The sequence below is a fragment of the Carcharhinus amblyrhynchos genome, chromosome 27, assembly GCF_965287045.1.
Source record: "Carcharhinus amblyrhynchos chromosome 27, sCarAmb.v2.hapA, whole genome shotgun sequence".
NCBI classification, from domain to species: Eukaryota; Metazoa; Chordata; class Chondrichthyes; order Carcharhiniformes; family Carcharhinidae; genus Carcharhinus; species Carcharhinus amblyrhynchos.
This window is the reverse complement of record NC_137350.1, coordinates 6859137-7003315: the sequence shown is the minus strand read 5'-3', so window position 1 is coordinate 7003315 and position 144179 is coordinate 6859137. Positions and strand designations below refer to the sequence as shown.

The 144179-nt window shown below is 46.3% G+C and overlaps 4 protein-coding genes across 4 annotated transcripts in view; all 4 read right to left on the bottom strand.

The window, feature by feature from the left end:
* LOC145359000 (putative G-protein coupled receptor 139) overlaps positions 1-825 on the bottom strand; it is an 11101-nt gene extending 10276 nt beyond the window's left edge. Inside the window, exon 1 of the mRNA XM_080213358.1 lies at positions 658-825. Coding sequence (XP_080069484.1) covers positions 658-825 — 168 coding nt within the window. The remainder of the gene's footprint in view (positions 1-657) is intronic.
* A 35452-nt stretch (positions 826-36277) lies between these two features.
* Positions 36278-41533, bottom strand: LOC145358999 (putative G-protein coupled receptor 139). Its single transcript, XM_080213357.1, has 2 exons — positions 41359-41533; positions 36278-37188 (listed from the first exon to the last, which is right to left on the bottom strand). Exons 1-2 carry the CDS (start codon positions 41531-41533, stop codon positions 36278-36280), a joined length of 1086 nt encoding a protein of 361 aa, XP_080069483.1.
* Positions 41534-61887: 20354 nt separating this feature from the next.
* On the bottom strand, positions 61888-80070 carry LOC145359236 (proline-rich protein 29-like). Its single transcript, XM_080213731.1, has 6 exons — positions 79915-80070; positions 75569-75659; positions 72433-72551; positions 69623-69843; positions 64551-64621; positions 61888-62032 (listed from the first exon to the last, which is right to left on the bottom strand). Exons 1-6 carry the CDS (start codon positions 79993-79995, stop codon positions 62001-62003), a joined length of 615 nt encoding a protein of 204 aa, XP_080069857.1. The 5' UTR covers positions 79996-80070; the 3' UTR covers positions 61888-62000.
* An 18340-nt stretch (positions 80071-98410) lies between these two features.
* Positions 98411-138589, bottom strand: cyb561 (cytochrome b561). Its single transcript, XM_080213599.1, has 6 exons — positions 138305-138589; positions 117609-117847; positions 108479-108577; positions 107294-107397; positions 104078-104235; positions 98411-102928 (listed from the first exon to the last, which is right to left on the bottom strand). Exons 2-6 carry the CDS (start codon positions 117814-117816, stop codon positions 102727-102729), a joined length of 771 nt encoding a protein of 256 aa, XP_080069725.1. The 5' UTR covers positions 117817-117847; positions 138305-138589; the 3' UTR covers positions 98411-102726.
* Between the last annotated feature and the right edge of the window lie 5590 nt (positions 138590-144179).

Below are 144179 nucleotides of genomic sequence, written 5' to 3'. Positions count from 1 at the left end.
TATCTATCCCCCTCATCAAGTTATAAACTTCTATTAAGTCGCCTCTCATCCTCCTCTGTTCTAAAGAGAAAAGCCCCAGCTCCCTCAACCTTTCCTCATAAGACCTACCCTCCAAACCAGGCAGCATCCTGGTAAATCTCCTCTGCTCTCTCGCCAATGCTTCCATATCCTTCTTATAGTGAGGTGACCAGAACTGTAAACAATATTCCAAATGTGGTCTCACCAAGGTCCTGTATAGCTGCACCATAACCCCACGGCCCTTAAACTCTAACCCCCTGTTAATAAATGCTAACACACAATGAGCCTTCTTCTCAGCTCTAGCCACTTGAGTGGCAACCTTCAGAGATCTGTGGATATGAAGCCCAAGATCCCTCTATTCCTCCACATTCCTCAGAACCCTGTAATCTGCATTCAAGTTTGTCCTACCAAAATGAATCACCTCGTACTTATCACAGTTAAACTGATAAGTGTGAGGTGATTCATTTTGGTAGGACAAACTTGTCCATAAAGTGCACAATAAACAATACTTTTCACTGTATATTGATACACGTGACAATAATAAATCAAATCAAATCAAATCAAATCAGATCAAAAATATTCATCTGTTTAATAGTGAGGTGCTGGGAGATAGGTAAGCACATGGGAATGTCCCATTACAATTTCATAAGGTGTCAAATAGATGGTACAATTCGGGTAGGGGAGCATGACCATGAGGGCCAGGAGTAGGGCTTCAGACCATTTCAAGCCTGTTTCCTCACACAACTTCGCCAGCTTATTCTTTACTGTCTCGTTCTGCCTCTCAAATACAGTCATGGGCTGGACCATATCAGAATCTGACAGTCATCCAATTTTGAACATGGAAGGAAAAAGCACCGTTCGCATTTATTAAATCAAAATAAAGGGACAGCATTGCGGACAAAGAAAACATTCAACTCTTGTCTTTCCGTGGTTGGGGCAGGGACAGTTGTGTCTGCATTGTCATGTTTTCAATAATTATTGTATTACATTCCCTGTAAGTTAGAGGACATTGTCAATAGATAGTGTCTCGGGAATCCTGAATCTTGGAACATATTCATGTAACTGTAACTTAGCTACAGTAACAGCATCATTCCTTCTAGTTGCGTATGCTTCTATCCATTGTGAAAATAGACATACACTAACAAGCACATAGCTATACCCCATGCATTTGGACATTTGTATAAAGTGCACTTGTATCTGCACAGAGAGACCAAACTGTTATGGGGCTGCTGCTGCAGCTACAGCCGGTGCCTTTCCAAGGTTATGACATTGGAAGAGTAGCACTGAGTAGCAACGAGAGTAGAAGTAGGGGGATGGGGTCCAAAGCAGTAGGGAGACAGGAGAGAAGGTTGAGGATAGCACAGAAGTTAAAGAGAGCACATTAAGTAGTAACAACAGTGTCAGTAATCCTGGTACCAGACAGATCAGGCAAAAGCAAGACAGAGCAAGAGAAGTCCTGATTAAACTGCATTTATTTCAATGCAAGAGGCCTGACGGACAAGGCAGGACATGGCTGGGTACGTGGGATTGGGATATTATAGCAATTACCGAAACATGGCTAAAGGAGGGACAGGACTGACAGCTCAATGTTCCAGGGTAGAGGTGTTATAGGAAACATAGAACAGGAGGTAAGGGAGAAAGGGGAGTTGCACTTTTGATCAGGGAAGGCATCAGGGCCATACTGAGTCTATTTGGATAGAACTGTGAAATAAGAAGGGGGAAATCACTTTGATAGGGTCGTACTGTAGGCCCCCAAATAGTGAGTGGGAAATCAAGCAGCAAATGTGTAAGGAGATTACAGATAGCTCCAAGAAAAATAGGATGGTAATAGTCAGAGATTTTAACTTTCCCAACATTGACTGGGACAGCCATCGTATTAGAGGGTTGGATGGAGAGAAATTTGTTGCGTGTATTCAAGAGGAATTTCTCATTCAGTATGTGGATGGCCCGACTAGAGAGGGGGCAAAACCTGACCTCCTCTTGGGAAATAAGGAAGGGCAGGTGACAGAAGTGTTAGTGAGGGATCACTTTGGGACCAGTGACCATCATTCTATTAGTTTAAGATAGCTATGGAGAATGATAGGTCTGGCCCAAAAGTTAAAATTCTAAATTGGGGCAAGGCCAATTTTGATGGTATCAGGCAGAAACTTTCAAAAGTTAATTGGGGGAGTCTGTGGGAAGGCAAAGGGGCATCTGATAGGTGGGAGGCTTTCAAAAGTGTGTTAACCAGGGTTTAGGGTAAACATATTCCTCTTAGAGTGAAGGACAAGGCTGGCAGAAGTAGGGAACCCTGGATGTCTCGGGATATTGAGGCCCTGTTCAAGAAGAAGAAAGAAGCATATGGCATGCATAGGCAGCTGGAATCAAGTAGCTGAAAGGAAATAAACAATGAATCAGACATTATAATGGAAGATGATTCATCAGTTTGACTGAGAATGTCCTGAGATGTTTTTCTATGTTGCTGCTCCCAGTGATGTATTGAACTGATTGTACCTGAGACAGAACTGTCTGCTAGAAACACCGGTTGCGATTGAATGAAATAAATATCATCGAATGGGAAAAAGTGATGATGATTACTTTTCACATAAGGCACTGCAGATAAAAAGGAACTGGATGGAAGCCACTGCTAAGCTGACAAGTTTTGGTCTTGCTCCAGTGAAGGTAGATGAGTACTGGGTAAAGACTGGTCGCAGAACAGGACTGAGAAAAACAGTGAGACCAGAGAGAGAGAGACAGTGTTTGAGAAAGAGGGAGAGGGCTGGTCCATAAAGAGCACCAATAGAACAGGAAAAGACCAGCACCCATGTCAGTACATGTGACAATACACTGGGGCAACACACTGGCACAGTTGTCAGCATTGCTGCCTCACAGCACCAAGGACCTGGATTAAATTTCAACTTCTGATGACAGTCTGTGTGATTTCTTCACTTCCTCCCTGTGTCTGCATGGATTTGTTTTGGGTGCTCCGGTGTTCTCCCAAAGTCCGACAGATGTGCTGATTAGGTGCATTGGCCACACTAAATTCTCCCTCAGTGTAACCAACTCGGTGCTGGAGTGTGGGGACTAGGGGATTTTCACAGTAACTTTAAGAACGTAAGAACATAAGAACATAAGAAATAGGAGCAGGAGTAGGCCATCTAGCCTTCGAGCCTGCCCCGCCATTCAATAAGATCATGGCTGATCTGTCGTGGCTCAGTTCCACTTTCCCGCCCTCTCACCATAACCCTTAATCCCCTCTCTTATCAAGAACCCATCAACCCGCTTCTTAAAAATATTTAGCGAGGCAGCCTCCACCACTTCAACGGGCAGAGAATTCCAGAGATTCACCACCCTTTGAGTGAAGAAGTTCCTCCTCAACTCCGTTCTAAACCGCCCCCCCTTTATCTTGAGGCTGTGCCCCCTAGTCCTACTGTCTTTTTTGAGCGGGAAGAGTCTCTCCACCTCTATCCTATCCATCCCATTCATCATCTTATACGTCTCAATGAGATCTCCCCTCATTCTTCTAAACTCTAACGAGTACAAGCCTAGTTTATTCAGCCTCTCCTCATAGCTCAATCCCCTCAACTCTGGTATCAGCCTAGTAAACCTCCTCTGCACTCCCTCCAGGGCCAAAATATCCTTGCGCAGGTGCGGCGCCCAAAACTGCACACAGTACTCCAGCTGCGGCCTCACCAATGCCCTATACAGCTGCAGCAAGACCTCCCTACTTTTATATTCAATCCCCCTCGCTATGAAGGCCAGCATCCCATTCGCCTTCCTGACCACCTGCTGCACCTGCAAGCTGGGTTTTTGCGACTCATGCACAAGGACCCCGAGGTCCCTCTGCACCATCGCCTGCTGCAGTTTTTCGCCACGTAAGTAATAGTCCTTCCTACCATTCTTCCTACCAAAGTGGACCACCTCACACTTGCCAACATTAAATTCCATTTGCCATTTCCTGGCCCATTCGCCCAGCCTATCTAGATCCTTCTGCAGACTCTCCACACCCTCCGCACAATTTGCCGTTCCCCCAATCTTGGTGTCATCAGCAAATTTCGACACCCTGCACTCGGTTCCCTCCTCCAGATCATCTATATAAATGGTAAATAGCTGAGGCCCCAGCACCGGCCCCTGGGGCACCCCACTAGTCACCAACCGCCAATCCGAATAGCACCCATTGACCCCCACTCTCTGCCTCCTATTTGACAACCAATCCTCTATCCACGCTAACACCCTACCCCCAACTCCATGTCCCCTGACCTTCTGCAATAACCTCTTGTGAGGTACCTTGTCAAACGCCTTCTGAAAATCCAGAAAGACCACATCCACCGGCTCTCCTCTATCCACTGCCCTAGACACATCCTCATAGAACTCCAGTAAATTTGTCAGACACGACTTCCCTTTAATGAAACCGTATTGCGTCCGCCCTATCAAGCAATTCCCTTCAAGATGCCTCGCAATTTCCTCCTTAATGACGGATTCTAACATTTTACCTACCACAGACGTTAAACTAACCGGCCTATAATTCCCCGCCTTTTGCCTGGCACCCTTCTTAAACAATGGCGTAACATTAGCCGTTTTCCAATCTTCCGGCACTTCCCCGGAATCCAGCGACGTCTGGAAAATAACCACCAAGGCATCCACTATCACCTCCGCCATTTCTTTCAGAACCCTCGGATGCATTCCATCCGGTCCTGGGGACTTGTCCACAATCAGCCCCTCCAGTCTGTCGAGCACCACCTCTCTAGTAACAGTAATGTCATTAAGACCCTCCATTCCTACCACCTTTCCATCGCTAACACCCGGCAAATTATTCACGTCCTCCTCCGTGAAGACAGAAACAAAAAAGTTATTCAAGACCTTAGCCATATCCCCATCCCCTACCACTAGCTCCCCTTTCTCATCCTCTAAAGGACCAACGTTCACCCTAGCCAGCCTCTTCCTTTTTATATATTTATAAAAACTCTTGCTATCCTTTTTTATATTAAGTGCTAGCCCAGCCTCATAGCTTCTCCTACCCTCCTTTATCAACTTCTTTGTCAATCTTTGTTGACATTTAAACCTTTCCCAATCCTCTTCTCGCCCACTGCTCTTAGCTACTCTAAATTCCTCCGCTTTTAATTTAACACTTTCCTTCACCTCCTTCGTTATCCACGGCTTATTACCTCTCTTCCTACTGTCCTTTTTGACCATCGGAATAAATTTCTGCTGAGCACCAAGAAAGATCTCCTTAAAGACCCTCCACTGCTCCTCAGCAGACCTACCTTCCAACGCACTCCCCCAGTCCACATTTGCCAATTCTTCTCTCATCCTACCGTACTCCCCTCTATTCAAACAAAGGACGCGTGTCCGGGAACCCACTTTCTCCTCCTCCATCTGCATCAGAAACTCCACCATACAATGATCATTCTCCCCAAGAGGATCCTTCACCACAAGGTCCCTGATTCTACCCGCCTCATTACATAACACCAGATCCAAGATAGCTCGCTCCCTCGTCGGCTCCAACACACACTGTTCAAGGAAATTATCCCGGCAGCATTCCAAGAACTCCTCCTCGAGCCCACCACGTCCAACATGGGTCGACCAATCAATATGCAGATTGAAATCTCCCATAACTACTGCCGTCCCATTCCTGCACGCCGCACTTATTTGCGTGTTAACAGCCCGCCCCACCTCCAGATCATTATTCGGGGGCCTATAAACGACACCCACCAGCGTCTTCCTCCCTTTGCTGTTCCTAATCTCCACCCACAACGATTCCACGTTCTGCTCTTTGTTACAGTATTGATACAAGCTTAATTGCGACATTAATAAATACTTTCAAAAACACAGTCCAAAGATGTGTGGGTTAGATGGATTGACCACGGTGAATGTGCAGCACGGTGGTACAATGGTTAGCACTGCTGCCTCACACGCCAGGGACCCAGATTCAAGTCCAGCCTTGGGTCACTGTCTGTGTGGCATCTGTACTTCCTCTCCCGTGTCTGCGTGGGCTCCCTCTGAGTGTTCTGGTTTCCTCCCACAGTCTAACGAGGTGTAGCTTAAGTTGATTTGACATGATAAATTGACCCTAGTGTCAGTGGGATTAATAGGGTAAATGCACTGGGGTTACGGGAGCAGGGCGTGGGTGGGATTGTGGTTGGTACACTCTTGATAGGGCAAATGGTCTCCCTTTGCACTGTAGGTGTTCTATGATTCTATGGATCCCATGAAATTGACCCTTAATATCCGAAGGTTAGTTGGGATAGCAATGGAGAATATGTGGGCTGACAGGGAGAGTGCAGGAGAGAGATGCTGGGTAAGTTAGTATGCCAGAGAGTGGTGCAGAATTGATCTGTTGACTTGCCTCTTCTGCATGGTAGGGATTCTATGAAACACTGTCACTGGATCAGTCTTGGAAAACCAAGAGCACAGACAGGGGTAACAATCTCTCTGTGTCTATCCTGTCAACATACTCAACGTGTAATCTTTCAAAGAGTTCACCTCTCATTCTCCTAAACTCCAGAGGAGTTTAAGAACATAAGAACATAAGAAATAGGAGCAGGAGTAGGCCATCTAGACCTTCGAGCCTGCCCCGCCATTCAATAAGATCATGGCTGATCTGTCGTGGCTCAGTTCCACCTTCCGACCCTCTCCCCATAACCCTTAATCCCCTCTCTTATCAAAAACCCATCAACCCGCGTCTTAAAAATATTTAGCGAGGTAGCCTCCACCACTTCAACGGGCAGAGAATTCCAGAGATTCACCACCCTTTGAGTGAAGAAGTTCCTCCTCAACTCCGTTCTAAACCGCCCCCCCTTTATCTTGAGGCTGTGCCCCCTAGTCCTACTGTCTTTTTTGAGCGGGAAGAGTCTCTCCACATCTATCCTATCCATCCCATTCATCATCTTATACGTCTCAATGAGATCTCCCCTCATTCTTCTAAACTCCAACGAGTACAAGCCTAGTTTATTCAGCCTCTCCTCATAGCTCAACCCCCTCAACTCCGGTATCAGCCTAGTAAACCTCCTCTGCACTCCCTCCAAGGCCAAAATATCTTTGCGCAGGTGCGGCGCCCAAAACTGCACACAGTACTCCAGCTGCGGCCTCACCAATGCCCTACACAGCTGCAGCAAGACCTCCCTACTTTTATATTCAATCCCCCTCGCTATGAAGGCCAGCATCCCATTCGCCTTCCTGACCACCTGCTGCACCTGCAAGCTGGGTTTTTGCGACTCATGCACAAGGACCCCGAGGTCCCTCTGCACCGTCACCTGCTGCAGTTTTTCGCCACGTAAGTAATAGTCCTTCCTACCATTATTCCTACCAAAGTGGACCACCTCACACTTGCCAACATTAAATTCCATTTGCCATTTCCTGGCCCATTCGCCCAGCCTATCTAGATCCTTCTGCAGACTCTCCACACCTCCGCACAATTTGCCGTTCCCCCAATCTTGGTGTCATCAGCAAATTTCGACACCCTACACTCGGTTCCCTCCTCCAGATCATCTATATAAATGGTAAAAAGCTGGGGCCCCAGCACCGACCCCTGGGGCACTCCACTAGTCACCATCCGCCAATCCGAATAGCACCCGTTGACCCCCACTCTCTGCCTCCTATTTGACAACCAATCCTCTATCCACGCTAACACCCTACCCCCAACTCCATGTCCCTCGACCTTCTGCAATAACCTCTTGTGAGGTACTTTGTCAAACGCCTTCTGAAAATCCAGAAAGACCACATCCACCGGCTCTCCTCTATCCACCGCCCTAGACACATCCTCATAGAACTCCAGTAAATTTGTCAGACACGACTTCCCTTTAATGAAACCGTGCTGCGTCTGCTCTATCAAGCAATTGCCTTCAAGATGCCTCGCAATTTCCTCCTTAATGACGGATTCTAACATTTTACCTACCACAGACGTTAAACTAACCGGCCTATAATTCCCCGCCTTTTGCCTGGCACCCTTCTTAAACAACGGCGTAACATTAGCCGTTTTCCAATCTTCCGGCACTTCCCCGGAATCCAGCGACGTCTGGAAAATAACCACCAAGGCATCCACTATCACCTCCGCCATTTCTTTCAGAACCCTCGGATGCATTCCATCCGGTCCTGGGGACTTGTCCACAATCAGCCCCTCCAGTCTGTCGAGCACCGCCTCTCTAGTAACAGTAATGTCATTAAGACCCTCCATTCCTACCACCTTTCCATCACTAACACCCGGCAAATTATTCACGTCCTCCTCCGTGAAGACAGAAACAAAAAAGTTATTCAAGACCTTAGCCATATCCCCATCCCCTACCACTAGGTCCCCTTTCTCATCCTCTAAAGGACCAACGTTCACCCTAGCCAGCCTCTTCCTTTTTATATATTTATAAAAACTCTTGCTATCCTTTTTTATATTAAGCGCTAGCCCAGCTTCATAGTTTCTCCTACCCTTCTTTATGAACTTCTTTGTCAATCTTTGTTGACATTTAAACCTCTCCCAATCCTCTTCTCGCCCACTACTCTTAGCTACTCTAAACACCTCCGCTTTTAATTTAACACTTTCCTTCACCTCCTTCGTTATCCACGGCTTATTACCTCTCCTCCTACTGTCCTTTTTGACCATCGGAATAAATTTCCGCTGAGCACCAAGAAAGATCTCCTTAAAGATCCTCCACTGCTCCTCAGCAGACCCTCCCTCCAACGCGCTCCCCCAGTCCACATTCGCCAATTCTTCTCTCATCCTACTGTACTCCCCTCTATTCAAACAAAGTACGCGTGTCCGGGAACCCACTTTCTCCTCCTCCATCTGCACCAGAAACTCCACCATACAATGATCACTCTCCCCAAGAGAGTCCTTCACCGCAAGGTCCCTAATTCTACCCGTCTCATTACATAGCACGAGATCCAAGACAGCTCACTCCCTCGTCGGCTCCAACACACACTGTTCCAGGAAACTATCCCGGCAGCATTCCAAGAACTCCTCCTCGAGCCCACCGCGTCCAACATGGGTCGACCAATCAATATGCAGATTGAAATCCCCCATAACTACAGCCGTCCCATTCCTGCACGCCGCACTTATTTGCGTGTTAACAGCCCGCCCCACCTCCAGATCATTATTCGGGGGCCTATAGACGACACCCACCAGCGTCTTCCTCCCTTTGCTGTTCCTAATCTCCACCCACAACGATTCCACTTTCTGCTCCTTGGCTCCAATATCATCCCTTGCTACCACCTTGATGCTATCCTTAATCAGCAGAGCTACGCTACCCCCTTTTCCCTCCTGCCTATCCTTCCTAAACACTTGATAGCCCTGTACATTCAGCTCCCAGTCCCTGTCACCTTGCAGCCACGTCTCTGTAATGGCCACCAGATCGTATCCATTTGTGTCGATCTGCGCCACCAGCTCATCCACTTTATTCCGAATGCTTCGTGCATTCAGATAAAGTGCCTTCATCCCAGCCTTCACCTGGACCCTATTTGCCGTAACGCCACCAACCATACTCACGCCCCCTACTCCCTCTATTATTGGGACATCCTCAGCCTCTTCCCTTATCTGTACCCTCTCCTCAACTTTAGACCTCGTAAGGTCACCTACCCTCGCACCCTCCCCCCCCCTAATTAGTTTAAAGCCCTCCCTACAGTCCTCTTTACTCGATTCGCCAGCACTCTGGTCCCAGCACGGATCAGACCAACCCCATCCTGCCCGAACAGGTCCCACCTACCCCAATACTGGTGCCAATGCCCCATAAATTCAAACCCATTCCTCCCACACCAATCCCTGAGCCACCCATTCACTTCCTTAATCCTGTCCACCCTACGCCCGTCTGCACTCAGTTCAGGCAGTAGCCCAGAGATAACCACCTTGTCGGTTCTACTTTTTAATTCCATTCCCAGCTTTTCATACTCCCTCCCCAGATCCTCAGTCTGCATTTTGCTTACGTCGCCGGCACCCACATGTACCACAACGACCGGATTCTCACCCTCCCACTCCAGATTCCTCTGCAGCCCAGCTGCGACATCCCGGACCCGAGCACCAGGCAGACAACACACCCTTCTGTGCACTTTGTCATTGTGACAAAGGACAGTGTCAATATCCTTCACCCCACTATCCCCAATCACTACTACGTTCCTTTTCCCCTTCTCTTTGCCTATGTCCTGCTGCATCACTGTACCGTGTGCAGTTTGCTCACCAACCTCTCCTGCCTCGGCCTCTTCCAGACTGGAAGCAAGAACCTCAAACCTGTTATGCAGATTAAGAGGCTGAGGCCTCCGCTCCTCACCCCCCTTCCTCCTCTCCTCACCCCCCTTCCTCCTCCCAGCAGCCCCATCTTGTTCCTGACCCTTAGAGTTAGCCAGTCTAGGGGGGGTGGATGTCTCTTGCACCCCATTGACAATGGCACCCTCTCTCCCCCTGATGAGCCTCAGTGTCTGTAGCTCAGAGGCCAGCTCATCCACCTTGAGCTGGAGCTCCTCCAGCAACCTGCACTTACTGCAGACATGGTCACTGGGATGGACCCTGGAGTCCACCAGTTCCCACATCATACAGAAACCACACATCACATGCCCCTCCATTATTCACTGTAGTAGTTTTGAAAAAAAATTTTTTTTCCTTGTTTTTTCAAACGAACTCACCTGGCCTTTTTTCCCTCCAGCCCTTTTTGATATTAAGCCCTAATAGCTCACTCTGCTTCCCTCTCACTCCGCTGCCCGCTGTCTACACCAGGCCTCCTTTTAAACCTGGCGCTGATTTAAAGCTGATGTCCCACAACTGCCTGCTAACCACTCCCTCAGAATTCTTAAAGCAGTAAATACAATAAATAAATGCTTTAAACAGTTCTACAAAGAACAAAGTGCTTTAAACTTATTTTAAGCAGGTTTTTAACAGGTAAAATCTTAGCTCTCTCTCTGCTCCTTCACTCGCCTGCTCCAGCAAACAATGGAAGGCTTCACCGTGTGGCCACTTGATAATTAAAGCTGATGGCCCACAACTGCCTGCTAACCACTCCCTCAGAATTCTTAAAGCAGTAAATACAATAAATAAATGCTTTAAACAGTTCTACAAAGAACAAAGTGCTTTAAACTTATTTTAAGCAGGTTTTTAACAGGTAAAATCTTAGCTCTCTCTCTGCTCCTTCACTCGTCTGCTCCAGCAAACAATGGAATGTTTATCTGTTAACAGTTCATGCTACCTATGTGTGGGCTACTAGGAATGGAATTGTTTTTGCTGGTACATTGGCTGGAAGATGACTATCAAATTATTTGAACCATTAATGGATTGTCTGCTTCTATTTGTTAGTGAGTGATATAGATCCACATTACTGAAGGTCAGGAAACAAGTATAACAACAGCAAATTGCATTGAGAGAGCGCATTCCAAACAATAGAACATCTCAAAGTCCTTAACAAAAGTAAGATTAATAAGAATATTTTCCACTCTGAACCACAGAAGATCTAGGAGATTGGCCAGGGTGGCGGGGGGAGTGGGGGATGGGGTGCGATGGCTACAGAGATATCTAATACACTCTGATACGATGGAGATATTCTAAATTGGAAACAACCTCTGCTCTGAGTTCTGAGCCCCAAATGGCTTTTACATGACGAGACTACAGAGCTGATTGAAGTGGGGAAGTATGATTAATTGTAGGTCCACTCTGTGGATTGGAAAAATGTTAGTTCTCACCGACCATCCTTGAAGCAATGTTGGAGGGGCAATTTCTACTGCTGGGTCGCTGTTGAAATCAAGGTCAGGGGGCGGTGCCAACAAATTGCGATGCAAAAAGTCCTCAATGGAAAACCAGGCAAAAACAGAGCAGCTGTGAAGATGGCGGAAGCTGCTGTGGTAAATTGACCCTGGTCATCATTGCTCGTCATGTCACTGTAATCCGAACCACCCACCTGTCAACACCATGTAGACAATCACAACACCCCAAATTCCCCACAGAATCACACATTAGGTAATTCCCGGAACAAATGCCAAGTCCTGTAGCAACGGGGAGTTGGCAACTAGGAATATAAGAACATAAGAAATAGGAGCAGGAGTAGGCCATCTAGCCCTTCGAGCCTGCCCCGCCATTCAATAAGATCATGGCTGATCTGAAGTGGATCAGTTCCACTTTCCCGCTTTCTCCCCATAACTCATAATTCCCTTGTCTATCAGAAACCAATCTACCTGTGACTTAAATATATTCAGTGAGGTAGCCTCCACCACTTCAATGGGCAGAGAATTCCAGAGATTCACCACCTTTTGAGTGAAGAAGTTCCACCTCAACTCCGATCTAAACTGCACACCCCCCCCCTTATTTTGAGGCTGTGCCCTCTAGTCCTGCTATCCTTCCTAAGCGGGAAGAATCTCTCTACCTCTACCCTATCCATCCCCTTCATTATCTTATATGTCTCTATAAGATCTCCCCTCAGCCATCTAAACTCCAATGAGTACATACCCAGTCTATTCAATCTCTCTTCATAGGCGAACCTGTGTCTGTAGCCAGGAGTCAGTACACAGGGGACAGATTCATAAAGGTGGTTGGACACCTGTTCTGGGATGTGATGTCCTTGAGACTGAGCTGTCCTCCAAATAATCTCTGATCACCCAAATGGGGAGGCCACTCGGAAATGGAGCCTAAAAATGGACTGTTCACTTTCGCCTGCAAGAAGAACCATACCCTGTAGGATCATCATCCCCACGGTCAAATTTTACAATTTGGAATGTTAGAACACTCATGGATAATCTCAAGAGCGACTATCTGAGGATCTGGGGAGGGAGTATGAAAAGCTTGGAATGGAATTAAAAAGTAGAACCGACAAGGTGGTTATCTCTGGGCTACTGCCTGAACCGTGTGCAGATGGGCGTAGGGTTGACAGGATTAAGGAAGTGAATGGGTGGCTCAGGGATTGGTGTGGGAGGAATGGGTTTGAATTTATGGGGCATTGGCACCAGTATTGGGGTAGGTGGGACCTGTTCGGGAGGGATGGGGTTGATCTGAACCGTGCTGGGACCAGAGTGTTGGCGAATCGAGTAAAGAGGACTGTAGACAGGGCTTTAAACTAATTAGTGGGGGGGAGGGTGTGAGGGTAGGTGACATTACGAGGTCTAAAGTTAAGGAGAGTGTACATGTAAGGGAAGAGGCCGAGGATGTCCCAATAATAGAGGGAGTAGGGGGCGTGAGTATAGTTGGTGGCGTTGCGACAAATAGGGTCCAGGTGAAGGCTGGGATGAAAGCACTTTATCTGAATGCACGAAGCATTCGGAATAAAGTGGATGAGCTGATGGCGCAGATCGACACAAATGGATACGATCTGGTGGCCATTACAGAGACGTGGCTGCAGGGTGACAGGGACTGGGAGCTGAATGTACAGGGCTATCAAGTGTTTAGGAAGGATAGACAGGAGGGAAAAGGGGGGGGCGTAGCTATGCTGATTAAGGATAGCATCACGGTGATAGCAAGGGATGATATTGGAGCCAAGGAGCAGAGGGTGGAATCGTTGTGGGTGGAGATTAGGAACAGCAAAGGGAGGAAGACGCTGGTGGGTGTCGTCTATAGGCCCCCGAATAATGATCTGGAGATGGGGAGGGCTGTTAACGCGCAAATAAGTGCGGCGTGCAAGAATGGGACGGCTGTAGTTATGGGGGATTTCAATCTGCATATTGATTGGTCGACCCATGTTGGACGTGGGGGGCTCGAGGAAGAGTTCTTGGAATGCTGCCGGGATAGTTTCCTCAAACAGTGCGTGTTGGAGCCGACGAGGGAGCGAGCCATCTTGGATCTCGTGCTATGTAATGAGGCGGGTAGAATTAGGGACCTTGCGGTGAAGGACTCTCTTGGGGAGAGTGATCATTGTATGGTGGAGTTTCTGGTGCAGATGGAGGAGGAGAAAGTGGGTTCCCGGACACGCGTCCTTTGTTTGAATAGAGGGAAATACGGTAGGATGAGAGAAGAATTGGCGAATGTGGACTGGGAGAGCGCGTTGGAGGGAGGGTCTGTTAAGGAGCAGTGGAGGATCTTTGAGGAGATCTTTCTTGGTGCTCAACGGAAATTTATTCCGATGGTCAAAAAGGATAGTAGGAAGAGAGGTAATAAGCCGTGGATAACAAAGGAGGTGAAGGAAAGTGTTAAACTAAAAGCGGAGGAATTTAGAGTAGCTAAGAGTAGTGGGCGAGAAGAGGATTGGGAGAGGTTTAAATGTCAACAAAGATTGACAAAGAAGTTGATAAGGAAGGGTAGGAGAAACTATGAAGCTGGGCTAGCGCTTAATATAAAAAAGGATAGCAAGAGTTTTTATAAATATATAAAAAGGAAGAGGCTGGCTAGGGTGAATGTTGGTCCTTTAGAGGATGAGAAAGGGGACCTAGTGGTAGGGGATGGGGATATGGCTAAGGTATTGAATAACTTTTTTGTTTCTGTCTTCACGGAGGAGGACGTGAATAATTTGCCGGGTGTTAGCGATAGAAAGGTGGTAGGACTGGAGGGTCTTAATGACATTACTGTTACTAGAGAGGCGGTGCTCGACAGACTGGAGGGGCTGATTGTGGACAAGTCCCCAGGACCGGATGGAATGCATCCGAGGGTTCTGAAAGAAATGGCGGAGGTGATAGTGGATGCCTTGGTGGTTATTTTCCAAACGTCGCTGGATTCCGGGGAAGTGCCGGATGATCGGAAAACGGCTAATGTTACGCCGTTGTTTAAGAAGGGTGCCAGGCAAAAGGCGGGGAATTATAGGCCAGTTAGTTTAACATCTGTGGTAGGTAAAATGTTAGAATCTGTCATCAAGGAGGAAATTGCGAGGCATCTTGAAGGGAATTGCTTGATAGAGCAGACGCAGCACGGTTTCATTAAAGGGAAGTCGTGTCTGACAAATTTACTGGAGTTCTATGAGGATGTGTCTAGGGCAGTGGATAGAGGAGAGCCGGTGGATGTGGTCTTTCTAGATTTTCAGAAAGCGTTTGACAAAGTGCCTCACAAGAGGTTATTGCAGAAGGTCGAGGGACATGGAGTTGGGGGTAAGGTGTTAGCGTGGATAGAAGATTGGTTGTCAAATAGGAGACAGAGAGTGGGGGTCAACGGGTGCTATTCGGATTGGCGGATGGTGACTAGTGGAGTGCCCCAGGGGTCGGTGCTGGGGCCTCAGCTTTTTACCATTTATATAGATGATCTGGAGGAGGGAACCGAGTGTAGAGTGTCGAAATTTGCTGATGACACCAAGATTGGGGTAACGGCAAATTGTGCGGAGGGTGTGGAGAGTCTGCAGAAGGATCTAGATAGGCTGGGCGAATGGGCCAGGAAATGGCAAATGGAATTTAATGTTGGCAAGTGTGAGGTGGTCCACTTTGGTAGGAAAAATGGTAGGAAGGACTATTACTTACGAGGCGAAAAACTGCAGCAGGCGACGGTGCAGAGGGACCTCGGGGTCCTTGTGCATGAGTCGCAAAAACCCAGCTTGCAGGTGCAGCAGGTGGTCAGGAAGGCGAATGGGATGCTGGCCTTCATAGCGAAGGGGATTGAATATAAAAGTAGGGAGGTCTTGCTGCAGCTGTATAGGGCATTGGTGAGGCCGCAACTGGAGTACTGTGTGCATTTTTGGGCGCCGCACCTGCGCAAAGATATTTTGGCCTTGGAGGGAGTGCAGAGGAGGTTTACTAGGCTGATACCGGAGTTGAGGGGGTTGAGCTATGAGGAGAGGCTGAATAAACTGGGCTTGTACTCGTTAGAGTTTAGAAGAATGAGGGGAGATCTCATTGAGACGTATAAGATGATGAATGGGATGGATAGGATAGAGGTGGAAAGACTCTTCCCGCTCAAAAAAGACAATAGGACTAGGGGGCACAGCCTCAAGATAAAGGGGGGGCGGTTTAGAACAGAGTTGAGGAGGAACTTCTTCACTCAAAGGGTGGTGAATCTCTGGAATTCTCTGCCCGTTGAAGTGGTGGAGGCTGCCTCGCTAAATATTTTTAAGACACGGGTTGATGGGTTTTTGATAGGAGAGGGGATTAAGGGTTATGGGGAGAGGGCGGGAATGTGGAACTGAGCAGCGACAGATCAGCCATGATCTTATTGAATGGCGGGGCAGGCTCGAAGGGCTGGATGGCCTACTCCTGCTCCTATTTCTTATGTTCTTCTTATGTTCTTATGTTCTTATGTTCTTCTTTATCTGGAAACAGTAGGAAGTCTCACAACACCAGGTTAAAAATTCCAAGGTTTATTTGGAATCGTGAGCTTTCAGAGTCCTGCTCCTTCATCAGGTGAGTGGAGATAGGTACACAAACATGGCATATATAGGCAAAGACACAATTGCAAGATAATTACAGATTAGAATGGGAAGAATGGTTACAATGCATGTCTTTACAGGTAATCAAGTCCTTACAAGTCCAAACAGTGCAGCAACCAAAGAGGAAAGAATCAAATTGGATCGCTCGGAAAGGCCACGGGCCAACAGAAGATATGGCAATGTCAGGCTCATAAGGTAGCCGTGAATGTCACCTAAGCACAACACAATCCCATCCGTGCTCTCAACACTGGCCGCAACATCATCATCAAACCAGCAGACAAAGGGTGAGTCATCGTCATATTTAGCAAAATGGACTACTGCAAGAAATGTACCAACAACTGAACAACCAAAATACAGCAAAGAAGGACCAAGAGATTAATTAAGAAGGGGAAAATGCAGTGTGAAGGTAAACTTGCAGGGAACGTAAAGACTGATGCTAAGAGTTTCTGTAGGCACGCGAAGTGAAGACAAGTGTAGCCCTCCTAAAGACAGAAAAGGGGCAATGTATAACTGGGGACAAATAAATGGCTGAGCAACTGAATACATACTTTGGTTCTGTCTTCACTAAATAGGACACAAATCAGATACCAGAAATGTCGGAGAATGCAACTTTTAGTGCAAGAACTAAGGGAGGTCAACATTAGTAAAGAAATGATGCTGGAAAAATTGATGGGAGTGAAATTGGATAAATCCCCAGGGCCCTGGTAATCTACATCCCAGAGTGCTTAAGGAAATGGCTCGAGAAATAATGGTGGTCATCTTTCAGGATTCTATAGACTCTGGAACAGTCCCTGCAGACTGAGGGGTGGCAAACGCCACTCCAATATTCAAAAAGGGAGGCGGAGAGGAAACAGGCTGTGGCCAAACGGGCCGTCTAAAATGGCGATTTGTAAAGCACTCTGGGACAATTGGGCAAGAAACTAAACCGACAGGCTGCAGTTTAAAGACAGCGACAAACAGGCCATAACCCTGGCAAGTGAATAAACAGGGTATGGGTCATTTCCAGGATGAAACCCACTTTCTGGTCACACTGGGTTGCTTACCAGACATAAGGGCACCGTGAATCCTTATTTAATTTTAATTTTTAATTTTAAATTTGAAAGAGATAATTTGTGACTGTGGGAAACTGGGCACTTCCTACCTCAGTCACACTGGGAACATCACACTGGACACCAAAGTGACGAGCCAAGGGGTGAAGAATTGGTGTAACTATGTCTACCTAGGGCTCAGTCACTCCCTACAATGTTTGCGCGACAACATTCAAGTTAGGAGATGCTGTAACACCTCCACTCTTTCTATAAGGTGCAGAGTTAGTTACAGATGAGGTTCTCTTGGGGGCTTGAAACCCCATGGTGCGGGGCTAGAGGCATTGCAAAATCACTCATTTCAATTTCAATGGGTAGTGTCCTTGGCCCAACCCAGCTTTAGTTTCTTCAATAACTTTCCCACCATCTTAAGGTTAGAAGTGATCTGGACAATATCCAAGCTTGGGCTGGCAAGTGACACTCACCGCCAAACAAATGCCTGGCAATGACCAACATGAATAAGAGACACTTGAACCAGGGCCAGATGTGGTTTTTGTCACTGTTAGTGGGGCCTGGGGTTGAATGTCTGCAGTCAGCCACAGAGCATGTCCTGCAAACAGAGGGCAGAGTCTATGCACATCTTGATCATTGTGCATTTTGCTTCTCAACTTTCATGTTGGTTTCAAGCTTGGACTCCATTCGTGTCTAAGCGGGCGGCAGGAATTGTGGTCCTAGTATGACGGGAAAAGTAGAGAGTTAAAGTTATTTGTTAGTCGCAAGTAAGGCTTACATTAACATTCTAATGAAATGACTGAAATTCCACCCAGTTGCCACAATCCCTCACCTGTTCAGCTCAATGCACCTAACCAGCACACCTTTCAGACTGTGGGAGGAAACCCATGCAGACACAGGGAGAATGTACAAACTCCACACAGGCAATGATCCAAGCCGGGAATCGAACCTGGGTCCCAGCACTGTAAAGCAGCCATGCTAACCATTGTGCCACCATGCCACCCTTAGTCCACTTAGAAAGGAAACCAGAACTAGAAGGCACAGCCTCAAAATAAGGGGGAGTCAATTTAGAACAGAGTTGAGGAGGAACTTCTTCTCCCAGAGGGGAGTGAATCTTTGGAATTATCTGCCCATTGAAGCAGTGGAGGCTACCTCGCTAAATATGTTTAAGTCACAGGCAGGTAGATTTCTGACCGATAAGGGAATTAAGGGTTATGGGGAGCAGGCGGGTAAGTGGAACTGAACCACTATCAGATCAGCCATGATCTTATTGAATGGTGGGGCAGGCTCGAGGGGCTAGATGGCCTACTCCTGCTCCTATTTTGTATGTTCTTATGTCCTCCTACATCCCATTCAGAGCGGCTAAATCTTCTATTTCATTGTGATACAAAAAGGGTCAGATTGAAAGGGGTTAACTCAGTCTGTTTGTTCAGTGACTGTAATTCATGCCAATCTCCGGGGAATCTAATTGTGTCGCTGGAGGGCTTCCCTTCTCTATTAATAAGCGACTCATTCCTATGTGTTATTCCATTGCCTGAGTGGGAAAATCCCTACGTCACAAAGAGATCAGCAGCTCTAGACAGCGAGAGAGAATGGATTAGAATCTGAAACTAATGGATTTGAATGTTACAACAATGGAGAGGAAATTCTATTCTGCTCTTTACTTTCTATCTACAAATGACCACTCGCCACAAGAGTGGACGAGGCTCATCTTGCATGCTATTCAAGGTTATTACTATCCCATCCTCGCTATTCTTGGTGTCCCAGGTAAATCTCTCTATCCAGTTCTAATTGTTTAAATATATTATTATGTGTGTGAATTATTTTCCAGAGGCATACATTCAGGGACACCATAAGAATCGGTGAGCGAGCTCTGGGGAAGGTACATTCCACCATTCACCAGATATTCCAATGAATTCTGTCAGGAAGAAACATTTTAGAATATCACTGGATTCAATAGCACATTGGGATGGCACAGTGGTCAGCACTACTGCCTCACAGTGCCAGGGTTTAATTCCTGGCTTGAGTCACTCTCTGTGCGCAATCTGCACATTCTCTCCATGTCTGCATGGGCATACTCTGGGTGTGACAGTTTCCCCCTACAGTCTCAAAGACACGCTGATTAGGTGCGTTGGCCATGCTATATCCTCCCTCAGTGTACCTGAACGGGCACCAGATTACAGTGACTACAGGATTTTCATGATAGATTCATTGCGGTGTTAATGTAAGCCTACTTGTGACAGTAATATATAAATGTGAAATAAAGTTTCAGTTTGTTCCCAGTCTAAGGTACTAATTTGCTGCTTATTTTTTTTCTGTGACAGTTAACATAGTGACGATTGTGATCCTGTCTCGGGGAAGGTGTGGCCTCTCCACATGTGTCACTCGCTACCTGGTGTCCATGGCAGCAGCAGATCTTCTGGTTGTTATCCTAGACCTGATATTGAGGCACATTCCAATTGTTTATCCTGAACAGTTTTATTTCCTGGAGTCCGTTCCAGTGTGTAATATCCATGCGGTCCTGCTTTATGCCGCTACAGACTGTTCTGTCTGGTTCACCGTCACATTCACCTTTGATCGATTTGTAACCATTTGCTGCCAAAAGCTGAAAAGCAAATATTGCACGGAGCAAATGGCAGGAGTGGTTCTGGGAACAGTAACTGTACTGAGCTGCTTAAAGAACATTTTCTGGTATTTTATGTTAAAAAATCGATATTTCCTAATGAACACCCCCTGGTTTTGTTGGGTATCAGCTTATCTTCTGCTCTCTAGGATCTGGGCAACAGTTGAGTTCCTTCATAACATTATTACCCCTGTGGTTCCATTTGTCCTGATTCTGTTGTTCAATGTTTTCACTATCAGACATATTTTAGTGAGTAGTAGAGCTCGCAGGAGACTCCAGGCTCTTGGCAGTAAGGAGAGTTCCAGCGATTCAGAGATGCAAAGTCGCAGGAAATCAATCATTTTACTCTTTGTTATCTCAGCAAATTTCATTGTGTTATGGTCAGTGTTCATGGTGTTTTCTGTTTGGAATCGCATGTATTATTTGGAGTATAATTCCATTTACTTAGATGATTTTGTATTGGAATTGGGCTTCATGCTGCAACTTCTGAGTTGCTGCACAAACACATGTGTTTATGCAGTGACGCAGACTAAATATAGAGAACAGTTGAAAATAGTGCTGAAATATCCATTTATTCCAATTGTTAAACTAATTCAATGATGAGAAAAACTGAATCACTCAGAGTTTCTCTATTTTCTCATTTTGTTTTGCATATGGTTGGGTAGTGGGTGGGTGGGGAAGTCTAACAGGGTGCATGGGGAATGTGGATTCTCCATCGCGGTGGAGCAGTAAGAGAACTAGAGGGCATAGTTTTAAGGGGAGAGATACAAAAGAATCCAGAGGGGTAATTTTTTCATACAGAGGGTGGTAAGTGTCTGGAACAAACTGCCAGAGGTAGTAGTAGCGGCAGGTAAAATTTTGTCTTTTAAAAAGCATTTAGACAGTTACATGGGTAAATGGGTATTGAGGGATATGGGCCAAATGTGGACACTGGGACTAGCTTAGGGGTTTTAAAAAAAAGGTGGCATGGACAAGTTGGACCATGCTGTAAATCTCAAGGACTCTCTGACTGTATGACTGTATCTCCAAAAATGGTTTGACTTCAGTGCAGATACCATCTCATATTAAACTGTTGTGATAGTTTGTCCAAGTTTCCCTTTGGGACTTGGGCAGTCGAGCAATTATCGCTTACCAGAATTGGACAGAATCCTCCAGGTATACTCAAATTTTTTAACCCAGTTTCTATTATCCACTTTCAAAAAATTGTGCTGCCACTTTCTGTTTCATATTGTCTCACTTGTTTATCCAATTAGACTAAATCCCTTCGCACTGCTCTACATTAAATTTCATTGGCCACTGTCTAGCCATTCCTCCATTCCTTTCGGAGTTTAACACTCAGTTCACAATATTCCAAGCACTGTGCCATCAAGGTTGCAACTGTGCCCTGTACATCCAAGTCTAACCCTTGAATAAATATCAAAACCTGCTGGAACACAACTGCGTAGTTTCCTCCAATACAAAATCACCAGGGAGCATTGCTTCATTTGCTGTCACTTTACTGATATACTCTTACTGTGACTTTTATACCAGGAACAGGGGGACAATGTCATTGGTTGGGGTGCGGGGGAAGATGGTGGTGGGGTGTAGAATCAGACAAACCACATTAACTATTCCGTGCAGATGCTCAACGTCAATTTAAACTGCTGACCAAGATATTCAAAGCACTTCCAGTGCAAAGACCGGCACAAATTGGGGTAAAAGGAAATTGCAAATGCAGAAAGGACATTCATCTCTCCACGTGGAGAATTGAAACTGTTTAAGGAGGCAGGAGAGAGAAAAGCCAAAGGGAGACTTAAGACAGTGTGAGGAGGAGTGAGTGGGAGCAAGGAGAAATCAATCTGAGCATCAGCTATACTCCGAGGAAAAGCAAAAGCACAGAGAAACAGTTAAGTGTTTCATTATTGAGTATTTTAACTTCTATCTCTCAAAACTCAGGAAATTTATTTGCAGCTGTAGGATGGGGTTTCTACTTTCCAGTTTATAATAAATAGTCTGTAAATTATACACATGGCAGGACAGCTTTACCATGTAGAATGCCTATCCTGTAACATGTGGGAAGCCTAACTTCCAATGGTCGAGATGATCACATGTGCAGGAAGTGTCACCAGATGCAGAAACATGAGCTCAGGGTACTGGAAATCAAGCAAAGGCTGCTGTCACTACAGCACTACAGTGAGGCTGAGAACTATATTGATAGAACATTTAGAGAGGAATCACATTGCAGAATGAGACAGTAAAGGCAGAGAATAATAGGTGAATAACTGATAATCAAGGAGCATCAGACAGACAGCGCAGGAATTCCTGGAGTTCACTGGCACACTGATTTTCTTCAATGCTGATGAGGACAATTGTTCATCGGAGGAGTGCAGTCAGGACCAAGTCCATTAACCTGCGACTGGTTCAACTACACAGGAGTGGAGCAAGGTGAGTGAAAGGTCAATCCTGGTAGGAGTTCATTAGTTAGGGGAACAGGTCGGCATTTCAGTAGCTGTACACATGATGCAATCATGGTAGGGCGATTCTCCCAAAAAAAATTCTAAGTTCGGAATTGGCATGAAAACGGGAGTCTCTCCCACCGATTGTTTTCGTGGGTTTATCAGAATGCGTCTGCAGAGCGCTCCAGCGTGATCAAAATCAGTGGTTGGGGTCTATTCCTGCTGGGCATGCCATGGTGCATACACCAATCTAACATAGCGGGTATTGATGCATGCACAGTGGCCCCACACTGATGGCCTGCTGATCACTGGTGAACATGGCAATTCTGCATTGCTTCCCCTCTAGCCACTCTTCCCACTATTGCTGGCCTTCTGGATCTCTCTGGGCCGGCACTGATGTCTCCCTCCCTCCCTGTCCCAATATCCCCGATCACTCCGATTTCCATTGCGGAGCTGATAGAATCATCGAGTCATTGAGGTTTACAGCATGGAAACAGGCCCTTGGGCCCAACTTCTCCATGCCACCCTTTTATTTTAAACCCTTAAGCTCATCCCAATTGCCCACATTTGGCCCATATCCTTCTATATCTATCTTATCCATGTAACTATCTAAATGTTTTTTAAAAGACAAAATTGTACCCTCTGGCAGCTTATTCCAGACACTCACCACCCTCTGTGTGAAGAAATTGCCCCTCTGGACACTTTAGTATCTCTCCCCTGTAACCTTAGACCTATGCTCTCTAGTTTTAGACCCCCCTGCCTTTGAGAAAAGATATTGACCATCTAGCTGATCTGTGCCTCTGTTGACTCCAAAAATCTTCATCTGGGAGATGTGCGGAGACTGTGGTACCCAGCAGGGTGCCGCCTAAATGACTTCTGCTGAAGTCTCCCACAATGGGCTGGGAGAATCGCCCTCAGTAAGTTTCATTCTGAGTGCCAAGCACAGGGATGTCACAGATCATCCTTGTGGGGAAGGGTCAACAGCCAGAAGTCATAGTCCACATCATTACCAATGACACAGATAGAAAGGGTACAATGTTCTGATTGAAGATTTTAGAGAATTACGTCAGAGACTAAAGCAAAAATTCATCGCCATTAATCTCAGCATTCGAACATAGAACAGTACAGCACAGTACAGGCCCCTCGGCCCTCGGTGTTGTGCCAAGTTATGTCCGAACCCAAGATCAAGCTATCCCACACCCTTTCATTCTGGATTGCTCCATGCGCCTCTCCAATAACCGCTTGAAAGTTCCTAAAGTGTCCGACTCCAATATCACAGCAGGCAGTGCATTCTACACCCCAACCACTCTCTGAGTAAAGAATCTACCTCGGACATCCCTCCTATATCTCCCACCTTATAGTTATGCCTCCTAGTAACAGCTACATTCACCCGAGGAAATAGTCTCTGAACGTCCACTCTCTCTATCCCCCTCATCATCTTATAAACCTCGATTAATTACTCCCTATGCCCTGTGCGTGCATTCAGAAATGGGAAGATAGAACAAATGGCAGAAGAAATGGTGCAGGAGGGAGGGCTTTAGATTTCTGAGTGACTTGGACCAGCTCCTGACAGGTGGAATATATATAAGATGGAGTTGTTACATCATAGCAAGACCAGCAACAATATACATTCAATGTGTTTGCTAGTGCTGTTGCGGAGGGGTTAAACCAACGGGATCAGAGAGGGAATTCAGGAGGGAAACAAAGCTGATGGTGTTAGGAGGAAAAATAGCAAGTGAAATTTGAAGGCAGCAGATGCAAAAGCCAACAATCAAATTAATTCATGATACAGAATGAAACACAGAGAGATCCGGGAATACAGATCCCACAGGTCATTAAAAGTGGCAGCACAGGCGGAAAAGCTGGTGGAAGAAAGCATATAGAACATAGAACATAGAACATTACAGCGCAGAACAGGCCCTTCGGCCCACGATGTTGCGCCGACCAGATAAAAAAAAACAACAACAATGACCCACTAACCTAAACCAATCCGTTTTCGTCCATAAACCTGTCCACAGACCTCTTAAACGCCCCCAAACTAGGCGCATTTACAACTGCAGCAGGCAGGGCATTCCAATCCCTCACCACCCGGCGTGCTTGCCTTCGTCAGATAGAGCACTGAGTATAAAAGTTGTTACAGTTGCATATAATGTTGGTTAGACCACATTTGGAATACGGTGTCCAGTACCAGAAGGGCATAGAGGCTTTGTAGAGAGTGAAAAGGTTTACAAGGATGTTGCCTGGTACAGAGTGCATTAGTTATGAGGAGAAATTGAACAAACTGGGATTGTTCTCCTTGGAAAGGCAGATGCTGAGGGGAGACTGATTGAATATAAAATTATGAGAGGTGTAGATAGGATAAACAGTTGGGAGCTTTTTTGCCAGGCAGAAATAAAAATTACATGGGGGGGGGGGGGGGGGCGGGGTGCGCAAGTTTAAGATAAAGGGGGAAGGTTAATTGGGGCTGTGCAGGGGAAGTGTTTTACACAGAGGGTAGTGGGGACCTTGAATGCATTGCCAAGTGAGATGGTTGAGGCAGTTCCGTTAGCCAAATTTAAGACTTATCTTGACAGGCATACGAACAAATGGACTTTTATACCAGAAACGGGGAACTGCTGAAATGCCACTGAAACAATATCATTGGTTGGGCTGCAGCGGAGGATGGTTGTTGGGTGTGGAATCAGACAAACCACGCAAAATATTCTGTGCAGCTGCTCAGTGTCAAGATAATTAAAATACTTTCAGTGCAAAGTCTGGCAAAAATTGGAGTAAAAGGAAATTGCAAATGCAGAGAGGGCATACATCTTTCCCCATGGAGAATTAAAACATTTAAAGGAGGAAGGAGAGAGAACAGCCAAAGGGAGACTTAGGACAGTGTATGGAGGAGTGAGTGAGAGTGGGGGAGGCTCAGTCCAAGATTCATCTGCACTCTGAGGAAAACAACAAGTGTGAAAGCACGGAGGAAGTTAAGTATTTCATTATCGAGTATTTTAACTTCAACTTCTCAAAACTCAGGAAACTTATTAGCAGCTGTAGGTTGGGGTTTCTAGTCTCCAATTTCTAAGAACTACTCTGTAAAGTAAAGTAAAGAAAAGGCAGGGCAGCTTGGCCATGTAGAATGCTCATCCTGTAACATGTGGGAAGTCTGCCTTGCTGCCGATGGCCTAGATGACAGGAAATAAGAACATAAGAACATAAATAAATAAATAAATAAGAACATAAGAAATGTCACCAGATGCAGAATCATGAGCTCAGGGTATTGGAAGTCAAGAAAGGCTGCCATTACTATTGCACTATAATGCACTGAGACCTATAATCGTAGAACATTTAGCGAGTAATACACTGCAGAATGAGAGAATAAAGACAGAGAAGGAATGGGTGAGTAACTGGCAATCAAGGAGCATTAAGCAGATCGCACAGGAGTTCCTGGAGTCCATTGGTACACCAGCTGGTTATCTTCAATACTGAAGAAGGTGATTGTTCATCGGACGGGTGCAGTCAGAGCCAAGTCCATGATCCTGTGACTGGTTCAACTGCGTAAGGGTGGAGGAAGGCAAGTGAAAGATCAGCCATGATAGGGATTAATTAGTTAGGGGAACAAGGAGACATTTCTATAGCTGTACACATCACGCAAGGATGGTGGGACGGTTTTCCCAGAGTGCAGGTTGCTTCACCATAACTGAGTCTGTAAATTGGCCGGTGGTGCCTATTCCTGCTGGAGAGGCCGACAGCATAGTGCTGAGCAGGCCACGGTGCATGCGGTGATCTGTCATAGCCGATATTGATGCATGCACAGTGCCCCCAAACTGCCAGCCCCACGACTCTGCATTGCTGCCCCTTCAACCCTTGAACCCCACAATTGCTGGTCTTCTGGATCTCTCCAGGCCAGCCCTGATGTCTCCTCTCCCTGGTCTGTCCCAATCTCCCCGGTCACTAAAACTTCCATTGCGAAGCTGATTACTCCAAAAGTCTTCATCTGGGAGATGCTTGGAGAGCGTGGCACGGTGCAGGGAACCCACTAAATGGTTTCCACTGATGCCTCTCACAACGGGCTGGAAGAATCACTCCCAGGATGTTTCATTCCTGGTGTCAGGTTCAAGGACGTTACTGACCATCCTTGTGTGGAAGGATGAACAGCCAGAAGTCATGCTCCACATCATTACTAATAGAAAGCGGTAAGATATTCTAATTGCAGATTTTAGAGAACCACGTCAGAGATTAAAGTAAGAATCCAATGTCAGTAATCTCAGCTTTATTCCATGTGCTAGTGCATAAAGAAATAGGAAGATTGAGCAAATGGCAGGAGAGATAGTGCAGGAGGGAGGGCTTTAGATTTCTGAGTCACTTGGACCAACTCCTGACAGTTGGAAGATGGATAGGTTAGATCTTAGCAAGCTCGGGAACTAGCTTAGCAATGGGCTGGGAACCAGGGAGGGAATTCAGGAGGAAAACAAAGCTGGCAACATTAGGAGGAAAAGTAGCAAGTGAAACTTGAAGGCAGCTGATACAAAGGCCAGCATCAAAATAGTTCATAATACAGAAAAAAGTGTTAAAACAAAGGTAACATTAAAGGCTTTCTATCTGAATGTACACAGCATTCACAAGGTAGATGGACTGATAGCACAAATAGAGGGAAACAGTTAATGACCTAATTACCATTGTGGAATTCTGGCTGCAGAGTGACCAACGTTAGGACATGAATATTCCAGTTCAAAAGCAACAAGAAGAAAAACGGAAAAGGAATTGGGGTAACACTGTTAACAAAACATGTGGTTAGTGCCTTAGTGAGAGAGGATGTTAGATTGGAAGATTTTGATATAGCCTGGGGTTCTTCCAGACAGCCGCACTGCTCGAATAGCACAGTGGGCTGGGTGACACCAGCGGTGGCCCTTTAGCAGGATTCACGTTGGGGTCCGAGCCTCCAAACATCTCGGGCCTGACAGCGCTGGGGACCCAGGTTCGATTCCTGGCTTGGGTCACTGTCTGTGTGGAGTCTGCACATTCACCCCATATCTACATGGGTTTCCTCCAGGTGCTTTGGTTTCCTCCCACAGTCCAACGATGTGCGAGTTAGGTTGATTGGCCGTGCTAAATTGCCCCTCAATGTAAAAGGATCTAGCTCGGGTAAATGCATGGGGTTGTGAGAGGGAGACCTGGATGGGATTGTGGTTGCTGCAGATTTGATGTGTCAATTGGCCTTCTTCTGCAGTGAAAGAATTCTAAGTGTTTCAGCACAAATGGATTCATGGCGGCAATCTCTCTCTGTAACCCCCACCTTTTAGATGGATTTCACACTGATAGATATTGAGCTGGCTATCATGGTGCCAGCTGCTGAGGGGGTGGAGGGAGTCAAACAGCCACTGCAATGCCAGCCAGTGTCAGGACCTATAGATGAGAGGGCACTGGGCTGCCAGTGAGGCCCAGGAGCTGCCAGTGCAGTCTCCTGCAGAAGGAGCCAGGGGGAAGATGATGCAGAGATGAAGGGTGTGCAGGACAAGGTGGCCCTTTGAGCCTGTCTGAAGCCATGTGCCAGCTCAGCTCTGCCTGCACAAAGCAACTGTGTGGCACCTGTACCTGGTCCTTGCAGGGGAGGAGAGGGCACCCACTCCAAGTGGGATGAAAGTTACGATGACCCTCTATTTTAACGCCTTGGGATATTCAGGCACGCAGTGGGGACATCTGTGGCATCTTTCAGGCATCTGTGCACAAGTGTGTGTGTGCCAGGTCACAGATGCCTTGTATGCCCGGGCAGGCCAGTTCACCCACTTTGATGTTGGCCAGGTGCAGCAGGAGGCCCGGGCTGCGGGCTTTGCTGCCATGCTTAACGTGCAGGTGGTTATGGATGGGGCACACATCATCCTGCCGTTCCCACAAGGTGAGGGACGGCCACCTATAAACTGGAAGGGCTTCCACTCACTCAATGTTGAGACATTTTGTGACCTTGGACTGATCATTATGTATGGCATGATGTGGATGTGCCGGCGTTGGACTGGGATAAACACAGTAAAAAGTCTGACAACACCAGGTTTTAGTCCAACCGATTTATTTGATAGTAAACTCACAAGCTTTCGAGGGGACTCCCTCTTCGTCAGGTGAATGGAGAGTTCTGAACTCTCTATTCACCTGACGAAGAGGGAGCCCCCTCGAAAGTTTGTGAGTTTACTATCAAATAAATCGGTTGGACTAAAACCTGGTGTTGTCAGACTTTTTACTTATGTACGGCACCCAGGGATCATCCATGAGAGATACATCCTGAGGCATGTGGACATCCCTGGTCTCTTTGAAAACCAGTCCAGGCTGCTGGGATGGCTCGTGGGGGACAAGGGCTCCCCACTAATGTCACGGCTGATGACCCCAGTCTGGAGGCCCGAGACCGGAGCAGAGACCTGCTACAATGCGACCCACGCTGCCACCCAATCCATTCTGGAGCAGTGCACAGGCCGGCTTCAGATGTAGTTCTGGTGCTTGGGCCGCACTGGGGGTGCCCTCTAATACAGGCCAGTGCCTCCTGAACACCATTGCGCAGCAGCGGGGAGACCAGCTGGAGGAGGAGGAGAAGGAGGATCACTACATGCAAGGTGTAGCCTATGAAGAGCGTGAGGATGGAGGACAGATGGTAATGGCAAGGGTCCAGAAGGGCAGGGCGGCAAAGTCTGCACTCAATGCAGCAAGGTTCACGCTACCATGTAGTGTGGCGGTTGCTACCACCACCCAGTAGTTGTTGGTCCTTCACACCCCAGGAGATGCTGCAGCCACAACCCCCTTCCCCCAACCCATTCCTTCCCCTACTGTCCTTCACCATCGCCCCCCCCCCCCCTCCCCCCAATGGTTCAGAGTTGCATCACAACCAGGTAATGGGCATGGGCTGGCTATGTTAGTGAGTCTTTGGTCAAGGCTGGAGAGTGATGAGGACTCGCTCTAATGCACACTGGCATCCTGTCCTGGTGCCACACCAGTCTGACTCATACCTGTTCTCCAACTACACACTGGCACTTTGGCACACGTAAGAATAAGGATTTGACCACAAGCATATGGGACAGTGGGCTGGGTTGAGGGAAGTTGGGGCAGATCCCTGTGTTTGACACAGAGTCTAGTGGATGCTGGAGAAAGCAGGATATGTGCTCCGTAACCTTTAATGTTATTAAGAAAGACTCCCTGATCTGTCAGATGCTAAGGTTGTCGGCAGAGTGGTTTCATTCAGGCAACATTCTGGGACCAGCCTCCAGGTTTCGTTTTGATGATCTGTCAAAACATGTGGTGGGAAATGCTGGAAGTGCAGCCAGCGGGATACACACCACTTTTCCCAACTCACTTACCACAATCAAAAGGAAGTTCCACCCACTGAGAAGGAGTCTTAAATAAGCATGTGGGGAGAGAGTCTAAACAGTACGAGAGGGGGGAGATCAGGGGAGAGTCTAAACAGCACGAGGGGAGAGAGCTGAGGGAGAATCTAAACAGCATGAGGAAAATAGAGGAAGGGGTGAGTGTAAACAGCTCAAGGGGAGAGAGCAGAGGGACAGTCAAAACAGCACAAGGGGGGAAGAGCATTCAGACATAGTGTTTGGAGAAGGTTAGAAATCTAATGTCAGGCACAGCAGATAAAAGGGATGACAATGAGGGGGCTGTTATTGCAGGACTGAGAGTGTTGTACTTAAATGTGCACTGCGTGTGAAATTAAATAAATGAGCTTGTATTGCAGATTGAAATTGGCGGGTACAAGGTTGTACATCACAGAAATGTGACTGCAAGTGGATCAGGGGTGGAAGCTAAATATCCAAGGGTATATATTCATCCTATCAAAAAGGCAGACAGGTGGACAGAGGGGGCCTTGTTAGTAAGACATGAAATTAAATCAATAGCAAGAAATAATATAGGGTTCCAAGATAGAGGCTAGAATTCTCCATTCCCGGCTGCCACTGGAATTTTAGCAGGTGGGCTGCGGAGAATGTGAAACACCATTGACAGTTGGGCAGGAATTTCTGGGTTTTAGACGAGAGAATTCTGCCCACAGTGTGGGTAAAGTTAAGGAACCAGAAATGTATAAGGCCAGTGATGGGAGTTAAGTACAAGCCTCTGAGTAGTAGTCAGGGTCTGGAGGGCAAGATACACCAGGAAATCAAAAAGGCAAGGTTACTATGGTCATGGGAGGACTTCAATAGGCAGGTGAACTGGGGAAAATTAGGTTGGTCATGGATCCCAAGAAAAGGGATTCATGGAATGTCTACGAGATGTCTTTTTGAAGTAGCTTGTCGTAGGAACCCAGTAGGGAGCTGGTAATTCTGGATTCAGTGATGTGTAATGTGGCATAGTTGGTAAGGGAGCTTAAGGTGAAAGAACGGGGCAGCACAGTAGCACAGTGAGTTAGCACTGCTGCTTCACAGCTCCAGGGTCCTGGGTACGATTCCCGGCTCGGGTCACTGACTGTGTGGAGTTTGCACATTCTCCTCGTGTCTGTGTGGGTTTCCTCCGGGTGCTCCGGTTTCCTTCCACAGTCCAAAGATGTGCGGGTTAGGTTGATTGGCCGTGCTAAGAAATTGCCCCTTAGTGTCCAGGGATGCGTAGGTTAGAGGGATTAGTGGGTATAACATGTAGGGATATGGGGGTAGGGCCTGGGTGGGATTGTGTTCGGTGCAGACTCGAAGGGCCTCTTTCTGCACTGTAGGGTTCTATGATTCTAACCCTTAGAAGGCAGTGATCTAACATAATAGGATAAACCTACAGTTTCAAAGGGAGAAGTTGGAATCAGATGTAATGCAGTTGAGTGAAAACAACTACAGAGGCAGGAGGGAGGACCTGGCCAGAATTGATTGAGACAGGAGCCTAGCAGGACAGACAGTGAAACAGCAAAGGCAGGAATTTCTGGCAGTAATTAGGGAAACACAGGAAAATTTTATCCCAAGGAAGAAGAAGCATACCAGTGGGAGGATAAGGAAACTACGGCTGACAAGGGAATGCAAGGACAGCACTAAAGCAAAAGAAAAAGCGTACAATGTGGCGAAGATTAGTGGAAAGCCTAAGGGTTGGGAAGCCTTTAAAAACCAACAGTGGACAACTAAAATAGAAATAAGCGGGGGAGCAGCTGAAAGACATCAGGAAACATTCTAAAAATTCAAGAGCGATGGGGGAAGAGATGAGTATGGTGGCCATTGCAAAGAAGAAGATGCTAGGGTATCTAAAAGGTCTGAAGATGGATAAAACACCTGGACCAGATGGATTATGCCCCAGAGTTCTGAAGGAAATAGCTGAAGGAAATTGAAAGAATTAGCGATGATCCATCGAGAATCATTGCAGTGAGGGAGGGTCGCAGAAGACTGGGAAATTACTCATGTAACACCCTAAGGGAGGGAGGTAAGGAAGTTACAGGCAGATAGACTAATCTCAGTCGTACAATTTGAGAGTCCATTATTAAGGATGAGATTTCAGAATATTTGGAAGTGCATGGTGAAATAGGGTGAAGTCAGCACAGTTTCATCAAGCGGAGGTCATGCCTGACAAAACTATTGGAGTTATTTGAGGAGATAAGAACATAAGAACATAAGAAATAGGAGCAGGAGTAGGCCATCTAGCCCTTCGAGCCTGCCCTGCCATTCAATAAGATCATGGCTGATCTGTCGTGTCTCAGTTCCACATTCCCGCCCTCTCCCCATAACCCTTAATCCCCTCTCTTATCAAAAACCTATCCACCCGCATCTTAAAAATATTTAGCGAGGCAGCCTCCACCACTTCAACGGGCAGAGAATTCCAGAGATTCACCACCCTTTGAGTGAAGAAGTTCCTCCTCAACTCCGTTCCAAACCGCCCCCCCTTTATCTTGAGGCTGTGCCCTCTAGTCCTACTGTCCTTTCTGAGCGGGAAGAGTCTCTCCACCTCTATCCTATCCATCCCATTCATCATCTTATAAGTCTCAATGAGATCTCCCCTCATTCTTCTAAACTCTAACGAGTACAAGCCTAGTTTATTCAGCCTCTCCTCATAGTTCAACCCTCTCAACTCCGGCTTCAGCCTAGTAAACCTCCTCTGCACTCCCTCCAAGGCCAAAATATCCTTGCGTAAGTACGGCGCCCAAAACTGCACACAGTACTCCAGCTGCGGCCTCACCAATGCCCTATACAGCTGCAGCAAGACCTCCCTACTTTTATATTCAATCCCCCACGCTATGAAAGCCAGCATCCCATTCACCTTCCTGACCACCTGCTGCACCTGCAGGCTGGGTTTTTGCGACTCATGCACAAGGACCCCGAGGTCCCTCCGCACCATTGCATGCTGCAGTTTTTCGCCATGTAAGTAATAATCCTTCCTACCATTATTCCTACCAAAGTGGACCACCTCACACTTGCCAACATTAAATTCCATTTGCCAGTTCCTGGCCCATTCGCCCAGCCTATCTAGATCCTTCTGCAGACTCTCCACACCCTCCGCGCAATTTGCCGTTCCACCAATCTTGGTGTCATCAGCAAATTTCGACACCATACACTCGGTTCCCTCCTCCAGATCATCTATATAAATGGTAAATAGCTGAGGCCCCAGTACCGATCCCTGGGGCACTCCACTAGTCACTAACCGCCAATCCGAATAGCACCCATTGAGCCCCACTCTCTGCCTCCTATTTGACAGCCAATCCTCTATCCATGCTAACACCCTATCCACAACTCCATGCCCCCTGACCTTCTGCAATAACCTCCTGTGAGGTACCTTGTCAAACGCCTTCTGAAAATCAAGAAAGACCACATCCACCGGCCCTCCTCTATCCACCGCCCTAGACACATCCTCATAGAACTCCAGTAAATTCATCAGACACGACTTCCCCTTAACGAAACCGTGCTGCGTCTGCTCTATCAAACAATTCTCCTCAAGATGCCTCGCTATTTTCTCCTTGATCATGGATTCTAACATTTTACCTACAACAGAACTAACCGGCCTATAATTCCCCGCCTTTTGCCTGCCACCCTTACTAAACAACGGCGTAATATTAGCCATTTTCCAATCTTCCGGCACTTCCCCGGAATCCAGCGACGTTTGGAAGATAATCACCAAGGCATCCACTATCACCTCCGCCATTTCTTTCAGAACTCTTGGATGCATTCCACCTGGTCCTGGGGACTTGTCCACAATCAGTCCCTCCAGTCTGTCGAGCACAGCCTCTCTAGTGACAATAATGTCATTGAGACCCTCCAGTCCTACCATCTTTCCATTGCTAACACCCGGCAAATTATTCACGTCCTCCTCCGTGAAGACCGAAACAAAAAAGTTATTCAAGGCCTCAGCCATTTCCCCATCCCCTACCACTAAGTCCCCCTTCTCATCCTCTAAGGGTCCAACGTTCACCCTAGCCAGCCTCTTCCTTTTTATATACTTATAAAAGCTCTTGCTATCCTTTTTTATATTAAGCGCTAGCCCAGCTTCATAGTTTATCCTACCCTTCTTTATCAACTTCTTTGTCAATCTTTGTTGACATTTAAACCTCTCCCAATCCTCTTCTCGCCCACTACTTTTAGCTACCCTAAACGCATCCGCTTTTAATTTAACACTTTCCTTTACCTCCTTCGTTATCCACGGCTGATTACCTCTCTTCCTACGATCCTTTTTAACCATCGGAATGATTTTCTGCTGAGCACCAAGAAAGATCTCCTTAAAGATCCTCCACTGTTCCTCAGCAGACCTACCTTCCAACGCGCTCCTCCAATCAACATTCGCCAATTCCTCTCTCATCCTACCGTACTCCCCTCTGTTCAAATAAAGGACACATGTCCGGGAACCCACTTTCTCCTCCTCCATCTGCATCAGAAACACCATACAATGATCACTCTTCCCAAGAGGATCCTTCACCACAAGGTCCCTAATTCTACCCGCCTCATTACATAACACCAGATCCAAGATAGCTCGCTCCCTAGTCGGCTCCAACACACACTGTTCAAGGAAACTATCCCGGCAGCATTCCAAGAACTCTTCCTCGAGCCCCCCACGTCCAACATGGGTCGACCAATCAATATGCAGATTGAAATCTCCCATAACTACGGCCGTTCCATTCCTGCACGCCGCATTTATTTGCGCGTTAACAGCCCGCCCCACCTCCAGAACATTATTTGGGGGCCTATAAACGACACCCACCAGCGTCTTCCTCCCTTTGCTGTTCCTAATCTCCACCCACAACGATTCCACTTTCTGCTCTTTGGTTCCTACATCACCCCTTACTACCACCCTGATGCTATCCTTAATCAGCAGAGCTACGCGCCCCCCTTTTCCCTCCCGCCTATCCTTCAACACTTGATACCCCTGAACATTCAGCTCCCAGTCCCTGTCACCTTGCAGCCACGTCTCTGTAATGGCCACCAGATCATAACCATTTGTGCTGATCTGCGCCACCAGCTCATCCACTTTATTCCGAATGCTTCGCGTATTCAGATAAAGCGCTTTCATCCCAGCCTTCAGCTGGACCCTATTTGCCAGAACGCCACCAACCATACTCCTTTTATTATTGGGACATCCTTGGCCTCTTCCCTTACCTGTACCCTCTCCTTTACTTTAGACCCCATAATGTCACCTACCCTCGCACCCTCCCCCCCCCCCCACCTCCCCCCACCCCCAATTAGTTTAAAGCCCTATCTACAGTCCTATCTACACGATTTGCCAGGACTCTGGTCCCAGCACGGTTCAGACCAACCCCATCCCACCTGAACAGGTCCCACCTACCCCAATACTGGTGCCAATGCCCCATAAATTCAAACCCATTCCTCCCACACCAATCCCTGAGCCACCCATTCACTTCCTTAATCTTATCAACCCTACGCCCGTCTGCACTAGATAACTGGTAGGTCAGACAGTGGAGAGCCAGTTGGATTTGCAGAAGGCCTTGAGAAGAGTGATATTTTCGAGCAGCATGGGACATGCAATTGCAGGGGTGTGGCTGGGTTGAGGCTGACTGTAACAGATGAGGCGTGACGGATCTGCATCTCTCTCTCTCTCTTTGTCAGATCTCTGCTGTTGCAATGGCACACACGCAGCCTCAGATGCGCAATAGCTCTCTCTACTGCTTGATCAAGATGGGTGGCAAATAAAGCCGCACCCACTGCCTCTAGGACGTCTAAACAGTCGAGCCCATTTTTTCATGCACCAAGCTATAAGATTGGGAGTAAAGACTTGCGCAAAAGACGGATCTGCAACTCTCCCATTTTGATACTGGGTCAACACTTTGATTTTTTTCTCATAAAATTCCACCCAAAGACACTTGGAGAGTGGACTAGCATTCCCACCAGGAAATGGGCTGTAAGGGAGTGGAGCCGAGGCTGCTGAGGGTGCCCATTGCATTATAATGAGGATTTATTGACAGCCTATCCCTAGAAATGAAGAGAAGGAATTGTAGAAGGGAAGAGAAGATTTGGGGGTGGACCCTGTGATTGTGAAGGTGCAAGTTGGATATAAAGTCAATGAATTTCCCCAATTCAGAGTGTGATCAGAAATTAACACCAATACAGTCATCAATGTAGCAGAAAAATGGTTTGAGGGAGGAGGACTGAGTGCATTTGGGATAATGAATGTTCCAACACAGACTGATGCAGTTCAGGCCCCAGCAAGAACCCACATCAACAAGTTTTATTTGGACGAAGTTAAAAGAGACGTTGTTCAATGTGAGAAAGAGTTCACATTGAAAGTGAAAGAGGTGGTAGTGGGTGTTGACTAGTTAGACATCTGTTCAAGAAAGGAATGGAGAACCCTCAGGCTGTCCTGTCATCATACAGTCCCTGTGAGGAGAAGACTCCAGCCCCATTCTGCCATTATCATGGGGAACATAACCTACCCACACTGCCTTGTCATTATGGGGAACAGGTTCCACACACACAACAGTGTCACCATGGTGAATGGTCCCCGTCAGCATACTCCTGTTGGCATAGCAACCAACATTTCATTCTTGATCGTAATGTGGAATAAAATAAGAAAATGACGGAAACTCACAATAATTCAGTTCTTCTTATTAGTGAATGAATTGAACAATTTAAGTGAGGGATATTTCAGTACATTTTTTAACTTCTCTCTGAACTTAGCCTGTGTCACTGCATAAATGCAAGTGTTTGTGCAACAACTCAGGAGCTGCAACATGAAGCCCATTTCCTGTACAAAACCATGTAGAAATATTGAACGATACCCCAATAACCACATCCGCCTACATATAGCATAGACCATTAACACTGCCCACAACAAAATGAAATTTGCTGAAATAACAAACAGTAAAATAATAGATTTCCTTCGACTCTCCATTTCTGGATCTCTGGATCTCTCCCCATTGTCGTGAGTCCGGAGTCTCTTGCGAGCTCTGCTACTCACTAAAATGTGTCTGACAGTGAAAATATTGAGCAGTAGAATCAGGACAAATGGAACTGCAGGGGTTAGAATGTGATGGAGGAACTCAATCATCACCCAGACCTGAGAGAAGAGAATAAAGATCGTCACATCACAAAACCAGGGGTCGTTCCTTAAAGAATACCGACCTGTCAGCATAAAATACCAGAAAATGTTCTTTAAGCAGCTCAGCACAGTTACTGTTCCTAGAACCACTCCTGCCATTCGCTCAGTGCAATACTTGGTTTTCAGCTTCTGGCAGCAAATGGCCACAAATCGATCAAAGGTGAATGTGACGGTGAACCAGACAGAGCAGTCTGTAGCAGCATAAAGCAGGACCGCATGGATATTACACACTTGGATTGACTCCAGGAAAACAAACTCTTCTTCATAAACAATTGGAATGTGCCTCAATATCAGGTCAAGGATAACAACCAGAAGATCCACCGCTGCCATGGACACCAGGTAGCGAGTTACACATCTGGAGAGACCGCACTGTCCCTGAGACAGGATCACAATCGTCACTGAGGTAACTGAAGGGAAATAAACAATGAATCAGACATTATAATGGAAGATGATTTATCAGTTTGACTGAGAACGTCTTGAGATTTTTAACTCTAACTGTGATGCTAAAACTTAAAAGTTGTGTGGGTTTGGTGGCTTGACCATGCTAAATGGGTGGCATGGCAACACACTGGTTGGCACTGCTGCCTCTCAGTGCCAATGACCCAGATTCAATTCCAGCCTTGGGTCACCGTCTGTGTAGTGTTTGCAATTTGATCCTGTTTGTGTGGGTTTTTTTCCAGACGCTCTGGCTTCCTTCCGCAGTCTAAAGATGTGCGGGTTAGGTTGATTGGCCATGATAAATTGTGTCAGGGAGATTAGCAAGGTAAATCCATGGGGTCATGGGGGTAGGGCCAGGCTGGGATTGTGCTTGGTACAGTCTCAATGGGCCGAATGGTCTCCTTCTGTACTGTAGGGATTCTATGAAATTGAACCTTAATGTCCCAAGGTTAGATGGGATAGACATGGGGAATGTGTGGGGTTACAGAGATAGGGTAGGGGAGAGGACCTGAGTAAATTACTCTGCCAGACAGTAGTGCAGACTCGATGGGCTGAAGTGCCTCTTCTGCACTGTAGGGATCCTATGAAACATTGTCACTGGATCAGTTTTGGAAAACACATTAAGAAGTCTCACAACATCAGGTTAAAGTCCAACAGGTTTATTTGATAGCAAACGTTTGCTACCAAATAAACCTGTTGGACTTTAACCTGGTGTTGTGAGATTTCTTACTGTGTTTACCCCAGTCCAATGGTGGTATTGCCACATGAGTTTTGGAAAATGGGGAGCACAACCAGGGGTAATAATCTCTCCATGTTGAAGTACATCCCTGCTCTTGTATTCTAGTCTTCATTGCATTTGACTTCCTAAAACTACCAGCTGAACCTGCACATTAACCTTAAGAGAGCCTTGAACAAGGATGCCCAATGCTTCTGATTTCCAAATCATTTCACCATTTTGAAAATAGTCTATGCTTCCATTCCTCCTTATAAAATGCATAACTTCACACTTTTCCACATTGTATTCCATCTGCCACTTCTTTGCCCACTCTCCTAGCCTGTCCAAGTCCTTCTGCAACCCCCCCTACTTTTTTAATACTACCTGTCCCTCCAAATATCTTTCTATCATCTGCAAACTCAGCAACTGCATCTTCAATTCCCTCTTCCAAATTGTTAACCTATTTGTGAGAAGTTGTGGTCCCAGCACTGACCCCTGAGGCACACCACTCGGCACCAGCTGCCATCTTGAAAAAATACCCCTTTATCCCCACTCTCTGCCTTCTGCCAGTCAGCCAATTCTCTATCGATGCCAGGATCTTATCCTGAACACCATGGGCTCTTAATTTATTTAACAGTCTCCTGTGTGGCACCTTGTCAAAAGTTTTCTGGAAACCTAAATAAATCACGTCCACTGGTCCTCCTTTATCCAACTTCCTCCTTAAAAAAGTCTAACAGATTTGTCAGATTTGACGAAGCCATGCTGACTCAATCCTATTTTATCATGCACTTCTAAGTACTCCATGATCTCATCTTTAATAATGGACACTAAAATCTTGCTAATGACCAAAGTCAGGCTAATCGGCCTATAATTCCCCATCTGCTGCCTTCTTCCCTTTTTACACAGCGGTGTTACATCAGTTACTTTCTAGTCTTTTGGGACCCTCCCTGCCTCCAGTGATTCCTTAAAGATAACTGCCAATGCCTCCACAATTTCCTCAGCTATCTCTTTCAGAACCCTGGGGTGTAGAGCATCCAGTCCAGGTGATTTATCCACATTCAGACTTTTTGGTTTGCCCAGAACTTTCTCCTTAGTGATGGCCACCACACTCCCCTATGCTTCCTGGAGCTCTAGCATCCACTGGTGTCTCCCACCATGAACACTGATGCAATGTACCTATTCAGTTCCTCTGCCATTTCCTTATTTCCTATTATTACTTCTCATGCCTCATCCTTCCAGTGGACCAATGTCTATTTTTGCTTCGTACATTTTATATATTGAAAAAAAACCTCTTCCTATCTTCTTTTATGTTACCAGCTAGCTCACACTCGTATCTCATCTTCTCCCCCCTCATTGCTTTTGTAGTTGTCCTCTGCTCACTTTTAAAGGCTTCCCAATAATCCTCACCATTTTGCATGTTTTTTCTTTTGCTTTTATGCTGTCCTTGACTCCCCTTATCAGCCATGGATGCCTCGTCCTCCCCTTAGCATGTTTCCTCCTCCTTGGGATGAATTTCTCTTGTGCCTCCTGAACAACCTCCCAAAACTCCTGCCATTGCTGTCCCACTGTCTTTTCCGCTAGGCTCCTTTTCCAATCAAAATCTGGCCAGCTCCTCCCTCGTGTCTTTGTAGCAACCTTTATTTAATTGTAATAATGTTACAACTGATTCCTGTTTCTCCCCTCTCAACCTGCAGGGTAAATTCTGCTCCCTAAGGGTTCCTTCACTTTAAGTTCCCTCATCAAATCTGCCTCATTACACATCACCAAATCCAGAACTGCCTAATCCCTATTAGTCTCTGTCATAAGCTTGCTCCAAAAAAATCATCTCTTAGACATTCCACAAATCCCTTTTCTTGGATCCACTACATATCTGATTTTCCCCAGTCCACGTGGATACTGCAGTCCCACATGATAATGTAATATTGCCTTTTTTATGTGCCTTTTTTATCTCCTGATTTGTTTTCTGCCCCATATCCTGACTACTGCTAGAGGGCCTGTACATAACTCCCATCAGGATCTTTTTACCTTTGTGATTCCTCAACTCAACTCAGAGAGATTCCATGTCTTCTGATCTGATATTTCTTCTTGCTATCCTTTTAACTCCATTCCTTCCTAACAATGCAACCCTGCTCCCTTTGCCCATCTGCCTGACACATATCCTTGGATATTTAGACCCCCTTGCAGCCACGAGTCTGTGATGCCACAACATCTTATCAGCCAATTTCAACGTCCACAACAAGCTCATTTATCTTGCTCCTTATACTGTGCGTATTTAGGTACAACACCATCAGTCCTGCATTGACCACCTCCCTTCTTATACTTGTCACCATTTTTGCTCTGCCTGTGGTTACATTCCTGCCACCTTCTAAACTCTCTGTTCTATTATGTGGTCTGGAGACCATATTAACCTCTCCTGAGCCCTGCTTGGAGAGATGTTTGTCTTCTCTGACCATCCCTGATGCAATGCTGTCAGGGTAATTTCTGTGGCTGGATCACTGTTGACCAGAAGGTCAGGGAGATGCTGACAAACTGTGATGCAAAAAGTCCTCAATGGAAGACCAGGCAAAAAAAAGAGCATCTGAGAAGGTGAAAGAAGCTGCAATGGCAAAGTGACCCTGGTCATCATCATTCACCATGTCACTGTAATCCTAACCATAGATCTGTCAATATCATGTAGACAATCACAACACCCCAATTTCGCCAGAAAGTCACATACTGGCTTCTTCCAGGAACAATTTGCCAAGTCCTGTAGAAATGGAGAATTGGCAACTGGGAACCTGGTCTTTAGCCAAGAATCAGTTTTGAAGATAGATCCTTCTCTGGAAATTGTCTGAATCTCTGTCCTGAATTCAAAAGACTGAAAATCTAGCATCACGCAAGCATCTTTGATCTCTGTGCTAACTACTTCTGAAGAATGGTGTATGTCTATGGGGTATTGGCCTTAAATTAGAACAACAGTGAGAGCTAACCATCAAGGATTATACTTGGCCATGTCTAAATCTTTTAACTGGTAAAAGCTATGCTAATTCTTTTTGGTATATTCTAACTGTGTTCTTAAATGACGTTTGTTTTGATTAAAGCTTCCTAGTGGGTCACTTGAATCATACCTGGAGCAAAACACCTTACTCTCACCCGAATACCAAATTCAAATGCAAATGCTATGGTCTACACTAAGTTCACAAAATGCCTTGGACTTTCTTATCAGGTCCCTAACAAATTGAAGACAATATCTTCTATCTTTTCAAAATGCAAGTGACAAAAACAGTAATGCAGCTAAGTGTAGAATATATAGGAGAGCATTTTACAGCCTCGTTCATCCTGAAATCGTAAAATCCTGTCTGAGGTCCTTGGATAATTCCATGATCTGCCCCCTTGTCTGATCTGACTTCAGCCATAGAATTAATAGTTTGAAATAGAGACTTACCAGGGACACCAAGAATAGCGAGAATGGGATAGTAACCCACTTGAATAACCTGAAGTGCGTATCTGATCTTCCATTCTATTCGTATCCGGTCTAGAGAAAGCATGTAGAGAGCTGAAGATAAACTCCGGTCCATTGCTGTAACATTCCAACCCTTTATTCTCAGACTCTGATCCATTGTTCTATGAAACCGATCTATTATTCTCAGGCACTAATCTCTCCTTCCCTTAGCACTGTTGATCCCTGGTTCGTGCTGGAGGTTATGCTCCTTCCATCACAATGGAATAACACACTGGGAGAGTGCTTGCTTAATAAAAAAAGGGGAAACTCTCCAGTGACACAATTAGGATCTATAGAGAATTACACTAATTACAGTCATGGAGCAAACAGGTTCAGTTAATCCCCCTCCTCATACCAAACTTTTTTCTATCATAATAAGTAAGGACATTTAGTTGGTTTAGTTGGAGGCAGCTGATGGAAAAAAATTTGAAACAGTGAAGGCAATGGCCATATTTCTAGCTTCCTTTAACAGTCTTGTGGGGGGGGAACATTCATCCTGTTGGTGATTGATCCACTTTCAACAATGCTAATCCCCTTAACACTTACTCCTTCCCTCTGCTCATCACATCCAATACTTCAAACTGTAGCTACAAGGTCAACATTGCCCCCCTCTTTTGTGGCAATAGATGCAAAGTACTTATTCAGAACCATATCCTCATCATTCACTTCCACGCATAGTTACCATTTTTGTCTTTTATGGGTTCTCTTTGTTCCTTTGTAATCCTTGTATTCTCATGCATTGAGAAACATCCCAGAGCTTACCTTGATTTTGTCTCTAAAATTCTCTCATGCTCTCACTTTTGTTTGCTTAGTTTCCATTTTGATTTAACCTCAGCACTTTTGACACTCATTTCTGTAGTATTCAGTTCTTGATGTCGAACATAAGCTTTCCTTTTCTGTCTTACCTGACCCTCTCAGCTCCTTGGCATCCAGGGTGGTGATGGGGGACCTGGAATTGGCTGTCCCACCCTTTTCCTTTGTGGGAGCATGTTTACTTTGAACCTCTTGAATCTACTCCTTTGAATGCCTCACAATACTCTGACACTAATTTACCTTCAAGTCACTGCATCCAGTCCACTTTTGCTAAGCCACTTAGCAAATTAGGCCTTACCCCCATTTAGGACTTTAACTTGTGTTCTAACCTTGTCCTTTTGGAGCATTACGTTTAAACTAACTGAGTTGTGATCACTATCACCGCAATGCTCATCCACTGCTACTCTTTCCAACCATCTAGCTTCATTTCCCAAAAACCAACTCGAGAACAATCCCCTCCTGTTGGACTTGCGACAAAAACATTCTCCACAGTGCACCTTAAGAATTCGGTTCTCTCCATTCTTTTCACACAAAAACTATTCTTGTTCATCTTGTGGTTGTTAAATTTCCTACTTTATCTTCCCCATTGTTTTGGCACCCCTCAGAGGTGTATTTAAACATAGAACATAGAAAAACTATAGCACAAACAGGCCCTTCTGCCCAGAAGTTGCACCGATCATATCCCTACCTACTAGACTTACCTATAACCCTCAATCCTATTAAATCCCATGTACTCACCCAGAAGTCTCTTAAAAGATTCTAACGAATTCGCCTCCACCACCACCAACGGCAGCCGATTCCACTCACCCACCACTCTCTGAGTGAAAAACTTACCCCTGACATCTCCTCTGTACCTACTCCCCAGCACTGTAAACCTGTGACCTCTCGTAGCGACCATTTCAGCTCTGGGAAATAGCCTCTGAGAATCCACCGGATCTATACCTCTCAACATCTTATAAACCTCTACTAGATCACCTCTCATCCTTCGTCTCTCCAGGGAGAAAAACCGTCAACCTATCCTCATAAGGCATGCCACCCAATCCATCCTTGTAAATCTCCTCTGTACCCCTTCAATAGTTTCCACATCTTTCTTGTAATAAGGCAACCAGAACTGCGCACAATACTCCAAATGGGGTCTGACTAGTGTCTTTAGATGTTTGCTCTTCTAATTCCTTCTGACTCTGAAGGTAACTGCCTCTTTCTTGTTACTTTACTTCATCTACGTGGCTTTACTTGATAACCCTCCCAACATATTATCCCTCCTCACAGCTGCTATTGCTTGTTTGATGAAAATTGCCAACCCTCTTCCTTTTATTACCCCCTTATCTGTCTCTTCTGTAAACCTTGCAACCAGGAAGGTTAAGTCGCTATTCCTGACCCCATTGTGTTTCTATTACACTGTTGATATCATAATGCCATATTTCTACCTCTGTCCTAAGCTTTCCTGCTTTATTTGCCATACTCGTTGCATTGAATTTATACGTCCACCATGCCATCCTGGATTCACGACCACATCCACAGAAATTCCTGCCTATTCCTCTATGAAATCTCCAGTCACTGTGGCTCTTCCAGTCACCTTTGTAGCTCACTGTACAGCTAAGGCCACATATAGTTAAAGGATCAGCCCCGTAATTAGAGACCAGTCAGTTTAACTTCAATGATGGGGAAGCTTCTAGGAGCAATTATTTGTAGTCACGTGGAAATATGTGAGTTGACTTGGAAGAGCTAGCAAGGATTTCTAAGGGGGAAATCATGTTTAACTAACTCGCTGGAGTTTTTTGAATAGGCATCAGAGAGGGTCAATGAGGGTAATGCTGTTGGCATGGACTTTCGTAAGTAACTCAATTCACCAAACTTTTGAGAAAAGTTATAGCTCATGAAACAGAAGAGATAAAAAGCAACTGAAAATACAAAGTAGGCTGAATAATAGGAAGCTGAGTGATGGTCAATAGATATTTTTTGGCCTGGTTGAAGGTTTGCAGTGGTGTTTCCCAGAGTTTGGTATTGGTACCCTTTGCTTTTCCTGATATATATTAATGATCTAGATCTTGATGTGCAGGGGGCAATTTTCAAATTCGTGGATGACACAAAATTTAGAAGTATTGTTAAACTGTGAGACCAATTCAAAATGGCTGACAGGTGAAGTGGCCAGATAGGTCCAATGCAGGGAAGGGGTGAAGTGATGTATTTTGGTCGGAAAACATGGAGAGACAATATCAAACTAGGGGTGAAATTCTCAAAGGGGGTCAGGGGCAGAGGGATCTGGGTGTAGATGTGCATAGATCACTGAAGGTTGGAGGACAGGTGAAGAGAGCCATTAATAAATTATATAGTACCCTGGGCTTTATTAACAGGGGCACAGAGTACATCTTAGATGGTCACCAGTCGAATTCTCTTCCCTGAAGGGTCTTTGAATAGCTTTAATACTGAGTTAGCCAGATTTTTGACTGTCAAGAGAATCAGTTGGCAGAAGGGGTAGACATAAGAACATAAGAAATAGGAGCAGGAGTAGGCCATCCAGCCCTTCGAGCCTGCCCCGCCATTCAATAAGATCATGGCAAGAGAGTAGAGGCCACAGTCAGATCAGTCATGATCTTATCATATGGCATAGCATATGATAAGATGCTATCTTATGCTATCTTATCAGTTGGAGGGGCCAAATGGCCTCCTCCTGCGTCTAAATTAGATACTTGTAAGTTCACATATAGATTGTAGACACCTGAGGTCGCAGCGCTGAACCCAGGTGTAAGCTCTTCTTTCCCGCCTCTGTGAAGACATTTGGAATGCTTTCCTATGTTAAAGGTGCTATATACCTTTCACAGCTCCAGGGTCCTGGGTTCGATTCCTGGCTCGGGTCACTGTGGAGTTTGCACATTCTCCCCATGTCTGCATGGGTTTCCTCTGGATGCTCCGGTTTCCTCCCACAGTCCAAAAATGTGCAGGTTAGGTTGATTGGCCATGCTAAGACATTGTCCCTTAGTGTTCAGGGATGCGTCGGTTAGAGGGATTAGTGGGTATAATATGTAGGGACATGGGGATAGGTCCTGGGTGGGATTGTGTTCGGTGCAGACTCGATGGGCCGAAGGGCCTCTTTCTGCACTGTAGGGTTCATCACTTTCCCCTCATCAATACCCTGCTTGACAAGAATATAATCTGCACAGTCACCCATCACAGATAACAGAATAGAACATATATGTTTCTCTGGTTGGCGATTAGCGATGCGCCTCAGGGATCAGTGTTGGGACTGCAATTGTTTATGTCAGTGGGCTGACGAATGGCAGATGGAGTTTAATTTCGATAAATGCGAGGTGATGCATTTTGGTCGATTGAACCAGGGCAGGACTTACTCAGTTAATAGTAGGGCGTTGGGGAGAGTTACAGAACAATGAGACCTAGGGGTATATGTTAAGGTGCAAGGGGCAAGGGTACAATTTTGCCTTTTAAAAAGCATTTGGACAGTTACGTGGGTACGATGGGTATAGAGGGATATGGGCCAAATGCGGGCAATTGGGACTAGCTTAGGGGTTTAAAAAAAAGGGCAGCATGGACAAGTTGGGCCGAAGGGCCTGTTTCCATGCTGTAAACCTCTATGGTTCTATGATTCTATAAATGCAAGTTGTTGCATTAATAACATGACATGAGTGACTGCTCTATCACTATCTGACCAGATGGGGGCAACATGAACTGGTTGAACTCTGATTGGAAATAAATCAGTTGGACTTAAACCTGGTGTTGTCAGACTTCTTACTGTGAATTCTGATCCTCATTCTTGTGTCAAAACATTAATTAACCCTTTCAGTGACAGTGTCACTGAGATACCATCTAACCTCAAATCCCTGCTCTGCAATTGCTCACACACCATACACCTATAAATATATTCAACATCAATGGTACAGACATATTAGGAGTTGATATCTCCTGTTTTTTTTATATTCTTTCATGAAATTTCAGTAGCACATTTGGTTAACCACCAATTTTTTTTGGCAAACCAAGTAAACCCCCTCAAATTAACGAGGGGATAAATTAAAAGGGGCACCCCCCCCAAAATGAAGGGACCCACCCCAAACAAAAGACAAAGTGGAAAGGAAACTGAAAACATCAAATTAAAATGTGATTAAAGTGGTCAATGATGCACCACAGTCCCTGTGATGCCCAGCAGGCACGGGAGGCATTAACAGTGTCCTCGGACACTGCATGCACCCTCCCCAGGGACACCCAGCATTTGTTAACCACCTTGGCTAACAGAATATTAATCATAAATGTAAAGCCATTGACGTACCATTATGGAGTGTCTCCCAGCTTCCTTCAATATTCTCCAATGTACCTCCTTCTGTCTGTCTCTTCCATCCACTTAGCATCACATTGCTTTCAATCTCTACCTAATTGATTATCCAGCTGAAGTAACTAATGAGTTGATTGGTTGCTTTCTAAAAGAGCTGTTGAGGAAGCAGATTAGGTTGTTATGTGGACAGGTGGCTCTCTGAACTGTGAGAGTCATAGAGGACACACGGGGAAGGGAATTGATAATAGACACAAGTCTCCATTGTTATTGGGGAGCTTTGCCCTGCTTGGGTCTGGGTGTCAGAGAGGGAATTTTCCAGCTCATTTCTCAGTCTGTGAAGCCAGTTGAAGGTGTTAGAGCAGTTTGTTCTTGGCCTACAACTGGAGTAGAGTTGATGACTCTACTCCAAATGACAATTTCCTTGTTCTGTACCTGAATATTTCTCTGTATTTGGGAATTCTACAAATCTCCCAATTCCCAGGAAAATCAGCTGACAATTGGAGTGAAAGTGATTGTTGTAGGAAAGTAAAACTGAGCTGCTGAATGGAGCAGTGAGTGTTGGAAGGGTTGTTAATCTTAGAGAAATGATCATTGTCACTGATTTGTCCCTTGTTGATTGTGGGCCAAATGTAAAATCTCTATCAGAAAGAGATAACACAATCTACAAAACCTGACCACTGTTTGGTGCCCAGTTAATGGTACGAGACCATAAGGAGTAGTTGAGGTGAATAGATTCAAATGAAACCCTCAAAGTTCCAGTACAGCTAGTAGCCATGGATATATTTTTCAGCTGGGAACCACAGTCCAGTTCTAAATGAGAGCCCAGTAGTAAGTGGCACCTGTTGAACTGGGCATTGTGGGCAGTGCCTACTGAACTAGTGATTTTTCCAGCTGCAGTGTTGATTCCAATTTGAGCTGATTCAAGATGAACTGGTTGAACTGATTTCAGCCAAGAATTGCATACATTACTGTTTAACGCTCAAATAAGAACCAGCTAAGTAATCAGTCCCTCTCTGGAACAAAGTGGTGTGTGTGTGAATGAACGTGTTTAAAGTTTATTTATTAGTATAACAAGTCAGCTTACCTTACATTAAAGTAACAATCCCCTAGTCGCCACACTCTGGCACCTGTTGGGGTACACTAAGGGAAAATTTAGCATAACCAATGCACCTAATCAGTACGTCTTCTGGGCTGTGGGAGGGAACCAAAGTGCCCAGAGGAAATCCACGCATAGGGAGAAAGTGCAACAGACAGTGACTCAAGCAGAGAATTGAACCTAGGCCCTTGGCGTTGAGGCTAACCACTGTGCCAACGTGTTGCCCATATGTGTGATTGTGAAGAAAGAACCTGTGGTTCTTTATCCAAACAAAACACTCAATTAAAGTTTGTATTTTCTCAGCAATGTTATTATTAAGCCTTGCAACTTTCTTGCCCATCCCTGTCCCCAGTCTACCACCTAGTGCTTGGAGGTGAAGCACGTAAAAAGAAAAGTTAATGAAGATAAATGTAGGTCCATTCCCATCCTAAATGGTAGCGTTTCCACTTGTTTTAGTTCTCCTTCAGAAGATGCGGTATATTTGGATTTCCAGAAAACTTTTGAAATCCCACAAGATTAGCATGCAAAATATTGGCAAAGATTGAGAATGGCTAGCAGACAGAAAAGTAGGGATATATTTGTTTTGGATGAGGAAACCAAACCATTTCCAAGTTTGCTGATGTGAAGCATGGTAGGAATGAGTGTTGAGGAGGATGTTAAGAGGCATCAAAATGATCTAGATCAGTTTGTGTGGACAGATGTAGTATAACATGGATCAACTAAGAGTACTTTCCCCATTTCTTTCATGAAACACCCTTGCCACCCTCACCACCCCACGATGTTGCTGTGCTGTAGATCTTCCCACAGGGAGCTGTTCCCAGTCTCTCTTGGCCAAATCCTGCCTTCTTCAAATAAAATCTGCCATCCACACCATCTCCTAACCCAAATCAAAACCGTTTTTTGCAGACCATCTTTTTCATTTTGAAGGATATGGAATTTAGGAATAGGCCATTCAGCCCCTCAAGCCTGCTCCACCATTCAATAAGATCATGGCTGACCTGTGGCCTAACTCCATGTACCTGTCCTAGGCCCATATCCCTTGATACCTCTGTTCAATTAAAAAAATTTTCTATCTCAGCGTAAACCTAACAACGGAACCAGTATCCACTACCGTTTGAGGAAGAGAGTTCCAAACTTCTTCCACTCTCTGTGTAGAAGTATTCACTAACATCTCTCCTGACTGGCTTGGCTTTAATTTTTAGATTATGGTCCCTGGTTCTAGAGTCTTCAACTAGTGGAAACAATTTATCCTTATTTACTCCTGTCCTTCCCTGTCAGATTTCCGCTCAACCTTCTGAGTTTGAGAGAATAAAGGCCTAATTCGTTTAATCTCTCCTCGTAACTTAATACTTGGTGGCCAAGCATCATTCTTGTGAACCTGTATTCAACTCCCTCCAGGGCCAAAATGTCCTTCCTAAGATATGGTGCCCATATCTACTCACGATACTCTAAATGGGGTCATAAGAACATAAGAATTAGGAGCAGGAGTAGGCCATCTAGCCCCTCAAGCCTGCCCCGCCATTCAATAAGATCATGGCTGATCTGATAGTGGTTTGGTTCCTCTTACCTGCCTGCTCCCTATAACCCTTAATTCTCTTATTGATCAGAAATCTATCTACCCGTGACTTAAACATATTCAACGAGGTAGCCTCCACTGCTTCAATGGGCAGAGAATTCCAGAGATTCACCACCCTCTGAGAAAAGAAATTCCTCCTCAATTCTGTTCTAAACTGACTCCCCCTTTATTTTGAGGCTGTGTCTTCCAGTTCTTGTTTCCTTTCTAAGTGGAAAGAATCTCTCTGCCTCTACCCTATCTAGCCCCTTCATTATCTTGTATGTCTCTATAAGATCTCCCCTCAGCCTTCTAAACTCCAACGAGTACAGACCCAGTCTATTCAATCTCTCCTCATAAGCTAACCCCCTCATCTCCGGTATCAACCTGATGAACCTTCTTTGCACTCCCTCCGAGGCCAATATATCCTTTTGCAAGTAAGGAGACCAAAATTGCACACAGTGCTCTAGTTGCGGCCTCACCAGTACCTTGTATAATTGCAGCAAGACCTCCCTGCTTTTATATTCCATCCCCCTCACAATAAAGGTCAACATTCCACTCACCTTCTTGATCACCTGCTGCACCTGCAGACTGGGTTTTTGTGATTCATGCACAAGGACCCCCAGGTCCCTCTGCACAGGAGCAGGTTGTAATTTTTGACCATTTAAGTAATAGTCCATTTTACTATTATTCCTTCCAAAGTGGATAACCTCGCACTTGCCAATGTTATACTCCATCTGCCAGATCCTCACCCACTCACTTTGCCTATCCAAATCTCCCTACAGACTTTCCGCATCCTCCACGCAATTCGCTTTCCCACTCATCTTTGTGTTATCCGCAAACTTTGTCACCCTATCTAACTCGGGTCTAACTAGGGTTTTGTACAACTGCAGCATAAAATCTGCATCCCTATACTTCAGAAATGAAGGCCAGCGTTCCATTGGCCATCTGAGCTATTTTCTGCATCAGTTTGTGACATTTTAAGAAGCTCTGCACCTGAACTCCCAAATCTCATTGGTCATCTTCTGAATTTAACTTTGTGCCTTGTACGAAATATCCTGGTCTATCTTTTCTTTGATCCAAAATAGATAACTTCACACTGGTTTATATTTAAATCCATTTACTGTAGCTCAGCCCATTCACCCAATCTACCGATATTCTGTCGCAGCTTGGTTGTCCTCAACACTATCTACAACGCTGCCCAATTTTGTCATCTGCAAATTGGGATGCTTTTACTTTTTATGTCATATGTAAAATGCTAATGAAATGGTAAATAATTTGAGGCCCCAAGACAGATCCCTGTGGGGCAGCAGTAAGAACACATCCTTCCAATTTGAATGATTACCTATTATTACAACTGTATCCTGTTGTTCAACCAATTCCCTATCCATGTCAACAACCTATCTTCAATTCCACGAGCTTCCACCTTAGCTAACAGTTTTGGAACTTGTTAAAAGCCTTCTGGAAGTCCATATAAATGATATTCATCAACTTTCCTCTGTCCGCCGTCTTTGTCACCTCTTGAAAAACGAACACTAAGGATATAAGATCAGTGATTGCAGTCTTCGACCTACCCCAGGCGTCAAGGACTGCCTATAATGCGCTCCACGGATCTCAACAAGCCAGTCTCCAAATTGAGATTGTGAAAGCATGGCAGCCAGCTCTAACCTTTGGCTAGGAATTTATCCACCAGCAACTCTCGGGAGACTGGACTCACCGATACTCCTTCTCCAGACCCATCTCCCCGAATCAACCAGAGTGTCTGACACACCATGCAGCAGGATTTCCAAGGGGTGAAAGTGAGTCTTCACTGAGGAAACTCTCCGCTTCATCCATTCTCTTTCAGATATCTCAGTTCACTGATGTGAGCATCAACGGCCTGTGTCAGGGAACTGAGACAGTCATCCACAACTTCACTCACGATGGCTGCTATCATCTCAATGTCTTCAGCATCGCAAAGCGCAGGCCCGCTCACCAGAGAAACCGTCACTGCGGACGGGGCCCCATCCCCGGTGTCTCCAACTGCGTCAATCAAATGAAGACTTTCCCTCTGAACTCAGCTCCCCAACACCAAATTTCAGCCAGGATGCTCCAGAAAGGTTGCACAGATGAAACACATCCGGAACATTAATAATGGGTCGTGCATCAGGATAAAAGAGGTTTTGCTACCAAACAAATGGAAACAAGAAGGATGGGGAGGGAATGCTCACCGCTGAGTGCAGGAAGCATTATGTTCAATGCTAAGTGGTTCCACCAGCTCCTGGCTGTCTGACGAGTGTGTTGATCCCAGGTACATTGCTGTCCCTGGGAAGCATGTCTGCTGCATGGTACAGCAGCTGGGGCACAATTGCAGGATTGTTTTGCCTTATATCCCATTGCCTTTAGTACTTCTCAAAGTTCTTACACCACAGGAAGAGGACATCTGACCCATCATGTTTGCACTGGTTCTCTAACCGAGCATCATGGCTTGGTGCCATTCTCCTTCCTTTTCCCCACACCCCTGCACATTGTATCCATTCAAGTAATCATCAAACACCAAGTTCAATGCCTCAATTGAATCTGCCTCCACTGCACTTTCAGGCAGAACATTCCAGACCGGAAACATCACATTTGATTCCTTTTGCAAATCGCTTTAAATCTGTGCCCACTCATTCTCGTCCCCTTTGTGAGCAGGAACAGTTTCTTCTGATCTACTCTGTCCAGCTTCATCATAATTTTGTACATCTATCAAATCTTAGTCCCAATCTCTCCAATCTATCATCATCACTGAAGGTTCTCACCACTCAAACCATCCTTGTAAACTTCTTCTGCACCCAATGTGTTCAAATCATTCCTATAGGTGACACCATGAACTGTGAACAATATTCCAGCTGAAGTCTAACTAGTGTCATGTGTAATTACCTTGCTGTTGTATTCTATGCTGGGAGACAAAGGTAACTATGTCTACTAGAGGCACGTAGGCAGCTCCACAACTGGGAACACTATGAACAATTAGAAAGGTTTATCTATCCAGAAACCAGGCAAATCAAAGTGAACATCCTAAACCAACACACTAAACAACCACCATCCATCAATAAAAATCAAAATGACAATACATAAGGACCAAATAGACTTCCTGTACACGACAATGTTTAAATCACCACATGATAATACAAATACCTGCAAACTGGCCACTAAAGACACTCACGCACTCCTACATATGCACAGCCATCACTTATGACATATATTTAGGGGCTTAGTTAAATTACAACAAAAACTAATAACACAACAAAGCAAACACAACTGGAAGGAATAAGGGAACATAACACAACTGGGAAACACAAGTCACATGTCAAGATAGAACCACATTATCAGGTCACAAACTGTTAGGCCCCCTGAACACAAACACTGGCTAAGGCCAGACAACCCACAATGAAAAAAACAGCCAAACAGACCCAAAGCTGAATCAAACAACCCCAAAACAACACCAGAATTTCCCAAACAATTGTCAATCAGTGAGCTGACAGAGCAAGTGAAGGAGGATACAAGGGAGCCACAACAAGGAGGAGAAGGTATGGAACAAGGAGTGGCACAGAAGATGAACTGTGAGGACACAAGGCAGAGAACAAGGAACAACTATGATGGACAGCAGGAAAGCCAGCATTGTGTGAAGACAGACATGTAAGTCAGAGATGTGAAATCAGTTATCGATGGGTAACACAATAAAACAATGTTAACACTGCTGCCTCACAGGGCCAGGTCCCAGGCTGGACTCTCGGCTTGAGTCGTTATCTGTGTGGAGTTTGCACATAATCCCTGTGTCTGCGTGGGTTTCCTCCAGGAGCTCTGGTTTCCTCCCACACACCAAACATGTGCTGGTTAGGCGAATTGGCCATACTAAATTTCCCCCTTGGTGTACCCTTCCACACTAACTTCATTACGGTGTTAATGTAAACCTACTTGGGACACAAATTAATAAATAAATTGTCAATGAAGTAATTATTGTGCGGCCAACAAAAGGCCTGGCCTCATGCCAAACGCACAAACCATCCGGATCAATGAGGATGTCCCCACACTAACTTGTCCTGCCAACTAGTGCCCACATACCAATCCGATACAGGCTACTCGAATCCCCCAACATCATCCTGCCCACCACAACATAAAACATTTGTGGAGGCGGATTGGATACAGTCTTTTCAGAGACTTCTGGATGAGTAAATGGGACTTAGTAGGATTGAGGGTTATAGGTAAGCCTAGTAGGTAGAGATGTTCAGCACAACTTGTGGGCTGAAGGGCCTGTTTGTGCTGTAGTTTTTCTATGTTCTATGTTCTAAAATACCCACATAAAAAATAAAAAGTCATCCCATTCCAGCTCCAGGACACCACCCACTCTAACAGACCCACATGGGAGGCAAAAGTGCTGAGACATGGGAAGACAACACACCCAACTTCCCTATCAGGAAGTACCCAGGACATTCCTCTCCACCACCTGATCTCTCGCCAGTATCCCACCTACAACCTTCCCAGCTCCTGAAAAAAAAGTCTGACTTAGCAAAAGACACAAAACCACTCCAATCAGGAAACCCCCAAAACAACTCTTCAATACACACACACCATCTTGACATCCACCCCAAGCCATGGAAACACAAACCCCTGCCCCTAACATGCACCACCTCAACAACACCTCCCCCCAGCCACTTAAAATACAACAGAACTGTTTTCCACTTTCTCCCCACTCTCACCACTTACTTCTGCCACAATCACCACCCCACACAAGAAAAAATGAACAGGAGTAGGAGTAATATATGAAGAAAAAGACCCAGGAGATAAGAGGACAACAAGATAAGGGAAAGGTATCGCAGGGAAATAAGGGTTGGACGTGAGCCAAAAGAGTCAGAGCATGAAGAAAAGAGGACAAGTCCTCTCTCTGTCTGACCTCAAAAACATCGCCTTTGCATAAGATCATAGAACCCTACAGTGTAGAAAGAGGCCCTTCGGCCCATCGAGTCTGCACCGAACATAATCCCACCCAGGCCCTACTCCCCATATCTCTACATATTATACCCGCTAATCCCTCTAACCTACACTTCCCAGGACACTAAGGGACAATTTTAGCACAGCCAATCAACCTAACCCGCATATCTTTGGACTGTGGGAGGAAACCGGAGCGCCCGGAGGAAACCCATGCAGACACAAGGAGAATGTGCAAACTCCACACAGACAGTGACCCGAGCCAGGAGTTGAACCCAGGACCCTGGAGCTGTGAAGCGGCAGTGCTAACCACTGTGCTACCGTGCTGCCCTCATATACAATGAATACAAACTGAATATTTCATAATGAGTTATAGAAAATGTTTAATCCATACATAAATAGAACTATCAACTTCAAATGGTAAAATCAACAGATATATTTATTCTTTGATTGGATGCAGAGGGAGCGCACGCTCTCGCAGTCAATGTTGAACAATTAGCACGCATCTCCATTCACTTGCCTTTGCTTTACGTGTGAATCACTTCAGTCACGCAGATAGGAAAAAACTATGTGGATGGAAACCTGTGTAATGTGGCTACCCTGGTGTGGGAAATGGTCAACAAAATGTCTTGGCCACATAATAGGCCATATGTGGCCCCCAAGCTGCAAGTAGTCCGCCTTTGTCCTAGAAATCTGCCTCCTTGTCCAGTCCAATGCTTGTTGCAGTGTGGAGCTCCTCAAGCTACATAACCATCTGTTTCCCTCAAACAGAGAAGGCTCCTGATGGATGGTGGCTACTTACCTTGCCCTCATGCAACTTTAAGGTGCTAAATGTCTTTCAGATTTTGTTTCTTAATTCCCATCCTAAGGAGCCTTGCAAGCTATCCATGACAAAGGATGTGATCATCACCAATCTTTTCAGGAGAAATGAGGGGCAAGCAATACATTTGGGCCTTACCCGTAAAAGGATTGAAAAAGTAGTAATAGTTTTCAGTTATTGAGTCTTGCCAAAAGTGGTAGGACCTTCAAACATTTCTAATACCTTCTGAACCCAAGCTACAAATTCCAGTCCTATTGCACCCAGCCATTCATTCTTCACGGATTGGAGTCTGACTGGATAACTACTCCAACCAACCCTATCAAAATAACTGTGTAAATAACAATGTACATGGCCACAAATCTGGAGAAATTGAAACGTGTAGAATTCTTATGATGTACATGTAAATAAGAAGACTTTACTCATTACAGACTTCAGAAGCACACTTAAACCCCACCCTAAAAAACAACCCACCTAGACCTCGAACACGAGACAAAACACATCTGTTTGTTCAGTGACTGTAATTCAGGTCTCCATGGAATCTAATTGGGTCACTGGAGGGTTTCCCTTCTCTTTTAATAAGGGACAGATCTTCGTGTTTTTCCATCATCAGCAGGAAACCCAGCTCCTGAGACGGAATGCATTGGAGCCTGGGAACAATGAGTTGGAATGTTGCGCCAATGGATCGGGGTTTATCTTCAGCTCTCTACATGCTTTCTCTGGATCGGATACGATTAGAATGGAGGATCAGATACTCACTTCAGGTTATTCAAGCAGGTTACTATCCCATCCTCGCTCTTATTGGGGTCCCTGGTAAGTCTCTCTCTGTCCATCTATTCTATATGTTCCACATTTAACCCCTTTCTGTTTTTACTCTTTATCCTTGTCACACACTCAGTCTTATTGTGCCTGTTGTTCTCCAGATTATCTGCTGTCATTCTTATTCACTCTGCTGGTCTCGCTCTGCTCTTACTCTTGGAGTTTTCCCCTCCCTACCCCAGATTATCTTTACTGAAGCAGGATCGAAGCAATCAACTCGCAATGAATTTTTTTATCCATTTTCGTGGAACGTAGAACAGAGGACAGCGCAGCACAGTAGAGGCCCTTTGGTCCTCGGTGTTGTGCCAAGCTGTGTCTGAACCCAAGATCAAGCTATCCCACTCCCTATCATTCTGGTGTGCTCCATGTGCCTATCCAATAACCCTGGGTACACGTTATTGTACCCAGAGAGAAAACAGGGAATTATAGACCAGCAAGCCTCACATCGGTGGTGGGGAAAATTCTCAAATCCATTATCAAGGACTTTATAGCAGAGCATTTAGAAAGCAGTGGCAGGATCAGACAGAGACAGCATAGATTTATGAAGGGGAAATCATACTTGACAGATCTATTGGAATTCTTTGAAGATGTAACTAGTTGAGTCGACAAGGGGGAATCAGCCAATATGGTATATTTGGACTTTCAGAAAGCATTTGACAAAGTCCCGCATAAGAGATTATCGGGCAAGATTAAAGTGCGTGGGATTGGGACAAGTGTATTGAGATGGATAGAAAAGTGGTTGGCAGAGAGTAAACAAAGAGTCACATTAGTGGGTCCTTTTCAAATTGGTTGGCTGTAACTAGTGGGGTGCCACAGGGATCAGGGTACAATAAGTTCCCAGTCATACTTGTAAGTTTTCTCCCAGCCTGATGGAAAATAGAACATAGAACATTCCAGCGCAGTACAGGCCCTTCGGCCCTCGATGTTGCGCCAACCAGAGGAACCAATCTAATGACCCTCTAACCTCAACTATTCCAATGTCAGCCATACGCCTATCTACTGACCATTTGAATGCCCTTAAAGTTGGCGAGTCCACAACTGCTGCAGGCAGGGCATTCCTCACCCTTACTACCCTCTGAGTAAAGAACCTACCTCTGACATCAGTCCTACAATTACCACCCCTTAATTTAAAGCTATGTCCCCTCATGTTAGCCATCACCATCCGAATAAAAGGCTCTCACTATCCACCCTACCTAACCCTCTGATCATCTTGTATGCCTCAATTAGGTCACCTCTTAACCTCCTTCTTTCTAACAAAAATAACCTCAAGTCCCTCAGCCTTTCCTTTGTAAGACCTTCCCACCATACCAGGCAACATCCTGGTAAACCTCCTCTGCCCCCTTTCCAATGCCTCCACATCTTTCTTATAATGTGGCGACCAGGACTGTACACAATACTCCAAGTGCAGCCGCACCAGAGTTTTGTACAGTTGCAAAATTTCATGGTTTGTTTTCCTCCTTTGCAGTTAACATAGTGACGATTGTGATCCTGTCTTGGGGAAAGAGTGGCCTCTCCAGATGTGTCACTTGCTACCTGGTGGCCATGGCAGCAGCGGATCTACTGGTGGTTATCCTTGACCTGATCTGGAGACACATTCCAATAGTTTATAATGAACAGTTTCATTTTCTAGAATCCATCTCAGTGTGTAATATCCATGCGGTCCTGCTTTATGCCGCTACAGACTGCTCTGTCTGGTTCACCGTCACATTCACCTTTGATCGATTTGTGGCCATTTGCTGCCAGAAGCTAAAAACCAAGTACTGCACTGAGCGAATGGCAGGAGTTATTCTGGGAACAGTAACTGTGCTGAGCTGCCTAAAGAACATTTTCTGGTATTTTATGCTGACAGGCCGGTATTCACTGAGGAATGACCCCTGGTTTTGTGACGTAACGATCATTGTTCTTTTTTCTCGGGTCTGGGTGATGATTGAGTTCATCCATCACGTTCTAACCCCTGCAGTTCCATTTGTCCTGATTCTGCTGCTCAATATTTTCACCGTCAGACACATTTTAGTGAGTAGCAGAGCTCGCAAGAGACTCCGGGCTCACGGCAATGGGGAAAGATCCAGGGACCCAGAAATGGAGAGTCGAAGGAAATCTATCATATTGCTGTTTGTTATTTCAGCAAATTTCATCCTGTTCTGGGCAATGTTAATGGTGTATTCCTTATGTAGGCGTTTGTGGTTATTGGGATATCGATCGATATTTATAAATGCTTATGTACAGGAAATGGGCTTCATGCTGCAGCTCTTGAGTTGCTGCACAAACACTTGTATCTATGCCGTGACACAAGCTAAGTTCAGACAGCAGTTAACGAATGTGCTTAAATATCCCTTTACTGCAGTTTTAAGCTTGTTCAATGATGAGAAAAAATAGTTTACAGCATTTTCATGTTTCCAGTGTGGGGAGTGTTCAGCTGTTACTATGGTGATGGGAAATAATTAGTCCCCATGGTATTGGCACTGAATTCAAAGCCTCTACCCCATGGTAACAGGGTGAGTGGAAATGATTTCCAATTTCATGGTACTAACCGTTTCGTCTTCGCTACAGATTTCCAAATCGCTTTACACATCCATCCCTTTCCAGGACAGCCTGAGGGCTTTCCATCCCTTCCTTGAACAGGTGTCTAACCAGTCTACACCCACTACCACCTCTTCCAGCTGGCTGAACTCTCTCATATTGAATAATTTCTCTTTTAACTCATCTCACTTCCTCTAAATAAAACTTGTTGATAAGGATTCTTGCTGGGCCCAAGTTACATCAGTTTTTGTGTGGGGCATGTGGAACATCTATTATTCTAATCCCATTCAATCCTCCTCCCTCATACTCTTTTCCTGCGGCAATTATGACTGTATTGGTGACACTTTCCGACTGCGCCATGAATTGGGGAAATTCATCAACTGTACTTCCAATTTCCACCTTCACGTTCACATGGCCCACCTCCAAATCTTCCCTTTCCTTCTACAATTCCCTCTCTCCATTTTTGGGGACACACTGCCAATGGATCCTCATTATAATGCGATAGACAACCTCAGCTACCTCAACGGCACTGCTTATGCCCCACTTCCTGGATACTAGACCATTCTTCAAGTTTTTTCCATTTTTTGCCTTGTTACATGACCTTCCATTCTAGTGCATCCAATATTTCTTGGTTTTCTCAGTTAAGGACTCTCCCCATCCCATCGTCAGGGCCCCCCAAATGTGTCTGACACATTTCCTACACCTATAGCCTCAACCCTTCCTCTGCCTCCCAATGGGTCAATAGGACACCCCCCTTTGTCCTGCCCTTCCACCCCACCAGCCTCAGTATTCAATCGATCACCTCCCACAATTTCTGCCATATCTGATTGTGATGCCGCCATTTTTTCCCACACTCCTTTTGGTGTTTAGACAGTTCCCCGGTCCTCTCCTCCGTCACCGCCAGCACCCTATTTCCTCCCTGCGTCACCTTTCAAATAGCCACAGGAGCTGATACACCTGTCATTAATTGAATAGACTGGGTCTGTACTTGTTGGAGTTTAGAAGGATGAGGGGGGATCTTATAGAGACGTATAAGATAATGAAGGGGATGGATAGGGTAGAGGTAGAGAGATTCTTCCCGCTTAGAAAGGACAGCAGGACTAGAGGGCACAGCCTCAAGATAAGGGGGAGGGGGAACTAGTTTAGATTGGAGTTGGGGAGGAACTTCTTCACTCAAAGGGTGGTGAGTCTCTGGAATTCTCTGCCCATTGAAGTGGTGGAGGCTGCCTCGCTGAATATATTTAAGTCACAGGCAGATAGGTGTCTGATAGACAGGGGAATTAAGGGTTATGGGGAGCAAGCGGGAAAGTGGAACTGATCCACTTCAGATCAGCCATGATCTTATTGAATGGTGGGGCAGGCTCGAAGGGCTAGATGGCCGACTCCTGCTCCTATTTCTTATGTTCTTAATACACTCACCTCTCCGCAATGTCTCAGATCCCACCGCACTCCTTCCAGGTGAAGCAGACATTTAAATAACATTTAATTCCATAAACCTCATTTGCTGTAACCTCCTTTACATTGGGGGAAACAAAATGTCGACTGGGTTGCTGCTTTGTTCACCTTTTTCTGTCCACAGCCATGACCCCAAGGTTCTAAAGGCCGTCAGGAGAATTCTCCATACAAAGAACAAAGCACAATACAGCACGGGAAACAGGCCCTTCGGCCCAACGAGCCCACGCCGCCATCTTAACAATGTGTTTTTCCTCCTCCACCCTTGACCCATGTCTATGTTTATGGTACCCCCATTGGAAACCAGATTCAGGGGAGAATAGTTTAGGGATAATTTGTTACACCAATCAGCCTAAAAGCACATCTTTGAGGTGTGGGAGGAAACCGGAGCACCGGAGAAAACCCATGCAACCACAGGGGGAATGCGCAAACTCCCACAGATACTGGCCCAAATCCATGTATCTGCACAGCTAGCAGTGATAGTCACTGAGCTGTTGTGGTGCCCATCTGCTGGTCCAGTTTTAAGCACACACATTGACACGAAGTACTAGGCTACTCTCGAAACATCCAAGAGCAGCCCACGCACGACCCACCGTGTGCATGCCCCTCGTTTGATAACAAGGTGGACCGACACACCTGCAGAGTAAAAGAGACAAAACATCAACACATGGTAGCATTAGATTTCCAGGAACGTCCCGAGGCTCTGACTCTTATTTAAAACTGTCTCCTATAACCCTCCATCCTTGTTTCGCTCATGTGTCTATCTAAGTACACCTTAAACAAGTCCAGCGTGCCTGCCTCCACCACCTTACTTGGCAGTGCATTCCATACCCCCATGACCCTCTGTGTGAAAAACCTCCCTCTAGCATCCAAATTATACCTCTCCCCCATCATCCTTCCAACCAGAAGGTTCCTGTAAAGCTCAACGCAAGATCAAGGAACGAGACCACATCTTTCCATTCAGCACTTTACAGCCTTCTGGATGAGTTGAGCAATCGTGATGCAGAGATGCCGGTGTTGGACTGGGGTAAACACAGTAAGAAGTCTCACAACATCAGGTTAGACAGTCTCACAACATCAGGTTAAACTATTGGACTTTAACCAGGTGTTGTAAGACTTCTTACTGAGTTGAAGCAATGTCAAATCGTAACATCTGCCACCTGCCCCTCCCACACCCATGTCTTCACACACACACACACACCCACACACACAACTCTACTGCTGATGTGTCTTCAAGCTTCCTACCTGTGTATCTGCTCCTATGTGCCTAGTCTAAATAAATGGACCCACAGCACAATCCGTTCTGAGTGATTGGTGCTTATATATTGTTATAAAAACACAATGCAGTGGCTGGAGGGAAGAATGTTTGCTCAAGCAAGCAAGAGTTAGGACAACATGGTGGCACGGTGGTTAGCACTGCTACCTCTCAGTGTCTGGGACCTTGGTTCAATTCCTGGCTTGGGTCATTGTCTGTGCAGAGTCTGCACATTTTCCCCATGTCTCCATGGGTTTCCTCTGGGTTCTCCAGTTTCCTCCCACAGTCCAAAAGACATGCCAGTTAGCTGCATGGACCATGCTAAATTCCCCCTCAGTGTATCCGAACAGGTGCCGGGGTGTGGCGACTGGGGGATTTTCACAGTAACTCCATTGCAGTGTGAATGTAAGCCTACTTGTGACCAATAAATAAACTTTAACTTTTTTGCTTAAGTGGAGGCCATGAGTATAAGATAGCCACCGAGAAATCCAAGAGAGAATTCGGAAGAAACTTCATTAGTCAGGGATGAGAGAGCGGAATTCTGACGGGGAATAATTGAGGCAAATGGTATCGATGTATTTGAGGGAAAACTGGATAGGGCACGTGAGGGAAATGGGAACATATGATTTTGAGAATAAGGGGAACATAATTTTTGCCAAGATCAGTCCCTCTGCTGTACATTCTGTATAAATCTTCCAAAAACGTGAACTCAGGGAGCATGCAGCTCGCTGTACAATCTGTCCTGGGGACCTGTGGGAAGTGTACACCGTGTCCTGTTTCTTCTTTCAGTTTTAGGGCTCTTGGTTTCTCTGAAAAGTGGATAATCGGATGGAGTCCTCAGCCAACCACCGCGTACGAGCCTGTCATCAGCAAAATAACAGCAAAGCTTCCAGACAAGTGCAGCCAAGTGCGAGTTTATTGCAACCTTTACAGAGTCTCATTTCATTAGCTGCAGTGCTCAGGCTGTGAGGTGTCAGCAGTCAGGCATGTGGTTTGAGGAAGGATCTTCAGTGGACAGCCAGGGACTCGTCACATTTGGCCATCAGCCACATCGTAATATTCTACAGAATGAAGAACAGATCATTGGGTTACCTTCAAAAACAACTCCTGGGAATTGGTTAAGAGCTGAATGAGCCTCATGGGAAAATACACACTGCACTATCTCGCCTTTCCTTAGTGATTTACAGCAACTTGAAATTACACAGCTCATCACTCACACAATGTGATAATGAGCATCGAATTTTTAGAATGGTTGCAGCACCAAATGAAACCGATTAACCCACCGTGTCTATGTTAGCTCTCTGCAAGAAAGGGCAGCACAGTGGTTAGCGCTGCTGCCTCACAGCTCCAGGGACCTGGGTTCAGTTCCTGGCTTGGGTCACTGTCTGTGTGGGTTTCCTCCCACAGTCCAAAGATGTGCGGGTTAGGTGCATTGGCCATGCTAACTTGCCCCTTAGTGTCCCAGGATGGGTTGGTTAGTGGGATTAGCAGGGTAAATATGTGGGGTGGGATTATTGTCAGTGCAGACTTGATGGGCCGAATGGCCTCATTCTGCACTATAGGAATCTATGATTCCAGGAGTGTTTTTAAAAATACATTCATGAGACATATCATGGCAAGGCCAGGATTTATTGCCCATCCCTAGTTGCCCAAGTGCAGTTGAGAGTCAGCCACATTGCTGTGGCTCTGGAGTCACATGTAGGCCAGACTGAGTAAGGACAACAGATTTACTTCCCTAAAAAACATTAGTGAACCAGATGGGTTTTTCTAATAATCAGCAATGGTTTCATGGTCATCAGTAGATTCTTAATTCTGGATTTTTTTTAAAATTGAATTCAAATTCCACTATTTGCCATGGTGGGATTTGAACCCAGGACCCCAGAACATTAGCTGAGTTTTTGAATTAATAGCAATAATGCCACTCGGCCATCGCCTCCACTCCTCCTAACCTTTCCCCGGAGTCCAACAATCTCAGTTCCCTTTTGAGAGACATTATGGAATCTGCCTGCACCACTCTCGGGCAGTGTATTCCAAACCCTGAACAATCACCATGTGAAACATCAATGTTACAGATGTGATTCTCCCAAAAAAATAAGCAAGTGCCCAACGGACGGGGATAGAGGAGCTTCTTCCACCTGTGTTTTTGGGCAAACTGTGTGGAATGAATGTCCGGAACTCTGTGCTTCACAGAGTCTGCCGGGGGCTTCGTGCTGGAAGAGGGTGGCGGAGGGGTCTAATCCCACCCATGAGGCTGGCGTTGGCTCGCTGAGTGGGCCACTGTGCATGTGCTGAACTGTCAGTTGCAAGATCAGCACATGCACACTTCCCAGATCCTTTTGTCCCAATCGTCACCCTCTGTGGACCATCGCCCCAAGTCCACCCTGCTCACCCTCTCCCTTTCAACCGCACTGATCCCCAATATACAGTGCAGCGGGATTCCCCCTCCTCTGTACCAATCGGCCCTGCCCCCAGTAGCCCCACCCTCCTTGGCACTACCCGGTGCCTGGTAGACACGCTGCCTTTTGCAGCTGGAAAAAGCACTGAGGGGGGGCCAGAGAATCTCACCCAGAAGAACAGTGACCTTTCCAAACTGAAAGTGTGATTATTAACCATATTGGGGAAACAAAAGACAGCAACAACACTCAGCTGTACAGTAAAAGATGCTTTCACCCATTAGTTATATGCCGGTATTTTAATGGGTTTTAGCAAGGACTTTTTACTCTAGCTCTGGGTATTTGTATCTTTGAGTTAGAAGGGAGAGGATTAAAGAAAAACAAGATGCTGCTCAGAAATGGAGAGTTTGGAGAAAGGAATGAGAGCACAGGCATGTTATACTTTAAACATTGGAACTAACGAGGTGAGCAGATGGTCCCATGGTGAAGGGGAACGGCGCTGTGGAAGACAGAATGAATTCTGTTATTGGGCGAGATGTTACACCCTCGCTCATCAACCTGCCCAACGTCAATGGGCTTTTACGTGGTCCACCCTGCGCTCGCTCCCATTCCTGTGATGGGCGAGACAATAAAATCCCAGTCATTGAGTCACACAATGTCAAAGTTAGAGTTCAAATATGGTTTCCGGGTCTGTGGAGTGAGGAAAAAGGATTGTTGGAAACACAGGAACTAAAGTTAAAGTTTATTTATTTATGAGTCATAGTAGGCTTACATTAACACTGCAGTGAAGTTACTGTGAAAATCCCCAGTCGCCACACTCCGGCATCAGTTCAGGCACACTGAGGGAGAATTTAGCACGGCCAATGCACCTAACCAGCATATCTTTCGGACTGAGAGAGGGAACCGGAGCACCTGGAGGAAGCCCACGCAGGCATGAGGCAAATGTGCAAACTCCATACAGATAGTGACCCAAGTCGGGAATCGAACCCAGGTCCCTGGCAGTGAGGCAGCAGAGTTAAACACTGCGCCACCTCCAGTACTGCCCAATGCTGAGACACCTCAGTGTGTTTGGCCTGAACTAAACTTGAAAGAGATTGTGTGTTTTAGCGGAGGCATCATAGAAGAAGAGTTTGGATGGGTGGGTTTAGGTGGCTCTAAACAGGAACTTTGTGTTGTTTCAGCTTACCTGAAGCTGGGCCGATATCAGCCCCAACTGTCCCGGTGGCGCTTGGTGGCGGTGGTGGAGGAACGGCTTTGCTGGGAGAAAATCGAATAGATTCTGATTAATTCCGAGCCCATTTTAGCGACAGAAGCAATCGTGGCCTTTCTGGCCCTTTATTCATTGCCAATCTTACTGGATTAACTCACTGGGTCATTCACAGTTTTACCAGCTTGCAATCACCATTGCACAGCCATGGTTATCAACTCCACATGGCCATACATTCAGCTGATCCACTGCTGGGGAGGTGGAAAGACAGGTTTGGGATTAGAGTGAGGACAGGTTTTTGTGGAGGAGTAGATCATTTCAACCATTTGCTTTGCTTTGTGTTAGGGTCCCGGACCAGAACAAATTACATCAGGAAATCTGACTAGATCCCAACAATTTTTCTATTGTTGCATAAATGTGAAGAAAAGGTTCTTCACTCCAGGATTTACTCCACAGACAAATTAGGGATCATTTATCATGAAACAAACTTTATCTAACAACACTGTTTAACTATAACTCTAACAAATGTAGCAATTTAACTTAGAGGTGAACAATATTTAAAAATGAAAAGGAAACAACTTTAATTTCTAACTTATCACAGTTTATTTCCAAATAGGCGATATTCTTCTTATAGACTTAAATGCTGCTTCTAATACAGTTAGCAACTACAAATATACTTGCTACAACAAATGTAGGTAGTGCTAAAGCTTTCAGAGAGAGAGAGAGAGAGAGTTACAGAAAGCTGAAAAATCCGTCTATCTTCAACCAGGCTTCAGATACAAACTAAACACCTTTCTGCAAAAAGGTTTTCTCTCTGCTACAGACCCGGGATAGCACATTTACCACATCATCGCATGGCCCTGTCAATCTTTCTATTCAGAAATCCCAGGGGAACTTGAGTAAACAAAAGTCCATGGGGGTGGGGGGGAGCAGAAGGAGGTGGCTAGATACATATTTACTGGTTTAACCTGATATATTATCGCTAATTTCAAAACTTTAGGATTTTCTTTTCTGTTTGAGAGATATCCTAAGATTTGTCTCATTTTGTATGTGGGACAATGCACAATAGGAGGGAGTTAAACCAGATTGGCCTAAACTGTAGAGTTAGCATTGATGCTGTGCAATTTTACTGTTCCTAGGAATATTTCTGTGACCTAAAACTTTTGCAAATTTTTCACCAGGATTTCTGATCAGGTCTGACTTCCATATGGAGGGCAATCAGGTGCAAGAAAAGACATGAGGGCAGGGCACATCCCATTTCACAATAAAACCTGCTGCAGTCAGGAAAGTCCTTTAAAAGATCTCAAGGCTGTAGTGGATGATTAGGTCACATGGAGAATGCTGTGGGATCAGTAGTGGGAGTGAAGACAGTTAAATGAGGTCAGGGGTAGTTGGGGGGGATAATCAAGTGGTATGGGGATGTCGAACTGAAACATAGAATCCCTACAGGACAGAAGTAGTCCATTCAGCCCATCGAGCCTGCACTGAGAACAATCCCACCCAGGTGCTATCCCAGTAACTCTCATATTTACCCTACAGTGGTGAGTTCTACAAGGTTTTTGGTAATTGGGCTGCTCAGTGTTATTTGAATTCTATTTGAATTTAATTGGATTATCATAGAATCATAGAACCCTACAGTGCAGAAAGAGGCCCTTCGGCCCATTGAGTCTGCACCGACCACAATCCCACCCAGGCCCTACCCCCATATCCCTACAAATTTTACCCACTAATCCCTCTAACCTATGCATCTCAGGCCACTAAGGGGCAATTTTTTTAAGCATGGCCAATCAACCTAACCTGCACATCTTTGGACTGTGGGAGGAAACCGGAGCATCCGGAGGAGACCCATGTAGGCACGAGGAGAATGTGCAAACTCCACACAATGACCGGAGCTAGGAATCGAACCCAAGTCCCTGGAGCTGTGAAGCAGCAGTGCTAACTACTGTGCCACTGTGCCTATGTGCTAGATTGCACAGGTGCTGCCCTTTGACAGTGGCATTGGTGAGGCCGACCTCTGCCAAGTGCCACTGGGTCACTCAGTGCCACATTTGTTGATCCAATTGAAATAGGTCTAAATGGGCACATGAAGTGAGGCAACTGCCCTTCGCCTATCAACAACAGGAGGATAGGATGACACAGCAGGGCTGGGATTGAGGGCATAGTTGCCAGACATTGCATTGGCAAAGAGTGCAGGGCCAAAGACAATGTAATATCCCATTGGAAATAACTTCATTCAGACTCTTCATAAATTCAGGGAGCATCGGCAACTGGAACACTAGGATATAAAGGCAGCAGGGTGGCACTGTGGTTAGCACAACTACCTCACAGCACCAGGGACCCGAGTTCAATTCCAGACTCGGGTCACTGTCTGTATGGAGACTGCACATTCTCCCCATGTCTGCGTGGGTTTCCTCTGGGTACTCCCACAGTCCAAAGATGTGTGGATTAGGTGGATTGGCCACAGTACATTGCCCCTTATTGTGGGGGGATTTGTAGGGTAGATAATTGGGGTTGCAGGAATAGGGCCTGGGTGGGATTGTGGTTGGTGCAGACTCGATGGGCCGAATGGCCACCTTCTGTACTGTAGGGTTCTATGATTCTATGATGAATAGGTATGTCCTATTGTACCCATTTTGGGGGGCTGATGGGGCGGGGGGGGTGGGCGGTGGCATCCATTATCACGGTGATTCTGAACGTCATGATGGTTGATGGTGTAGGCCCCATCCTGGACCCACCTGCCTGGTCCCAGCCAGATGTGAGTAATGAAACTTGGGGTGAGGCAGTGAAGGGGCAGCTATTACCCCAAGTCCCAGCCCTGCAGATCGGGAACGAGGCCTAGCACACAGGCTCTGGCCTGGATCTGAAAGGAGTGTTCCCGCCAATCAGCACCTTTGGAAGAAGAGTGATCCACACATGAGTGGGAAAAGTGGGAAAGGAAACTTGGGGAAATGGCAAACCGTTCCCAACCACCACAAGTCATATTGAAACTTGCAGCCAATCACACGCTTTTGAAATATGGCGGGGGGGTGGGGGGAGGATTTTACAGCCACGCTCGAGAGTGACTGGAAATTTCCATCTGAGGTCAACGGACATTCCTGTCGTCTGCCCCTCACCTGCTCCGATTCCATGGCGGGGGGGAGGTGGGAGGATTCCAGCACTGGCCACTTTTGTAATGTAGGAAAACATGTGGCAGCCAATCTGCGCACAGCAAGATCCCACAAATAGCAACACAACCAGGTAATCTGATTTTGTTTAAAGAATATTGTTGAAGATTCCAGGGACAAGCCTCATTTGTCTTCCAAATACCCAGAAGAGAAAAAACAGTAAAATGGGAAAACAAGAATACTAGTCTTGTATACTGAGAATACTGGTCCAAACTGTGTCATTCTACTTGAGAAAGGGTATACTGACACTGGAGAGGCTGCAGAGGAGATTCATTAGGTTGACTACAGAGTTGAGAGGATTGGCTTATGAGGAGAGACTGAGTAGACTGGGGCTATACTCTTTGGAATTCAGAAGAATGAGGGGAGATCTTATAGAAACATATAAGATTATGAAGGGAATAGATAAGATAGAAGCAGGGAAGTTGTTTCCACTGGCGGGTGAAACTAGAACTAGGGAGCATAGCCTCAAAATAAGGGGAATCAGATTTAGGACTGAGTTGAGGAGGAACTTTGCGAATCTAATGAATTCCCTGCCCAGTGAAGCAGTTGAGGCTACCTCATTGAATGTTTTTAAGGCAAGGATAGATATATTTTTGAACAGTGAAGGAATTAAGGATCATGGTGAGCAGCGGGTAAGTGGAGCTGAGTTCACAAATGGCAGAGCAGGCTCAAGGAGCCAGATGGTCTACTCCTGCTCCTAGTTCTTATGTTCTTATATTTTCCTTCTGATGCCCTGGGAGATGAGAGCCACACTGGTGAATGGTCAGGGTACGACAATGGGAGAGAAATGTCAAAGGGGAAGAAAGTGGAAATGGCACTGTTGGTCTCAGCCAAAATGCACACACGAATGGTCAGAGAGAAAGTTAGAGACCTGGCTTGATAACAATTAATAGGATAGATAAAACCTGTTCTGAAACAGGGAATAGAGAGGGAACAATAGTCGACATTCTGAGATCCCAGTTCAGAGGCGGGTAGAAGGCAAAATGAAGTATCAGCAACTTTATCCAGTTTCTTGGAAAGCTGCTATGGATTGGACCCTTTCCCCTGGTTTCCCACCCTCGTATATTCCCCTGCACATCCAGACACAGTCCCAAACTGAAATGTTAACATATTTTTCCTCCCCATCTTGCAGGTACACAGGTAATTTGTCACACCATGGCTCCCACACTCCAAAGGGTGGCATGGTAGCTCCAGGGTCCTGGGTTCGATTCCTGGCTCGGGTCACTATCTGTGTGGAGTTTGCACATTCTCCTCAAGTCTGCGTGGGTTTCTTCCATATACTCCGGTTTCCTCCCACAGTCCAAAGACGGGCGGGTGAGGTTGATTGGCCATGTTAATAAATGGCCCCTTGGTGTTCAGGAATGCATAGGTTAGAGGGATTAGTGGGTATAATATGTAGGGATATGGGGGTAGGGCCTGGGTGGGATTGTGTTCGATGCAGACTCGATGGGCCGAAGGGCCTCTTTCTGCACTGTAGGGTTCTATGTTCTATGTTCAAAGATATGTGGGTTAGGTTGACTGGCCATGCTAAATTGCCCCTTAGTGTTAAGGGGATGGCGGGGTAAATAAGTGGGGTTATGGATGGGATTGCAGTCGGTACAGACTCGATGGGCCCAATGGCCTCCTTCTGCACTGTAAGATTCTATGATTCAATGAATTGATGAAATCAGCCAATGTGTGAACAGGTTTCCAACCTGGAATCCTCTTGGCCAATGATACTCTACCCATTGCCAGGGAGGGCACACAGCTGCTGACGGAATGTCTTACCAAATCCATTGATCCTAAATCCCAATGTTATCCCCGGAAGCCTCTGGTTTTGGGATACTCCATGATCCCCATCTTCTAATGAGGATGCTCTGCAGCCCCGCGGACAATGAAAGTGCTTACATCTCTCTCTGCGGACCTGGGGGTGCGTCTCCACTGATGTGTCGTACTGTCGGTCTCAGATTCTCTTGCAGTAGCAAGTGGTGTGCCTGAGGTTGGCTCTGGGTCTGGGCTTGGGACGGCACAGTGGGCCAAGCAGGGTATGCAGGATATGGCCACGGTTCATAGTGATGGTGATATACAGTATCCGGCTCACTCTCTTCCATTCTGATTGACACTGGGTTCTGAAGGCAACAAATAAAAGATAATGCATTGTTCAAAGCTAAGACTTTCTGTCAAACGCACAAAGTTTCAAAGTTCTCGATTTTAAAATAACAACTGATAGGACAGCTGGTGTTAGCCATACCAGATGGAATGTGTCCGCATCAAACTAATTGAACAACAACTCTGCATTTGTGTAGCACTTTTGACATGGGAGAAATGTCCCAATGACAGTCATAGGAAGATTATTATTAACAATAAATTGACATCAAACCACATGGGATATTAAGGCAGGTGACCAAATGCTTGGTTGAAACAGTTAGCATTAAGAAAAGTCCTTAGAGGAAGGGGAAAGATGGAGAGATTCTTAGACTTGACAGGGACATGGTTATCAGCCAATGGCATTGTCAATTTACTGGGGAATGAAGAAAGGGCAAGACTCAGAGGAATGCCTGTATTTTAGAGGATTGTTGCAACAAGTGGATAGACCAATGGATAGTTTGAACGGGAATGAGAGTTTACCATTCAGATGTTGTTGCCCCTGGAATTTCTGGTGTAAATGGCTAAAGTCCAGTATGGTGGGGGTGGTGGCATTCCCTGTCAACTTGTAACAGGGATTATGAGATCAGATTAGAGACACGGGCCTGAATTTTGCAGATGCTAGAAGCTTGAAAGCTACCATCCCGAGAATCAGTGGGAAACAAATTCCCATCACGCTAATGAGCATAGATTAGCAGCAGGCAGGATATCAGCCTCACTTGTTGAGATTAGTTTATATATTCGTCACAAGTAGGCTTACATTAACACTGCAGTGAAGTTACTGTGAAAATCCCCTAGTCACCACATACCGGTGCCCGTTCGGTTACGCTGCGGGAGAATTTGGTATAGCCAATGCACCTAACCAGCACATCTTTGAGTGGTGAAAGGAAGCTGGAGCATCTGCAGGAAACCCACGCAGATACGGGGGGAATGTGTGGAGTTTGTACAGACAGTGACCCAAGCCAGGAATTGAATCCGGGTCCCAGGCGCTGTGAGGCAGCAGTGTTAATCACGGTGCCACTCCATTTGGAAGGACACCCCACCTTGGAGATTGCCAGATTGTCTCATTAAGTGGCCATTGAACAGTCTTAGTTGGGACCATGACTTTGTCCCACTCACTGAGCCTTAGAATCATAGAAACCCAATGAGGCAGAAGGAGGCCATTTTGCCCATCGAGTCTGCAGCGACTCTCAGACGGAGCATCTTACCCAGGCCCTATCCCCTGACCCCACATATTTATCCTGCTAACTTACACACTGAAGGGACAATTTAGCAAGGCCAATGCATCTAACCCGTACATCTTTGGGCTGTGGGACGAAACTGGTGCACTTGGAGGAAACCCACGCTGACACAGGGAGAATGTGCATGGACAGTCACAAGGCTGGAATTGAACCTGGATCCCTGGCGCTGTGAGGCAGCAGTGCTAACCACTGTGCCACTGTTCTGCCCGATCTTCATAAAAAGATTTTTCTAGTGTGTTGCTGCTGGTGAAGCAGCCGTAATAGCCAGCCCCTAAAGGATATTTATTTAGTATTTCTAATTTCCATTTCTGTTTTCAGATTAAACACAGATTCTCAAATTGCATTAATGGCATTCGAACTCCCAGTCTCTGGATTATTGGTCCAGCAACATCACCAGTTCAGTTAATGTTCATCTTGTGCAAGGGGCACTCCTAACAAGCTGTGTCTGCCACAGCTCAATCATAGCATCTATCCCTCCGTGTTAGAAGGCCCCCTCCATAATCTAATCTGATACCCCAGTGCTGTATGGAAGAAGTGCTACATTGTTGGAGAGATGTTAAACAGAGATGCTGCCCATATTCAAGTGGATATAAACGATTACTAGAGCAGATTGCTGTTCCTATTGAGTTGCAGGAACACAGCAAGCTCCCAAAACACTGACAGTGCGGCACTCCCTCAGCACTGACCCTCTGACAGTGCGGCGCTCCCTCAGCGCCGACCCTCTGACAGTGCGGCGCTCCCTCAGCGCCGACCCTCTGACAGTGCGGCGCTCCCTCAGCGCCGACCCTCTGACAGTGCGGCGCTCCCTCAGCGCCGACCCTCTGACAGTGCGGCACTCCCTCAGCGCCGACCCTCTGACAGTGCGGCTCTCCCTCAGCGCCGACCCTCTGACAGTGCGGCTCTCCCTCAGCGCCGACCCTCTGACAGTGCGGCTCTCCCTCAGCGCCGACCCTCTGACAGTGCGGCACTCCCTCAGCGCCGACCCTCTGACAGTGCGGCGCTCCCACAGCGCCGACCCTCTGACAGTGCGGCACTCCCTCAGCGCCGACCCTCTGACAGTGCGGCACTCCCTCAGCGCTGACCCTCTGACAGTGCGGCACTCCCTCAGTACTGCATTGACAAGTCAGACTTGATTCCGTGTCCAGGATTTCAGGGATTTGAATCTACATCTCGTGACAGAGGAGAGGGAACTGCCATTGAATTCTGATTTGAAATGGATGTTAAAACCTTGATTTGGGACCCTGCCTCATTCTTGCTTCTCTATTGCCTTCCCTCTGTCCCCGAACGCAAAGTGGCTTTCTCAGCATGAGGTGTAAATAGTTGCCCTCTGACCTGTACGGCAGGCTGTGGTTGTGCAGTGTAACCAAAGCTGGTGAGAGCTGCCATGGTGATGTTATTCATGATCACTTGGTGCATCTGGGCATTCTGTATCATCATCAGCTCCACCAGGTCTAGGAGAAGAAACACGTTAATGTTTAGAACCTGTAAACCAGTGAATTCCCAAACTCTGGAAGCAGCTTCCCACCCATTGACTCTGTCTAAACTTTCCACTGCCTCGGCAAAGCAGCCAGAATTATTAAAGACCCCACACACTCAGACATTCTCTCTTCCACCTTCTTCCATTGGATAAAAGGTAAAAATATCTGAGGTCACGTACCAACCAAGTCAAGAACAGCTTCTTCCCTGCTGCTGCCAGACTTTTGAATGGACCTACCTTGCATTAAGTTGGTCTTTCTCTACACCCTGTAACACTACAGTCTGCACTCTCTCCTGTCCTGAATGGTATGCTTTGTCTGTATAGCGTGCAAGAAACAATACTTTTCACTGTATGTTAATACATGTGACAATAATAAATCAAATCAAATCAAAAAAATGAAAAAGGTACAGGAGTCCTGGAATGATGAACCTTTGACTTTCTGTGTGTTGCCAGGATTTTCTTTTCATTTGTCTTGCAATCACTTTACAGAATCTCCTCCTCACATTCATATTATTACATTCAACATTCCTTATGTGCCATTTCATCTCTGGCCCATTTTATTAAATCAGGTCATTGAAAAAACTCAGTAAGGTCATTGAACTCATTGCTGAATAGTGTCCCCATCACACACTCCCAGGACAGATACAGCACAGGGTTAGATACAGAGTAAAGCTCCCTCTACACTGTCCCCATCAAACACTCCCAGGACAGGTACAGCACGGGGTTAGATACAGAGTAAAGCTCCCGCTACACTGCCCCCATCAAACACTCCCAGGACAGGTACAGCACGGGGTTAGATGCAGAGTAAAGCTCCCGCTACACTGTCCCTATCAAACACTCGCAGGACAGGTACAGCACAGGGTTAGACACAGAGTAAAATTTCCTCTACACTGTCCCTGTCAAACACTCCCAGATGTAGAGATGCGGTGTTGGACTGGGGTAAGCACAGTAAGAAGTTTGACAACACCAGGTTTAAGTCCAAGTTAAGTCACTAAATAAACTGGTTGGACTTAAGCCTGATGTTGTCAAACACTCCCAGGACAGGTACAGCATGGGTTAGATACAGAGTAAAGCTTCCTTTATACTGTCCCCATCAAGCACTCCCAGGACAGGTACAGTTGTCCTTAATATTAACCCATGTGTCTCTGTTCTGAATAAGTAACATTCATTTCCCTATCCGGTGAAGCTTTATTGGGTTTTAATTTAACACCATTTGCCACACAATCAGGGGAGGGGTGTGATTTTACTCACTGTAATTCACAGATGTAAGGAGAACTCATTCTTGTTTGGATTGAAACGTCATCAATGAAATAACAATGTGACTCACTGCACAGGCCGCAGATACAGTCACTAAATTGGTACCTTTGCTCCCCAGTGACTCCCCACTGTTTAATGCAGGTGTGTACTATCAGGCTCAGGAACAACGTGAAGTCTTTATTGATCAGACATGTCCCTATCTGGGTGACAAATGGGCCTGATATCAGCATCAATAACATCACCTTTTATGGAGGGTGATGAAACTAGTATTTCTATTCATCATTGCAATTCAGCAAACCATGTTTCTAGGCGTCTCCTCCTTCCCATGGCCACCGTGGCTCTCCATCTCTGTCTCTCCTTTCCTGCCTTTAATTCCAATTAAGTCCACAGCAGCTAGTCTATTATATCCATCGTCTGTATTTCCTCTGCTTCCCTCTCTGACGCTTTCTGTTAATTTTCCTTCCTGCGAGAGTGCTCCCAACACTCAGGTTTACCCACTGGGAGGACAAGTCGACTATGGTCCCCCCGGCCCCTATTCTCTGCCATATCATAGAACCCTACAGCGCAGAAAGAGGTCGTTCGGCCCATCGAGTCTGCACCGACCGCAATCCCACCCAGGCCCTACCTCCATATCCCTACATATTATACCCACTAATCCCTCGAACCTACGCATCTCAGGACACTAAGGGGCAATTTATTAACATGGCCAATCAACCTAACCCGCACATCTTTGGACTGTGGGAGGAAACCGGAGTACCTGGAGGAAACCCACGCAGACACTAGGAGAATGTGCAAACTCCACACAGACAGTGACCTGAGGCGGGAATCAAACCAGGACCCTGGAGCTGTGAAGCAGCAGTGCTAACCACTGTGCTACCGTGCCGCCAATATTAATACGTATCGGATGTAAAGCATTAAAAGTAATTCCAGCTGTCTAGTCGTAGAATCATCGAGTTCCTACAGCACAGAATGAAGCCATGTGGCCCACCCAGTCTGACAATCTTACCCAGGCCCTCTCCCCTGCCCTACCCTCACACACATAACCACGGCCAATCAACATAACCTGCACATCTCTGCAGTGTGGGAGGAAACCGGAGCACCTGGAGGAAACCCATACAGACATGGGAAGAATGTGCAGACTCCACACAGACAGTGACCTAAGGCCTGATCCCAGGTCCCTGGTGCTGTGAGGCACAGGCCACTCCTTGCCACTGTGCCACCCACCTCTCTCTCTCTCTCTCTGGTTATTTCTAGTTATTCCAGTTAATCCCTGGTTATTTCGGTTAGCCCCTGGTTGTGGTAGCGGGGCCTCTTTAAGGCCTGGGTGCCAAGAGGGCGGTCCCTGAGGACCATGTGATCGGGCTGGATCCTATGGCAGGGCAGGGAGCAGAACCAAACAGGAGCAAGGATGTGCATCCTGGACTGGGGAGGATCCTCGGTTAGACTCAGGGGAGGTGTGGAGAATTGGGTGTGTTCAGTTCTGACAGAGCCTTGTCTTTGTAAATCTAGTTATCATTGTAATAAACCCTTTATAACTCTAAGCCTCAATGAGTTTCCTTCAAAGTTATTACACTGGTTATTCCAGTTAGTAATTGATTATTTTAGTTAGTCCCTGGTTATTCCAATTAGTCCCTGGTTACTCCGATTAGTCCCTGGTTACTCCGATTAGTCCCTGGTTATTTCCAGTTAGCCCTTCGCTATTGCTCTAAGTGCTGACAGAAAGGAGGTTCTTACCTTCCTTCACATGCCCATTCCTGATTGACGGAGTTTGAAGGTGCTGTGGTCCAGACAGATTCTGGAATATGGTCGCCGGCTGTTGCGGAATCTGCAGGAAATGAGACGGGTTAAAATAATGTTGAGGGGAGGGGATGGTGTCATGACGATGCGACTAGATTAGTAATCCAGAGGCCCAGGAATCTAGGGGCCTAGGAGACCCAGAAGCTCAGGGACCCACAGGCCCATGGATCCAGGGGCCTGGGAACCCAGAGGCCCAGAAATCCAGGGGCTCAGGAACCCAGAGGCCCGGGAATCCAAGGGCCAGGGAATGCAGAGGCCCAGGAATCCAGGGGCCAGGGAACCCCGAGGCTCAGGAATCCAAAGTCCCAGAGATCTAGGGGCCTGGAAACACAGAGGCCTGCAAACCCAGAGACGCAGAGACCTAGAGGCCTAGATATCAAGAACTCTGGAGACCTAAAGGCCCGGGGATCTAGGGATTTGGGAATCCAGGAACCTGGTAACCAAGAGGCCTGGGAATCCAGGGGCCCAGGGATCAAGGGGCCTGGGGATCCAGAGGCCCAGGGATCAAGGGGTCTGGGCACCCAGAGGCCCAGAAACTCAGGGGCCCAGGTTAATGCTCTGGAGATATGGATTCAAATTCCACCACTGAAATAAAAAGCTAGTCTCATCATTGGTGACCAGGAACCCATTGTTGATTGTCATAAAAACCCATCTGGTTCACTAATGTCCTTTCGGGAAGGAAATCTGCCACCCCTACCTGGTCTGATCCAGAGCCAAAGCAACATAGTTGGCTCTAATGTGCCCTTTGAAATGGCCCAGCAAAACACTCAGTTTTTTCAACCACTACAAAAGAAACCAAAAGGAATGAAACTGGATGGAGCACCCTGCATCAACCTATGCACTGGAAATGATAATGGCAAACTCAGTCCGATCAACTCTTCAAAATCCTCCTCACTAACATCTGCGGGCTAGTGCCAAAACTGGGGGAGCTGACCCCCAAACTGGTCAAACCTGACATTGTCATACTCACAGAATCATAGCTTACAGATAATGTCCGAGATACCATCATCACTAAACCTGGATATGTCCTCCCCACCAGCAGGACAGACCCAGCAGAGGTGGCAGGCGGCACTGTGGTATATAGTCAGGAGGAAGTTGTTCTGGGAGTCCTCAACACCGATTCTGGACCCCATGGAGTCTCATGACACGAGGTCAAACATGGGCAAGGAAACCTCTAGCTGATGACCATGTACTGTCCCCTACTCTCCCCCAGCTGATGAATTGGTAGTCCTCCATTTTGTTATATATTTAAGAGGATTGCAGGTTGCTTTAAGAGCTGATCACATGATTTGATGATGATGTCATTAGGGTGTTGCACCCACAACTCCTTATGTAATTCTGACATTACAACATTGAACACTACTTGGAGGAATGACTGAGGGTCACAAGGGCACACAATGTACTCTGCGTGAGGAGCTTCAGTGTCCATCACCAAGAGTGGCACAAAGCTGGCAGATCCTAAAGGACATAACTGCTAGAGGGGGCGAAGATTGTTGCGAAAACTTCAGTCTTATATTTTACGCTGATCTGCTGAGCTCCCCTGTCGCTGAGGATCGGGAATTTTGTGCAATCTTCTCCTCCACCAGGCAGGTAGTGAGGGAATCAATAAGAGGGAAAAACCTACCTGGCCTCATCCTCAACAATCTACTGGACGCAGATGCATCTGTCTATGACAGTATCAGTTGGAGTGACCACCAGACAGCCTTTGGGGAGACGAAGTCTCACCTTCACATAGGGGATACCCTCAACCATGTTTCAGTCATCAAACCCTACAGCGCAGAAAGAGGCCTTTCGGCCCATCGAGTCTGCACCGAACACAATCCCACCCAGGCCCTATCCCCATATCCCTACATATTTTACCCACTAATCCCTCTAACCTACGCATCCCAGGACACTAAGGGGCAATTTCTTAGCATGGCCAATCAACCTAACCCGCACATCTTTGGACTGTGGGAGGAAACCGGAGCACCCAGAGGAAACCCATGCAGACACGAGGAGAATGCGCAAACTCCACACAGACCCAAGCTGGGTATTGAACCCATGTCCCTGGAGCTGTGGAGGAGCAGTGCTAACCACTGTGCTGTTGTGTGGCAGTATCAATGTCATAAATGGGATAGATTTTGACCAAATCCATCAACTCAACACTGGGCATCCACAAGGCGACGTGGGCTGTCAGTAGCAGCAGAATTGTACTCGACTACAATGTGTAACGTCATAGCCCGGCATATCCCCAAATCTATCATTACCATTAAACCAGAGGACTAGTTGTGCGCTAAACAACATAAGCAACAAGTGAGAGAGCCGAGTGATTTCACAAACAACGGATTAAATCTCAGCCCCTCAGTCCTGACGCCTTGTGAGTGGTGGTGGACAATTAAACAACTCACTGGAGAACGAGATTCCACAAATATCCCCATCCTCAATGATGGGGGAGCCCAGCACATCATATAACGCTGAAGCAATCTTCAGCCAGAAGAGCCAAGTGAATGGTTCTTCCAGAGGTCCCAAGTATCACAGACACCAGTCTTCAGCCAATTCAATTCACTCCATGTGATATCAAGAAATTGCAGTATACAGAGAGTGCAGACATTTCTTGATATCACGTGGAGTGAATTGAATTGGCTGAATTCACCTCTGCTGGGTCTGTCCTGCTGGTGGGAAGGACATATCCAGGTTTAGTGATGGTGGTATCTCGGACATTGTCATACTCACAGAATCATACCTTATTGATAATGTCAGGTTTGACCAGTCTGTGGGTCAGCTCCCCCAGTTTTGGCACTAGCCCGCAGATGTTAGTAAGGAGGATTTTGCAGTATACAGAGAGTACAGACAAGGCAATGGGCCCCAAAAATATTCCAGCAATAGTACTGAAGACTTGTGCCCCAGAACTTGGAGCGATGTAGTGGTTAGTAATGCTGCCTCGCAGCATCAGGGACCAGGTTCAATTCCAGCCTTGGGTGACTGTCTGTGTGGAGTTTGCGCATTCTCCTGAGTCTGTGGGTTTCCTCCAGATGCTCCAGTTTCCTCCCACACTCCAAAGATGTGTAGGTTAGGTTGATTGGTCATGCTAAATTGCCCCTTAATGGGTTAGGGGGATTAGTAGGGTAAAATGCGTGAGGTTAGAGGGATATGGGCCGGGGGCCATGGACTTGGATAAGATGCTGTGTCAGAGAATTGGTGCAGACTCGATGGGCCAAATGGCCGCCTCCTGCACCCTGGGGATTCTGTAAATCTGTACAGCTACAACGCTGGCATCTATCCAGCAACATCCTGGTATGTCCTGTACACAGAAAAAGTCATTGACAGTGCTGTGAAGCATGGGGTGGCATGGGAGCCCTTCGGCCCTCGATGGTTCCACTGGTCGGTGCAACAATCTAATGACCCTCTAACCTAAACTATTCCAATGTTATCCATATGCCTATCCACTGATCATTTGAACGCCCTTAAAGTTGGCAAGTCCACAACTGCAGCAGGCAGGACATTCCACGCCCTTACTACCCTCTGAGTAAAGAACCTACCCCTGACACCCTATAATTACCACCCCTTAATTTAAAGCTATGTCCCCTCATGTTAGCCATCACCATCCGAGGAAAAAGGCTCTCACTGTCCACCCTATCTAACCCTCTGATCATCTTGTATGCCTCAGTTAGGTCAAAAAATTAGGTTAACACTGCTGATTCGCAGCTTCAGGGACCTGGATTCGATTCCCGGCTCGGATCACTGTCTGTGTGGAGTTTGCACATTCTCCTTGTGTCTGCGTGGGCTTCCTCGGGGTGCTCCGGTTTCCTCCCACAGTCCAAAGATGTGCAGGTTAGGTTGATTGACCGTGCTAAAAATTGTCCCTTAGAGTCCTGAGGTGCATAAGTTAGAGGGATTAGCAGTAAATATGTGGGGATATGGGGGTAGGGCCTGGGTGGGATTGTGGTCGGTGCAGACTCGATGGGCCAAATGGCCTCCTTCCGCACTGTAGGGTTTCTATGAAGCAGCACTTACTCAGCAATAACCTGCTCAGACACACTCAGTTTGTGTTCTGCCAGGGTCAGCTCCTGACCCCATTAACAGTCTAGGTTCACACATGGACAAAAGAGCTGAACTCCTGAGGTGACCCACAGGACCATCACATACACCAGAGCTGGCACTGAGCATGGCCCACACTGTTATTGTAAGGAGTCAGTAACTAGCATTAATAAGCTAACCAGTTCAAGAGAGACTGTGTAAAATGGCCCACAAGAAGGTGCTGGGCCCTCTTCACACCGGAACCTGGGCTTGTGGGTTTCACTAACCTGCTGCTGAATTATCTGCACTGCCTGAGGCTCTGGTTTCCACGCCTGAGGAGAAAATACGTTGTTCTCTTCAAAGTACATGTTCTTCAGCCCCGGGCTCAGCACTCTGAGCTGGAGAGTGTCACTGCAGATCTGTTAGCTTCTAAACCGTTTGAGAGGCCGTACAACTGGTCGCCTTGGGAACCAGGCACACACACTGACGTGTGTGAGGTGAACTGGGCATTCATTGTAAATAACTATTCACACTGGACCTTGAGGAGGGACACCGTGCTTACTGGCAAGAATGCAAGCAGCTCGTGCTCTAATGGAGCAATGTAAAGATCAAAGCCACAGATATGTTTTCTGTGATTTAATATCCTGGGCTTTGTTCCTCGGATTCCAGATTCAAACCCCAATCCAGAGATTCTGTACGTATAATCTGACACTTTAGCACTGGACTGAGAGAGTGCTGCACTGTCAGAGGCGCCATGTTTCAAATGAGATGTTAAATCGCATCTAACATCGAGTGGATTAAAAATATTCAATGATCTTGTTTTAAAGAGCATGAGATTCTTCCCGACATCCTGGTCAACGTTTCCACATTAACCAACTTGACTACCTGTTTTTAAGTTTAAGTTTGAAGTTTATTTATTAGTGTCACGTGCAGGCTTACATTAGCACTGCAATGAAATTACTGTGAAAATCCCCCACACTCTGCCGTCTGTTCAGGTACACTGAGGGAGAATTTAGCATGGCCAATGCACTTAAACAGCACATCTTTGGATTGTAGGAGGAAACCAGAACATCCGGAGGAAACCCACGCAGACACGGGGAGAATGTGCAAACTCCACACGGACGGTGACCCGAGCCGGGAATCGAACCCGGGTCCCTGGCGCTGTGAGGCAGCAGTGCTAACCACCACAGCAATTACCTGGTCATTACTTTGTTGCTGCATGTGGACTTTGGCCATTTTCCTTGCTTGCTCCATTTTACTATTTAATTTGCTGTCAAATGCTTCAAGGGATGATGAAAGGCGCTACGTAAGTGCAATTCTCTCTTTCGTAGTTGTTCCCTTTAATGAAAGGGGGGCAGAATTTCTGCAGGAATTGTAGCCAGAATTTTTTTCAGAAAGTTCCCACCACCCCTCCATCCAGGTAGACATTGCAGGCGTTAGCTAACCCATTCAGTCTTTGTGGTTGTGTGCTGATCAATGTATCTAGTTTCCAAAGCAAAATGACAGGGATCTGTTTGGCCCCTGTGACATCTGAATGCTGCACAAAAGCCTGTTACTGACCCTGCATTCACACAACTGAGTCTCTTCAGCAGTCTCAAGTTCCAATCCCCAAGGCGCCTAACGAGCCGTACCATTTGCTTCTTCTGCGATGGTCGTTTTATTTTCAGTCGAGCAACAAACCAGATTTAATGTCACGCACGAGACAACCGTTTACACAATCTGAAGCAGCAGAAATCTCAACTGCATCACATGACTGAGCGTCACGGGCTACAACAAGATACAGACCAAATGGTCAAATGGGCAGATAAATGGCGATGGAATTTAACCCTGAAAAGTGTGAGGGGATACACTTTGGAAAGAGGAATTTGACAAGAAAGTACTCAATGAATCGTAGGACACTTGGAAATTCTGTAGAAGAAAGGGACCTTAGTGTGTTTATCCACCGATCCCTGAAGGCGGAAAGGCAGGTTTTTAGGGTGATGAAAAAGGCATATCACTTGCCTTTATCAATCAAGGTATAGATTTCAAAGCGGGAGAGTCATGTTGGAGTTGTATAGAACCTTGGTGAGGCCACAGCTAGAGCACTGTGCGCAGTTCTGGTCGCCACATTATAGGAAGTACGTGAACACATTGGAGGGGGTGCAGAGGAGATTCACCAGGATGCTGCTGGGTTGGAACACTTCAGTTGTGAAGAGGGGCTGGATAAGGTTGGTTCCATTGGAGTAGACAGACTGAGGAGCGACCTGATAGAGGTGTATAAGATTATAAGAGACATGGATAGAGTGGATAAAGAGCAGCCGTATCCCTTAATTGGACGGTCAGTCATAAGGAGGCAGGTTCAAGGTGAGGGGCAGGAAGTTTTGGGGGAATGTGAGAATAAATCTTTTTACCCAGAGGGTGGTGACGGTCTGGAATGTGCTGCCTAGGAGGGTGGTAGGGATGGGTTACCTCGTATCCTTTAAGAAGTATCTGAATGAGCACTTGGCACACCATAACATTCAGGGCCATGGGCGAAGTACTGGCAATGGGATGAGATGGGATGTCAGGTATTCCTCGCTGTCAGTACAGACCCGATGGGCTGAAGGACATCTTCTGCAATGTATGATTCTATGATTCTGAGATACGGCGATTTGTAATGTTGGGAGCTCCTGCAGTGACTTTAATCTGTGTCCCTCAATCTGCAAATGGGGTTTGTTCATCTGATTGAAAGCATATGAGGGGCGTATCATCAGCTTTGTGATGAGAATCTCCAGTTTATCCCCTCCTTTTTAACGTGTTTTTATTCAGCATTTATTGTCCTTCCCTAATTGCCCGTGAGTGGCTTGTCAGACCATTTCAGAGGGCAGTTAAGAGTCAACTACATTGCTGTGGATCAGAAGTCACATGTAAACCAGACTGGTTAAGAACAGTAGATTTCCTTCCCTAAAAGAAATTAGTGAGAAATGGTCATTAGACATTTAATTCCACATTTTTCTTATTGAATTTAAATTTCGCCATCTGTGGTGGTGGGATTCAAAGTCGGATCCCCAGATCGTTGCCCGGGGTTTCTGGATTACTAATCCAGTGACAATGCCAATGTGTCACTGCCTCCCCTTTTTGTAGATTTTCTTTCGGCTGTACTGTTATTCCATCTTTCCCACTTCCAGGCCACTGTCCGAAAAGCCTCAAAACATTCACAGCAGCATTGGCTATTTCTGAGCACAACGAAATTGGGGTAACCTTCCAGCAGAGTCTTGCTAATAGTGCAAATGGAACCTGCTTTTGAATGGGACTCAGATTCAATAGGTTCCAGCCACACGGGGGCAGCATTGGTTTGGGGGTGCAGTACCTGTGTAACTGTGATGTGGCAATGCCAGCGTTGGACTGGGGTAAGCGCAGTAAGAAGTCTCACAACACCAGATTAAATTCCAACAGATTTGGTAGCACAAGCTTTCAGAGCGCTGCTCCTTCATCAGGTGAGTGGGAGTTCTGTTCACAAACAGTGTATATAAAGACACAAACCCAATTTACAAAATAATGGTTGGAATACGAGTCTTTACAGGTAATCAGGTCTTAAAGGTGCAGACAATGTGAGTGGAGAGAGGGTTAAGCACAGGTTAAAGAGATGTGTATTGCCTCCAGCCAGGACAGTTAGTGAGGTTTTGCAAGCCCAGGCAAGTCATGGGGGTTACAGATAGTGCGACATGAACCCAAGATCCCACACATGAGGATGGTCTCAACTGGGATCTTGGGTTCTGGGAGCAGTGAGGGGGGGACCCATTCTCGATGGCTGTCAAATTGTCGGCCGCTCTGAACTTTTATGCCAGTGGCTCCTTCTAGACCCCCAGTGGAGACCTTTGTGGCATTTCATAGTTAGCCATCCACATCTGTGTGAAGGAGGTCACGGATGCCCTCTATGCCCGAGCTGGCCAGTATATTAAACTTGACCTGGACCAGGCCCAGTAGGAAGCCTGGGCTGCAGGATTCGCGGCCATTGCGGTGTTGCCTAATGTGCAGGAGGCTATAGACTGCACCCACGTCAGCCTCAAGGCCCCGCTTCAGAATCCACAGTGGTGTGTCAACAGAAAAGGGTTCCACCCTCTAAATGTGCAATTGGTGTGTGACCACAAGATGAACATCACGCACGTCTGGGCCAGACCCCCCCCAGCAGCGAGCATGGCAGCTTCATCTTGAGGAGCTCAGATATCCCTGAGATCTTTGAGGAGGAGCCCAGGCTGTGGGGGTGGCTCGTGGGGGACATGGGGTACCTGCTGCGGACATGACTGATGACGCCTGTGCAGAGGCCTGGGACTGAGACGGGGGCCTGGTATAATGAGGCCCACCTTGCCACCGTTCAATAGTGGAGAGGGGCACAGGGCTCCTCACAATGCGATTCAGGTGTCTAGAATGCTCTGATGTGGCCCTATAATACAGCCCCCCCAATTTCTTCCCGCATTGTGATGGTGTGCTGTGCCCTTCACCACCTGGTGCAGGAGACCTTCTGGAGGAGGAGGACGTGGAGAGCGACCAGCCAGGTGTCGCTGGGGAGGAGACCACCCAGCAGGAGGAGGAGGAAGAGGAGGGGGACAACGCTGAGCAACACTACCCTGGCGCTGGAGAGCTGGCAGCAAGGATCAGGCACGTGAGGGCAGCGAGGGAGGCCCTGATCACCGGGTGCTTTGCTCACTAGAGCCCTGTGTTGCTGTACGGGGGTCCCACTGTGCACCACCGCCCCCCCCCTCCCCCAAAGTCCTACTGCCTCCTGCAACATCGTACCAGCAGTGGTGGACCTGGGTGTTAGCGAGCTTCTTTGGCAGACAGGAGGGTGATGAAGACTCACTAAGCACCATTTGTGATGATACCCTGAAGGAATCTAGTCTGATTCCTATCTGGGCTCCGCATGCACGCTCGCACCTGGGTCCATATCTGTGCAGTGGGTAAGGGTTAGTCCCATACAGGGCCCCAGGGCAAGTGGGATGGGGGAGGGAATCGCTCGTGGGTTCTGGAGAACCAATGGCTTCATTTTTCTCAGTGACAAAGCATCTTTCATGTTGACATCAACGGGAAGGATCCCCATAGCAACCCTCAAGGAAGAGGATTCTTGTCCAACGCAAATCTGAGACAAATTTGTCACAGGTCAGTGGTGAAAAAACATTTATTGCTGTCAATAAAAGTGTCTAGATAATAAGTGCTAACATAAAAAATGTGTAAACAGAAAGGTTTAAAGTGCTGAAATATCTTTCTAACTAGTGCTGTCCTTCATCCATGCCATCTCAGTGCAACAACCTTACATGGTCTACCATTACATCTCAGTGCCTCTCCAGAATGTACACCAGAGGAGGAGAGGACCAGCTGCCTATCTTGCTCCATGGCCTGTGATGCGTTTGTTCCTTGAGGGGCCTGGCCAGCTTCCAGGTATCTGGAACATATCCATGACACCCTCTTCTTCCCGCTGCCTCTGAGATGTCCCAGTTTCAGGAACAGGGGAGTCAGAAGGTGTAGCCGCAGCCACAGGCTTTTGGCTGGAAGGCCCCGGCATGGGCTCGAGTCCTTCCTCCTCCCTTGGCGTTCTTGTGGGCCTTGGGTCACTCCATGGGATGACAGTCCTCCTGTAGTGATCTCCAGAAGCTCCGATGTCACTTGCCCCTTCCAATCCAGGAGGACCACTAGCATCCTACCCATGGTTCTCGAGCCCTCTGCGATGGCCACCTGAGGCGGGGGCCACCTCTCAATGGCCAAAACAAGTGCCCTCTGAGACTGGGCCACGCTCTGCAGTATCTCAGCTGTGACCCTCTGTGACTGGGCCACGTTTTCAAGGGCTGTTGCTGTAGCCTGCTATGTCTCAGCGCTGTCCTGTTGGGTCTCCTGCAAGCCCTTGAACCTCTCAGCTCCAGATGCCGCAGAAACTCGAAAAACCTGTTGAGGCCCTCAGCTGTGGCCTACTGTGACTCAACCATCACTTAGAACCTGCCACTCATAGTGGGGATCCCCTATCCCAGGCTTTCCACTGTAGACGGTACCCTTGCAATGTTGGCCTGGGAGCGACAGAAGACAGGCAACTGATGGTCCACCTGAAAGCTCTGGGACTCCTCCCAGCAGCCTTGCAGTGGGTCCAATGTGACCATCAGGCCCTCCTGCATTCCTGGTTCAGTTGCTTCATCTCCAGTAGCTGAGGGAGAAGTGATCTCAGAGGCCCAGCATGTAGCCTGGAGCTAGCTGAGTCCTCACCTCCAGCAGACCCCCCGCGTGCCAGAGGCCTCGGACGTTCCCTCCTCCACCCGATATACATCATCAGATGTGTCGTGCTTACCACAGGGTGACCCAGAAGCCTCGCCACTAACTGGACCCACTGACGTGAGAGTGTCTGGGATGGTGAGTTGTGAGATGGAAACTGTGCCACCGTCAGAGGTCCCTTCACCCATATCCTCCGAGGACTCATCCGAGATGTCCGGGTCAGGATGGCAGGATGTCATCAGGATGCCTCGGAGCATCCGGATCTCTCTCTGCAACACAGGACAGAAGATTTAGTGCAAGGGAGGAAGAGGAATCTGGAATGCCGGAATGTTGCTTGACATTTCTCCATTGAATACAGAACAAAGCACAAAGAAAATTACAGCACAGGAATAGGCCCCTCGGTCCTCCAAACCTGCATCGACAATGCCGCCCATCTGAATTCAAACCGCCTACCCTTCTGGGGACCATATCCCTCCATTCCCATCCCATTCATATAGTTGTCAAGACGCCCCTTAAAAGTCACTATCTTACGTCCTTCCACTACCTCCCCTGGCAGCGAGTTCCAGGCACCCACTGCCCTCTGTGTAAGAAACATGCCTCATACATCTTCTTTAAACTTTGCCCCTCACAGTTTAAACCCAGGCGCCCTCATAACTGACTCAAACTGAGCGAAGGATTGATAGGTGCTGACTTCTCCACTCCAGCCCGTCCTTGCTGACACTGATGGCCCCGGATGTCCTCCTCCTCCTCCTCCCGACCAGCTCCAGCACCCGCTCCTCGAAAAGGGGGTGAGGACTGGGGGGTCAGGCTCACCGCCCCCTGCCTTCACCCTCTCCCGACAGTTAAGGGCATTCTTCACCTGTGGGAACAGAAGGAACCATGAAAGAAATGATGGCGTGCAGGGTATCGGGGGGTTGGTGGCACCCAGAGGGTAAGCACGGTGACACATGTAGCGGGGGAGGAAGGAGGTGCTTGGGGGTCAGGATGTAGGATGCTCAGGATGGGGGGATCTGGGAGAGATTTGAGGGAAGATGCTAGATGGAGTTGAACGCTCACCTTTGCTGCCCAGATGAGGTCATTGACTTTTTTGCGACACTGCTTCGCTGCTCCGGGGGCCAGTGCCATAGTACTGGCACTGGTTATAATTCCTTTATTGTGGGGTCCAACAAGCGTAGACAAAGGTGGAAGAGGGCACTCACAATGTTAAAATGGGCGGCGCGGGCTTGCTGCGCCGAAGGGCCTGTTTCCTGTGCTGTTCTTTGTACTAACCAAGGCAGCAACTGTTTCCCAGGCCACATTGCCATCCCTGGGTGTGCATGGTGCTGGGGGGTGCAAAGAGGGTGCCCCCTGCCTTGGCTCTGCAGCACCCAGTAACCTGGGGGGCCGGGGGGGGGTGCTTCTATGATGATTGGGGGCAGGGGGAGACAAAGGAAGGTGTCAGATAACCATCAAGGGGAGATGGGGGCCATGTGCAGTTGGGGGAGGGAGAGGCCCACTGTCACTCTGCCTGCTATTGTTGTTGGGGGGGACCGCAGTCGGTCGAGGTGGCAGGGGAGTGGGGATAAGGGGGACAGTAGTGTTGGGGGGGCCTTGGGGAGGCATTATCCGGCCAGCAGGGATCTGGCAGGGGGAGCTGATTTATTTTATTCCTTTGCCCGTGCACAGTTGGAGGCTCTGATCAGAGCTGCAGAGTTCAGGTGTGTTAAGCCCCACCCACAGGTAGGTTAGGTTGAAGCTGCACTGACCAGGGGATTAGCAGGGTAAATAAGTGTGTTTGCGGGAAATAGGACTTGGGTGCATTTCTGGTCGGTGCAGATTCAATGGGCTGAATGGCCTCCTTCTTCATAGCAGGGATTCTATAAATCTCTGAACGTTCCAAACTCCACAATCAGTTCAACAATTTCAGACAATGACCTTGCTTCCCATTTTTTTTTCGCACAGCAGCTAATGTTTGTCATTCTGCAAATATATTTTATATCCCTTCATTGTTTGTGTTGCTTATCTCATTATTATTGCCCTTGGCCTGGAACCATCATCTCTCTTGTCATTAAAGCTCTCTTGCCTTCAACCCCATCAATGAGACAGAACCCATCTATCCACATTTCACTTTTCTCTGCGTCTATACTCACCTAAGACCAACTGAAATCTCCCACTCCCCCGAGTCCTAACCAATCATTGTGTTTTCCCCTCCATACACCCTGCCTGAACCGCTGGGTTTTAGAAAATGTTTGGTGTTTGTATTAGATTTCTGGGCTCAACTATTTAATGACTATTTTTCAACACCAGAGAACAGTCAAAGTATCACATCTTGCTCTGTTCCAAGCAGAAATGGATTTAATGGTATTGTCACTGGACCAGTAATCCAGAGATCCAAAGCAAGATCTGGGGATCCAGGTTTAAATCCCACCACGGCGGATGGTGAAATTTGAATTCAATAAAAATCTGGAATTAAAAGTCAAATGATGCCCATGACACCATTGCTGATTGTTGTAAGAACCTATCTGGTTCACTAATATCCTTCAGGAAAGGAAATCTGCTGTCCTTATCTGGTCTGGCCTACACGTGACTCCAGGCCCACAGTTATGTGGCTGAAACTCAAATACTCTCTGAAAAGGAGGGTAGTTAAGGATGAGGTGGCATGGTGGCACAGTGGTTAGCGCTGCTGCCTCACAGCGCCAGGGACCAGTGCCCAATTCCCAGCTCAGGTCACTGTCTGCGTGGTGTCTGTATGTTCTCCCTGTGTCCGCATGGTTTCCTCTGGGTGCTCTGGTTTCCTCCCATAGTCCCAAAGACATGCTGATTAGGTGCATTGACCCAAACAGGCGCCGGAGTGTGGCAACTCGGGGATTTTCACAGTAACTTCATTGCAGTGTTAATGTAAGTCTACTGGGGACACTGATAGATAAACTTTACTTTTGCTTTAGTTTATGGGCAATGAATACTAGCCCAGCCAGCCATAAATAATGAATAAATTGTGAATAAAATGAATAATAAGCAATGAATAAAAACACTTCCCCATTCTCACAATCTCACTCACTTCGCTTGCCTGGGGCAGCATGCTTCATTCCTCACAGCCACCGTGCCTCTCCCTCGCATCATTGTGCGCCTGTTGCTGGTCTGGGTTCGCTCATGGTGGTGTCCATTGTTCATCTTCACGTGGCTTGATTCACAAACCTCAGCAGCCTCCCCCTGGCCTCTCGATGCGGTTTCCTGCTCACGTCTCAAATTAACCATTCCCGTTACCAGTTTTCCCGCTCTGATTTCGCCCTGAATTTGGTAGGTTCACCCTGTACTTGTTGAGCTTATCAGCAAATGCAGAATAATCAGTCCCCGATTGGATGCCCAGTGTATCGGCCCTGCGCAGGCTCCCCCCCACAGCTCCCTCCCCCAGTTGTTTGGGACCCAGGTACAGTGTGTTTCATTGTAAGTCTGCCTCTGGTTGCAGCCGTTTTAAGCAGAGGGAACACCTCTGTGACCGTAAGTCAAGAGATGACCCTTTACCTCGACATGGGAGATGGTTGCTAAGAGACCCACTTAACTAAAGACCCGATAACATTGGAAGCTGCTGAGTTGTAGATTTGGGAGCAACACGCAAGGCCTCGTGTGAATTGATGCTGATTACAGGGTCAGGTTTGTTCCTGAAAGAAACAGCATTGTTCACACAATCAGTATCAATAGACGAGAGAAATATTGTGTGGAAAATATCAAATGTTCGATGCAGAGTAAACAGTAGTAATTAGTGGATTAATTACTAAGGAATGAAGATGTGTACATGCAATTAAAGGCAGCTGAATAGTAGAAAGGTAGAGGATGATTCTTCCCAATTTAAAGCTCTTCGGACAGCCGAAAAGGCTGCCCCCAGATTTCAAAACTGCTCCTCAGAAAGTCCACGGAATATTCGCGCCAGGCCACGACCATCTCCAAAAAGGGAAAATCTCCCCATCTTTATGTGAACTCCAATGGCATTCGGAATCCCCCAGCATCCTGGGGGTTACCGTTCACCAGAAACTCAACTGGGCCAACCATATAAAGAACACACGTCAGAGGCTAGGAATTTCGGCACAAGCCAACTCGCCTCCTGACTCCCAAAAGCCTGTCCACTATCAACAAGGCACGAGTCAGGGAGTGTGATGGAGTACCACCCCCTTTGCCTGGATGAGTGTAGCTGCAACAGCGCCTAAGCAGTGGTCCAAAACTACTGCAAAATGCCAATAAATGTACTGATGAGTTGACGGCACATATTACTATCAAGCTTGCCTTATCTATTTGGAATATTTATTTTGATTTGATTTTATTATTGCCATATGTATTAGAATTTGGTGAAAAGTATTGTTTTTTGCGCGCTGTACAGACAAAATATACCGTTCATAGAGAAAGAAATAAGAGAGTGCAGAATGTAGTGTTACAGTCACAGCTAGGGTGTAGAGAAAGATCAAATTAATGCAAGGTAGGTCCACTCAAAAGTCTGACAGCAGCAGAGAAGAAGTTATTGGTACGTGATCTCAGACTTTTGTATCTTTTTCTCAACTGAAGAAGGTGGAAGAGAGAATGTCCGGGGTTCGCGGGATCCCTAATTATGCTGGCTGCTTTGCCGAGGCAACGTGCAGAGTAGACAGAGTCAATGGGTGGGAGGTTGGTTTGTGTGATGGATTGGGCTACATTCACGACCTTTTGTAGTTTCTTATTTTCTGTATCTGGAAACATCCTTGATGCAAAGGCTTTCCACGCCATCAGGCATTCTGTGGGACAACACTGCTCCCACTCCATTCGGTATCGTAGGTTATTGGATTCTGAAGAAGCATCCATGATGGAAATGGGAAGAGGCACAGAAAAAGCATTCTCTACAGTAAAGCAAGGCTCCCAGTCTTCAAAACTAATTGCTTAGTTTGATTGAACCAAACTGTTGACGGTGAACTTGATGCACTATCATATAGAACGGGAGCAGCCCTATCCCCCAAGATGTCAGATGGAATAGAGAGGCCGCTTGCAATTTCTTCAAGAATCTTATCAAATACTGAGAAGAAATATTCTCAAATTGACAAGGAGGGTTTTGTGGTGACCTATACAGTGAAGAAGTTTCATCAATATATGAATTGAAAGCTTTTCACCATCATATCGGATCAGAATACTATAGCGACGCTAGGTCTACACCAGCTGTATTATTTATGGGGCGATGCTTATGAACCCACTCGGATTTGGTATCCCCCGATTTGCTGGGGAGGGGGGAGGCTCGACAAGGCTGCCAAAAAGAACACCACAAACTCAAAGGGCACAGAGTATTCGAGGTTGATGCTTAGTCATGGCAAGAAGCTTTGGTGGTGAACCAGCCTGGGTGCCAGGAAGAATTGTAGAGAGAATGGGACCAGTTTCATACGTGTTGGAAGTACAAGATGTGAAAAAAACGTGTGGATTATTTGAGGAAGAGAGCTGGGCCTCATCCAGAGACCAACGGGTGTCTCCCACTGCGGACTCGTGTGTGTGCCAGCTACAGAACCAGGGATACCTGCGGCCATTGCGGAATCGAGGCAGCCTCCGGATTCTGTAGCTGAGGAGGAAGATGCCACTGGGGAAGGCATCGCTCCCGAGGTGATGAGTTTGCTTTTCGCTCTTGCCAGATTGGCTGCTAAAGGACCCAATATCGAGTTCCAGCGTTCCACAAAAGTCAGGAAGTCTCCGGACTGATTGACTTTGTAAATGGACTTTTCTCTGGTGTCCATAATCAGATATTGGGCAGGATTTTACAGCCTCACCCAAGGTCAATGGGCATTTCAGTATCCCACCCCTCGCCCGCTCCGATCCCATGGCGGGCAAGGTGGTAAAATTCTGACGATTGTGTCTGTGTGCCTATGTTTAATGATGTTGCTTTTTCGCTTTAATTCGTAGGTGGACTCAAGAGTTAGCAGTAAGGAGTGTGGTCATTCCTTCACCCTTTAAGGGGAGCGATTCTTTACAGACCACGGGTCAAACCCTATGGAGTGTCTGCGTGGGCAGATGCGCCAATGGGGAGTGAGGATATGCATCCTGGGATGGGGCGGAACCTCAGTGAGAGTTAGAGACAAGTGAGTAGACATGTACTGGTTCTATCAGACCACTGTCTTGCATATTTATAAATTTACATTCATTGTCTCGTTGGAGACACAGCGAGTTGCCTCCAAATTCGCTACAATATTGAAGCTTGTTTTGAATTTCTCAGACTTAATCTCATGAAAGTTATCATTGAAAGCTTTAACCTTGCATTAGGGCAATGACTAAGGGAAAAACATTAGCTAACAGTCACCAGACACAGTATTTTCTTTACATAAGAAATCTGCAGACAGAGAGCTATCTAATTTGCTTAACCTGCTTAGGAAAGAAATGCAAAAAGAAGGGTATTTTGTGGATTTTTGAGCATTTATCTGCTTTCTGAATCATCAATTATCATTATCACACCATCACAAAAGCCATATTTAGATGTAGCATAAAGTGATGTAAATAGTTCCTCATTCTGAATCAAATGGCTAAGATCGCTTAATCCTCAATTTAAAAGCACATGGTCTGATTTGACACAGTCAAAGTCTAAAGATTGGAGATAAGCAGTTTCTTACAGTCACCACTGGGGTTGTTTTCAAGGATTAAACTACAACACAAGCTGGAAATCTCCCGCAAACATTTGTGGTTCTAGGGGTTTCAGTGGTGAGCTCAGTGCCTTTGGGAGACTATACAGAGATTTGGAGACACCGTATGTTATTTTGGTGTAGGTTAAATTGATAGCGGGGCAGGCTCGAGGGCTTTAAGTGCCTGCCCCTGTTCCTGGTGTGTAAGATCAATGCCCAACGGGGAAAATACAACAGGTCTCAACAGTGAATTAGCAATATTTACCCCAAACCTCCATTTACCATCCTGCCCCAACCCCTACCCCCTACCCTATTCTCCTCCCCCCTCCCCACATTCCCTCACACCCAATTAAATGGAAATGAGTGGGTGGTGTGTGGATAGGTGCGGACATGATGCAGATGCAGACATGATTGGGCGGCGCGGTAGCACAGTGGTTAGCACTGCTGCTTCACAGCTCCAGGGTGCTGGGTTCGATTCCTGGCTCGGGTCACTGTCCGTGTGGAGTCCGTGTCGGCTAATGTTTGTGACAGAGCCTCCTCACTGCTTTATAATGAAGGCCACTGTTGCAAACCACACTGATGTTACCTGCGAGGGGATGGTGACAGCAGCAGCCAGAGCAGTGGCACCACAGCCGACTCTGTGGCACAGTGGGGCGGCACGGTGGTACAGTGGTTAGCACTGCTGCCTCACAGCTCCAGGTACCCGGGTTCAATTCCCAGCTTGGGTCACTGTGTGTGTGTGTGGAGTTTGCACATTCACCTCGTGTCTGTGTGGGTTTCCTCCGGTTTCCTCCCACAGTCTACCAATGTGCAGGTTAGGTTAATTGGCCATGCTGAATTGCTCCTTAGTGTTTCGGGATGCATGGGTTAGAGAGATTAGCAGACTAAATATGCGGGGTTATGGGGTTAGGGCTTAGGTGGGATTGTTGTCGGTGCAGATTTGATGGGCTAATGGCCTCCTTCTGCATTGTAGAGATAATATGATTGCCATGAAATTACCGTAGAGCAATAGTAATAGGGGACGCTATAGTCAGGGACACAGATTGGCATTTCTAATGCCGCAAAAGACAAAAGAACAGTGTGTTGCCTCCTTGGTGCCAGGGTCAAGGATGTCTCTGAATGGGCATGGGACATTCTCAAAAGGGAGGGCAAGCGGCTAGAGGCCGTGTTACACATTGGTACTAATCACACAGGTAAGAGTGACAGGATCCTGCAAAGGGGATTTAGAGAGTTAGATAGTAAGTTGAAAAGCAGGACCTCAAGGGTGTAATCTCAGGATTACTTCCTGTGCCCTGTGCCAGTGTGGCTAGGAACAGGAAGATAGTGCAGTTAATTACGTGGCTGAAGAACTGCGGTAGGAGGGAGGGTTTAAGATATGTAGATTGCTGGGATGTCTTCAGGGCAGATGGCATTTGTTCAAGGATGGGTTGCACCTGAAATGGAGGGCCACCAATATACTGGCAGGGAGGTTTGCTCGTGTTATTCAGGAGGATTTAAACGAGTGCGGCAGGAGGTGGGAGCCAGACAAGTAGGCTAGCAAGTGAAGTGCCCGAGGAGGAATTAGAGACTAAGGCCAGTAGGGATAAGAGGAAGAACAGACAGAGAGAGGCTGCTGAACACGGCGGGACTGGCAGCCTACAGTGTATTTGTTTTAACATGAGGAGTATGACAGGTAAGGCAGATTTATCTTTATCCACAAGTAACTTAAAACTTACAGAATTGTTCCTGAAATGCTCCCCCACTGAAATGTTGATCACTTGATTGGGTTCCTTCCCCAATACCAGGTCTAGTATGCCCATCTCTCCATTGAACTCTTTACATGTGGCTTCAGGAAACTCTCTTGAATGCGTCTAACATCTAAGCCCCTCGAACTAAGAGAGTCCCAGTCACTATAGGGGAAGGTTTAGAGCTTGGATTAATAAGCATAACTATGATGTTGTAGCTATTACAGAGACTAGGTTGAGAGAGGGAGAAGACTGGCAGCTTAACATTCCAGGATTTAGATGTTTCCAGCGTGACAGAGAGGGATGTGAAAGAGGTGGGAGAGCTGTTACTGATTCAGGAGAATATCATAGCGTCTCATCTTCCAGCTGGGTACTTTACAGCTTTCCAGTCTCAACATCGAATTCAACAACTTCAGATGATTTGCTCGACCCCATCTCGACCCCTTTGTTTTCAACCCATTTTGTTTAATCTTTTACTGTTCTCTACCTTTTATTTCTTTACTGTCTTTCTTCATTTTTCTTCTCCCCCCTTTCCCCCCTACTTTACGCCCGTCCTTTACCTTTTCTCAATCTTACCTCTGTCCCATCCATTCTCTATGTCCCCTCCCCCTTCCCCCAACATCCTCAGTTTAGCTCCTCTGCCATTCACACCCTTTATTCTGTCTGTGTCGACCGCTATTAACTGGTTTTCCTGGTTTCTAAAGCTATGGCTCATCTTTCATTCTGCAGTAAGAATATCTTTCGCATTCTAAGCCTTTTAGCTTTGACAAAGGGTGATCTGGCCTCGAAATGTCAGCTCTTTACTCTGCTTACAGATGCTGCCAGACCTGCTGAGATTTTCTCTTTGGGTTTTAGATTCCGGCATCCGCAGTAATTTGCTTTTATCACAACTGTACTGAGGGAGGACGCCTCCGAGGGCTCATTCAGCGAGGCCAGATGGGTAGAGCTCAGGAACAGGAAGACCACAGTCACTTTGATGGAGTTCTACTACAGGCCTCCCTTCACCCAGCAGGAGGTAGAGGGACAGATCATAGAATCATAGAACCCTACAGTGCAAAAAAGAGGCCCTTCGGCCCATTGAGTCTGCACCGAACACAATCCCACCCAAGCCCTACCCCCATATCACAGCCACTAAACCCTCTAACCTACACATCCCTGGACACTAAGGGGCAATTTCTTAGCATGGCCAATCAACCTAACCCGCACATCTTTGGACTGTGGGAGGAAACCGGGGCACCCGGAGGAAACCCACGCAGACACGTGGAGAATGTGCAAACTCCACCCAGACAGTGACCCGAGCCGGGAATCGAACCCAGGGCCCTGTAGCTGTGAAGCAGCAGTGCTAACCACTGTGCTACCGTGGACAGATTATGAAAAAATGTAAAAACAACATGTTGTGCTGGGTGATTTTAACTTCTCCTATTTTGACGGGGACTCCTTTAGTTCGAGGGGCTTAGATGTTAGACTATTCAAGAGAGTTTCCTGAAACCACATGTAAAGAGTTCAATGGAGGGATGGGCATACTAGGCCTGGTATTGGGGAAGGAACCCAAGCAGGTGATCAACATTTCAGTGGGGGAGCATTTCAGGAACAATTCTGTAAGTTTTAAGTTACTTCTGGATAAGGAAAAGAGTAGTCCTTGGATGAAGGAACTAAACTGAGCGAAGGCTAACTATGACAATATTAGGCAGGAGCTGGGGAATACAGATTGGGGGCAGCTGTTTGAGGGTAAATCCACATCTGTCATGTAGGAATCTTATAAAGGCCAATAGATGAGAGTTCAGGACCAGCATGTCCCTGTGAAAATTAAATACAAGAATAGCAGGATTCAGGGACCTTGGATGACAAGAAGAAATTGTGAGCTTAGTCCAAAAGAAAAAGGAGACATATGTAAGGTTTTGGAAACTAAAGACAGACAGAGTGCTTGAAGAATATAAAGGAATCAGGAAAAAAACTTAAACAAGGAGTTAGGAGGGCTAAAAGACGCCACGAGATGTCCTTGGCAACAGGAAAAATCCCAAGGTATTTTGTACATATATAAGGAGCAAGAGGGCAGCTAGTGAAAGAGTAGATCCACTCAAGGACAAAGAAGGGAATTTATCCATGGAGCATGAGAAAGTGGGTGAGGTCCTTAACAAATAATTTGCATTGGTATTCACAAAGGAGAAGGACACGGTGGAGGTTCAGCAAAGATATTGAAATTATCTTTATGAAGGTTTCTGCATTGTCTTGTCTCTAAGACTTACGTATGGGCCTCGTCACCTGACTGTGAGTTGTGGACTGGCCTCTGTTATTTGATGTAAATTGGCCTGTCTGCCTCTAAGGGTGTTGGCAATGATACCATTATTGCTCTCTGATTGTTCCTTCTGGGTGTTTGGCTGTCTGCATCTCTCAAATTCCTAGACTTTAGAAATTAGCATGTGTATTAGCCTCCACTGATCTAGATAATCTGGTTCTTAGAACGATATACAGCACAGAAACAGGCCTTTTGGCCCTTCTTGTCTGTGCCAAATCATTTTTCTGCCTTGTCCCACTGACCTGCACCTCGATCATATCCCTCCACACCCCTCTCATCCATGTACCTGTCCAAGTTTTTCTTAAATGTTAAAAGTGAGCCTGCATTTACCACTTTATCCGGCAGCTCATTCCACACTCCCACCACTCTCTGCGTGAAGAATCTCCCCCTAATATTCCCTTTAAATTTTTCCCCCTTCACCCTTAACCCATGTCCTCTAGTTTTTTTTCCTCCCCTAGCCTCAGTGGAAAAAGCCTGCTTGCATTCATTCTATCTATACCCATCATAATTCTATACACCTCTATCAAATCTCCCCTCATTCTTCTGCACTCCCGGGAATAAAGTCCTAATCTATTCAACCTTTCTCTGTAACTCAGTTTCTCAAGTCCTGACAATATCCTTGTAAACCTTCTCTGCACTCTTTCAACCTTATTAATATCCTTCCTGTAATTAGGTGACCAAAACTGCGCACAATACTCTAAATTTGGCCTCACCAATGTCTTATACAACCTCACCATAACATTCCAATTCTTATACTCAATACTTTGATTTATAAAGGCCAATGTACCAAAAGCACTCTTTACGACCTTATCTACTTTTAGGGAATTATGTGTCTGTATTCCCAGATCCCTCTGTTCTACTGCACTCTCCAGTGTCCTACCATTTACTTGGTATGTTCCACTTTGATTTGTCCTTCCAAAGTGCAGTACCTCACACTTGTCTGCATTAAACTCCATTTTTCAGTCCATTTTTCTAGCTGGTCCAAATCCCTCTGCAAGCTTTGAAAACTTTCCTCACTGTCCACTGTCCTTGTTAGAAGTCTGCTAATCTCGTTACTGGGACATCGTATGTTTTGCATGCCTTTTGGAATGCTGGCTACAGCTGCTGCTAGGCAGATTTCTACCTGTTGCTGAGCAGATTGCAACCTCTCATGCCTTGTTAAATTCTTGTAACTGCTGTTACTAGTTAGATCCATGACAGCCATCAATATGCTGAGATGTACAAAGCTTGTTTTCTCCTGCTTTAATTTGTGTGGATGAAATAAAGAAGAAATAACAGCCATCAGAACATCATCTGAATGCATTCTGTGCTGAGTTAGAAGGTAGAGTGACCTCAACAGATGACGCACAGAGATCTGGCAGGATACATAACGGGGAAATGGGAAGCTGGTGTTTGGATTTATTGATATACATGTGGGAGTCAAATATTGACCACATCTGGCTATTCTTGGAAATAAGGCACTCAACTGCCCATTCCGTATTGCCTTTTAACTGACTGTCTAGGCCATTTCTCAGGATAATTAAGAGAGCTTTGTGTCTGGACTCACATGTAGACCAAATCAGATAAGGACTGCATTTTCTCCCCTGAAGGGCATTAATGAACCAGGGTAGGTTTTTATGATAATTGGTTATAGTTTCATCATATTCCAGACCTTATGAGTTGAATTTCAATTTCTCCAGGTCTCATGGTGGGATTGAACCCGTGTCCCCTCTGCCCACCCGCTCCCTCCCCAGACTATTGGCCTTGGATTATCAGTTCAGTGAAACATTACCACTCTCCCAGAGGATTGTTTGGCTAAACTCCAATAGAAATTCCCAATGATCGTTACCCAGCTGGCTGCAGCTAATGAACCTCGATCATTAGAGAGATGAGTGAATTGGGGGTCTTTGTATAGGAATGGCTGGACAAGTGCATCTACCCAACTTGCAGGCTAGGACCACACAGCACACAAAGTTGATTTTGTTTGCAACATTTATTCATTACTCGAACAATATAACACAGAACAAAGCGCATGAATAAATACTTAACCAACACAGATTGTCACCTGAAATTATTCATTGACAAATAAACAAACAAGTGATGCTGATTTCTCTCTTGGTCTCCTTCTGTTTCTCTGCAATCTAATGACAGTATCGTGGCTCTGTCCTGGTTGGAATGGTTTACTAACACAATCAAAGAACTCCATGAAGTCTCCTTCATTCTGTAAAACATCTATGCAGTTTAGCTTGTGCAACTCAGTCTACAATTCTCACTACTCAGAAGCACTTGTCAGAGAGTCAAGACTAAGTTGTTGAAGCTTGTCATCACCATTGTACGATCTTCTTGCAAAGCCCCGACCCTGGGTTCTCACAGAAATATCCTAACGGTTTCTTAAACTGTATGAAAGAATGGTCAGTAGGATTTTTATGAGTCGGGAAACACTCAAAAGGTCAGACAGAATCTTTGGAGGGAACTGAAGAGTGTTTCAGTCTGAACGCTATCTCAGAACTGATGATGGGTCTACACCACACATGATGATTTGTCTGCTTTCTCCAAGCCACTCACTAACCCATTGACTTTTTCTTGCATTCAGTGTATTACATTCCCCCCATCCGTACAATTTTATTTCTTGCATCAATACAAATGTCAATTATTCACTGCGCTATTTTCACTTTTTGCATGGAACACTGAGTAAAGCTCCTCACTGATTCACCAAACCCTCTGAGGCAGCTAAAACCTGAGGCTAGATACAGAGTAAAGCTCCCTCTACACCGTCTCCATCAAACACTCCCAGGACAGGCATGGCACGGGGTTAGATACAGAGTAAAGCTCCCTCTACACTGTCCCCCATCAAACACTCCCAGGACAGGTACAGCACAGGGTTAGATACAGAGTAAAGCTCCCTCTACACTGTCCCCCATCAAACACTCCCAGGACAGGTACAGCACGGGGTTAGATACAGAGTAAAGGACCCTCTACACTGTCCCCATCAAACACTCCCAGGACAGGTACAGCACAGGGTTAGATACAGAGTAAAGCTCCCTCTACACTGTCCCCCATCAAACACTCCCAGGACAGGTACAGCACGGGGTTAGATACAGAGTAAAGCTCCCTCTACACTGTCCACCATCAAACACTCCCAGGACAGGTACAGCGCGGGGTTAGATACAGAGTAAAGCTCCCTCTAAATTGTCCCTGTCAAATACTTCCAAAACAGGCAAAACCTGGGGTTAGATACAGAGGACAGCTCTCTTGAGACCAATGATGGGCAGGTGAGGCTGAGGAGTGGCCCTATTTCTTTCCAGTGGGCTGCAAGACTAAAATCAGACTGTTACGCTAATAATGACCCCATGAATAAGTTTAAACACATTTAAGACGTTATGAATATATAATAGAAAATGCTGAATCATTCATAAATTAATAGAACTGTCATCAACTTCAAGTGGTAAAAACAAAAGAAATATCTATGCTTTGATTGACACAGAGGGAGCGCATGGCTCTCACAGTCAGTGTTGTGCGCATTCAGCCAGAACCTCACTTTGCAAGCCCTTGTTTTACGTATATAGCACTTCAGTCGCTCTGGTAGGAAAAGAATTACATGGATGGAAACCGATGGAATGTGGCAACACTGCGTGTGGGTTAATAGAACATTTCCTGGGCCACATTTAGAACTCTAATGAGCTGCACATGGCCCCTGGACTGCAGATTGCCCACCACTGCTCTGCACTGTCCCCATCAAACACTCCCAGGGCCTGAAATTAGATAAAAATAAATGATTCCTCTCTTGCCCACCCCAACCCACAGCCTCTGAATTACAATCTTTATCTTGTGCTGGTTTGGGGCGGTTGGAGAGGAAGCGCAGAGGCTTCTGACATGTCTTCATCATGAGTAGAACCCGATTGGTGCAGTGGAGAGTTTCGGAATCGCACTAACACAGTGACATTTCCTGGCCCCATAGTGCACACATCCTTCAATTTCCCCACTGGCCATTCTGACCGTCCTGTAGTGTGTGAGTGGACACTAAGGGACCTACACATTGGCTATCCACTCAACTTAGGGTTAGAGCAGAGGCCAGATCACCTCTCCTGACCCCGGAGGCTGGAATGTGAAGATTAACAATAATGCCAAAGAGAAATATTTTTCGAGAGAGACTGGTTTGTCTAAATACTGAACACTAAAGTTGCCTGGAATGTCCTGGAAATCTCCAGGAATCAAAGATTAATCACCAACATACTTAAGAGAATAACCCAGGAAATAATAGGGGGACATTAAAACAAAGTGTATTTTTAAAATTTCTTTTAACACTTTTACAAGAAAGTTGGCAATGTTCAGTTAATATCTATCCTGTTGTTTACTGAAGGGGATCTGATCTCTTTCCAAATGGCTTTGGGAAGGCATGGATTGGGCAGGTGACCAATAACAGGAGAGTATGGGCAGGACTGCTGGGATCATGTGACAAACCCTCCAGGAATGTATCCAACCAGAGCTGGCAGTTCCATAGGAAAGTGTTCCCTATTCACAAAGCAGGCAGAAGGAGCACCCCCAAGCAATATCCCTTTGACAAAGGCTTCTTTAAGCAGAAGAGTGTCTGAGACTCACTGAATTGACCTCTTCCATCGCACTGATTTTAACCCAACCAGCCCAGTAGGTGCCAGGCAGCTCTGAACTGGATGCCAATTTTACATAGATTCATAGATTCATACAGTTGATGCCCCTTCCCCTTGGGGTGATTTTTGGCTAAATTTGCCCCAAATAAAGTTATTGTTTAGTACAGAAATTGAAATAAAAAAGGCAGTGAAGGTTGTGTCTCCAAGAGAGACTCGACACTGGGCTGAGAGGATTATCTGATGCCCTCTCATTTATTGGTTACTATGACCACAAGAATGGATTTTCTTCCTAATGGAGCCACTGGTCCCAGCCCTTTTGACAGAACTGGCTGGACTGAGCTGGACCTGGAACAGCTCACGGACCACAATGCTGGCATCAACTACTGGGTGAAGGGAGGAGGCAGGAATGACTCTGAGGTGGGGTTTTGAAAGCCTGGGGGTTTACAGGAAGGAGCGGTTCACAGCCTATTTTAGCCAGATAACACACAGAATTCAGCAGGGAGCTGAATGCCTGCTGTGATTTGGGCGCAGGTTACCTTGCTACTAAACTGATACGCATTACGCCCATTTTACACTCGATAAAAGCCTTTCTACTCTCTGGAGTGTCGAGGGATGGCACTTTAGGACTGACGTTGGTTTAACAGTAAAAAGCATGTCCTTCCCCACCCCCAACCCCCAGTTAATGAGAGAAAGTCACCCAGGGCTCCTGCTGTCCGTTGAGTCCAGACATTCTGATAGACAGGGGAATTAAGGGTTATGGGGAGAAAGCGGGAAAGTGGAAATGATCCACTTCAGATCAGCCATGATCTTATTGAATGGCGGGGCAGGCTCAAAGGGCTAGATGGCCTACTCCTGCTCCTATTTCTTATGTTCTTATTCATGCTGGAAAGCAGCTGGACATTTAAAAAAGGAAAACAGCTGCCTCAGCGATGAAAGATTTTCTCCTTTCACAACCAGAGGACATCGGAAAACTTTTATAGCCAATAAAACACATCTGGTGCAAACAGGAAGTGGTCAATTCAAGGCAATTAATTGATCTGACTACTTTTTTTTTTGAGATGTTCTCAACGTCCAGTTCATACCTCGGGTATAAGGTTTAATTTGATTTGGTAATTGTGAAGCTAATGGATGTTGGTGCTGGGGAGAGTAATGCTAACATCAGGGAGGCCAGGTCTGGCAGAGTAAAGCTCAGTCTCCACCACCTTCAGTCCTAGACACAATCTTGAGCGAGCTCCTTCCCACCCAGCATGAAACTGTTCCTCTTTCTTATTCCTGTCTTCCTACAGCCTCTCTGGAATTGTCATGGCCCCAAGTCCATTAGCAACTGGGCTGAGATTAGTTAGGCTTATTCCACACAGGGCTCTTCCAAACTGAACTGGGTTTCTCCTCAGGGGTGATAAACATATTGGACTGGTGGCTTCACCATCCGACTCCCCAGGGGAAAAGACTAATTATTATCCTTTAATTCACCCTTTTTTTTTTCCTTCTCCCATGTTGCTTGGATATGACAGCCACTGATGCAACCTCAACCTCAACCTATTGGGCGGAATGAGACTTCTTATCATTTAAGAAGAAAACCAGTATGGATTTTATTAACAAAAAAGAGACAGAGTGAGACATCACTCACAATAGCATGACGGGGTTATAATTTGTATTCGTGTGATGGCATTGGTTTGAACTTTGACCTTTATGATCCTTGTGGTGAATCGGGGCTGTCCCTCTCTGTTAGTGTTTTGAAATGCATGGAGAGGGCTTCCTCCTCAGGGCTTGATACACGCTTCCACTCGCTGCGCGTCACAATGTACACAACCGTCGATCCAAAGCTGACCAGGACCAGACCCAAAACATTCGCCAAGATTCCTTCAGCCACAAACTTCGAGTAGGTGTCTCTGTGAGGGAAAGGATTGATTCAGTCACAAACATTGGCACTCCGAACTTCAGCATCTGGTGGGCTAATCAACCCTACATACTCCTAGATACACAAGATGATCAGAGGATTAGATAGGGTGGATAGTGAGAGCCTTTTTCCTCGGATGGTGATGGCTAACATGAGGGGACATAGCTTTAAGTTAAGGGGTGGTAATTATAGGACGGGTGTCAGAGGTAGGTTCTTTACTCAGAGGGTAGTAAGGGCGTGGAATGCCCTGCCTGCAACAGTTGTGGACTCGCCGACTTTAAAGGCGTTCAAATGGTCAGTGGATGGGCATATGGATAACATTGGAATAGTTTAGGTTAGAGGGTCATTAGATTGGTTCCACTGGTCGGCGCAACATCGAGGGCCGAAGGGCCTGTACTGCGCTGTAATGTTCTATGTTTCTATCATCTGGTCTCCACCCCCACAACCTGTCACATCATTGCCACGCAAGTGCCAGACAATGACTATCTCCAATAGGGGAGAATCTAGCCATCACCCCATGGCATTCAAAGGCATTATTGTTGCTGAATCCCCAACTATCGACATCCTGGGGGTTACCATTGACTGAACTGCACTAGCCACACAAATACTGTGGCTACAAGAGCAGATCAGAGGCTGGGAATTCTGGAGAGAGTAACTCATGTCCTGATTCCCCAAAGTCTGTCCGCCTTGTACAAGGCACAAGTCAGGAGTGTGATGGAATACCTACTACTTCCCAGGATAAATGCAGCTCTAAAAACACTCAAAGCTTTACCAAAACCATCCAGGACAAAGCAGTCTGCTTGATTGGCACCCCATTCACAAACATTCATTCCCTCCATCACCCAACCCCTCAACGGAGCTCACCAGGTCAGGAATGGGGAGCGTCAGATGCCAGCTGCAGACATGGTTGTGCCCACACCCTTTAAAGGCACTCCTAAAAATCAGGCAGCCCAGAAATGGGGTCCGGAATCCCAGAATGGGGACCTGCCCGCCATTTATAAAGGGCGCTTGAGTCAACCTGACTTGGTGAAAATCCAGACTGAGATCTCCTGTCAGCGTTTGGACATTGTGCCCATAGCGTGAGTGCCAAATCCTGCTTCAGCAGCTTGTAAAAATTCTCCAGGGCCGCACTGAGCCTTACCGGATGGAAAAGAGCAATTTCTCTGTGATTCCAAGCAAGGAGGTCCCAATCGCCAGGATAAATAGTCCCAGTCCAAAGTACACATGGAGAGGTCGGTAGCAGGCTCGGAGAGAATAGGACACACCGGGAAACAGGAAGAATATTAATCCCACAACCCACTGTAAAAAGAAAGGTCAACAATAGACACTTGAACATTTAACCCAAGAATAAGACAGCACAAAGCAGGCCTGGAAGGAAAGCCCATCAATGAGTTAGAATCATAGAATCTACAGTGCAAAAGGAGGCCATTTGACCCATCAAGTCTGCGCCAACAAGAATTCCACCCACGTCCTGTCCTATCCCTGTAACTCCACATATTTACCCTCCGAATCCTCCCTGACATTAAGGAGCAATTTATCATGGCCAATCAACTTAACCCACACTATTGGTTCCACTCAAATGTATAGGGCACATGAGGAATTTTCCCCTCAGCAACATCTCACCCTCCCAATTCAGCATCCAGTGATTAGACGTCATTTTGTATTTTCCAAATAGAAACACAGAAAATAGGAGCAGGAATAAGCCATTTAGCCCACCAAGCCTGCTCTGCCATTCAGTATGATCATGGTAGATCCTCCATCTCAACACCACACTCCAGCACTCGCCCTTGTCACCTTTAAAGTCTAGAAATCTTTCCATTTCCTTTTTAAATATATTCAATGACTTGGCATCCACAGCCTTCTGTGGTAGTGGATTGCACAGGTTCATCAGCCTCTGGGTGAAGAAGTTTCTCCTCATCTCCATCCTAAATGGTCTTTCCCCATATCCTGTGACCCCTTTCAGACACCCTCCCAGCCAGAGGAAATAGCTTTGCTTCATACAATCTGTCCAGCCTTGTCAGAGCTTTATGCATTTCAGTGAGATTCCCTCTCATTGTTCTCAACTCCAGTGAATACAGGCCCAATCAACCCAATCTGTCTTCATACAACAATTCTGCTATGCAGGAATTGGCCTGGTGAACCCTTACTGCATTCCCTCTGTGGCCAATATATTATTTCTTAGGTAAGGGGACCAAAACTGTACCTAATGCTCCAGGTGTGGTCTCACCTGTATAGCTGCAGTAAGATATCCTTGCTTCTGTGCTCAAGTCTTCTTGCAATGAAGGCCAACATACCAATTCCCTTTCTTGCTGTATCTGCAATGTTGCCTTCAGTGACTGGTGTACCAGGGTATCCCCCACACCCCTCTGTTCATCACCATTTCCCAATCTATCACTATTTCAACAATACTCTGCCATTCTGTTTCTCCTACCGAAGTGGATAACTGCACATTTATCCACATTATTCTGCATCTGCCATGCATTGGTCCACTCACTCAACTTGTCTAAATCCTGTTGAAACCTGTTCACATCCTTCTCATCACACACACATTTCCACCAGGTTTTGTGTCAACAGTAAAGTTGGGAATATTACATTTGATTCTCGTAGCACAGTGGTTAGCACCGCTGCTTCGCAGCTCCAGGGACCTGGGTTCGATTCCCGGCTCGGGCCACTGTCTGCGTGGAGTCTGCACATTCTCCTCGTGTCTGCGTGGGTTTCCTCCGGGTGCTCCGGTTTCCTCCCACTGTCCACAGATGTGCGGGTTAGGTAGATTGGCCATATTAAAATTGTCCCTTAGTGTCCTGAGATGCATGGGTAAGAGGGATTAGTGGGTAAAATATGTGGGGATATTTGGGTGGGGCCTGGGTGGGATTGTGGTCAGTGCAGGCTCGATGGGCCGAAAGGCCTTTTTCTGCACAGTATGATTCGATGAATAGGATGTGCAAAACGGTCTATAAAATCATTGATGAATATTGTGAATAGCTGGAGCTTAAGTAATGATCCATGCAGGACGCTCCAACCAATGCCAAAAAAGATCCCTTTATTCCAACTCTGCTAATCACTGCTCAATCCAGACTGATTGACTTTGTGAGTGGACTTTCTGAGTGCTAATGTTTAATGTTTCTTTTGTTTTTATTCATAGGTGGACTCAAGAGTGGGGAGGCAGGGGGGGAGAGTGGTCATGTGGCCCCTTTTAGGGTGGTGATGTTTTACAGTCCATGTAATCGGTCTGGAGCTTACGGAGTGACCGTGTGGGAATCCAGGCCAGTTAGGAGTCAGGGTGCACATCCTGGGATGACGAGGGCCTTCAGCTGGAGCTCGGGAGGAGAAGAGAGTAAAGCTGCGCGTGTGTTCTGTCAGACACTTTGGCAGGGGTTTTACCATCACATTCTGCCCATTTTTTGGGTGTGAAAATTTGGTGAAGTCGAGCGTGAGGCGAGTAGCGATCTGCACCCGTTTCCGCGCCGGTTCGTACCTTACCAAGGCAGGAAAAGGGCTGCGTTCGGAAACTTGCCCAAAACGGGCAATTTAAATAAATCTGCGTGTATTTCGATCCACTTAACGAGTTGCGTGCCCCTCTTTAGCAGCGTACCTGTCCTCACCCAATCTGGACTCGATCTGGAACAAACAACCTCGATAAAAGCCCAACTCTGGCGCTCCATCAGGGCTACCGTCAGACGGCTCCGTGCTGCCCACAGGGGGTCCTTTCGTGGCGGCCATGTTGCATTTTGGGTCGGGAGGGCTTTGTTGGGGGGGGCCGCTGCCGCTCTGCTTGCAATCGGATGGGGGAAGGTGGGACGTGATCGGTCTGGGTGGCGGGATAAGGGGGTCAATAACGTTGGGAAGGGTAATGTCCATGGGGGGGCCAGGGGGAGGCATTATCCGGCCTGGGAGGGATGTAGCAGGGGAAGCAGGTTATTCTTTTGCGTGTGCGCAGTTGGAGGAGCTGCGGTGTTTCGGGCACGTTAAGCCCCACCCGTAGGCTTCTGCAGTGAGAATCGGATTCGCTGATAATTTTGCAGACAGAATGTGTATGGGAGGAGCCTAAAAACAGGCCCAAAACACGGATCTGAAACTCTCCCAGTTTCAAGCCTGTCTAGCAGTTAGACAAAAAAATGGTAAAGTATTGCCCTTTATCTTGTATACAGCGATATTAGTTAATAAACTCTTTGTTGTTGGAGGCACAATCACTTCTGGTTCTAACACATCTGAATTCAGAAAATTTTCAATTGATCCCCAATCACAACAGCCTTCTGAGGGAGGGTTCCAGATTTTAGGGTGAATCTAACCTGCATCTGGTGAGTTGTCTGGAGGATACAAAGTGATAGAATGGCTTGGCACAGTGAAGAGCACTAACCTGTACACAGAAAAGGATGACGCAAATGATGCCACACCAGCTGTGCAGACTGTACATATCGGGTATGTTCTGTGCCGAGTGATATCCAAACACAGAAATCAACCCTAGAGAGAGAAACACAATCAGAATCCACGTAACTTTAACCCTTGCTGCCAACCACAGCCATCTACTTCCAGCCACTTATCACAAGGACTCCAAGGAGACATGGAACCCATTTGTCTTCTTGCCTGCAAGTTGCCCTCCAAGCCTCTCCCAGCACCCTGACTTGGAAATATATCATCGTTCTTTCCCTGTCACTGGGTCAAAATCCTGGAACTCCCTCCCTGACAGCAGTGTGGGTGTACCTACACCATATGGACTTCAAAGTGGCAGCCCACCACTGCCACCTTCTCAAAGACAATTAGCAATAGGCAATAAATGTGTGCCTAGTCAGTAATGGCCACATTCCCTGAATGAATAAATTTAAAAATTGCCATCACGTGCCATGTATTTTGTCTTGACTCTTCTTTTTATTCATTTATGGGACATGGACATCGCTGGCTGGCCAGCATTTGTTGCCCACCCCTAGTTGCTCTTGAACTGAGTGGTTTCTAGGCCATTTCAGAGGGCAGTTGAGAGTCAACCACATTGCTGTGGCTCTGGAGTCACATGTAGGCCAGACCGGGTAAGGATGGCAGGTTTCCTTCCCTAAAGGACATTAGTGAACCAGATGGGTTTTTCCAACAATAGTCATCAGTAGATTCTTAATTCCAGATTCTTTTTATTGAATTCAAATTTGCTGTGGCAGGATTTGAACCCAGGTGCCCAGGACATTAGCTGAATTTCTGGATTAATAGTCTAGCTATAATATCACGAGGCCGTCTTGATTGCCATAACCGAAAGAGTTTGGGTCCTTCCACCAGGCGGGTGAGGATCCTCAGTCCCAAATCAGAAGCAAAGCAGTTTTGCTTATTACCTGGTCACTCATTCACATGCACATTCTCCCCCTTTCTCCCTCTCTCATGTTTCTCACCCTCTCTCCTTTGTCTTACATTTTCATTGGTGTCTCTTTCATCTCTCCCAATATTAAATTCTATTGATGCCCCAATGCCTTTGCACAGGTGCACAGACCAACCCCACCCCATTCCCCCCACTGCCCACTCACTGTGCCCTGCATGCCAGTGTTCTCTGCCATGCCAGGCTCACCAACAATAGTTGCCACCAGTCCGATCAGGTGGATGGCTGCGTGCAGAATCTTCACTGTGGTTTTGCTTTCGTTTCTGAACACTCTGTACACCAGGATTGCTGCAGGAGAGAGACATTTGCTGATCAGTAACCCACAGGAGGACAGGATGGGAGGTGGGAACCACTCCACAAATGTGCAGTGGTGGCAATGGTTTCATTTCAGGAGGAAGTTCAGAGTAAAGCACAAAACCTGGTTAGTACCAACATCTTATACTGTGCCAGCTGTCTTCCAAAGTCAATTAAACTGTTACTTTTAATGACCTTTGAATGGGTTGGTTTAGCTCAGCTGGCTGGGCAGCTGGTTAGTGATGCAGAGTGATGCCAATGGCACAGGTTCAATTCCCATACCAGCTAAGGTTATTCATGAAGGCCTCGCCTTCCCAACCTTGGTCCTTGTCTGAGATGGGGTTCCTCAGGTTAAATTACCACTAGTTAGCTCTCCTTCCCTCAAAGGGATAAGCAGCCTATGGTCATCTGGGACTGTGGCGATTTTATACTTCAATATACTGACTGACCTGATAATAAAGTCAGAATTGAAGGTCAACCCAAAATATACCATCCTTGCAATCAGTCCACTGAACATGCCAGAGGACAGACATGGTCAAAACAGAAGCTCTGATGAATCCTGGTACCCCTCATCTTTTATAATGATTGATCGAATGGGGAGATTTCTCCTGTGGAAATGGCAGCCTTGGTAAACTGATCACCAAATCTGGTTTCTTCAATTACTTTAAAAATTCTTCCATGATTGTCACAATGGCACTCCTCTTCCCGTCTCAACCCTGCTCCGCTTCCCTGGGTTCCAAACCCATCTCACCCCACCACATCCCTCCCAATCTCCCCAAGACCACAGGGAGGAGTTAGGGTTAGGGTTAGGTTTCTGGGGTAGGACAGAGAGAGAGGACATGTCCCCTTTCCTTTGTGCGCTGCCTCTTTTCATTTGGCTCATGTCCAACCCTTCTTGCCCCTTGTGATGCCTTGCGTTTACATTGTGGCTTTTGTCTTCTTGTCTCCATTCTTCTATTACTCATGTTTTTCTTGTGCAGGGTGGTGAATGGGGGAGGGGGGTGCAGGGGATGGATGGGGGTGATATGTTTGTGTAGGGGGAAGAAAAGGAAGGAAAGGTTTTGATCGGGGCCTCTAGAGGAAGAGGTTCGTGGATGCATGAATTCTGCTATATTTTATTTGGGATGAAGTGATTGTTGAGGTGGTGTATGTTCGGGGAAGGGGGCTGTTAGGTTGGGGACATTTGGTCCAGGGGTTGGGATGGATGTCAGGGGAAAGGCTTTTTAGGTTTTCTGGCTGGGGAGGTTTTGTATGTCTGTTGCTGACTCAGTTTCCAGATTGGGGGGGATTTTCCCTGGGGGTAGCAGGTGGACTACTGGGGGGGGTAGTGGTGAAGTGGTGGGGGGAAGATCCCTGGGGCTTTCCAGATAGGGATGTTGATGGGTGGGTCTTGTTTGAAGGGTGGTTTGTTGTCTTCCTGTATCTTGGCACTTTTGCCTCCCCTGTTTGGGTCTGTTGGGATGGGTGGGGGGGGAGAGGTCTATCAGCGGTATGGGGATCATAGAATCCAACAGTTCAGAAAGAGGCTGTAGTGGGGCAAACCCCGGGAGTGTGGGTAGGAGCAGGAGAGGATTGAATGGAAAGGGTTAAACAGGCAGCACTGTAGTATCCACACTCACTGCAGGCAGACAGGACAAAATACAAATAACTACATCCCAGACGGCACTAAAACAGTCACACCCCAGGTGAGATCGTTCCAAGGTTACAGAAACAATGAGAGAATTGATATCACTTATCAAGGCTCCAAACAGCTTAGCTGAGCCATTGTGCCTCTGGGAAACTAATAAGTATTAAAGCTAAAACACACTGGATCCATATAATGTGATCAAAAACAGAACTGTAACCAATTTGAAGTAACAATTTGATGACCTAATTGAAATGTAGGATGCAAAAAGACATGAGACTGTCCAAGAACCAAAGCTCAGTAGAGTAACAAGCTTTAGTTACAGCCACGAGTTCTGCTCTCCCTCGTGCATGTTGAATAAAGCCGTTTTTGTTGAAGTTCTACACAGTTGTGGAAGACTCAGTTCATTCATTCCTCCAATAGAGGCCATTCAGCCCATTGAGTCTGCACCGACCACAATCTCACCCAGGCCCTAGCCCCATAAATTTATCTCAGCTGGTCCCCCCTGACACCAAGGGACAATTTAGCATGTCCAATCCACCTAACCCACACATCTGTGGAGGAAAATCGGAGCACCAAGACAGTGACCCAAACCGAGAATTGAACTTGGTTCCCTGGGTGCTGTGAGGCAGCAACGCTAACCAGTGCGCCACCATGCTGCCTTTTTCGTTTGTGGGTGTTTTATGTTGCTGTGGGCAGGATGGCATGGTGTGGATCAGGGTAATATGCACCAAGTAGCAGTGGGAGCATTAGTTGGAGGAGCAAGAGGGTACAGGGACATCCTTTTTTATCAGGAAGATTTCTGGTTTGGCCTGAGACAAGAACCTTTGTTGGGAGCACAAAATTACTTCTTTGACAATTTATTTATTTATTTATTAGTGTCCCAAGTAGGCTTACATTAACACTGTAATGAAGTTAATGTGGAAGGATACACCGAGGGAGGATTTAGCGCGGTCAATCCATCTAACCAGCACACCTTTAGAGTGTGGGAGGGAACAAGAACGTCCGGAGGAAATCCATGCATGCACGGGGAGAATGTGCAGGCTCCAGACAGGGAGAGATCCAAGTTGGAAATCCAATCTGGGTCCCTGGCCCTGTGAGGCAGCAATACTATTCACTGTGTCACCGTGCCGCCCATAAATAATTTCACATATTTGGTTTACATGTCTGTCTTCTCACAATGAGGGTGAGGTTTTTGGGGTTGGACAGAGAGAGGACATGTCTCGTTTGCTTCATGCTCTGTCACTCCCCTCCACCTCCCCCACCACTGTGATGCCTCGTCTTTATCTTACGGCTTGTTGTCTTCTTGTCTCCTGGGCTTTTTTCTTCTTATTTATTCTTATTCATGTTAGTTTTTTTTCTTGTGTGGGGTGGTGAATGTGGGGGTATCCATTGGCAAAAGAGAAAGGTTGGGAGGGAGAAACGAAGGAATACAGGTCGATGGTCTTGTTTTTGGGGTTAGACAGAGAGAGGATGTATCCAATTTTCTTTGTGCTCTACCACTTTTCTTCAGGCTCATGTCCAACCCTGTGATGCCTTGCCCCTTATGTTTTGGATGGTTGTCCTCTTGTCTCCTGGGCCTTTTCCTTTTTTTGAAAAATATTATTATTCCTGTTAGAGTTAGTGCTAAAGTTAGGGTGAGAGTTGGGGTTAGACCTTGATGGGGTTGAATGGCTCTCGGCCTCCTGATCTCATCGCAGAGTTTCTGGTGGAAGATTCCTGTTTGAGGATCCTCCATACATTGCCAGCCCAGTTTGATGAGACATAGATGGGGCTGTGTGGGTTGGGGGAGTGGGTGGAGGCGGCGGGGGTGAAAAAGGCAATGGAATTGGCATTAGCCAGGTAGCCACTAAGCCAATTGAAACGGGGCATAATAACTGACGTCAGTGATGATCACCTTGACATCCTGACCCGGACCCTGCAGATTATGGCAAGCTGTGTGAACAGTTTATTAAGAGGCCAATTGAACTAACGATATGCCAATACTTCCCATGGATTCTCTACTGCCTGGAATCTGCCCAGTACCATTCTTTTATTTTTCCAACTCTAATTTAGACAGCCAAGATGTGAGTGGAGTTCAAAGAGATAGGAACAGGAGGAGGTCATACAGCATCTTAAGCTGCTCCTCTATTCAGTTTGATCATTGGTGATCTGTATTTCAATCACATTTTCCTTTTGATCCAAATCCTTGAGACCCTCACACAACAAAAATCTGGCAGTCATGAATTTATTAATCAACTGCAGCAACTTTTTAATCAACTTTTTAATCAACCGCAGCACTTACAGCATTCGGTATGAGGGGGAATACAGGCCCAATCTTTACTCCCATCCTCATTAAGTAATCTCTTAAACCCTGAATCACTCAGCACTGCCCCAAGCGGATCCCAATTGGTTCAATTCCAGCTGGGATCTGAGCCATGTCTTGCTACAACTGGAGCCTAACTTTCTATGTTTTAAGTTCCAGCTCCTTTCACATAAAAGGCAACATTACGTTAGTCTTTTTGTTCGCTGTCCTGGATGGTGCACCAGCATTTAGCAATGGTGTTGAACTCCAATATGGATGGAGGGAACTTCCTCCTGATGCATGGCTTTTCCAGCAGGAGCTTGGGGCTCCCGGTGGATAGATCCCAGCACTTCCACCAGGATCAAGGTCTTGCGCCGAACAATGTCAGTCTATTCTTGGGGTGGTGCTTGGAATAGGCACCAGTGGGTGCAAGGAAAGGCAGGTTGGTCTGAAAGACTGTCACGCCTGGAGATGTGTACAATTGGAGTAAGGCACTGTTTATTGTTTATTTATTTATTAGTGTCACAAGTAAGGCTTACATTAACACTGCAATGAAGTTACTGTGAAAATTCCCCCAATCGCCACACTCCAACCCCTGTTCGGGTACACTGAGGGAGAATTTAGCATGGCCAATGCACCTAACCAGCATGTCTTTCGGACTGTGGGAAGAAACCCGAGTTCCCATGCAGACACGAGGAGAATGCGCAGATTCTACACAGACAGTGACCCAAGCTGAGAATTGGACCCAGGTCCCTGGCACTCAGGCGGCAGTGTTAACCACTGTGTCACCGTGCCACCCACACTATCATTGTCATTGATTTAGACATCACAGTGCAGTCAAAACATCAGTAAGCAAATTCTGATGGACTCCAAAGAATAGATTACGTGAGTTAAACAGAGCCTCTCATAGTCAACTGGTTGATAACCATTGAATAAATGGTCAGGGATGATTTGATTTGAATTACCCTAAGGGTGTAAGTAAGAAAGCACAATGACATTACATCAAAATATCTTCCTTTCTCCATAGTCCAGAAGCTTCAAATTGAATTCACAGAGCCCAGAGCAACAATCTGATCTGATTTCCTATTCCTAACCTCTCTGTGTGATTGACAATCATCACACTGATCTGTTTACGAGCACATTTGCCATTCCCATTGTACCTGCAAATTTTATTAAAAGCAGCAGCCTTGAGGCAATGTCAGTTCTGGGATGGGGTAATGAATCCTGCACAGAAACAATGAGACACTGCTGGGGCCTGTTAGACTTCAGTGCAGAGATAGGATGTGTCTCTATTCCTGATGACAGTAAATCTAGCTGTTATCCAACCGAATGGTTGGTGTCCTGTATATGGGTGACCAGCAACATGCACTGACCAGGATTACTTACTGATGCTCTCGCCCAGCTATACTGACAGATGCTGACCTGCATTTAAATCTCAGCTATCCTGTTTTTAAAGCAGCAACAACAGATTGCTGTATTCATATAAAGTATTTAATTTATTGAAGCAGGATTATCACATTTCATCTGACACTGAGGTACGTGAAGAGATATTGGGACAGCACAGTCAAATAATAAAGGTTTATATAGAAATGTAGAAAATAGGAGCAGGAGTAGGCCATTTGGCCCTTCGAGCCTGTTCCACCATTCATTATCATCATGGCTGATTATCCAACTCAATATCCTAATCCCACCTTCCCCCCCCCCCCCCAATCCTTTGATCCCCTTTGCCTCAAGTGCTATATCTAACTGCTTCTGGAAAGCAAAAAATGTTTGGGCCTCAACGTTTGGAATTCTGTGGTAGTGAATTCCATAGGCTGATCACTCTCTGGGTGAAGAAATTTCTCCTCATCTCTGTCCTAAACTGTATTCTCACACAGTGACCCCTGGTTCTGGATACCCCCACCATCAGGAATAGCCTTTACGCATCTACCCTGTTAAAATTTTATAGGTTTCTCTGAGATCCTTCCTCATTCTTCTAAACTCCAATGAATATAATCCTAACCGACTCAATCTCTCCTCATACATCAGTCCTGCCATCCTAGGAACCAGCCTGGTTAACTTTCTCTGCAGTGCCTCTATAGCAAGAATATTCTTCTTCAGATAAGGAGACCAAAACTACACAGTATATTCCAGGTGTGGCCTCACCAAGCTCCTGTATAATTGCATCAATACATCCCTGCTCTTGTACTCGAATCCTCTCGCTATGAAGGCTAACATACCATTTGCCATTTTTACTGCCTGCTACACCTGTACGCTCACCTTCAATGACTTCCAGATCTCGTGGCACATTTTCCTCTCCTAATTTATGGCCATTCGAATAATAATCTGCCTTCCTGTTTTTGCAATCGAAGTGGATAACCTCACAATTATTCAAATCATGGTGTGTCTGCCATTCATTTCCCCACTCACTCGATTTGTCCCAATTAAGTTGTTTCCTAGGTTGTAATTTATACTTAAATGTGCATTTATAATGTTTTTTTTTTGCATTCTCATAAAGAGAATGGCCAGAAGGTTTAGTGAAGGCTCTCTGCATCTTCCTCACAGCTCACCCTCCCATCCAGGTTTGTCTTACCTGCAAACCTGGAAATATTACATTTAGTTCCCTCATCTAAATCATTAATATAATAGCTGAGGTCCCAGAACTGATCTCTGTGGTAACCCACTAATCATGGAAAAAGACATGTTTATTCCTACTCTTTGTTTCCTGATTGCCAACCAGTCTTTTTATCCATCTCAATACACTACCCCCAATCACACGTGCTTTAATTTTACACTCTTGTGTGGGACTTTATCAAAAGCCTTCTGAAAGTCCAAATAAACCACATCCACTGGCCCTCCCTCATCAATTCTACTAGTTCCATCCACAAAGAATTCAGTAGATTTGTCAAGCATGTCTTTCCTTTCATAAATCCGTGCTAACTCTGTCCAATCCTGCCACTGTTTTCCAAGTGTTTTGCTATAAAATGTTTGATAATGAATTCTAGAGTTTGCCCCACTACCAGCATTAGGTTTACTGGTCCAAAATTCTGTTTTTTCTCTACCTCTCTATGTAAATAGTAGGGTTACATTAGCCACCCTCCAATCTGTAAGAACTATTCCAGAGTCCAGATAATCTTAGAAGATGACCACCAATACATTCACTATGTTTAAGTGAAGGAGGACAGAGAGGTGGAGAGGATTAGGGAGGCAATTCCAGAGCTTAGGGTCTTGATGGTATCTGGATCGGGATCTCTCAACCTTACAAAAACTGAAGAACATAAGTGTGGATGCAAGACTCAAATCAGCAAATCAGGTCATTGGAGACTGTATGGAAACCCATAATCCCACTGGGTGTCAGTCAGGTTCCATATCTCTTCAGCATGTTACTCACCATGGTTCGGACTCTGTGTTTTAACTTAAGGTCTTCTCCTTAACCCATTTTGATTTCTACAAAACTGGAAGGGTGAGGTTTGGCTGCGAGTTGTCACTGTGTTTTTCATGGCTCTCAGTGTAGGTGATACTCTGTAAATATTGGCATAGTTCTGGGGATCTTTCTAGAAGCTACCACGCTGTTGTGATCCTTCCTGAAAATAATACCAGCCCTCTGCCCACACCCCCATTACCGTGAACACTGTCATATCCCCCTGGATTCCCAATCACTGGAGCTCCAATGAGCAGTCATTGCTATTCCTTGTTGCTCCCTTGTTACTCCAAAGGAAAATCCTCCTGCTTGAGTCCAAATTCTCTTTGCATCTTGGCTTTCTACACTCGAACCTGTGTGCTCTGGGGACTGTGCAACTCTTCATTATGTTCGAGACCTGACTAATGGAATACATTGTCCTTCTCTTTGCTTGGATGTTAGACACAGTCTAACCCAACAGTGGGTAGCAGAATTCTGTGAAATCCGTGGACCACTTCAGATCTCCTTCTGGCATCCCAGCATCCTATCTGAAAATCTATGTGTGGGATTTTACGATCCCACTGAAGGTGACCACTCACAGCGGGTTTCTCAATGGTGGATTGGCGAAACATGCAAAACGCTGTAGACATCTGCAGGTCCAGAAGATTCCACTGGTGGAGATGTTAGGGGTAAGTTTTTCACTCAGAGTGTAGTGACTGAGTGGAATCGGCTGCCGTCGGTGGTGGTAGAGGCAAACTCTCTTTTAAAAGACTTCTGGAAGAGTACATGAGATTTAATGGGATTGGGAGTTACGGATAGTTCTATGGCCTGGTAGGTATGGATATGATCGGTGCAACTTGTGGGCCGAAGGGCCTGCTTGTGCTGTAGTGTTCTACGTTCTATGGTGGTCATTGGAGAGTTATCACCGTCACTGGAAAATACACTGTGGGAGAGGGGTAAGGTGGCATTGAGGGGAGGGGGGACCCCCACCTTACGTACCAAGGAAGTTACTTTCACATTGGCCACGATTAGCACATTTGGAAAGGGTTCTGGGATCTTTCCAGATGCTACCACATTCTTGTGATCCCTCCTGAAAATAATACCAGGCCCTCTGCCCACACCCCTTTCGAATGAAATTCCATTTCTTAAAACAAAACATTTATTTTGTTGTCTTCAAATTCCAATAAATGGGGAAACCATAGAATCCCTAGAATGCAGCAAGAGAGCATTCGGTTCATCGAGTCTGTACTGGCTCTCCGAAAGAATATCTTACACAGGCCCATCTCCCAGCCTGTCTGCATATCTCCATGCATTTACCATGGCCAACCCAAACACCAGGGCTCTGACCTGTCAGTGACCAGCACAATCTAATTTAACGCCAAAATGCCCGTGTTTTACAATTCCAAACCAAACATCACATTCTCAACATGTATCTTAAGTTCTGAATCTGTGCGATCCCTAACCAGTCCACATTCTGCATTCCCTATCAACCGATGCAGAACACTCCCACCTGGCTTTTATAGATATTAGGAGAAGGGAAATGGCCAGATTGTAGATTTTTTTTTCTTGCTGTCTCATTGAAACATTAAATACTAGTCAAAATTGACACACAAAAATCTCTGTGCCAGCTATGGATGGCTTTGAAGGTAAAGAATATCTTTTTCGCCAGCTGCACTTCTTAACAAAATGTAATTCTACAAACAGAAGCAAAACAGTTGAGAGTGTGTCTGGTACTCACAGTCTCCGTAGAGGAAAACCATTCCAATCACCATACACAGAGGGTGGACGTTGAACTCCAGTGAGCTTCCATCCCAGCCAAAACCCCCTTGATAGTAACCCATCCACACCCCAGTAATGACCACAGCAGCCAGGCCAAGGATCTGTGTTGCTGCAATAAACCAGGGCAGTAGGCCCTGTCTGTGATCCTCCAAAGGGTTGTTTTCCATTTCAGAACGTAGTCTTCTTTGGTCCACAGGCCTGCAAGAAAAGTTGTTATAAGGAAAAAGGTCAGTTCTAGAATCATAGAAACCCTACAGTGCAGAAAGAGGCCCTTCGGCCCATCGAGTCTACACCGAACACAATCCCACCCAGTCCCTACCCCCATATCCCTACATACTATACCCACTAATCCCTCTAACCTACAAATCCCTGGACACTAAGGGGCAATTTCTTAGCATGGCCAATCACCTTAACCCACACATCTTTGGACTGTGGGAGGAAACCGGAGCACCCGGAGGAAACCCACTTTGTAAAGTGTAATGGCATTATGGGCCTAAATCCTCCCCAATAATCCCCGGCCCCAAATGCAACACATCACCCCAAGAGGAGAGGCAGTCCATAAGGTTATCCATCCCAAGCCCATTAATCCCTCCCAGCACCCAGTGGTCCCATGCCACGGGCACTGCTCAGGCCCCCTCATGGCCACTCACTCAGCTGTACTCTCCCTTCACATGGTGCGGCACGATGCCTTCTGCAGTTGCATGGATGTTGTTGTGAGACACAAAGCTGCCCCTCCGGATGCCTCCCTCCTCCTCCCCACACCCCCCCCCCCCCCCCCCCCCCCCCCCCCGCCCCCCGCCAGACACAGACACCTGATATCCCAGGCCAGTGGTAGAAACAGGTGGCAGAGTGGGCTCAGCACTCTGTCTCTGAGGTAAAGTGTAAGGGTGACTGTGAGGAAGTCCTCATTGAAGAACCCTTGCAATATAAACCTGTGGACACCCACAGGGACATCTGGTGCAAACTGGCTTTTGGGAAGGATGTGCGGTTCAGAGAGAGAGTCGGGGTACTGAGGACAAGAGTGTAACTGCTCTCCTGACTTCCATGCTATGGGTGCCCATTGTAGGGAGCACGGCAGAGTTAACGCAGTGTGGAGAGGCGTGTTAACGCCTGCTGAGTTTTATGGATCGAGGCAGCAGCTGCCAGACTCGGTGACTGTCACTGTTAGTGGGGCCTGCGATGGAAGGTCCACAATAAACCACAGAGCCTTCCCAGCAGGCAGCCGGCAGGGCTGAATGTGACATTAGTGTCATTTGAACTCAGCCTCATATGGAACCCTTCGAACGTCTTTCAGTAGACAGGTAAGTGCTTGCTATAGGAACACTGACCTGAGGATCTCTGGCCCAGCCCAAGCACCCCAACTCCTGTGCCCATGGGGACCTCCCATCCCATCCCATAGCATGCAACGGTTGATGTGCCCTTTGGACCCTGGAGGTTGGTGCAATGCAGCACTCACCTCCTCGCTTACCCTCGCAACTTGTACCTGAACCACACTCTAAAGGACCAGGAGTGACTCACACTCCTCTGACATTACACTGGAGTGGTGGGTACATTACTGGAGGGGAGGATCATATGCCAGACTCGCTGATAAGATTGAAATCTAGTCAATCTCATGCTAATCAGCACTGTGCCTTTTTTGGGTGTAGTCTGGTGTGCGCCATTAGAACTGGGCGTGAAACCAATTTTTAATCCTACACGCTATTCTCCCGGATTGGCACAATCTGCACCAAGCGCAGGGAAGTCGGAAGATCGCCTCCGAGGAGAAATTTCTTCACCCAGAGATTGGTAAGCCTGTGGAATTCACCACCACAGGAAGCAGTTGAGGTCAGAACATTGTGGGTGGAATCTTACCACTGTTCACACCGGTGGGATTTTCCCATCCTGCCGTAGCGAACAAAGAAAGAGTTGGCTGGCTGCCAAATTCTCTGACCTCACTGCAGCGAGAACGTGGCATGAACAGCAGGTAAGATCGTGCCCTGTATATTTTTAAGAAGGAGTTAGATATCGCTCTTGGGGTGAAGGGGACCAGACAGTATGGGAGGAAGGTGGGATCAGGCTATTGATGATCAGCCATGATCATAATGAATGGTGTAGCTGGGTCAAATAGCCTACGCCTGCTCCTATTTTCTACATTTCCATGTCTCTATGATCCGATATGGCCTTATCTCCACTTTCCTGCTTGTTCCTTATAACCCGTGACCACCTTGTCAATCAAAAACCCGAATACTCAGCATCGGATATACGCACTGACCCAGCCTCCACTATTCTCTGTGGAAGAGAATCCCAAACACTAACAACCCTCTGCGAGAAGAAATTCCTCCTCATTTCCATCTTAAATGGGAGACCCTGTATTTTGAAACTGTACCCCTGAGCTCTAAAAGGGAACCATTCTCTCAGCATCTACCCTGTTAATTTTCCTCAGAATCTTATCTCATGCCTATCATTGCACCATTAGCAAACGTGATTACAATACCATTAATTGCTTCATTTAAATCATTAATGGCTGTCATAAATAGGTGTGAGCACTGATCCCTGTGATATTCCACTCATTACTGTATTTCATCTGGAAACTGACCCATTTATCCCAATTCTCTGTTCCCTATTAGGTAGCCAAGCTAATACATCACCCCAATACTGTACTAACTTTTTATGTGGCACCTCACTGAATGCCTTTTGAAAATCCAAGTAAACCACATCTTCTGGTTCCTTCTTATCCATTCTGTTTATTACATGTTAAACACAAGAACACGAGAAATACAAGTAAGTGTAGGCCACCAGGCCTTTCAGCCTACCCCACCATTCAGTCAGATCATGGATGATCTATGGGCTCACCTGCTTTTCTCTGCCATTTCCCCATAGCCTTCTATTCTGTCATCTAACAAATATTTCGCCACCTCCATTTTAAATGCTTCTAATGATCCAGCCTCCACTACCCTCTGGGTCAGAGAATTCGAGGTTCACCACTCTCAGCAAAAAGAAATTTCTGTTTACGCCTGGCTGTTTATCTTGTAGCGACATCCCCTTGTTCGAGACCCTCCCACGAGTGAAACCATCTCACCATCTACCCTGTCAAGGCCCCGCAGGACCTTTTTTGTTTGAATAAGATCACCCCTCACTCTTCTAAACTACAAAGAACACAGACCCAGACTATTGAATCCCTCTTCATAGGGCAGCCCTCTCATCCCAGAAATTAGCCCTGTGAATTTCCTTTACACTGCCTCATATGTTCTGATATTCTTTTTTAATAAGGGGACCAAAACTGCACACAGTATTCGAGGTGAGGCCTCACCAACACCCTGTACAATTGCAACAAAACCTCCCTTTGCCTTCTTAACTATTTGTTGGACCTGCTTGGTAGCTTTTTGAGATTCATGCACTAGGACACCTAGATCCCTCTGCACTTCACTCACATGCAGTGTCTCTCCATTTAGATGGTTGATTCCTCCTACCCAAGTTCATGACCTCACACTTCCCCACATTAAACTCCATTTGCCAGGTCCCAGTCTTGGACACATTTAATTACATTACTGCATTTGTTATTAAATCAGACACATTTATTTCTATTTGCCCTATCAATTTAGCCATCTCATTATGAATATGACAAGCATTCATATAAAGAGCTCTTATTCTGCCTTTTTACCATATTTGTTGGTGCACACTTAGAATCATCGAATCATAGAATCCCTACAGTAAAGAAGGAGGCCATTTGGCCCATTGAGTCTGCACCGACAACAATCCCATCCAGGTCCTATTTCCATAACCCACATATTTACCCTGATGTACTAACTCTAATCCCCCTGACACCAGAGGAGAATTTAGTTCAGCCAATCACCCTAATCTGCATATATTTGCAGTGTGGGAGGAAACCGGAGCATCCGGAGGACCCCCGTGCAGACACAGAGAGAGCGTGCAGACTCGTCACAGATAGCGGCCCAAGCCAGGAATCAAACCCAGGTCCCTGGTGCTGTGAAGCCACCATGCCGCCCTTTAAGAGGAACTGTAACACTGTTTAATATCTGAGTCTCTCCTTTGCCATGTCTATTTACTAATCTCTGTTTCATTGATAATGACACTTTGCTCACACAATGAGGAGTATCATAGAAGCCTACAGTGCAGAAAGAGGCCCTTCAGCCCATCGAGTTTGCACCGAATACAATCCCACCCAGGCCCTACCCCCATGCCCCTACATAATTTACCCACTAATTCCTCTAACCTAAACATCCTAGTACACTAAGGGGCAATTTTAGCATGGCCAATCAACCTAACCCGCACATCTTTGGGCTGTGGGGGGAAACCAAAACACCCGGAGGAAACCCACGCAGACACGAGGAGAATGTGCAAACTCCACACAGACAGCGACCCGAGCCGGGAATCGAGCCCAGGTTCCATGGAGCTGTGAAGCAGCAGTGCTAACCACTGTGCTACCGTGCCGCCCTAACGTCCTTGGGATTTTTCCACTGGTGTAAACTCTGACAAGCCAGGGAAGCTCCAAGAAATTTACTTACGCTCCTGCAATTAAGTTTCCACAGTGACATCAAGATGTCATGGCCAGTGACACAGAACAGGATTGGAGAATTGGCAGCATAGTTTAGACCTTGAGAAAAAAGCAAACAGTGTTTTTCTCAAGTGGTGTGTCCTGAAGTTAATATTCCGTGCAAACGGATGAGTTCATGTTCATGGAAATGACCATTAACGCAACAATTTTTAGAGCGGTCGACTTGTGTGGAAATTTGACTGGCAAATTAATCTCGTAGTCAGGTTTCATGTCATCAGCTGTTGTATAACGTGAACATCACATTATTGAATCTTTAGGAGTCTGCCCAAGCAGAATTGGCCACCCGAATATAGAGGCTTTGAAGGATGTTGGACAAGGATTTACATAGATGATACCTGAATTGAGGGGCAGAAAGAAAATTCTTCTGCTGGTGGGGCAATGCAAGGCTCGAAGGTTATAAATATAAGATAGTCCCTAAAAAAAAATTCCAAGGAGTCATTCAGGATGAACATTTTTACTCGGTGGTGGAACTCGCAACCACATAATGATCGGATGATTGATATGGATATATTTAAGGGGAAGCTGGTTAAGCACGTAAGGAAGAAGGATTTGCTGCTGAGATGTGATTGCAGGAGAGAAATGAGGAATATTAATACCAGTTTTAACCAGTTAGTCTGAATAGTCCCTGCCTGTAAATTCAATATTTTCACAGCCTCTTTCTAAGTACCTATCCCACCAAGGCTGGTTTCTGTTCATCAATTCCATTTATCGTTCTGTTCTTATTCTTCCATTCGGTAAAGAGTTTTCTGAAGTAAAGTTGTTTTTGCTGTTGAAATGCTCCGATCATTTGTGTGTCCCCATGACAATGACACTTACATGTAACATTTGCAATGTAGGTAAACCCCACGATATGTTACTGAGCTTCTGATCGCTGACAATCAGTGCAGACCTGGCCACTCCCTTCAGGCTGATACAAAGAGTTGAACAAATTTATTCTGCCTGTTGGACAGTGTCTTCCTCATCCATTGATTCAGACTACACTTCCCACTGCCTCAGAAAAGCAGCCAGCATAATCAAGGACCCCACGCACCTCGGACATACTGGGCGGGATGTTATGGCCTCGCTCATCCCAAAACCATAAAACCCCTCCTGAGATCAATGGACCTTTCCACAATCCATCTCTCACTCGCTCCAATTCCCACGGAAGGTGGGACGGTAAAACTCCGGCCACTCCCTTCCACCTTCTTCCAGTGGGAAAAAGACACAGAAATCTGAGTTCAAGCAGCACTGATTCAAGAACAGTCCTTCCCTGCTGCCATCAAACTTTCGAATGGTCCTATCACATATAAAACTGATCTTTCTCTACACCCTACTGCAGCACTATATTCTGACCTTCTCCTCTGTGTACTCTATGAATGATATATTTTGTCTGTATGGTGTGCAAGAAACAATACTTTTCATTGCATCCCAATACTTGTAACAATAATGAATCAAATCAATTATTCGCTAGTTCAATATGAAGACAGTAGCTAATAAAGAGCCATAGAACTTCCTGAGCCATAGAGGATGCATTGGAATAGAATAACAGGAGTAGGGAATTTGAGTGGATGATGGGATAGCAACATTTCTGCCATTTGCAACTAGGATTGGGAGTGGGACCTGGTTTCCATTGATTTTTTTTTGACTTTGACATCTCACATGGTTTCACTGCCCAATAACTTCAGCTCGTAAGTTGAAAGAACACAGACTCGAAAGGATATGGAGGACAATTGCTTTATTCATTCCCTGCCAAATTTGGCTGGACCACATACAACACTATCTAGTCCTGCTTCCGTCTGCTAAAACTGTTCACCATTCCAGGATTGAAGATCCTCAGCCTCTTTTCAATACTGCAAGTTGTTCACTTAAGCCACCACCCCCAGAAGTGTCAGGGTGCTCCCGCACCCCTCAAAGGCATTGACACACTGTCGGATCGGCACTGGTGATAGTGCCAGGGCACTGCCTGGGCATATCCTTCACCACTCAGGGGCTATACTAACATGTGCCATGGTCAGTGCAACTAGTTTTCATTTTTGAAAACCAATAAGGATTCGTGCCAGCGTAACGCCATTCTGGCTGCATCGGAAGATGGATGAAGGATGGAAGTAGCGGCACCAAGCTCCCAAATTAGAATCTAATAATCAGGCTCACTCCTTTCTTGGGATGAAGCTGATTGCATCATCAGAGGGGGTGTGGGGAAGATGCCAAACTGAAATATCGCCAGTGCTAATCCCTAACTTATTGTGATCCATATATCGGGCAGCACAGTAACACGATGGTTAGCACCGCTGCTTCATAGCTCCAGGGACCTGGGTTCGATTCCTGGCTCAGGTCACTGTCTGTGTGTGGGTTTCCTCCGAGTGCTCCGGTTTCCTCCCACTGTCCAAAAATGTACGGGTTAGGTTGATTGGATATGCTAAAGTTGCCCCTTATTGTCCTGGGATGTGTAGGTTAGAGGGATTAGCAGGTAAATGTATGGGGATAGGGCCTGGGTGGGATTGTGGCCAGTGCAGACTCAAAGGGCCTGTTTCTGCACTGTAACGTTCTATGGTTCTAATCCCATTTTTGGCCTCTTGTGTGATTTAATAGACATTACTGGATTCACACTGTGGCTAGCATGGTCAATAACTTGTGGCAAGTGGTTCCAGCAGCGTTTAGAACTTATATTTATTCCAGAATTGCTTCCTCAGGTGGACTGTCTGTTAGTCTGTTCGCCTCCCTGGGCTTACACCCTCAATAATGTGGATGTTGGAGATCTAAAATAAAAACATAAAATGCTGGAAAAGCTCATCTGGTCTGGCTTCATCTGTGAGAGGAAAACTGAATTAACATTTAGACTCCAATATGACTCCGAATACTGGAAATTGAGATTCCCAGCTTCGAACAGTCATTTTGGGCACAAAGCAGTAACCCCAAAGATGCTGCCAGACCTGCTGAGCTTTTCCAGCATTTTCTGATTTTATTTCTTATACACTTGGACTAAATTACCTTATCCCATGATTTGGGATGAGCTTTGGACAAATTTCATGAATTTCAGGATGTCTTCAGTGGAAAATAAATCAATTTTTAGCTGGATGAATTGAATTGTTAGCTGGCAACAAGAACTTGCATTTGTATAAGAGGCCATGTCACAGAAACACATCCAGGATGCTTCACTGGGGTACAGTCTACAAAAGGATGCCAAGCCAATGAAAGTAATATGAAGAGAGATGGTCATAATATGATGAGGGGATATAGCTTTAAATTAAGGGGTGGTAATTATTGGACGGATGCCAGAGGTAGGTTCTTTACTCAGAGGGTAGTAAGGGCGTGGAATGCCCTGCCTGCAGCAGCTGTGGACTCGCCAACTTTAAGGGCGTTCAAATGGTCAGTGGATAGGCATATGGATAACATTGGAATAGTTTAGGTTAGAGGGCCATTAGATTGGTTCCACTGGTCGGCGCAACATCGAGGGCCGAAAGGCCTGTACTGCGCTGTAATGTTCTATGTTCTATGATCAATAGCTTGGTCAGGGAGCTGATTTTTAAGTGTAGCCCTTTGAAGAGTCCAGAGTCCCACAGTCCAAAGATGTGCGGGTTAGGCTGATTGGCCATGTAAATTGACCCTGGTGTCAGGGGGATTAGCAGGGTAAATGCATGGGTTTACGCGTCTAAGGCCTGGGTGGGATTGTGGTCAGTGCAGACTCGATGGGCCGAATGGCTCCTTCTGCACTGTAAGGATTTTATGATAAGAGGAGAGGGGAGTAGGGAGGCAGAAGATCGTTGGGGCTAAGGTCACTGGGTCAATGGAAATTGTTAAATTTGAATTCAATGGATTTTTATTCACCAAGTGATTGAAGAGTTACAGAGCAAGTGGAGTTGAGTTACAGAACAGCCATTATGCAATAGAACAGGAGACTGGGGAATTCTTCCCATCTCTCCACCCAAAAAAAAGATTGTGAAGCAAAGGAGATAGAAGATTTAGAGGACTGAGGAATGAGAAGAAACTGGAAATGGGGTATTTATGCTCAGAGGAAGGGGGTGGATTTAGACCTTGATCCTTCCTGCAGATTTGGGAGCAGCGCTGGTGGTATTGAGAAAGAGCCAGTCAGTAAAAGGATGGATGAATCCTGGGGTTTGTGGATAGGTGTTAAAAGGTCATTTCCTTTGGTGGATGATGATGGATACACCGCAGGATCTCATTGGAAGAACGAGAGAGGAAGGTTTGTAAACAAAGAGCGTTCCGACTGTGGAATCCTTCACCTCACCCGGGCATTGAAGTGGAGATGGGAATAATCTATGGGAATGGGGTTACAGGATAGCTTCCTTCTGAACTGCAGGTTTGATGAAAACCTTTCCTTATTGATCTTCAGCTGAGGATTTTGAAATGTTGATATTGGATTGAGTTTAAAACGATGTGCCGAAAGTCCATTGGGCAATCTGTCAGTTTGTTACAGATCAGACTGTGAAGGCCAAGTATTAGTCAATACTGACTGCAACTCCCAGTTCAGAGCCGATTAGATTTGATTTATTTGGGCAAGACGACAGCTCAGTGACTATCACTGTTTGCTGTGCAGACACATGGATTTGGGCCGGTGTCTGTGGGAGTTTGCGCATTCTCCCCGTGCTTGAGTGGGTTTTCTCCGGGTGCTCCGGTTTCCTCCCACACCCAAAAAACGTGCTCTTAGACTGATTGGTGTAACAAATTGTCCCTAAATTAGTCTTCCCTCAATGTGGAATGCCATAAGCATAGGCAAGGGTCATGGGTGGAGGGGGACTCATAATGTTAAAATGGCGGCACGGGCTCGTTGGGCCGAAGGGCCTGTTTCCCGTGCTGTGTTGTTCTTTGTTCTTTGTATTGTCGCATGTATTATTATACAGTGAAAAGTATTGTTTCTTGTGCGCTATATGGACAAAACATACCATTCATAGAGCAGGAAATGAGAGAGTGCAGAATATAGTGTTACAGTCATAGCTAGGATGTAGAGAAAGATCAACTTATTGCAAAGTAAATTCATTCAAAAGTTTGACAGCAGCAGGGAAGAAGCCGTTCTTGAGTCGGTTGGTACGTGACCTCAGGCTTTTGTATCTTTTTCCCAACGGAAGAAGGTGGAAGAGAGAATGTGTGGGGCCCTTAGTTATGCTGGCTGTTTTGCAGAGGTAGCAGGAAGTGTAGACAGAGTTATTAGATGGGAGGCTGGTTTGGATGATGGATTGACTGCCACCTTCACAGAGAACCAGCATAAAACTTGGAGGTATGCCGAGAGGCCGGGCCTACTCAAAAAGGCATTGATTGCAAAGCCTACTTTCAAAACTACAATGCATGCTGGATTTGCCTATGGTTTCAGGGTTAGTATCAGCAGATAATAAGATTCTTAATGGTTATAGATAGTACATCAGAGCCTTACAACTATAGGTATATCCCAGTTATACCCAAGAACATGAGAAACAGAAGCAGAATAGGCCAGCAAGCCCTTCAAGCCTGTCCCACCATTCAATATGATCATGGCTGATCAGCGCTGGCCTCAGCTCCTTTTCTGTGCCATTTCCTCATAGCCCCCTCCTCCTCGGTCGACCAAATATTTTGTCCACCTCCACTTTAAATACTTCCAATGCCCCAGCCTCCTTTGTGGCAGAGAACCCAGAGATTCACACCCTCTACAAGAAGAAGTTTCTATGCACCTCAGTTTTAAACGACCGGCCCTTTATCTTGCGGCTGTGTCCCTTTGTTCAAGACTCTCCCACATCTCACCACCTACCCTGTCAGGCCCCCTCAGGATCTTATATGTTTGAATAAGGTCACCCCTCACTCTTCTAAACTCCAAGGAATACAGACCCAGACTATTTACTCTATCTTAATAGGACGACCCCCTCAATCCAGGAGGTAGCCTGGTGAACCTCCTTTAGACTACCTCCCATGTTCCTATATCCTATGTTCTATGTTTTATGTTCTATCCTTTTTCAGGTAAGGAGACTAAAACTGTACGCAATATTCCAGATGAGCCCTCAACATCACCCTATACAATTACAGCAAAACATCACTATTTTTAAACTCCTTTGCAATAAAGGCTAAAATGCCATTTGCCTTCTTAACTATTTGCTGGACTTGCAGGCCAGCTTTTTGCAATTCATGCACCTAGATCCCTTTAATTCACTCACCTGCAGTCTCTCTCCGTTTAGATAATAATCTGCTCTCTGATTCTTCCTACTAAAGTACATGACCCCACACTCCCCCACATTAAACTCCATTTACCAGGTTTTCACCCAGTCACTCAATCTATCGATATCCCATTGCAGAATCACAGTATCCTCATCTCAACTTTCCCTTCCATCTACCTTCGTGTCATCGGCAAATTTTGAAAACGGACATTCTGTTCCTTCCTCCAGGTCATTCATATAAATTGTGAACAATTACAAACTGATCCCTGCACTGCTCCACTCCTTACATCTTTTGTCTCTCCCTGGAGAGATGAAGGATGAGGGGCGACCTGATAGAGGTTTATAAGATGTTGAGAGGTATTGATCGGGTGGATTCTCAGAGGCTATTTCCCAGGGCTGAAATGGTCGCTATGAGAGGACACAGGTTTAAGGTGCTGGGGAGCAGGTACAGAGGAGATGTCAGGGGTAAGTTTTTCACTCAGAGGGTGGTGAGTGAGTGGAACTGGCTGCCGTCGGTGATGGTGGAGGCGAATTTAATAGGGTCTTTTAAGAGACTTCTGGATGAGTACATGGGACTTAATAGAATTGAGGGTTATAGGTAAGCCTAGTAGGTAGGGATATCATCGGCGCAAATTGTGGGCTGAAGGGCCTGTTTGTGCAGTAGTTTTTCTATGTTCTATGTTCTACACCTTTCCAGTCTGAAAAGGATCCATTTATTCTAGCTCTCTGAGACCTATTTTACCATTTTGATTCTAAGTTCTGGGCGGATTTGAAACTGGGAGTGTTTCAGATCTGACTTTTAGACCCGTTCTCAGGCGCCCCCCATGCACACTCTGCCTGAAAAAATATCAGCGGTTACAAATCACGCTGCACAGCCTGTGGGTGGGGTTTGACGTGTCTGAAACCCTGCAGCTCCGATTGGCACCCCCAACTGCACATGCGCAGATAAAGAATGATAGAATAACACTCCTCTGCCACAGCACTCCCGGGACGGATCATGCCTCCCCCATGGCCCCCACAGACATTGCCCCACTCCCTTAACACTACTGATCCTCTTATTCCCCCCCCCCCACCACTGATCACAGGCAGAATGGCAGCGGAACATTTCCCCCCCACTCTGATCACAGACAGGGTAACAGTGGACCTTCCCCTTCCCTCCCCACTGATCACAGGCAAAGTAACAGCAGACCTCCTTCCCCCACCCTTCCCCCCCCCCCCCCCCCCCCCCCCACAAATCTGAAGCAGAGAGCTGTCGGACACTCCCTCCTCACTAACGATGGGGGAACGCGGTGGTAAAGGGGGAAGTGCCGGTAAAGTTGGGCGTGCAGCCCATTAAGTCAATTTAAATGTATGCTAATGCACTTAAATGGCCATCGCGCCTGCTTCGGACGTGGTCCCGATCGTGGCCATTTTCAGGCCTTCGTGAAGGAGGAACCGGCGCAGAGGCATGTATGGGTCACGCTACTCACCTCACGCCCAACTTTACCAAGTTTTCACACCCGAAAGTAGGCGCAACGCAATAGTAAAATCTGCCCCTCTGTTTCCTATATGATAGCCAGTTTTCAATCCATGCTAACTTACTTCCTCCGATTCCATCGACTTTTACGTTAGGTACCAGCCTCTTTTGGAGTCAACCCACCCCAGCCTGGCCCCACCCCCAGTAGGCCCTGCTGCCTCAGGCTCCACCCCTTGGCACTGCCCAGTGCACGATGGACAGTGCCAGGGTGCCAGGCTGGCACTGGAGGGCTAGTAGCCGTACTAATAATCATACTGAACGAAAGGTTTGGAGGATTCAGTTTAGCACTCATCTGGCCTCCTATTTCCTGAACGATCTCACACACTTGTTGGTGTGAAAGCACAAGGTCATGTACTCAATGACAGAGGGCCCTGATCTTTATAGATAATAATGCAATAAGATTTGTAGTGGTCATGTGGTCAGGTTCTTTATCTGAACATCCCATAATCCAAACATCAAGGAATGTCTCCAATCAGAGGTGGTAACTGTAATGCAGAGGCATTGGTGCTAAGACTGCAAGGGTTTTCAGAGATCTAGGCAGAGAGAGAACAATCTGTTCATGGAAACCATCAAATTATAGCTGAACAGATTTATGAGGAGAGAATTTTTTATCGTTCTGACACAATTCAGTTAGAGTTAACCTTGTTGTAATTCAGATAGATTTGGTGCTCGGGTGGAAAAGGGCAAAGATAGATCAAGAGTAAGTCTTTTCAATTAGGAAAAGGCCATTTATATCGGTAAAATGTGATTTGGCAAAAGTGGTCTGGAACAGATATATAAATCAGTGTCAGGGCAGTGGGACAGAGAGAATTCAGGACAAATCTATCTTTCACAAGATGTGGACATCGCTGGCTAGGCCAGCATTTGTTGCTCACCCCTGGTTATTCTTGGTGCTGAGCTGCCTTCTCGAGCCGCTGCAGTCCATGTGTTGTAGGTACACCCACGGTGCCGACAGGGAGTTCCAGGATTTTGACCCAGTGACAGTAAAGGAAGGATGATGCATTTCCACGTCAGGATAATGTGTGGCTTGAAGGGGAATTTGCAGGTGGTGGTGTTCACATCTGCTGCCCTAGTCATTCTTATGATAAACACCTTAAACTTGTGTCCTCTCATAGCAATCATTTCAGCCCTGGGTGAAAGCCTCTGAGAATCCACCCAATCTGTGTCCTCTTGTTCTGATCTCTCCCTCAAGGGGAAAGACCTTTTCAGCACCAACCTTGTCAAGTGCACTCAGTTTCTCTCACATTTCAATATGATCACCTGTCATTCTTCTAAACTCCAGTGGGTGCAGGTCCAACTTGTCCAACCTTTCCTCAGTAGATAACCCCCTAATCCCAGGAATCAATCGAGTGATCCTTCTCTAAACTCCTTCTATTCTTTCTCAAATAAGGAGACTAAACTGTACACCAGACCTGGTTTCACCAACACCCGTAACAAAACATCCCTATTTTTAAGTTCCATTCCCTATGCAATAAATCAACACTCCATTTTTCTTCCTAATTTCTTGCTGTATCTGCAGACTAACTTATTGTGATCCGTATATCAGGCGATGCGGTAGCACAGTGGTTAGCACTGCTGCTTCACAGCTCCAGGGACCTGGGTTCGATTCCCAGCTCAGGTCACTGTCTGTGTGGAGTTTGCACATTCTCCTTGTGTCTGCGTGGGTTTCCTCCCACAGTCCAAAATGTGTGGGTTGGGTTGATTGGCCATGCCAAAAATTGCCCCTTAGAGTCCTGAGATGTGTAGGTTAGAGGGATTAGTGGGTAAATATGTAGGGATACGGAGGTAGGGCCTGGGTGGGATTATGGTCGGTGCAGACTCAATGGGCTGAATGGCCTCCTTCTGAACTGTGGGATTTCTATGATATACCACAACAACCAGGTCCCTCTGTAACTCAGAGTTTATTTAAATTGTATTCCTTTCTCAGAGCTACAAAGCCAATGTGCAGAGTGGCCAGGGTAAGCCCCTAATCCACCTCCGTGTTCGCTCCAAAAAACAGTTCCAATTCCAATTTAATCCATTTCATTGTCCCCACAAAAGGGACATACTAGATCCAAGCGGCATTACGCCTGATTGCATGCTTAATCTCAGCCAAAAGACACTCTCTTTCCATTTAAATAGTATACCGCTTTTCCCTTCTTCCTGCCAAAGTCGACAAGTTCACATTTTCCCACTCACTTAATTTACTATTCATTGCAGGTTCCTTATATCCTCTTCACAGCCTATGTTTCTACTGGCCTTTGTATCATTAGCGAATTTAGTTACTTTACATTCAGTTGCTTTATTAAAGTCATTGATATAACTGGTAAATAGCTGAGGCCCAGCATAGATCACTGTTTCAATCCACTCGTCACATATTGCCAAGCCAAAAATGACCCATACACGCTTGTTTCCGGTTAGCTAACCAATCCTCTGTCCAATTAACTCTGTCCGGTTAGCTAACCAATCCTCTGTAGTATGTTATCCCCACGCCACAAGCTCTTGCTTTGTATAGTTACCTTTCACGTGGCAACTCATCAAATTGTTCACTCGTGACGTAAATGACCTGGAGGAAGGAACAGAATGTAAGGTCTGCGATTGTACAGGGTGTTGGTCCCCTTGGCTAAAAAAGGATACAGTAACATTGGAGGCAGTCCAAAGGCTAATTCCTGGGATAAGAGGATTGTCCTGTCAAGAGAGACTGAATAGTCAGGGCCTGAATTCTTTGGAAGTTAGGCGAGTGAGGGGTGACCTCATTCAAACATAAAATCCTGAGGGAGCTTGACAGAGTACGTGGTGAGATGTTTTCCTTAGTGGTTCCCCTCGAACAGGGGAACATAACTACAAGATAAAGGGCCAGTTACTTAACACTGAAATTCCTTCTCGCGGAGGGTGGTGAATCTCTACTCCAAAGGCTGCTGGAGGCTGGATCATTACAGGCACTTAAAGTGGAGGTGGATAAATATTTGATAGGTCAATTGAGGAGGAGAGGGTGATGGGGAAATGGCACAGAAAAGGAGTTGAGGCCAACATAGATCAGCCATGATCATATTGAATGGTGGGACAGGCTTGAAGGGCCTGGTGGCCTATCCTGCTTCTGTTTCTCGTGTTCTGGAAATCTAAAAACAGCACATTCATGGGTTCACCTCTAACTATGTAGTTTGTGACTCCCTCAAGGAATTCCAATAAATTAGTCAAACATGATTGACTCTGCCTGATTGCGCTGAGATCTCCAACGTGCCCCGTTATAACCTCCTTAATAATCAACTCCAGCTTTTGCTGTGACTGTTGACAAGCTAACTGACCTGTCGTTTTTTGAGGAAAATTCCCTCAAAATTGCGGGAATTTTGAAACATTTAAACCAACACATCTTCTATTTTAGCAGCTACCTCTTTTAAGACCATCGGACGGAAGCTGCCGCGATCTGGATACTTGTCAACTTTCGGATCTAAGAATGATCTCAGAACCTTTTCCCCGGTGATTATGATTTTTTTTAAAGTTCCTCCGTCCCTTTCACCTCCTGATTCACACCAATTTCTGCGATGTTATTTATATCCTCTACAGTGAGAACAGAAACAAAATATCAGATCAGCTGCCAGATCCCCCAGACTCAGTCTCTACAGGACCAATGCTCACTTACCTTATTCTTTTCCTGAATAAATGCCTGAGAAACCACTATTTTTCTGTTTTTATATTTCTGGCTAGCCTCTTCTCATACCCTAATTTCTCTGCTCATTTTAATCTTTTCGCTGTGTTTTGCTGTTCTTTATATTCTGACCCATTCTCCCTTGTGGAATTATATGCTTTCTCTTTCAAGTTGATACTGTCTTTAACTTTCTTATTTCACCACAGATAGCACGTCCTTCTCTTTCAGTCTTTCTCTCCCGCGGGAAAAGTATCTTTTCCAAGCATTCTGAAATATGCCCTTGAATGTATAAGATGTTGAGAGGTATAGATCGGGTGGATTCTCAGAGGCTATTTCCCAGGGCTGAAATGGTCGCTACGAGAGGACGCAGGTTTAAGGTGCTGGGGAGCAGGTACAGAGGAGATGTCAGGGGTAAGTTTTTCACTCAGAGGGTGGTGGGTGAGTGGAATCGGCTGCCGTCGGTGGTGGTGGAGGCAAATTCAATAGGGTCTTTCAAGAGACTTCTGGATGAGTACGTGGGACTTAATAGAATTGAGGGTGAGAGGTAAGCCTAGTAGGTATGGATATCATCGGCGCAACTTGTGGGCCGAAGGGCCTGTTTGTGCTGTAGTTTTTCTATGTTCTATGTCATCTCCACTGACCTATCCCTTAATCTCCCAGTTCACTTTAGCCAGCTCTGTCTTCATGCCCTTATGATTGCCCATATTCAAGTTTCAAACATTGGTCTTAGATCTTTTGGATTCCTTGTATTCTTTGGCTGGAATCATTTCATTTAAAAGCTGAGGCACAGAATATAAGAGCAGGGAGGTTTTACCTGAACTATACCAACACTAGCTAGGCCACAACTTGAGGCCTGTATGCAGATTATAGAAATGATATAACTGCATTAGAGAGGGCCCAGAGGAGGTTTACGAGAATGTTGCCAGAACTGAAAATTGTAGCAATGAGGAAACATTGGATAGGCTGGGGCTCTCGGTGGAACAGAGGAGGCTGAGGGGTGATTTGAGTGAGATGTACGGAATTGTGAGGGACCTGAATAGAATGAATGGGAGAGGCCTATTTACCTTAACCAAGATCAGTGACTCGGGGACATAGATTTAAATGGTTGGTAGAAGGGTTAGATGGGGGAGTTGAAATGCGGAAATTGCTTTTCACGCATTTCAGGGGTAACAGAGATGCTGAGGAGACATTTAATTAAGGTGTGTAAAACTGTGAGGAGCCCAGATCAAATAGGTAGGAAGGACTTATTTTTATTAGTTGGCATGGCTGCACAGTGCTTATCACTGCTGCCTCACGGCACAGGGACCCAGGTTCAATTCCCAGCTTGGGTCACTGCCTGTGCAGAGTCTGCACATTCTCCCTGTGCCTGCATGGGTTTCCTCCAGGCGCTCTAATTTCTTCCCACAGTCTGAAAGGCTGTGCTGGTTAGGTGATAGGCCATGCTAAATTCTCCCTCAGCGTACCCGAACAGACGCTGGAGTGTGGTGACTAGGAGATTTTCACAGTCACTTAATTGTGGTGTTAATGTAAGCCTACTTCTGACACTAATAAATAAAGTAAACTAAACTAAACTAGTCAATAACCAGGGATAGACCTAAAGTGATTGTTAGGAGGATTGAAGGGAAGTTGAGAGAATGTTATTTCACCAAGGGTCAGGAATTCACAGCCTGGAAGGGTGTTAAAGGCAGAAACCCCTGTTAACATTTCAGAAACACTTGGATGTGGATCTGAGATGCCGAAAGCTGGGAAGTGGGATTAGGCTGGATTGCTGTTTTGCAACTGGGACAAGCACGGAGTGGCCTCCTGCTCTATAAATTGTCTATATTGAAGCTGAATGGCCTTTTGCTTTTCCCATATCGATCCGTGAACAGTGACAATAAGATCATTTATCATCAAGGAGCAGCGAGGTGGATTAATAGTGAGGCTGGGTTAGGAAGGGGTATTCCACCAGCATTCCTCCCTATCCTTCTTCAGAATGCCACAGAAATATTAATATCCAGCTCCAAAACAAAATACCAATTTATCCAATATCTCCTCTGAGGGATTGTCATTTCTGACACTGGGTTACTCCTGAACTGTCATTGAGGTTTGAATTCATATTGGGAGAACATAAGAACATAAGAAATAGGAGCAGGAGTAGGCCATCTAGCCCTTCGAGCCTGCCCCGCCATTCAATAAGATCATGGCTGATCTGTCGTGTCTCAGTTCCACATTCCCGCTTTCTCCCCATAACCCTTAATCCCCTCTCTTATCAAAAACCCATCAACCCGCGTCTTAAATATATTTAGCGAGGCAGCCTCCACCACTTCAACGGGCAGAGAATTCCAGAGATTCACCACCCTTTGAGTGAAGAAGTTCCTCCTCAACTCCGTTCTAAACCGCCCCCCCCTTTATCTTGAGGCTGTGCCCCCTAGTCCTACTGTCCTTTCTGAGCGGGAAGAGTCTCTCCACCTCTATCCTATCCATCCCATTCATCATCTTATACGTCTCAATGAGATCTCCCCTCATTCTTCTAAACTCTAACGAGTACAAGCCTAGTTTATTCAGCCTCTCCTCATAGTTCAACCCCCTCAACTCTGATATCAGCCTAGTAAACCTCCTCTGCACTCCCTCCAAGGCCAAAATATCCTTGCGTAAGTGCGGCGACCAAAACTGCACACAGTACTCCAACTGCGGCCTCACCAGTGCCCCGTACAGCTGCAGCAAGAGATACCTCATAATTTGGACCCTGACTGCTTCCTTATCTATCATTCTGTTCGGAACATAGAGATGGAGAGATCTTCATAAACAGGCCACTTACACCAAGGACAGCACAATTTCTCTGTTTGTATAGCTGGAGCCATCACTGCCTTCATCATACATCCAGAGTAATAGCTTCCACCCTGTATTCCTGGTGGAATTCATTCCCTGGAAGATGTCTGATCACAATCCCCCCATCTCCAACCACCCCCCCCAACTATTTTTTCTTGGTGAGACATTGGCTCAAATTCACCAATCTCATACCACTGCCTAGACAAAATAGGCAGGAAAGACTTATTTTTATTAGTCGGCACAGTGGCACAGTGTTTGTCACAGGGACAAGCGCAGGCACCTGGGTTCGATTCCCGGCTTGGGTCACTGTCTGTGCAGAGTCTGCACGTTCTCCCAGTGCCTGCATGGGTTTCCTCTGGGTGCTCTGGTTTCCTCCCATTGTCCAAAAAACGTGCTGGTCAGGTATATAGGCCATGCTAAATTCTTCTTCAGTGTACCCGAACAGGCGCTGGAGTGTGGTGACAAAGAGATTTTCACAGTAACTTAATTGCAGTTGGAAAGGAAAATGTAGCGCTCAGCCAAATCTCCATTCACTGCAGCAGGACTGGAGAATCTCAACTGCAGGCGAGATTGGAGACTCCTGGCCAACCACTCTCCACCCCCTCCTTCCTGTTTGTGGTTGATCTACTGTTTTGAAAACTGAAACTTGATAAAAGACACAATAGTGTTAGATAGAGGTGGTGCAGTCTGAAGCAGAGAGCTCTCTCTACCCCAGGGGCAGGATGTCCAGTATTAACCCATGGTTTGGTTCCTGCACTGGGAACATAACAAGGACCCCTTTAAAACAGCACTTTAAAGATAACCAGCAATAGAACTACAGTGAAGTTGAGAATTTGTTGCACACAGCGATTTATAATGTGGACAGACAAAGCAGATTTTGGTGGTCCCAGTGTGTAGTGGAAGATAAAGACTGATACACAGTCCCCAAGGGAATTTCAACGGAAATTTAGCCATGGGGTGGCACAGTAACTAAAGAACAGATCTAAAAGAACAGATTGAATTGTATCATTCAACAGAGAGTTGGATTGTTAGTTACAGAAAAACAATTGCAGGGCCCTGGGACAACAGCAAGAGGGAATGGGATCAACTGGCTAGCTCTTTCAAAGAACTGGAATGATGGGCCGAATGGCCTCTTTCTGTGTATACGATCATAGAATCATAGAATCCCTACAGTGCAGAAAGAGGCCATTCAGCCCATTGAGTCTGTCCCAACAGCAATCCCACACAACCCTATCTCTATAACCCCACATATTTACTCTGCTAATCATCCTGACACTAAAAGGCAATTTAGCACGGCCAATCCATCTGGTATGTTTGGAAGGTGGGGGGAAACCAGAGCACCCGGAGGAAACCCACGCAGACATGGGGAGAATGTGCAAACTCCACACGGTCACCCGAGGCCGCAATTGAACCCAAGTCCCTGGCACCGTAAGGCAGGAGCGCTAACCACTGTGCTGCCCGTTTTACGATTCTAAGACAGTTTGCACACATTTCTTTTAAGTTTCCTGAAGATACTTCTACTCCGCACATCTCAACACAGAACAGCCTTCTGAACACAGCATGCGGGGACAGAGCCGGGAGGCTGTGTGGGTCCAGGCAAACACAGACAGAGCAGTCTGATACAACAAAGCAGCGACTGCACTAACAGGTAGGCTGTTAGCCCCTTGGGGAGACTGTCAGCGCTCGATCGTTTGGGTTTGTGTCGGCTGTGTGAGAGAGGGGACTCAGGAACCTCCTGTCAGATGTGCCCCTGCATTGTCTCGCATTCAGAAAAGATCATTACAACAAAGTACAGAGTTCAGAGCCTGTCTGCCTCAAAATTCAATCCTAAAATTTAATCTGAAAGTGTTATTGCTATTTGAATATCAACTCTTCCTGACACATTTATGTGAGACATTTTTGAGAACAGAATACAGCCTCTTTCTTTGTTGACACCCTGGGAAGAAGTTCCACAAAACCCTGTCACACACACTCCTGCAAAAACAAATTCGTTGACAACAACACTTTGACGCCGTGGGGATCGATCACTTACCGAATGGATCAGGGCTCGGGTTCCAACGCTGCTGTCCACCCCGTGCCCTGTCACAGATTCGCGAACCTAAATGTCACCAAAGGGAGAAAGAATCTACTGGCCTGTCGCTCCTGTGAGGAGGGAGGAACCGAGGGGATCGGTAGCCCCTTGAGTTGGGTTCAAACCTGTAAGGTTCTGCCGAGTCCCAGCGAGGGCAACGTGTTCATACTGTTGCGAAACAGGAAGACACTTAACTGCCAAACATCCTTATGTAAGCAGTGCTATCTGACCTGCCCATGTACGCTGTACTAAACAAGGAAGCATATCAGCTAGCGAGGCACAGCCTCGGGGCCTAGCTAGTTGCCATGGTGATGCAGAAGATTGATTAATAATGCTGTTAGCTGTTCCTGCACCTGCTGGTTCCAATAAGGAACTCTGAGTCATCCTTTCTCGAGTTGGATTTTTAATCCTGATTGAAACAATCCTTATCGTTCTGTGACTATTTTTTTTTGTTTAGCAGGATTCCCACGCATTGACCAGAATTCTCCGAGCGTGAGTGGGATTTTCTTATTGTGCCGCTCAGAATGGAGTTTTGGCCGAGCGCCACGTTCCCCGTTCTGGCTGGCAGTGGTGCGGGACGGACGAAATCAGAGGATCCCGGCTACGCGCACACACTCCCTCTTGTGTCGTGATGATTCAGGATTGAAGGAAACCGGAAAAGGAACAGAAGATGCTGGGCAGGTCAGGCAGCACCTGTGAGGAGGGACGGAGTTTTGCTGACAAAAGAGACGTGCTGTCGAAGCTTTTCACTGTGCACTCATCAGGACAGATGCTACAATGCCAAATTTCAAAGGGGGGAACAACTTGCGTTGCAAGGACGCTGAGTGGTTTTCGACTCTGTGGCATTGCCATGGAGAAAGGACCTTGTTCTCCCCATGCTTTTATTTAATTCAAAAGGATACACAATTGGGTGGCACAATGGCATAGTGGAAATCATTAGAAACCCTACAGTACAGGAAGAGGCCATTTGGCCCATCAGGTCTGCACCAACCACAATCCCAAAACACAAGGAAATCCCACAACGCCAGTTTAAAGTCACCTGTTTGGACTTCAAACTGGTGTTGTGGGATTTCTTTCTGCTTTACCCCAGTCCAGCGCCGGCATCTCCACATTCCACCCAGGCCCTACCCCCATACCCCTACATATTTTACCCACTAATCCCTCTAACCCACACATCTCAGGACACTAAGGGGCAATTTTAGCATGGCCAATCAACCTAACCCACATACCTTTGGACTGTGGGAGGAAACCGGAGCACCCGGAGGAAACCCACGCAGACACAAGGAGAATGTGCAAACTCCACACAGACAGTGACCCGAGCTGGGAATCGAACCCAGGTCCCTGGAGCTGTGAAGCAGCAGCGCTAACCACTGTGCTACCGTGCCGCCCTGTTAACAAGTTAGCCCTGTTGTCTCACATTACCAGGGACTTGGGTTTGGCTCCCAGTTTGGGTCACTGTCTGTGTGTTCTCCCTGTGTCTGCATGAGTTTCCTCCGGGTGCTCTGGTTTCCTCCCACAGTCTGAAAGTCGTGCCAGTTAGGTGCTTTGCCCATGTTAAATTCTCCCTCAGTGTACCCGAACAGGTGCCAGAGTTTGACGGCTAGGGGATTTTCACAGTGACTTCATTGCAGTGTTAATGTAAGCCTACTTGTGACCAATAAATAAATAAACTTAAAAAAAAATGCTTGGACATGTTCCTTTTGATTGTAGAACTCCTGTCCCTGCATAGGGATATATGTAACTTCGAGCAGTGTAACTGAGCCACATTACAAACCCGACTGATAATCTTAAATTAGTTGTTGGTGTCATTCTTAACACACCCAGGATAGTTCAGCAAGTGCTGTCCAATCACATCTAACGTTCGACCTTCTGTTCTAAATTTTGTGCAGTGAGATGTCTCACAACTACCAGGTTAAAGTCCAACAGATTTATTTGGTAACACAAGCCACTAGCTTTCGGAGCGCTGCCCCTTCATCAGGTGAGTGAGGAGTTCTGTTCACAAACAGGGCATATAAAAACACAAACTCAATTTACAAAATAATGGCTGGAATGCGAGTCTTTACAGGTAATCAAAGGTGCAGACAATGTGAGTGGAGAGAGGGTTAAGCACAGGTTAAAGAGATGTGTATTGTTTCCAGACAGGACAGTTAGTGAGATTTTGCAAGCCCAGGCAAGTCACGGGGGTTACAGATAGTGCGACATGAACCCAAGATCCCGGTTGAGGCCGTCCTCGTGTGTGGAGCTTGGCTATCAGTCTCTGCTCAGTGACTCTGACTCTGTGTTGTTGTATGTCATGAAGGCCACCTTGGAGAATGCTTACCTGAAGATTAGAGCCCAAATGCCCGTGATGGCTGAAATGTTCCCAAACAGGAAGGGAACAGCCTTGCCTGGTGATTGTCGAGCGATGTTCATTCATCCATTGTCAAAACATCTGCATGGTCTCCCCAATGTACCATGCTTCGGATCATCCTTTCCTGCAGTGGATCAAGTAGACAACATTGGCCGAGTTGCAAGAGTATTTACCGTGTACCCGGTGGATGGTGTTCTCACGTGAGATGATGGCATCCGTGTCGATGATCCGGCACATCTTGCAGAGGTTGCTGTGGCAGGGTTGTGTGGTGTTGTGGTCACTGTTCTCCTGAAGGCTGGGTAGTTTGCTGCAGACAATGGTCTGTTTGAGGTTGTGCGGTTGTTTAAAGGCAAGAAGTGGAGGTGTGGGGATGGCCTTGGCGAGATGTTCGTCTTCATCAATGACATGTTGAAGACTCCGGAGAAGATGTCGTAGCTTCTCTGTTCCAGGGAAGTACTGGACGACAAAGGGTACTCTGTCCACCGTGTCCCGTGGTTATCTCCTGAGGAGGTCGGTGTGGTTTTTCGCTGAGGCGTATCAGAGCTGTCAATCGATGAGTCGAGCGCCATATCCTATTCTTATGAGGGCATCTTTTTGTGTCTGGAGGCGTCTGTTGTGACCCTCCTCATCTGAGCAGATCCTGTGTATACGGAGGGCTTGTCTGTAGGGGATGGCTTCATTAACGTGTTTCGGGTGGAAGCTGGAGAAGTGGAGGATCATGAGGTTATCCGTGGGCTTACGGGACAGTGAGGTTCTGAGGTGACCACCCCTGATGGAGATGTGTGCATCCAAGAATGCATCCAATTCTGGAGAGTAGTCCATGGTGAGTCTGATGGTGGGATTGAACTTGTTGATGTCATCATATAGTTGTTTCAGTGACTGTTCACCATGAGTCCAAAGGAAGAAAATGTCATTGATGTATCTAGTGTATAGCATTAGCTGAAGGTCCTGGGGGGTGAAGAGGTCTTGTTCAAACCTTTATATGAAGATGTTGGCATATTGAGGTGCAAATTTGGTCCCCATGGCTGTTCCGTGTGTCTGGATGAAGAACTGGTTGTTGAAGGTGAAGACATTGTGGCCCAGGATGAAGCGGATGAGTTGTAAAATTGCATCTTTAGATTGGCAGTTATCAGTGTTGAGTACTGAGCAGTAGCAGCAGTGTCATTGTCATGGGCGTGCTGGTGTAGAGCGCCGAGACACCCATTGTGATGAGGACTGCTCCTAGTTCAACTGCTCCATGTAAGTCTCTACACTAGGAACACTAGGAGACATTTCTGTAACTCTGCTTCTACCACATTCAATTGGTCAAAATTTCAAATCGCAGTAAAAATCAGCAATTACTGTTACCTGTATTAAGGTATACAAAGCAAGTTTGGGTGAGTTTTACCGGCACTCTTCAGTTCCATGTTTTGCTGAATTTAACTCCCAGTAGTCACATCTACTGGTTTGAGTTGAAAACACCTTGCGCACACACATGAAGATAAATGTACTTTGCACATGTTTGCTTAGCAAACATCTACCACCATTCATTGACCGAGGATGTAAAACACTCACAGCGCTCAGCAAACACTCACACATTCTGCATTGCCTCTTAACATGTTACCAAGAAGTTGGAGGTCACAGTACACACTACCTCAGTATGAGTATTGAGATCAGAATTCCAAGGACAGTGTCTGTCACACATTGTTAACTTACTAATTAGCCACATATCCATTCCCATTACCCACCAGTGCCTAATGTATTGAGCAAGCCTGGTGTAACGAGAACAGGGAGGTTTGCTCTCCTGCTAACCAGTGGCTATAAACAGGAGATGTAACAGGGAATTAAAAATAATAAGCATGGAGAATGGTTATATTTCAGAGGACAAAACACATCCACCTGTCTTTCTAGGTTGCCCCAATCCTGCTGGACACCATGTGTGAGTGTGTATGTAGAACCATAGAAAATTACAGCTCAGAAACAGGCCTTTTGGCCCTTCTTGTCTGTGCCAAACCATTTTTCTGCCCAGTCCCACTGACCTGCAGTTGGACCATATCCCCCCACACCCCTCTCATCCATGAGCCTGTCCAAGTTTTTCTTAAATGTTAAAAGTGACCCCGCATTTATCCAGCAGCTCATTCCACACTCCCACCACTCTCTGCGTGAAGAATCCCCCCCCTAATATTCCCTTTAAACTTTTCTCCTTTCACCCTTAACCCATGACCTCTGTTTTTTTTTCTCCCCTAGCCTCAGTGGAAAAATCCTGCTTGCATTCACTCTATCTATACCCATCAAAATCTTATACACCTCTATCAAATCTCCCCTCATTCTTCTACACTCCAGGGAATAAAGTCCTAATGTATTCAATCTCTCTCTGTAACTCAGCTTCTCAAGTCTTGGCAACGTCCTTGTGAACCTTCTCTGCACTCTTTCAACCTTATTTACATCCTTCCTGTAACTAGGTGACCAAAACTGTACATAATACTCTAAATTCGGCTTCACCAAAGCCTTATACAACCTTACCATAACACTCCAACTTTTATACCCAATACTCCAATATATAAACGCCAATATGTAGGATGCCATGGCTGTGATACCTGCCCAGTAAAATAGTTGATTTACATGAAGAATGGCCATCGGGCTGAGGTGGCCGGGCAGTGACCTGGAGGTCAGCGCCCTTAAGGAGTAAATGAGGGAGAAATCAGGCAACAGAATTGAACTCAACCCATGCCCAGCAACCTGAACTCCAGCAAAGGGGGCAGCGTGGTTAGCATTGCTGCCACACAGCACCAGGGGACAAGGCTTCGATTCCAGCCTCGGGCGACTGTGTGCGTGCATTCTCCCCATGTCTGCATGGCTGTCTGGGCGCAGTTTTAATATGACACCCAGACTTTGACTGTGTGAGGGAATGATGGGAATGGTGACTCCCTGCCCACCACTGGCCATGAGATTCACAACTTGTAAAGGTAATGAGCTGAACAGTGCAATATTGTACATAGAGAGCTGTCCCACTCAACCCACCCACCGGCACGTATCACTTCAACTTCATTCTATCCACTGATGTTAGACTCCAGAACGGAAGATTCCGGACAGTTTCTGAGAACATCCCCACATCCCACTCTACTAAGATTGGATAAACACGTAGTTGATGTTTCCAATTGTCAGGGAGACATTAATACAACATAGTTAAGTTAGATAGAAAATGCAAGAGAGACAACAAGTTGTGAGAATGTGGGAGTCGCTGCCACAAGGAGTGTATCAGACAAATAAGGACAATGAACTTAAGAGGAAACTAAATGATTCAGAAAAAACATAGAAGGATATCTTGCTAAGTTTAGGAGAAAAGAGGTGGGAAGAGGCTCACCATATGGGGCATCAACACGGATTTGTTGGGCCGAATGGCCTGTTTCTGTGCTGTAAATATTTGGAATTTGTGACTGTAATACACTCGTTGATCTATCTGGGGCATGCCATCTAAAGCAAAGGGAAGAATTAATCCAGATAGAT

What these genes read in the sequence shown, in the direction of transcription:
- LOC145358999 (XM_080213357.1), bottom strand. Translation starts at nt 41,533, where the DNA reads ATGGATCAGAGTCTGAGAATAAAGGGTTGGAATGTTACAGCAATGGAC. An exon ending in CGCTATTCTTGGTGTCCCTG is followed by an intron (nt 37,189 to 41,358) that starts GTAAGTCTCTAT and finishes ATTTCCCTTCAG; the next exon opens with TTACCTCAGTGACGATTGTG.
- cyb561 (XM_080213599.1), bottom strand. Translation starts at nt 117,816, where the DNA reads ATGGAAAACAACCCTTTGGAGGATCACAGACAGGGCCTACTGCCCTGG. An exon ending in ACTGGTGGCAACTATTGTTG is followed by an intron (nt 107,398 to 108,478) that starts GTGAGCCTGGCA and finishes TTCTCTCTCTAG; the next exon opens with GGTTGATTTCTGTGTTTGGA. An exon ending in AAATTGCTCTTTTCCATCCG is followed by an intron (nt 102,929 to 104,077) that starts GTAAGGCTCAGT and finishes TTTCCCTCACAG; the next exon opens with AGACACCTACTCGAAGTTTG.
- LOC145359236 (XM_080213731.1), bottom strand. Translation starts at nt 79,995, where the DNA reads ATGTACTTTGAAGAGAACAACGTATTTTCTCCTCAGGCGTGGAAACCA. An exon ending in GAATGGGCATGTGAAGGAAG is followed by an intron (nt 72,552 to 75,568) that starts GTAAGAACCTCC and finishes TTCTTCTCCTAG; the next exon opens with ACCTGGTGGAGCTGATGATG. An exon ending in CCAGGTCCGCAGAGAGAGAT is followed by an intron (nt 64,622 to 69,622) that starts GTAAGCACTTTC and finishes ATTTTCTCCCAG; the next exon opens with CAAAGCCGTTCCTCCACCAC.